Source organism: Homo sapiens, chromosome 6, assembly GCF_000001405.40.
Source record: "Homo sapiens chromosome 6, GRCh38.p14 Primary Assembly".
Lineage (NCBI taxonomy): Eukaryota > Metazoa > Chordata > Mammalia > Primates > Hominidae > Homo > Homo sapiens.
In genome coordinates this window covers 125,346,188-125,490,366 of record NC_000006.12, presented here as the reverse complement: position 1 = coordinate 125,490,366, position 144,179 = coordinate 125,346,188, and the positions used below count along the sequence as shown (strand labels likewise).

The 144,179-nt window shown below is 39.8% G+C and overlaps 2 long non-coding RNA genes across 7 annotated transcripts, besides 4 other annotated features; one reads left to right on the top strand and one right to left on the bottom strand.

Moving 5' to 3' along the window:
- Positions 44,657-45,168: an enhancer, noted in NCBI's record as "H3K4me1 hESC enhancer chr6:125766345-125766856 (GRCh37/hg19 assembly coordinates)". NCBI's record gives its function as "activates a minimal SCP1, AML or CMV promoter by ChIP-STARR-seq in naive H9 embryonic stem cells {active_cell/tissue: H9 hESC(naive)}" and the evidence as "EXISTENCE:reporter gene assay evidence [ECO:0000049][PMID:30033119]".
- Positions 45,169-45,682: an enhancer, noted in NCBI's record as "H3K4me1 hESC enhancer chr6:125765831-125766344 (GRCh37/hg19 assembly coordinates)". NCBI's record gives its function as "activates a minimal SCP1, AML or CMV promoter by ChIP-STARR-seq in naive H9 embryonic stem cells {active_cell/tissue: H9 hESC(naive)}" and the evidence as "EXISTENCE:reporter gene assay evidence [ECO:0000049][PMID:30033119]".
- On the top strand, positions 45,188-120,330 carry LOC102723341 (uncharacterized). 6 transcript variants are annotated; one of them, NR_187738.1, is made up of 5 exons: positions 45,188-45,345; positions 81,745-81,873; positions 116,046-116,228; positions 116,933-117,100; positions 119,666-120,330. It is a non-coding gene; the product is annotated as an uncharacterized LOC102723341 (long non-coding RNA). The 6 variants fall into 6 exon arrangements; NR_187739.1 differs by lacking the exon at positions 81,745-81,873 and adding an exon at positions 52,151-52,287 and having other exon boundaries at positions 116,957-117,100; NR_187740.1 differs by lacking the exon at positions 81,745-81,873 and having other exon boundaries at positions 116,957-117,100.
- Positions 57,279-57,348: an enhancer, noted in NCBI's record as "active region_25026". NCBI's record gives its function as "activates an Ori minimal core promoter by ATAC-STARR-seq in GM12878 lymphoblastoid cells {active_cell/tissue: GM12878}" and the evidence as "EXISTENCE:reporter gene assay evidence [ECO:0000049][PMID:35858748]".
- Positions 99,789-100,337: an enhancer, noted in NCBI's record as "H3K27ac-H3K4me1 hESC enhancer chr6:125711176-125711724 (GRCh37/hg19 assembly coordinates)". NCBI's record gives its function as "activates a minimal SCP1, AML or CMV promoter by ChIP-STARR-seq in primed H9 embryonic stem cells {active_cell/tissue: H9 hESC(primed)}" and the evidence as "EXISTENCE:reporter gene assay evidence [ECO:0000049][PMID:30033119]".
- A 13,957-nt stretch (positions 120,331-134,287) lies between the features above and the next one.
- On the bottom strand, positions 134,288-143,848 carry LOC107986640 (uncharacterized). Its single transcript, XR_001744328.3, has 3 exons — positions 143,611-143,848; positions 139,452-139,508; positions 134,288-138,220 (listed from the first exon to the last, which is right to left on the bottom strand). It is a non-coding gene; the product is annotated as an uncharacterized LOC107986640 (long non-coding RNA).
- Between the last annotated feature and the right edge of the window lie 331 nt (positions 143,849-144,179).

Genomic DNA, 144,179 nt, shown 5'->3' with positions numbered 1-144,179 from the left:
AATCCATCTGCCTCAGCCTCCCAAAGTTCTAGGATTGCAGGTGTGAGCCACTGTGTCCGGCCTGATCTTCTTTTTTAACAGTGCCTCTGACACTGAAAACCTCAGAGAAGATGTTAAATTTAGCAGTCATTTGTGTGCTTGCTGGTATATTTATTATTCTGTGCACTTTCCTCTTGTACAGTGAGGTGTGTGGTTATGATCTCTGCATTGTTATGTGCCCATATTGAATTTTTGATTTTCAACTTCTAGGGAGTAGGAGCTCTGTCTACTTGACTTCCTGTTAAAATGTTTTTAGCTACACTGTGTGTATTTGGGCAATTGACTCTTTTGGCTATTAGAACCAATGTAACATAATTTAAGGAAAAATAAGATGATATTAATTTTTGGACCGCTTTTATGAAGTTCATTTATTTTTCTTTCTGTATTTTGGCTAGCATGTGTGATTTTTATGGTAGAGTCATACAAATTCTAAATAATTAAATAGAATAGTCTGAAGTGATGAAAATGTTAGATTACATTCATTTTTAAATGAAAACAGTTGTATCACTTTCAAGCATGTATAGTGCTATGACTCATTTACAAAGTATTAACAATATTTCTTCAAGGAGGCTTATAATATTAACATAACAGTCAGGAGGCCATATATTATATTGAGCACAGAAAGACCTTGATGTGGATCCCAGTATTGCCACGTGAAAACTTTATGGCCCTGGACAAGTCCTTCATCTCCCAGGTTGTGCATGTCTTCTTCCAAATCAGTACTGAGGATTCTGTGAGAAAATGTAAACAAAGCACTTAACCTATATGTACTGAGCAGATGATAAGTATATCAGCCCATTATCACACTGCTATAAATAACTACCTGAGACTGGGTAATTTATGAAGAAAACAGGTTTAATTGACTCACTGTTCTGCAGGCTGAACGGGAAGCATGGCTGGGAGGCCTCAGGAAACTTACAATCATGATGGAAAGCAAAGGAGAAGCAAGCACATATTCACATGGTGACAGGAGAGAGAAAGCGCGAAGGGGGAAATGCCACACACTTTTAAACCATCAGATCTCATAAGAACTCACTATCATGAGAACAACAAGGGGGAGTCCTGCCCCCTGTGATCCAATCACCTCCCAGCAGGTCCCTCCCCCAAATTAGGAATTAAAATTCAACATGAGATTTGAATAGGGACACAGAGCCAAACCATAACAATAAGCATTAGTAAAACTTACTGAGTATTAATATTTTAACTTGTCTTTTTGAAAAGATGCTTCAAAAGCAATTAATTTCTGTTTATAATTGTAATGACATTTGTAATTTACTCAGCATCTCTTTTTTCACAGTTTTTGTGTCTGGATCATCCATACATTCTCTTTAAGAGACTTAAATTAATGTTGGGTAGGTGTAATAAGGAAAGTAACACTTTTTCTCTGCTGCTTCCTCAGCCACGTATCTCCTATAGTCTTTTGTCTGACATAAGCAGAGAACTGTAGAGGCAGCAAGTAGTAGTAGTAGATTTTATACCCTCTCCCTTGCATGGCCTGAGTATGGGGCAGAAATGGGTGGCGGTCTTTAGTAGCATGCAGAATCCAGGTAATCCTGCCTTGGAATTCCTCTTTCCTCTCCCATTCCAAGTTAATCCACAAACTTGGCCTTGGAATTCTTGTAAAAGCAGGAGTGATGACACTGTAGAGACTCCTCCCTTGATACAAGTAAGAGATGTGGCTTGGAATCCATTTTCAGGCAGAGACAAGCAGTGAAGAAATGCAAATGAGAACTTTATCAAAGAAGAAACAAGGCCACCATGCCCAGTGTATTACTATTTTTGACAATGTTTCTGACATATTTAAAATTTTTCAATGATCTTTAGGATATGTGAACATTTTCCTTTTCATTTCTTTGAAATATTGTACTATACATTCACCTGGTATTTGCCAAACCAGTTATTCTAACATGAAGACCTTCTTAATGTCCTTTCTCTCCCTCAAGTATACATGTGGCTTTAAGTGAGAACTTAAATTTCCCTTTATTTTTGTCTTTATTAATTTTTTTTTTTTTTTGAGATGGAGTCTCACTCTGTCACCCAGGCCGGAGTGCAGCGGTGCGATCTCAGCTCACTGTAAGCTCCGCCTCCCGGGTTCACGCCATTCTCCTGCCTCAGCCTCCCGAATAGCTGGGACTACAGGCGCCCGCCACCGCGCCTGGCTAATTTTTTGTATTTTTAGTAGAGACGGGGTTTCACCATGTTGGCCAGGATGGCCTCGATCTCCTGACCTCGTGATCCGCCTGCCTCGGCCCTCCAAAGTGCTGGGATTACAGGCGTGAACCACCACCCCCGGCTTTTGTCTTTATTAATAATAAAACCTTTTCTAAATACAAATTCCTTGAAATGAATTTAGGCAATGAAGTAGATGAGTTGCATTGAATAGCTTCTAGAATAAAAAAAATTCTGATAGAGTAAACTTCTAAAATATTTCTTCATCTTTCATATTCATTTTACTTAGGGTATAGACAAACATGTAAAAGTTTTTCATTCAAGTTTGGCTCAGTGTCAGTGAAAATAGACAACAGTAAAGTACTATTAGGCAAATGCAACTCTACAAGTGTAAATGTCCACATAGACCAATTTGCTAAGAATTATCTTTTTTTTTCTTTTGAGACAGAGTCTCACTATGTTGCCCAGGCTGGAGTGAAGTGGCACAATCATAGCTCAGTGCAGACTTATATTTCTGGGCTCAAGAGATCCTCCCATCTCCTGAGTAGCTGGGACCATGGGTGAACAGCTCGATGCCCGGCTAATTTTTGTATTTTTTATAGAGATGGGGATTTGCCATGTTGTCCAGGCTGGTCTCGAACTCCTGGGCTCAAGTGATCCACCTGCCTTGTCCTCCCAAACTGCTGGGATTACAGGTGTGAGCCACTGTGCCCCACCAGAACTATCTTAATTAACCTACAGTATATTTGATAGGAAAAAAAAAAAAAAACCTTTTGACATTGTTTTTACTTTAAGATCTGTGGCATCATTCCTAAGGTCCTGAAGGTCTTACTCACGTTCCTATATCCTGTACATTTCCGTGTCCCTCCACTGGAGTGTTTTTTCTAAAAGGCAAATCTAATCATGCGATTTTTGTATTTAAAAGCCTCCTATGGTTCCTCTTTGCTTATGGGGTAAACCCAAACCAGCTACAAACCAGAGCCTTGGAGAGCTGGCCTCTGCCACCTCGTCAGCCTCATGCCTTGCCATTTTCCCTTTGCCTATTGCTTCCTATGGACTAGTTTGCAAGCTTGGAAAAGTGCCCAGGGCTTTGTTCTCTGTTCAAGCTGTTCCCTCTGACAGAAATGTGCTCTGTATTAGTCCATTTTCATGATGCTGATAAAGACATACCTAAGACTGAAAAGAAAAAGAAGTTTAATTGAACTTACAGTTCTACATGGCTAGGGAGGCCTCAGAATCATGGTGGGAAGTGAAAGGCACTTCTTACATGGCAGTGACAAGAGAAAATGAGGAAGATGCAAAAGTGGAAATCCCTGATAAACCCATCAGATCTCATGAGACTTATTCACTACCATGAGAACAGTGTGGGGGAAACCACCCCCATGATTCAAATTATCTCCCACTGGGTTCCTCCTACAACACGTGGGAATTATGAGAGTACAATTCAAGATGAGATTTGGGTGGGGACACAGAGTCAAACCATATCATTCTGCCCCTGGCCCCTCCAAATCTCATGTCCAAGAGCCCCTTGATTCCTGGAAAAAAAAATCACTCCCCTGCTGAATGAATCAGTTCCATGTGGTCTAGTTGTGGTGGTTCCATTGTTGTTGGGCATAGCAATTTCTAAGTCTCAAGGCCAGGTGAAGAGTAGGCTGAAATTTAACACTCAACAGAACATTTCCTAGTTCCTTATTATTCTATTACTAGTGGACGAACAATTTGGGTGTCAAACCTCTGAAAGCCAGATGAGCCCCCTTAGGGAAAATGATAAACTGCTGACCATCAACTCTGGACTATTTGTGATTCCCTGAAACCTATGGCAGCATCACAAATGGAAGGGATGGAGACAGTCTACAAAATGCATATTAATAAAACTTATTGGTAGGGAATCATCAGCTATTATCGTAGGAGAATATTGTTTATAATCCAATTCTTTCTTTACAGACCTAATCAACTATTCATTCAACACACATTTTAGGAGAACTTACTATATGGCTGGCACTGGGATACAAAAACCAATATTGCCGCCAGATCTTCCTTTCAAGGAGCTCGAGACAGTAGAGGAGATAGGATGTAACCTAAGAATATGATGCACAGTCAGAAAAGGATGTGAAGTTATGATAGGAATAGCAGGGTGAGAGGGACAGTTCTGCCTAGGTTGAGAGAGGAAGTGCTGCTTGGACTGAATTGTAGATGAAGAGTGGAAGTTCTGCAGTCAGGCCCAGGGAAGAGGAAGTGAGGGGGAGCATGATATAGTTTGGCTCTGTGTCCCAACCCAAATCTCATCTTGAATTGCACTCCCATAATTCCCACATGTGGTGGGAGGGACCTGGTGGGAGATAATTTGAATCATTTCCCCGCTACTCTTCTCAAGGTAGTGAATAAGTCTCACGAGATCTGATGGTTTTCTCAGCGGTTTCTACTTTTGCATCTTCCTCATTTCTCTTGCTGCCACCAAGTAAGAAGTGCCTTTTGCCTCCCACATGATGCTGAGGCCTCCCCAGCCATGTGGAACTGTAAGTCCAATTAAACCTATTTTTCTTCCCAGTCTTGGGTATGTCTTTATCAGCAGCATGAAAATGGACTAATACAAGAAATTGGTATTAGGTATGGAGTGCTGCTGAAAAGATACCCAAAAATGTGGAAGCGACTTTGGAACTAGGTAACAGGCAGAGGTTGGAACAGCTTGATTCATTCAGCAGGGGAGTGATTTTTTTTTTTCCAGGAATCAAGGGGCTCTCAAAGCTTAAGTCTGGGTGGTAGAAAATTATAGAAAACTGTGTGTGTGTGTGTGTGCGCGCGTGTGTGTGTAAGAAAGAGAGATTAACTTGTGTGTCAGAGAGCAAGGAAAAATACAGATTTAATGGATTTTTACCCTTAATATGTGCAAAATTGAACTCCTGATATCTTTCCACTCCAAAATTCCTGCAACATTCCTTATCTTAGTTAATGGCAACTCCATTCTTCTGATTGCCCAGGGCAAAAGTCTTGGAGTTCTCCTTCAAGTTTCTCATTTTTTCAGGATCCACATCTAATCTGTCAGGAAATCTGTTGACTCCTCCTCAAAAGCTACTTAGAAAAACAAAAAACAAAGAAACAAACCAAAAACCTATTCAGGATTCCACTTCTTTACACCTCCCAAAAGTTGATCTCCCTTGCCTCAAGCCGCCATCCCTTCTAGATCATTTCAGCTGCCTTGTATCTCAGAGCTTCCATAATTTCCCAGCTGCAGTATATTTTCCACAAAGTAGTTAGCGTGATCCTGTTGAAAGAGAAGTCTGTTCATGCTGCGCTTCTGCTTACAACCCTGCCATGGCTTTGCATCTCACTGAGTGTAGAAGCCAAAATTCCTCCTGTTGAACCACAAGCCTCACAGGATCTGGCTCCCTCTCTTCCCCATCTTCTTCCTCAGCTACAGCCACATCCTCCACCTTGTTCCTTGAGCCTCCAGACACCTTGTGGCCTCAAACCCTTTGCACTTGCTGTTCCCTCTGCTTCAAATGTCCTTCCCTGCTTGGACAAATCCCTCACCTCTATCAGGTCTTTCCTCACTGATGCAGGTCAATCTTACTCTCCCTAGCACTTCCTATCCCACTCCCCCTCTTCCTTAGTAATTATTATCCCACATACACATTTTTCTTTGTTCTGTTCCCTGTATCCCCAGCACTTGGAACAATGCCTGGTACATAAGAGATGCTCAATAGATATTTGGTTACCTAATGTTGGATATTTTAAAGCATTATTTTCAGGAATAGAAGTATGATTTTTCTTTCGGCTGAGATTCTGAACATTATGTTCACTCTGAGACATGGGAAGCTTCCTATGGTCTATAGGTAGGGGGAAAAGTGAGAGGGAAAAGATTATATTTCCTGATTAAAATGTGTCATTTTAGGTGGTGTATACTTGTTTTTGCTCTTCTAGAAAGCTCTGTAGTGAGATCTTCTGAGTGGGTCAGCAGAAGTAAGGAGGAGGAAAATCCAACACAACAGTGTCCGCATCATGAAGCATGTATTACAAGATGTAAATTACATAAGAATGGTTTTGGTTTTGTTTCTGTTTTAGTTTTTTCTAGGTTTCCTTGAAATGAAATGTATTCTCTAGTTTTAAATCTGCATTTTACAAATGCAAAAGAAATTGTAGTTATAAAGTGGTAGGGATCAAGAATTGAAGTCTGAGGGTGCCGTCTCTGCAGAGGCTATCAGAATGTGCTGGGAAGGAGGTGAATGGACCCCTTGAGTTGAAATGATGGTGACACTGAGGGTGTCAGTTTCCCGACTTAGACCAGACGTGTTGCCACTCTTCATACCATGGGGTGGCTACCATGGGTATTTGAGGAGAACATGAAGCCTATGGAAGTTTGCTGCTTTGCTTCCAGAGATGTTGTCAGGCAGGGAAGCAGGGCTCAATCCATAGAGCCAGCTTGACTCCTATGTCAGGGAGATTGTGGGTGCCCACCCACGCTCCATGTTTCCTGCTCTGGGATGTCTTCAGAATCACTGATCAGAGTCCTCTCTCTCCTCACTGATCATGCCACAGCCACTTATTGTATGCTATGGCAATGCATTTGGGCTGTAGATTTAGGCCATGGGTTTTCTGAAAGGCTTTCAGCAACCTTGCAGCCCTCAAAGGTTGGTGGAATTCTTTGCATCTATTCTTGTGTATTCTAACTTGGCAATGCTTAGCAAAAGATGCTGTTTTCTCTGCTTTATAACTGGTCTTTGAGTACTACTTAAAATTAACTGTGAGAAAAATTGTTACGGGGGCATTTGGTTGTGTAGTGTTATTTTGGGTCTGAAAGAGCTCACAATTTTTGTGCCCTGCAATGACTCAAAATCAGTGTTCAATATTTGACTTGTGTGTGTCATGAATTTAAAGTGATATATGAAAATTCATTGTCATATTGGGATGAATGAGTTAAAAGAAGATTAAAATATTTGATTTATTTTTATTTAAGACTGAGTGTCTTTCAGGGTAAATACTGCAATATGTTGAACTTCTCCCAGGATCTCACTTCTTTGTTTAAGCTAACATCCACCTTTTCCTTGACATGCATGCCCCATATTTACTCATAGAAGTTCCATTCTACCAGGGAAGAGTAATTGATTTCAATGTCTTGCCGGGAAAAGTGAAGGTAAATTTTATTTGGGAAAGAGTTGAGTTCTGTAGCTATGGGAATCTTCCTCAAGTATGTGGTGGACTGTTTGTGGTTAAGGAATAAACAGTCTAAGTTGTCCCAAAGACAAGAGTTAAGGCATGATGTGAGAATTTGGAATAGGGAGCAGCTTTTAGTATTAACATTGAATATATTTGTCTAAATGTGGAATAGCTTTATTGGAAAGTCGTGAATGGTTCTCTGTTTCTGGAAACATGTTGGCCAAAAAATTCTGTAGATATCAAAGGGAAGAATACTGCTCAGGTGCTCAGAATACTGCTGAGGTGCATGTACACCCAATTCTAAAATTCTGTGGCAGAAATAAGATGGGCTCAGCTGAAGGTTTTTGCTGTAGGTTGTTTCTTTATCATTATGGAGGTCTTTTTATCTTGAAATTTTTGCAGTTTTCATTTTGAATCCAAGTGGAGGCCATTCCTTTATTTTTTGTTAAGCTTCATCTTGCTGTCTGGGTGGGTCTCTGGTAATGAGCTTCACTATTCTGGAGAAATTTTCCCTGAAGTTCCATGCTCATTTGTCAGGGTTGCTGCAGAGGGAATTCTCAGCCTGGTGGGAGGTAAGAGAACAAAAGGTGATGAGTTAGCATTGTGCCAGGTACCCGATACACATTAGTTTGTTTAAACAACCCTGTATGTTATGTAATATCATCTTCATTTTCCATGTGAAAAAACTGCAGCTAGGTGATGTTGTAAAACTTTCACAAGGCCATGCAGCTTCTAAATAGTGCAGTCGAGATGCACAGCTGGGCCCACCCTGCTACATGCTGCCTCTCCCAATCCTTCCACTCTAGACAAGATGCCTGCATAGGGAGGCTGGTTGGACCATTGCCGCTAAATGATTAATCAAATCAATCCATCAGTTAGTTCTTCCAATCACTTAAGTGATTTGTTCATTCCCTTGACATCTTTAATTTAGTTTACAATATTGGACAGTTGTTTTGGGGTCTTGTGGAAAACCTCTTCAGCTCAGTTGGCAATGAGATGAATTACTTATGGGCATATATCACAGTTTGACTTGGCCTTTAAACAAGAATAAACAGAGCATAGTGCATGGCTGTGTGTGCTGGAGGAAGGAACAATGATGAGAAGTGAGAGGATAGTTGGAAAGAGGCTGGGTCAGTTGGATAAAAACCGAGGGAGTAAATTCATAAAGTCTTAACATCAGAAATTGTTCACATTGGAAATGATCTTAGAAAACATTTTCATTCTGTCCTGTCTCATTACTGACAAGAGTTGAACTGAACTTCCTATATCCTACCTTAATGACAGTGCACATGAGCCACCTGTATCTGATGATTCCTCATCTGGAATTCTCTCCACCCTCAAACAATCCGCTATTAGCAAATAAGTAATTCTTTGGCAGAGAAAATGAGGGCCTGCCAGAATGACCCCAAATTAAAATAAGTGCCAGGTCATTTGAGTTATTGACATCACTCACCTGTCAGGGCCTTTGGGGGCATGTCCAATATTTTATTTATGATTTTAGGTCAGGCTGCTTTCAGTGTTTCAAAGTAAGGAGAGGCTACCTCCCTAGTAAAGCAGCAAACATCACCAACACACATATTACATCTGCTTTGGCAAAAAAGGTTGCTGAAGCAGACATTTGCATGTTTTGTTTCTGCTTTTCTTTGGGATTCTGTCCTCACCACATCCTTAGCTGATAAAGAGTCACTGATGTTCTCCCTCTCCCACAGGGAGGCATGCTTATAAGTGGAATGTTTTCTCTCTCACAGAGCAACCCCTGCTTTGGTTCTCAAGGGAAAAAAGACAGCATTTGGTTTACCTTCTATAGTGTTCTCAGTCATCATCTGCTCTGCACAGCTCTGTAAAAGTTGAAGACAAGACAGAGCAACTATAAGATTACACTCATTTCTTTCCAACTATAATAAAAAAAAGCTGTTTCCAGTGTTTCTCACCACCGTCTCTTCTCTTTAGCTCTGGCCCCAAGTACAATTCTCAGTTTTAAATGGAAGTTAGATTAAGTGTTTAAAAATATATAGAGAGAGCTCTGTAACGATTGCTTTAAGAGCAGCCATATTCTTCTCTTTATGGACCTCTGATTCGTAGAGCAACTTGCTTATAACTTGATTTCTTTCTGTAAAATGGAACTTGCTTGTCAATGCCTTACATTCTCTGTCTATATACAGTGGCCCACAGGCCTGGCTACTGCTCCCCAGAGAATGCTGACTCACATTTCCATGAGGCAAATCCAAGTTGACTTGGTGGGTTGAGTTTCAGCTGCCTAATTGCTGCTTTTGGTGGAAGAGGTCCCAGGTTTGGACCACAGTTTCTGAGCTCTTGGGAAAACTTGGCAGAGTTGAAAACTGTCTGATAAAATGTCTCCTCACACTAACTCTAGCTCTTTCAGATGAATCCTAAACCTCAGTAACCATGATGAGTTGAATTCACACACTACAAAACCCCAACATGGTTCAAATCTGATTCTGAAGTACAATCATGTAAAATTTGGATTCTAATCAGAGTTCTGGCCAGAAAGGAGCCTACCAGCTTAGCTGAAGCAGTGGTATTTAGGGGCTCAAGGATCTGAGGATGGGAAGCTCATTTGGGTATTGTAAAACATATGCATTCCATTTAGGATCCTTCTCTTGAGAAAATGGCTCTGACTCCTGGGTGGAAGGAACACGAAACTAACATACTCCTCTCAGCTGTATAAATATAATTTGGCAGAAGATATAAGCTGGCATGCCAACAATCAGAATACAGCCTTTCATCTCCATCATAGCCTTAGCTAGGCTGTCTGCCTATATTTGACCTCCTCGTGGGTTCATTTGCTTCATTTTAGCCAATAGAATGCTGCAATGTAGAGGCATAAGAAATAAAGAGGAAGCTTACAAGGAGACTTCAGAAGAGCTACTATAAGAGTGTTAGTGATGCACAGTCAGTGATGTACAGATCCTCTGCGTGGCCTCTGTGGGCATTGGGGCATTTCCCATAATTTTCAATCAAAATTTAAAAATCACATTTGGGATGCTACCTAGTTTAAGTCCAAATAAAGTCCTATTTTTCAGTCCTCCCTGCCTTAACTGGTATCCATATGGGCCAAGTTTCCCTTTATTCCTGAACTCCAAAGGACTGTACTTCCCGAGTCTCATCTAAGTACAGATGAGACGCACGTATATTTGTATTACGCATCTAGAACAGAGGTGTTGTATGAAATTTTCTTGATTACTGAGGGCACAGTGATTTTTTTACAATGTGAGTAAACAATACCCTTTATTAAGTAGATAGGTCCAAATGAGCCAATAGTAGTAGTTTGTTCAGTGTTCAACAGATGTCACTGTGTTAAAGTACTTTGCAGCATTTCTGTGACTTTGCTGGGACTCCTCACACACAGTTAGGTGCTGTACTGTACACAAGGGGGGGAGTTTGATACAGTTATTGCCTATCTTAAAAAGAGTTATTATACAACCTAGTAGAGAAAATAATAAAAATGCAGTAAAACATGTTATACAGCAAAGCAAGATGCTATACTATATTTAAGAAAGGTATTTTATCGGTCAGGAGGTTTAATTGCAAATATCAGAATCTAATCTATTGACTTTGAGTAGTAAAGGGGTTATGAAAGAATATTAAGTCACTTACAGAATTTCTAGACAGACCAGGGAAACCAGGTTGGGTGCTGCACAGCCAGAAGAAATGCGCAAGAAGACTGCAAAACCATTTAGTGAAACCACACTGTTGTGGCCTCTACTGTCCCCCATGCAACACCTAAGTAAGACCCTAGGGACTCTACCCAATGCCTCCAGAGAATAAAATTCCTCTGCCATAATATCCAAATTCCCTGAGTGTAGATGTTACTTTACAGTGGCCACTTCTGCCTTCCAAGTCTGATGTGAGCCCCAGCGCTCACTCAAGGAACCTAGATCATAGGTGGAAACCCTATAGGTGAGAAGGAGTTTTTTAGTCTTCCAGCTTCTTCAGTACAAAAAAGTAGCTCAGAAGAGGGCTAGGGTGAGTGCCAAGTAATCTAAACTGCATCTGCCATGGGTACAAATGAATAGAGTGGTTACTAAGAAAGAGCAGGAGGTCAGATTTGGTTATGCTAGAATAGGAGTCACTCCATCATGGACATAGGATTTCAACTGGGCCTTGGGAGAATGGTGGTATCTCATAGGCCAAAATTTGGGTGACCTGTCCTGGTGAATAAAATAAGACATATAATGGTGTAAAGGCAGGGAAGTGTAAGGTAAGATTCAGGAAATGGTCAGTGATATCTGTTTGGAGCATACTTTAACAAGTAAGGAGGAAGGAGACATAAGGTTGGGGACTTGGGTTGTGCCAGTGTGGTAGAAGTCTTATACCAGATGGAGGAGTCTCTAAGTACATGATAATGGCTCCCTGAAGGTTATTTTCTTAAAAACTAGATGGAATTTTAGAAATAGAAACAGAAAAATGCTCAGACATCTCCTCTTCTCTGTCTGACCTTACTCTCTGGGTGATTTCATCTGCTCCTATTGCTTTAAAGGTGTCCAGATGCTAAAGACCCCATGTTCCCATATCCAACTCAGACTCTGCAACTGAACTCTGGGCTTATCTATCCAAATGCCCACTCTCCCTGATATGGATGTAGATAGGCACTTCATACTCAATATGTCCAAAATGGAGCTCTTGTTTCTCCCTCTACCTTATAGACCTACTCACCACTGTCTTCCCGTCTTAGTAAGTTGTAAATTCAAACTTCCAGCTCTCTGGCTAAAAATCGCAGTGTTATCCCTGACTGTGTCTCTCTCTCACACTGCCTATTGACTATCAGCAAATCCTGTCAAGCTTTCGAAAGACGTTCAGAGCCTGACACCATCTCATCACCTCTTCCAACACCACCCCATTCTAAGCCACTATCATCCCTTGCCTAGATTACACAGTGGTTCCTAACTAACTTGCCAGCTTCCAAACATTCCCCACACAGCAACCAGAGTGTTTTTTTCAACAAGTTGAGTCAGATCACGCCACTCTTCAGCTAAAAATCCCCTAGTGGCTTCTCATTTCATTAAACTAAAAACCAACATCCTTACAAAGATTTATTTGGCCCTACCCAACTTGGCCCCAGCTACTCCTCTGATCTTTCTCCCTACAAGTCACTGTCTTCCTCACTGTGCTCCAGCCTCAGGCATCCTTGCTATTCTCCAAATGCTCCAAACACATCCCTGACTCAGACATTCATACTGTTGTTTCCTCTGCTTTAAATATTCTTCTACCAAAAAGCCCTGTGACTCTCACCTTTCTTCAGAAATCTGCTCCGATACCACATTATCAGAGAAGACTTCCACAATTCGCTGTGTGAAATAGCACTGAATACCCTCTATCTTCCTTAGCTGCATTTCTCACCATGTGCCACATAATATGTATGCAGTGCAATATATTATGGATATGTTTCTAATTATTGACATTTCCCATGAATTAGGACAGTGCCTGGCATACAGCAAGTGTTCAATATATATTTGATAAATAATGAAATTAATAGAGGACAGATTCACAACGAGGACATATTGTTAAATAAATAATTATCCACTAAAGTGGTAGATGACTTTCACTTCCACATCTCCCGTCCCCCACCCTATCATTTGATCCACGATTCATGCATAAACTATTTGCTAGGGAAATCTTGAAAAATGAAACAATTTGGTCACAAGCACTAAATACAGACTAGCATAGTTGGAAAACCAAACAGGTGGCCAGTTACAACTCCATACACTTTGATGACCCTTGACAGCTTATAACGCACTGTTGCATTCTTCTAACTGTATTCTCATAACAACACTAAGAATCAGTGGGTGGATTGCTTCTGTTTTACAAATGATAAAAATAAGGTTTAGAGAGAACAAGTTACTTCCCTTGATTACATGGCAAGAAGATGGCAAATGAGGACTCCAAATACATCTACTCCCAAGTTCCTGGTCTTTACCCATCACATCAGGCATGTGGACCCTAATTAAAATGCTTTGCAAAGAATGAAGCCTGTTACCTATATCCTCTGTTTCTTTTTGTTGAGCAGCTGCATGAAAGTAGCCCATAACTTTGAGGCTGGTGCAGATGCTAAATTAAAGAGAAACTGATCTGGGTAATGTGTGCTTAGTGTGGCCATGTCAGGCTGGATGTGTGAAATCGTTCTGTGTTTGAATCAACAGTGATGCCGAATACAATTTTGTTCAGACTGATTGAAAAATACAATCTGCCGGTTGGAAGAAATCTGGTGGTTAATGAATGTGAATGAGGACTTTAAGGAAGTTTCTTTGTCTATACTGTTTTCACATGCTTAAATGATTCAGTGCAGTTCTTGAGAATGAGTGCTATTTGATGGAAGCAGAGGAGATGAGCTTTTCTTAATGTATTTTTTATCTAGTTTAGACAGAAAGATCTTCCTGATGGGTGTTAAGGAGGACTTCCTGAACAGGCTTCCCAGAGTGCTTGTGGCTTACCACCCCCTTGAAAGAGAGAAAAGAAAGAAGAGTTCCTTCCAGCCCAGCCTGGCAGACACAAGCCGGGAGGCAGCAAACCAATGATGGAATTTAGGACACATTACCTTGGCATTTGAGAAGACAGTAGAAGCAGGAAGGTCACCCTCACCTTCCCCTTGCCATTCTCTCCTGAAGCAGTTCATAAGACTTTCCTTTGAGAGGTGCTCTCCCTATACTAGAGGAAAGGAACATCCTTATCTCTGAAGACACAAGGACACAGAGGAGATGTGAAAAACAGACCTTCCTAAGTTCTTCCTCGTTTATTACCATTAGATGATACCCTCTTTGTCCAATTGCACATCTCCCTGACTATTCATTTCTTCATCACACTTAACGTAAAAAATACACAGGTTTCCCTGTTTCTTTGGGGGTTCATTTCCTTATGAAGGCTCCCGTGTCACAGGAAACTTATACTAAATAAATTTGTATGCTTTTCTCTTGTGAATCTGTCCTTTGTTATGGGGCCTCAGCCATGTACCTAGGGATGTGTTGAGGAAAGGAAATCTTTCCACCCTATACTATTATCACTATGAGGAGTGGAAATTGAAGTCCAAAGGCTGAAAAGTAAATGTTTCTAGGAAAGTTAAAATTGCCCCATTTCCAATTACCTGGCACATGTGAAAGACTGAGAGAGACAGATTGCTTCCATTTGGAAAATGGGACAGCCAGAGATGGCAACTGTATGGAAAGTGTAATTAGAGAGGGTTTAATTGTGCCCTTCAATGGACAGTTTAAGCACTGACATATATCTTGTAAAATGTAGTAAACAGGGAGCTTTTAAGGAACATAACAAAATGCCATTAAGTGGCATAGAAATAATTGTGAAATTATCAGCAAAAGGTTGGTAATTAGGGGACACTCTATTTCCCTTGGACCTCATGTTCATAAAATGAATAGGATTCAGGCTATTATCTGCACAATTGAAATTTTCTACATTACCTCAATTACTGGGACTCTAAGGTGGAAGGTCTGTGATCCTAGATTATCACTGTAATCTGGAAGTCTCTGTTTGCTTTGCATTGAGAAAGTGTGTTTGTATTCCCTACTAAAATACTTTTTAAACTTTTCACTTAAATGTCTTTTCTCAAAACACTGATGCTCACACACCTCATTCCTAGAGATTCTGATATAGTAGATTTAGATGAGGTTGTAGAACTCTAAGTTGGAAACAGCTCACCAGGTAATTTTGATTTTCAGCCAAGTTTGGGAAGCACAAAACAATAGTGTCCTTTTGCTGGACCATGCCATACAGCATGCTGTGTAAACAAACCCTAGCTCTTACTTGCTTTCTTACTATTTTCCTATAGTGCTGAGCAGCAGACAATTCCAGTTATTTGAAGGGTCTGGTTAGCTGAATTTCTGTGCATTAACATGGTACTGTAATTTCCACTGGATTTTCTTGCACTGGGAGTGAGAGAATTTAGCATGGAGCGTGGTCTTTGCAGACTTCAGCCTCCACTGTCTCCAACTTCAGTACATCAAGCCTGTAGCCTAGTGAGATGACATCCCTGCCTCAATCTTTTCCTCACTCTTCAAAAAATCTTACCGGCACCGGGTGCGGTGGCTCAGCCTGTAATCCCAACACTTTGGGAGGCCAAGGTGGGTGGATCACGAAGTCAGGAGATCGAGACCATCCTGGCTAACACGGTGAAACCCCATCTCTACTAAAAACACAAAAAATTAGCCGGGCGTGGTGGCGGGCGCCTGCAGTCCCAGCTACTCGGGAGGCCGAGGCAGGAGAATGGCGTGAATCCGGGAGGCAGAGCTTGCAGTGAGCTGAGATGGCGCCACTGAACTCCAGCCTGGGCGACAGAGTGAGACTCCGTCTCAAAAGAAAAAAAAAAACTTACCTGCATTTCCATGCTTTAGTCTCTTTTAGTCTTATATTTCTGTTCTTATTAAACAACAGAATGGCCAGGCCCTCCATGGAAAAGAAATAAATAAAAGGAAGGGTGCATTTATGTGCCTCTTGAGGAAGTGGCAGATCATGAATAAATGAGAACTTTGAGTGGGATTTCAGTCTTACTCAAAAACAACAACTCTCTTTACTCAGCAAAAAGCACAATATTCAACCTTTTCATGGAAGGATTTAGTATTCTTTTCAAAGCTACATATCAAAAACCCACACACAATGGAAACATTCCCCCTCAAAGAGGCATCAAAGAAGACAGAACTTGCAGACCAGGCTTTCTCAAATGAAGTCTTTTCATTGCAGCCTCAGATTTGCTCTCTGGGGATCACTGACTCAAAACCATGTAGAAGAGGGTGAGTGGCTCTCATACCATTTCCATTAAAAGCAGTTGTTGATGGCCATTTTCCCATTTTCTTTCTCTTCTTCCCTATTCCACAGTAATGCTTGCATTCCTATAAAACGAGGCTTCCTGCAATAGGCCAGACAACACCATTCTTTCCCCAAATGCCAGTTGCTTTTCAAGTGGGTGGTGGGATAAGTAAGAACATTTGTTACTGGGCAGAGTCTCCTCAAAAACCATTAAAACAAAGTATTCTGCCCCTTTTTTATGTGGATATAGTTTTTTCCCTTTATAATTTAATTTAATTTAATTTCTTTTGGGAGAAGAACAGTGGTCAGTTAAAAGTCACAATCACTCCATCTACACAACCAAAGTAAAACAGGAATGGAGACCTTTCTATTTCACACAGAGTTCTGTCTGACTGACTTTATCCTGTGCATTTGGAAATGTACAGGGAAGGGCAGCCACTCATAAATACTTGTTTATATTTTGTTGTTGTTCTTTGCTCCAAGTGGTAATATACTGTGGTATGTAGTCTTCTAAAATGACTCCCAGCGATCCCAGCCTCCTAGCACCCATGCCTTTATGTAATCCTCACCCTTGTGTGTGAGCTGGACCCAATGACTTGCTTTTAATGAATAAAACATGGCAAAAGCGTTGGGATGTCATTTCTACAAGTAAGTTACAAAGGACCATGACCTCCATCTTGCTAGCACCCTCTCTTGTGGGCACATTCTGTTGCTATGTTTTGACCTGCTATATGGAGACACCTGTATGGCAAAGAGTGGAGGGAAAAAAACAGCTCATGAGGAACTGAGGCCTCGGTTCGGCAACTTGCAGAAAACTGAATCTTGCCAACAACCACGTGAGTGAGCTCGGAAGCAGATCCTTCCTGGTTGAGCCTTGAGGTTACCATAGCTTGTGAGAAACCCAGAGCCTGAGGAGCAAGTTAAGTCATGCTTGGATTCTTGACCCATAGAAACTGTCAGATAATAAATGTGTTCTGTTTCAAGCTAAGTTTTCAGATAATTTGTTACAGAGCAAAAGATAATTAATTCACATGTATTATTTTTATAAACATTATCTTTGAATAACAGACATATAGAAAAGTAGTGTGCAAATCAGAAGATCACAGCTCAGTGAATTTTTATAAAGGGAACACACACTGAATTACCATCAGAATCAAGAGATAGAACATTGCTAGTATCCTAGAAGCCTCTCCTGTGTCCGTTAACGCAGTAACCTTCTTCCTAAGATAATCATCATTTTGATTTCTGTCATGATAAGCTAACTTGCCTCTTTTAAGCTTTATGTATTTGTTGTTTTTTGTTTTTTGAGATGGAGTCTCGCCCTGTCACCCCAGGCTGGATTGCAGTGGCGCGATCTTGGATCGCTGCAACCTCCGCCTCCTGGGTTCAACTGATTCTCCTGCCTCAGCCTTCCAAGTAGCTGGGATTACAGGTGCATATCACCGTGCCTGGCTAATTTTTGTATTTTTAGTAGAGACAGGATTTCACCATGTTGGCCGGGCTGGTCTCGAACTCCTGACCTCATGTGATCCACCTGCCTCGGCCTCCCAAAGTGCTGGGATTACAGGCGTGAGCCACTGTGCCCGGCCTCTAATCATTATGTTTTTGAGATTCATCCCTGTTGCTTCAGGTAGCAATATTTCATTTACATTAATTTCATTGTAGAAAATTTTTAAATCCATTTTACTGTAGGGAAAATAGGCTTTAGTTTTTTTATTTTTATCTTTTTTTTACTATTAGAAATAATGCTGCTATAAACATTCTTATGCATGTCTTTTGGTATACATATTTTGCATTTTTGCATATATACCTAAGAGTGGAGTTTCTGGATCACTGGAACATGTGTAAGTCCTGCTTTAGTAGACACTACCTCATCATTTTCCAAGGTGGCTATAGCAGTTACAATTCTATCAGCAGTGTATGAGCGTTCCAACTGCCCTCATCCCCACACTTGGTATTGTCAGGCTTATTTTTAATTTTAGCCAAATTAAAATCTGAGACATATGCTGTAGAATCTCATTGTGGTTTAGTTTTTACTTCTTTAAAAATTAATGACATTAAGTATTTCTCATGTGTTTATTGACTACTTGATTATTTTCACTCATAAATATTAAGATATAATGTTATCTTTTGTAGTAAAACTTTTATCCTCTTTAGTGTAATATTAAGATAATTAAAAAATGGATACTTAATTTGCCTGTCACTCTTCAAGGATCATGATTCCCATAAAAAATGGATTCTCAATTTGTCTGTCACTATTTATTCAAGGATCATTATTCTCACTTTATTACAATGGCATTGCATCATTTTTCTAGGGCTGCTGTAACAAAGCACCACAAACTGTGTGGTTGGAAACAACAGAAATGTATTGTCTCAAACTTCTGGAGGTTAGTCCAAACTCAAGTTAGTCTTGGACTAACTCTGGAGGTTAGTCCAAAATCAGGTTGTCAGCAAGTTGTCGTGCTTCCTCAGAAACCTGCAGTGGAGAATCCTTCCATGCCTCTTTGTAACTTCTGGTGGTTTGCTGGCAATATTTGACATTCCATAGCTTGCATGCATCACTTCAATCATTGCCTCTATTATCATGTAATTTTCTCTCCCCATGTGTCTGTATCTGTGCTCAAATGTCATTCTTCTCATAAGGACATCAGTAATATTGGATTAAGGACCCATCCTACTTTGGTTAAGACCTTATTGTCTTCACTAACTATATCTGCATCCACCCCATACCCAAAGCAGGTCACATGCTGAGGTACCAGGAGTCAAGACTTCAGTATATATCTTTTGGGGGGACACAAGTCAACCCACAATAGCCTTTTTGTCATAAATAAAGTAAATGTGTATGTGTGGGCCTGTTTTTGGACTTTCTATTCTATTCCTGGGCTTTCTATTTTTCCCCATTGACCTATTCACCTGTTTTTAGGTAATACCTACACTACCTGAATTACCTTGACTTTAAAATAAACTTCATATCCCAATAATATAAGTTCTCCAACTTTATGATTTTTTTTGAAATATAGAATTCCAGGTTGGCCCTTCATTTTAAAAATACAATTCCATTCTCTTTTGGCTTTTATAATTTCTGTTCAAATGTCAAATAGAAATTTTCTTGTTGCTCTTTTATTGATAATATATCTCTTTTTCACTGGCTACTTCCTGAAGTTTCTGTCTTTGATTTTCAGCAGTTTTACTCTGATGGCCAGGTATGGATTTCGTAGCATTTCTCTTTCTTGGAATTCCTGGAGCTTCTTGAGAATTTGACGCCTTTCATCAGTTTTGGGAAACTGAGGAATATTTAATTATGCAACATTTAACAGATATTCAAATATTACATCGGCTTTATCTTCTTTCTTCTCAATTGGAGGAGTCCAAATACCAATGCATTAGACTTTTTCTCTAAATCTCATATGCCTTTAATCCTTTTTTTTGTATACTCTACACTTCTTTTTCATTGTGCTCTAATCTGAATATATTCTAGTGACTTATGTTGCAGTTCAAGAATTATCTCTTCTTCTGAATCTAGTCTTCTGCTAACCCATCTATTGAGTTCTCAGTTTTATTTATTTATTTATTTTTATTTTTTGAGACAGAGTCTTGCTGTGTCACCTAGGCTGTGCAGTGGTGCAATCTTGGCTTACTGCAGCCTGTGCCTCCCGGGTTCAAGTGATCCTCCCACCTCAGCCTCCTGAGTAGCTGGGATTACAAGCATGCACCATCACACTCAGCTAATTTTTGTATTTGTAGTAGAGACGGGGTTTTACCATGTTGGCCAGGCTGGTCTTGAACTCCTGACCTCAAGTGATCTGCCCACCTCAGCCTCCCAAAGTGCCGAGATTACAGGCATGAGCCACTGCACCCGGCCTCAGTTTTAGTAATTTCATTGTTGCAGAATTTCCATTTGGATCTTTTTTTAAAAAATCATGTGTCAGGGCTCATTTCATGTGCTTTATATTCATTATCTCATTTGAATTCTTACAAATACCATATGAGAAAGGTACAATTAGTATCTATATTTTCAGAGGAGGAAAGCAGAGACTCAGAGAGATTAAATTGCCCAGTGTATACAGCAAGGAGTTGTTGATACTAGGACTCAAATCCAGGAAGTCTGACTCAGAGTGGACTTTCATAGCCTTAAGTCGCATTGCTCCTGGGAAGTGCATGGTTACGATTATAATGGTCACTAACATCTACATAGGCTTACTGTATGCCAGACGTTGTCCTAATATTACCTTATTGAATCCTCTTAATGACCTAGAGATATATACTATTATTGCCATTAAACAGATGAGAACTTGAGGCTCAAAGAAGGTAAATTTTCCCTAAGGATTTTATAGCTCCTGAGTGCAAGTCAGGATTCCAGCTAATGAAGTCTGTCCCCAAAGCCCATGCCCTTAGCTACACCAAACTGCCTCCTAGCAAAATCAAGAAGGCAATGACACTTGGAATTGAGAAACATCCCTGACAAGAGAGAGAGTGAATGGCATCTCAAATCTGACCCCCGAAAAAGTAAATACAATGCTTAGAAGCAGGGAGAAATGTAATTTGGAGGGGCAGAGTAGCTAAACAATTACAAGTGTGATATAGGATAAGGAAGAAAAGAAGAGGGAAATATGAATGACAAAATAATATCACATAAATTATAAACAAGTACTTGCTGCATACAGCTTGGAAGTGGGCATTCTTTGGAATGTGATTTGCACAATCTTAATATAGAAGACACAGCTCTCAGCAGCACAGCAAGAAGAATCAAAGCTCCTTAGTGCTGAGTCCTGGCAAGTCTGTAAGGTCAGGAGGTTCTGAATGCTATGGTGGTAGCGAAGATTTGCCTGATAATTGCTAGGTTTGAAAGATAAGTATCAAGAAGGCAAAGATGTGGTCAGGATGGTCCACAGGGGTACTAATCACCAGCAGTGGGAATCTGAAAACTGGAACTAAGCATGTGGGGGTAGGCTATGTTAACTCGGGGCTATAATTATCAAACCACTTCCCAGGTTTTCTCAAAACACACACACACACACACACACACACACACACACACACACACACATTTAATAAGCATGTTAGGAGAGTTTACAAAAGACATTGTATGTGTAATAAGTGACATTAGGCAAAGTTTCCCTGTCAGCAGATAGGAATGTCATTTCTATTTCTATGTTGCTGCATGCAAATACATCTCTTCTTTTATGTAACCCGGTTGAGATTCCTGTAAACACTGGGGATAAATAGCTTGCTTTTTAGTTTTCTTGAGGCAAACCACATGAAGAACCCAGGCACCAGTGTGGCATCTGGCTCCCTCCCCCAACCTGGAAATGCAGAACTGAAAACAATTTGTAGTAAAAGCATTAATAAAATAACACTTCTCTACCAGTTAGCCCTCCTCAAAAAGGCAAAGTAGAATGTACTCTACTTCTTGTTGGTAAAGCACTCTAACATTTAGCATCCTTTGTATTAGGAAATGCCCAAATCTAAACCTTTCTGTGAAAATTGAAGCCTTTTCTCCTATTCTCAGGGGAAGCAAAATACACGATACCAGACTGCAAGTCCAAATTGAGTACCCCCTTTAGTCTTGCTCTTGTTCTCTTCCTTCATATCCCACAGCACAGTTTGTAACCATATACTTATATGTGTCTATATTTGTTTACTGTCTCTCTCTCTTCATTTATAGTCTAGCTCCTGAAGGGCAGGGAATGCTTGCTTTGTTCACTATTGCATATCCAGAGCATAATCTTGCGCCTAGTAGGCTGTCAACAAATATTCGTTCAATAAATACGTGGGAGAGAAGATAAGGTCCATAATTTTAGATTTATCCTAGTTCTTTGTTTAATGCCAGGCCCTAGAGTGAGTATTTATTTAATGCCTGCCACAGCATGTTAGATGCAGTCAATAAGTCACCTTGCTCCAGAACTGGCTCCTTCCATTCCATTTCTAGGAATTGCTCAAAATAGTCATACAAAATCTCTCCCCTGGGCCAATGAGGCCCATGCTAGCTGCTAGTTTTTCTCTTGTCGGTCTCATGTAGTTATAATCATTGAAGCTTTTAAAATACTTTTTTCAAGGCTAGAATGAGCCATGTGGTACTGGATTACAGTTGGAGACATGATTATAAACTCATATGTAGCTTAATATAGATGCTGATAGATCAATATAGAAATAATTATATATATATAAAAAACAGTTAGTATACATACATGTATTTCCCAGGTCTGTCTGCTGAGAGGACCTAGAGGCAGTTATATACCTTGGTTTTCTAATACTCTGTTCTTGAATAAAATGAATCTGGGATCTTTGGAGAAATAACTGGTCCTAAGACTTGGTGAGGAAATATACAAGATGGCCTGAATCATCTTGTAGTGCCAGAAAATAAGGAAGTGCTCAAACAAAATAAGGCAGGCGTACTAGTTTGTTTTCATGCTGCTGATAAACACATACACGAAACTGGGAACAAAAAGAGGTTTAATTGGACTTACAGTTCCACATGGCTGGGGAAAGCTCAGAATCATGAGTGAACGGCAGCACCAAGAGAAAAATGAGGAAGAAGAAAAGGCAGAAACCCCTGATAAACCCATCAGATCTCATGAGACTTATTCACTATCACAAGAATAGCATGGGAAAGACCTGCCCCCATGATTCAATTACCTCCCCTTGGGTCCCTCCCACAACATGTGGGAATTCTGGGAGATATACTTCGAGTTGAGATTTGGGTGGGGACACAGCCAAACCATATCAGCAGGTATGTCAAAGGAACACAACAGCTTACTGACAGCATTCAAAGGCCAAAGATGGAACAGTGTATGGAACAGAATAAATGAAATAGCATTGGAATTATAACACCAAATATAAAATAGGTACCTATAGGTTTAGAGTCTAAATAAATGATTGAATAAATAATAAATGGGAAAGAAAAGATAAATCTGTATGGAAGAATTCAAAATAATTTGTTTAGCTATTCTGCCCTCAAGGAGGTGGAACATAACGCTGCATTCTTTAGATGTGGGCTATGTTTGGTGAATTGCTTCTAAATAGTACAGTATTAAAAAAACAGTGATTATACATTGGAGAAAGCTGGCAAACCCTACCTTAGCCAGGTGATCAACATTAACATCACCAGTGATAAGTCATGTTGATAACATGCATCCTTAGTATGATATGTTGAGGATGACACTTGATCTATGTGCTTTCTCCCAAAAACCTATAATCCCAATCTAATTGTGAGAAAAACACCTGTCAAATCCCAAATGAGGGACATTCTATATAACACATAATCATTACTCCTCTAAATGGTGAAGGTCATCATATACATGGAAAGCCTGAGGAGGAACTTAAAGAGATGTAATGACTAAATGTAGTATGTTATCCTGTATGGAATACTAGGAGAGAAAAAGGAAAAACTAATGAAATCTAAATAAAGTATGGAGTTTAGTTAATAATAATGTATCAGTATCAGTCCATTAGTTGTAACAAACACACTGTATTAGTCTGCTTTCATGCTGCTGATAAAGATATATCTGAGACTGGGCAATTTACAAAAAGAAAGAGGTTTATTGGACTTACACTTCCACGTGGCTGGGGAGAGCTCACAATCATGGCAGAAGGTGAAAGGCACATCTCACATGGCAGCAGACAAGAAAAGAGATCCTGTGCGGGGAAATTCTCATTTTTAAAACCATCAGATCTCGTGAGACTTATTCCTTATAATGAGAACAGCACAGGAAAAATCCTGCCCCCATGATTCAATTACCTGCCACTGGGTCCCTCCCACAATACATGGGAATTCAAGATGCGATTCAGGTGGGGACACAGCCAAACCATATCATTCAGCCCCTGGCCCCTCCCAAATCTCATGTCCTCACATTTCAAAACAAATCATACCTTCCCAACAATCCCCCAAAATCTTAACTCATTTCAGGATTAACTCAAAAGTTCACATTCAAAGTCTCATCCAAGACAAGGCAAGTCCTATCCACTTATGAGCCTGTAAAATCAAAAACAAGTTAGTTACTTCCTAAATACAATGGGAGTACAGGCATTGGGTAGATACAGTCATTCCAAATGGGAGAAGTTGGCCAAAACAAAGGGCCTATAGGCCCCATGCAAGTCCTAAATCTAGCAGGGCAGTCAAATCTTAAAGCTGCAGAATGATCTCCTTTCACTCCATTTCTCACATCCAGGTCACGCTGATGCAAGAGGTTGGTTCCCATGGTCTTGGATAGCTCCACACCTGTGGCTTTGCAAAATACAACCTCCCTCCTGGCTGCTTTCACATGCTGGCATTGAGTGTCTGTGGCTTTTCCAGGCACACAGTGCAAGCTGTAGTTGGATCTACCATCCTGGGGTCTGGAGGATGGTGTCCCTCTTTTCACAGCTCCCTTAGGCAATGCCCCAGTAGGGACTCTGTGTGGGGGCTCCCATCCCACATTTTCCTTCCACACTGCCCTAGCAGAGGTTGTCCATGAGAGCTGCACCCCTGCAGCATACTTCAGCCAAGGCATCCAGGCATTTCCATACATCTTCTGAAATCTAGGTGGAAGTTCCCAAACCCTAGTTCTTGACTTCTGTGCACTTGCAGGCTCAACACCATGTGGAGGCTGCCAAGGCTTGGGGCTTGCACCCTCTGAAGATACAGCCCAAGCTATACATTTGTCCCTTTCAGCCACAGCTGGCACAGCTGGGACACAGGGCACCAAGTCCTTCGGCTGCACACAGCATGGGGATACTGGGTCCAGCCCACAAAACCACTTTTTCCTCCTAGGCCTCCAGGCCTGTGATGGGAGAGGCTGCTGTGAAGACCTCTGACATACCCTGGAGACATTTTCCCCATTGTCTTGGGGATTAACATTTGACTCATTACTTATGCAAATTTCTGCAGCTGGCTTGAATTTCTTCTCAGAAAATGGGATTTTCTTTTCTATCGCATTGTCAGGCTGCAAATTTTCTGAAATTTGTACACTGCTTCCCTTTTAAAACTGAATGCCTTTATCAGCACCCAAATCACATCTTGAATGCTTTGCTGTTTAGAAATTTTTTCCACCAGATACCCTGAATCATCTCTCTCAAGTTCAAAGTTCTCACAAATCTCTAGGGCAGGGGCAAAATGCCACCAGTCTCATTGCTAAAACATAAAAAGGGTCACCTTTGCTCCAGTTCCCAGCAAGTTCCATATCACCATCTGAGACCACCTCAGCCTGGATTTCATTGTCCATATCATTATCAGCATTTTGGTCAAAGCCATTCAACAATTCTCTAGGGAGTTCCAAACTTTCACACATTTTTCTATCTTCTTCTGAGCCCTCCAATCTGTTCCAAACTCTGCCTGCTACCCAGTTCCAAAATGGCTCCCACATTTTTGGGTATCTTTTCAGCAGTGCCCCACTCTCCTGTACCAATTTACTGTATGAGTCCGTTTTCATGCTGCTGATAAAGACATACCCAAGACTGGGCAATTTACAAAAAGAAAGAGGTTTATTGGATTTACAGTTCCACGTGGCTGGGAAGACCTCACAATCATGGCAGAAGGTGAAAGGCACATCTCACATGGCAGCAGACAAAAAAGAGAGCTTGTGTAGGGAAATTCCCCTTTTTAAAACCATCAGATCTCATGAGACTTATTCACTATCTTGAGAACAGGACAGGAAAGACCTTCCCCCACGATTCAATTACCTGTTACGGGGTCCTTCCTACAACATGTAGGAATTCAAGATGAGATTTGGGTGAGGACACAGCCAAACCATATCATGAACCATGATATAAGGTGTTAATAATAGAGGAAATTGGATGTTGGGTATACAGAAATTCTCTGTCTTTGAAACTTTTTTGTAAAATCTAAATTATTCTGAAATAAAATGGTTTTTGAAAATTGTAAAAAAAAAAATTAACCAAAAAAACTCACAAAAAATCAGCAAAACAAAACAACAAACAAACCCCCAATTGCCACATCTTACCCCATTTGAAACTGTTAAAAAGTCATAGAGCCCAGGGTAAATTCAGGTCTGTCTAGAGCCCATTGGCCATTCTTTCTCTACTTAAGCACTTGTGATTCAAATGAACAAGGCGAGATGAAGACCAATCACAAAACAGACAGAGAAACATGCCTCCCACCACACAGACATCTCCTCAAGGTCATAATTATTTTTAATCCTTACATTGACTAATTATCAAGTTTAAACCCCACAGCAGCTCTGTGAGTAAGGTATTTCTATTCTCATTTTCTGGATGAGGTTGCTCACAAACAAAGCAGGTGAACTGGGATTAGCACAAAAGCTGATATTGTTTAATTCACTCAAAAAGCATTGATTGAGCAAAGCTGACATTGTTTAATTCACTCAAAAAGATGGATTGAGTTTATTGAGAACTGAGAAGAGTCCAAGGTACTGATGTGGGTTCAGGGAACATAGCAGTGAATAAAATGAAATATATAAGATAACTGTTGTAGAAGGTGAAAATAAAATAAAACATGCTCCTACCCTCATGGAGTTTCCATTCCAATGGAGGAGATGGGGAAAAAAAGACAAAATGTTATCACTAATTTATTAGATAATATGGACCATATGTATAAATTAGGATTTCCAGTTTCTGATCCAGCATTTAAGCAGTTTGGAAGTCACCTCTCTTTCCTAATAACAAGTAAAAAAGTGAACAAGCTGAAAAATCAATAACTTTTCTAAGATCCTTGAAAGGTATGAGATCACAGGGAAAACTTCTGTCCCTGAAATTGGAGAGACAGACAGGCAGATACAGAGAATTACAACTTACTGGATCAGAAACCCCAAAACAGAATCCCACTTCTTGGGGGCACCAGTACCAAGGTAGGAAAACCTGAACTGTGATTTAGAAAGTGTTGAAGGCTTAAGTGTGGCTAAGTCTGTGAGTTAAAACACTCCAAGATCCCAGAAACTTTTGTAAGTTTTACATCTTGGGGCTCTACTAGGTTCTTACAGCAAAGATTTAAAAAAGAATCTCCTTGTGTTTATGGCAGGGAGAGAGGGAAAGAAACCATTGTTAAATGTGCCAGTGCACTCTGTTCTTCCTGTCCTCAAGAGAAACGATTTTACCAGAGCCTAAACTGCTGGGATTTTACCAGTGACTAACCAACCTGGGAAAGGAAAATAACTAAGTCCAGCCCATTTCAGCCACCCTGCTCCACCTAAGGCCAGAAGAGAAAAAACAAAACAAAACAAAACGGAGAGGTACTTATTAAGTTCACAGCCAAGGGGCAGAGGCCCACTAAAAAGGCTAAGATTTAATGATAGGACTATAGAAGACTTACCCTCCTCCTACATCTTACCACCACATTACTGAAGGCCTATGTATAACATTTCCTTTCACCTAGTATTATACATTATACCTGGCTTTCAACAAAACAATTACAAGTCATACCAAAAGGCAAAAACAGTTTGAGGAAACTGAAGCATCAGAACCAGACTCAGATATGGCAGGCACATTGGAATTATCAGACTACAAGCTTAAAACAATGATGGATAATATGCAAAGGGTTCTAGTGGAAATAAGGAGATAACATGCTAGAACAGATAGATAATATAAGCAGAGGGATGGAAAATTTAAGAAAGAATCAAAAAGAAGCACTAGAGATGTGCACAGATGCTGTAACAGAAATGAAGAATGTCTTTGATAGGTTTATTAATAAATTAGACATAGCTGAGAAAAGAATCTCTGAACTTGAGGATAAGTCAATAGGAACTTCAAAACTGAAAAGCAAAAAGAAAAAAAAGACTAAAAAAAGGAAACAGAATATTTAAGAACTGTGGGACAACTACGAAAGTTGTAATATATGTGTAATGTGAATAACAGAAAGAGAAGAAAGAGATAAAAGAACAGAAGCAACATTTGAAGCAATAATGACAGAATCTCCCCCAAATTACTGTCAGACACTGCTTTGGTTTGAATGTCTGATCCCTCCACAAGTTATGTTGAAATTTAATTGCCAATATAATGGTATTGACAGGTAGGACCTTTATTTGGTGTTAGGCCATGAGGGCTCCACCTTCATGGGAGGGTTTAACATCTTAATAAAAGGAATTTTGCCAGAGGGCTTTCTCTCTTGGCTCTTCTGCCCTTCTGCTATGTGAGGAACAGTGTTTTTTCTTCCAGAAGATGCAGGGTTTAAGGTACCATCTTAGGAGTAGAGACCAGGCCCTCAACAGATGTAAAACCTGCTGGCACTTTGATAATGGACTTCCTCACCTCCACAACTGTGAACCAATAAATTTCTGTTTATTATAAATCGCCAAGTCTGTAGTATGCTGTTCCAGCATCACCGACTAAGATGGACATTAAACCACAGATCCAGGAAGCTCAGAGAACAACAAGCAGGATAAATGCCAAAAGACCTACACATAAACATACCATATTCAAATGGCAGAAAATCAAAGATAGAGAAAAAACTTGAAAGAAGCCAGAGGTGGGGAAAAATACCTACTTATTGAGGAGCAAAGATAAGAATTACATCCTATACAAGCAAGAAATAAATCATGCAAACAAGAAAACAATGGAGTGAAATATTTAAAGTGTTCAGAGAAAAAATCCACCAACCTAGAATTCTGCTATCTTGTAAAATTATCTTTCAAAAGGAAAAGAGAAATAAATACCTTCTCAGACAAACACTGAGGGAATTTGTTGCCAGTAGTTCTGTCTCAAAAAACAATATTAAAAAAATTATTTATGGAAAAATAAATTAATATAGGTCAGAAAGTCACAACTATATAAAGAAAGGAATAAAGAATAATTATAAACAGTAGAAAAGAAATAAGTGAAGGGAAAAATCTTTTATTTTTCTTAATTGATCTAATAGATAATATTTTGTTCAAAATCATAGCAGCAATGTATTCAGTTATGTATGCTTATGTATAAGTGAAATAAATGACAGCAATGATATAAATGACTAGAGGGAAGAATTAGGAATATTTTGTTAGTATAAGGTACTTGTAACACCCATGAAGTGGCATGTTATTTAAAGTGGATCTGAATTAATTGTAAATGTTGATTGCAAACTTTAGGGCAGCCATTAAAACCAGGAAAAAAAGAGAAAATTACAGTTAAGGCAAAAGACCCAGAATAGCCCCCCACAAATTGAACATGACATTGAAGAACAAAGTCAGAGGACTGACACTACCCGACTTTAAGAATTATTATAAAGCTACAGTAATCAAGAAAGTGTGGTATTAGGAAAAGAATAAATGAATAGGTCAAGGAACAGACGAGAGAGCTTAGAAATAAACTCATATAAATATAGTCAACTAATCTTTGACAAAGATCAGTTTGCCCTTTGAAGCAAAGTCAATATGATGGAGCCAAGATAGTCTTTTCAAAATGATGCTGGAACAACTGGATATCTATATGCAATAAAATGAAGACTAGACACAGATTTTACATCTTTCACAAAATTAGCTTAAAATTTATTATAAACCTAAGTGTAAAATGGAAAACTATAAATCTCCTAGAAGATACTGTAGGAGAAAATCTAGATGAACTTGGGCATGGTGATGACCTTTTAGATACAACACCAGTGGCATAATCCACTAAAGAAATAATCAATAAGCTTAACTTTATTGAAATTTAAAACTGCTCTGTTAAAGACTCTGTTAAGAGACTAAAAAGACAGGCCACAGCTCTGTTAAGAGCTTCCTGGATCTGTGGTTTAATGTCCATCTTAGTCGGTGATGCTGGAACAGCATACTACAGACTTGGTGATTTATAATAAACAGAAAAAGACAGAATTTTAGATTCTGTTAAGAATCTAAAAATATTCTGAAAATATTTGCAGAAGACATATTTGAATAAGGGACTTTCCAAAATATACAAAGAACATCTAAAATTTACAATTTAAAAAAATGAAAAACCTGATTTAAAAATAGGAAAGGATTTGAACAGACAACTCAGCAAGGATGTATACAGATGGTAAATAAGCATATGGAAAATTGCTCCACATAATATGTTATTGGAGAAATTTAAAATGACAAGGAGACATTAGAATGGCCAAAATCCAGAACACTGATGATATGGTTTGGATCTGTGTCCCCACCCAAATCTCTTGTTGAATTGTAATCCCCAATGCTGGAGGTGGGCCCTGGTGGGAGGCAATTGGATCATGAGGGTAGTTTCTCATGGTTTAACACCATTCCCCCTAGGTGCCATATAGTGTGCAACTTCTCATGAGATCTGGTTATTTAAAAGTGTGTAGCACCTCCCCACCTCACTCTCACTCCTGCTCTGGCCAAGTAAGATAAGCCTGCTTTCCCTTTGCCATCTTCCATGATTGTAAGTTTCCTGAGGCCGTCCCAGAAGCCAAGCAGATGCCAGCATCATGCTTCCTGTACAGCCTGCAGAACGGTGAGCCAATTAAACTTCTTTTCTGTCTGAATTACCCAGACTCAAGTATTTCTTTAGAGTGGTGCAGGAACAGACTAATACAACTGACAATACCAAATACTGGTAAGAATGTGGAAAAAGAGGAATTTCATTCATTGCTACTAGGAACGCAAAATAGTACTGCTACTTTGGAACACAATTTGGTAGTTGATACAGTTTGGCTGTGTCCCCATCCAAATCTCAACTTGAATTGTATCTCCCAGAATTCTCATGTGTTGTGGGAGGGACCCAGGGGGACGTAATTGAATCATGGGGGCTGGTCTTTCCCATGCTATTCTCCTGATAGTGAATAAGTCTCATGAGATCTGATGGGTTTATCAGGGGTTTCCACTTTTTCTTCTTCCTCCTTTTCTCTTGCTGCCACCATATAAGAAGTGCCTTTTGCCTCCTGCCATGATTCTAAGGCCTTCCCAGCCATGTGGAACTGAACTGTAAGTCCAATTAAAACTCTTTTTCTTCCTAGTTTTGGGTATGTCTTTATAGCAGCATGAAAACAGACTAATAGAGTAAATTGATGCCAGTAGAGCAGGGAGTTGCTGAAAAGATAAACAAAAATGTGGAAGCAACTTTGGAACTGGGCAACAGGAAGAGGTTGGGAGAGTTTGGAGGGCTCAGAAGACAGGAAAATGTGAGAAAGTTTGGAACCCCTAGAGACTCGTTAAATGGCTTTGACAAAAATGCTGATAGTGATATGGACAATAAGGTCCAGGCTGAGGTGGTCTCAGGTGTAGATGAGGAACTTGTTGGGAACTGGAGCAAAGGGGACTCTTGTTATGTTTCAGCAAAGAGAGTGGCAGCATTTTGCCCCTGCCCTAGAAATTTGTGGAACTTTGAACTTGAGACAGATGATTTAGGGTACCTGGCAGAAGAAACTTCTAAGCAGCAAAGCATTCAAAAGGTGATGTGGGTGCTGTTAAAAGCATTCCATTTTAAAAGGGAAACAGAGCATAAAAGTTCAGAAAGTGAGCAGCCTAATGATGCAGTAGAAAAGAAAATCCCATTTTTTGAGGAAAAATTCAAGCTGGCTGCAGAAATTTGCATAAGTAACAAGGAGCCTAATGTTAATCCCCAGGACCATGGGGAAAATGTCTCCAGGCCATGTCAGAGACCTTCATGGCAGCCCCTCCCATCACAGGCCTGGAGGCCCAGGAGGAAAAAGTGGTTCCGTGGGCTGGGCCCAGGGTCCCCATGTTGTGGGACCATTTGGCTTGGGGCTTGGAGGTTTGGGAACCTCCATCTAGATTTCAGAAGATGTATGGAAATGCCTGGATGCCCAGGCAAAAGTTTGCTGCAGGGGTGGGGCCCTCATGGAGAACCTCTGCTAGGGCAGTTCAGAAGGGTAATGTGGGATTGGAGCCCATACACAGAGTCCCTACTGGGGCCCTGCCTAGTGGAGCTGTGAGAAGAGGGCCATCATCCTCCAGATCCCAGAATGGTAGATCCACCTACAGCTTGCACCATATGCCTGGAAAGCAGCAGATACTCAACACCAGCCCATGAAAGAAGCCAGGAGGGAGGCTGTACCCTGCAAAGTCACAGGTGTGGAGCTGCTCAAGACCATGGGAACCCACCACTTGCATCAGCATGACCTGGATGTGAGACCTGAAGTCAAAGGAGATCATTTTGGAGCTTTAAAATTTGACTGCCCTGCTGGATTTTGGACTTGCATGGGGCCTGTAGCCCCTTTGTTTTGGCCAACTTTTTCCATTTGGAATGGCTGTATTCACCCAATACCTGTACCCTTGCTGTATCTAGGAAGTAACTAACTTGCTTTTGATTTTACAGGCTTATAGGTGAAAGGGACTAGCCTTGTCTCAGACAAGACTTTGGACTGTGGACTTTTGGGTTGATGCTGAAATTAGTTAAGACTTTGCGGGACTGTTGGGAAGGCATGATTGGCTTTGGTATGTGAGGACATAAGATTTGGAGGGGCCAGGGGTGGAATGATGTGATTCAGCTGTGCCCCCACCCAAATCTCAACTTGAATTGTGTCTCCCAGAATTCCCATGTGTTGTGGGAGGGACCCAGGGAGAGATAATTGAATCATGGGGGCTGGTATTTCCCTTGCTATTCTCATGATAGTGAATAAGTCTCAAGAGATCTAATGAGTTTATCACGGGTTTCTGCTTTTTCTTCTTCATTATTCTCTTGCCACTACCATGTAAGAAGTGCTTTCACCTCCTGCCATGATTCTGAGGCCTCCCCAGCCATGTGAAACTGTTAGTCCAATTAAACCTCTTTTTGTTCCCAGTGTTGGGTATGTCTTTATCAGCAGTGTGAAAACATACTAATATGGTAGTTATAAACATGCTCTTACCATATAATATAGCAATTGTGCTTCTTGGTATTTATCCAAAGGAGTTGAAACTTATGCCCATACAAAAACCCTCACATGGATGCTTGTGGCCCCTTTATTCATAATTGCCAAAACTTGGAAGCAACTAATATGTCCTTCAGTAGGCAAATGGATAAATCAAGTGTAGTTCATCCAAACAATGGAATATTATTACATTAGAAGTCCTGAAAACTGTGCATCCATTATTAGATAATTCATATGTACAAAATAATATATAATGTAAATATGGAGTATATGGTATTCTGTTTTAAATGCCACATCTTAAGTGTGGGGTATAGACCAACTAATGAGTATTATGTATAAAAATAATATTTAATAATTTTTGAATGTTTGATAACATGCCCAGTATCATGCTAGGCATTTTACCTACATTCTCTCACTTAACCTTCCTAGTCACTTATGAGATGGGCATTATAATTATCCTCTAGTTTACACATGAAGAGATCAGGTCCCTGAAAAGTTAAGTAACTTACAAATAGCCATCTAACTAATAAGAGATGGAGCCAAGAATCAAATCCAGGCAGACAGACCTCAAGGCTTGCTCCCTTATCACTTCCCTATGGAACTTAGAATGGTGTTCTCTGAAGATCAGATGAAGAAATAGGAAGTGATTAACTTGAGGACAAACTGACTTGAGGACGATGATAGCTGTATCCAAAGACTGAAAGACCTCCCAGGTGAAAAAGGATTACACTTGGGCCCAAAGAATGATGTATGAAAGCCATACAAAAGCAAATTTCACCAAAGTAAAAAAGATTATTTCCTAACAAACAGGGTGGCAAAATAAGAAATGCACAATCTGATGTAAGTTCTTTACTTTTATTTTATTTTTTTACCTTTTGGGTCAGTGAGATAGGGTCTATGGACTAGATGAACTTCCTTTCGATTCTGAGGTTCTAGGACCTGTTCTCATCTTTGTCAAACTTATCCAAATAGTCTTGCTTTTGCTAGATGGAATACATAGTACATCTTACTGTCTTCTCATAAAACTAGAACCTTATGACTACTAGGGTTTCTCATACCATTGTGTAAGAATTGGCATTTCTATTTGGTGAACTACTTGAGGACACGAGCTCTGCCTTATCTGTCTTTTCTTCAGCATTTTCATGCTAAACATATAGAATGATTTTAGTAACCTATTAGAACTGAATTTTAGCTTCTTTTTAAAGAAGTTCTTTTCTAACACCTATGGTTGCTCTCAATCACCAACATGCTAAGGGAGAGCATCTGTCACAGGCATAGAACCTGTGGTGTTTATTTCATGGAAATATAATGAGAAGAAAATGAGAAAATTTGAGAACTACGTAAAAAGGGAAAATCACCATGACCACGTAAGGACTGGTATAGTCGTAGCTATTAAATATTTCCCCAAAACATCAACTCGCTGTAGTTCTATAAACAAATGGGCATAATTCTGTGCCAACACCACAGAACTTCTTCAAGGAATTGAAGAAAATGCTAATTACCAGCAGTCCAATTCTTTTTTTTTTTTTTTTTGAGACAGACTCTTGCTGTGTCACCCAGGCTGGAGTGCAGTGGTGTCATCTCCGCTCACTGCAAGCTCCACCTCCCAGGTTCATGCCATTCTTCTGCCTCAGCTTCCTGAGTAGCTGGGACTACAGGTGCCCACCACCACGCCTGGCTGATTTTTTTTTGTATTTTTAGTAGAGACGGGGTTTCAGTGTGTTAGCCAGGATGGTCTTGATCTCTTGACCTCGTGATCTGCCCACCTCGGCCTCCCAAAGTGCTGGGATTACAGGCATGAGACTCCATGCCTGGCCATCAGCAGTCCAATTCTTTCAATCGAAAGCTTCTTGTTGGCACAGAAGATTCAACAAAGAAGGTTTGCCATATTAGCGCTTATATTCCTGATGGTGGCTGTGTTATATTCGTTGCTCTTGGTGTATTTTTCACATGGGGCCTAAAACAGAACAATTTTATCTCATATTTTAAGGCATGGAATGTAAGCAAATCAATAGTAATTGAACCATCCACCAATTATACTAGCTACCAGTTAGTTGCAGAATTTAATCATTTAATTAAAGTACCTATTTTCAGGTGACTGAATATGTGGTTGAGCAACACATTTACTGTAATTTTCACTGCTGAACGTTTGTTGCTATTGCAACATGGTTGCTAACATCCACTTGGAAGATGACTACAAGTTGACTCTCTGGATGGAGGAAAAGGGGGTTGCTGAATGTCATGAAATCCATTTTATATCCACAGATATTTCTCTACAGAAATTGTTTTTGTGTGAAAATGGTAACCTTGACTTTAGTACTTAGTATCTCACAGAAACATTTTATCTTCACCCCATGGATTTACATGGCAGTTGTATAACTGAGTTGCCCAAATTGCTGAATTTGTGTAAAGCTGTGTTGAATGTACTTCTCTTCAGAATTAAGAAGTAGAGTATGCAAAAAAAAAAAAAAGAATTATAGTATGCAGTGCTTTTGCATCTTGGAAACTAGTGTTTCATAAAACACTCTATTTCTATTACACATATTCTCACATGCAACATAAAGTCCAGAGGACGATGGGGCTTCAGGGCCAGTTGATGTTTTGGGGAAATATTTAATAGCTATGACTATACCAGTCCTTAACGTGACTCAGAAAGATCACCTGAGACCAAGGGTTTTCCCATATCTTCACTCTGATATCCACAGCATTGGCAACATCATGAGGCTGGCTTTCCTCGAGGTCATAAGTTGCCCATCAGTAGCAACTGGGGCCAATATGTTCCCATTTGTACTCAGCAGGAATAAGAGAAACTTGGTTCTATTTCCCATAAAGTTTCAGTAAGCCTCATCTGGTGTTTCACTGGCTCAAACTGACTTAGATTTGCCCATCCCCAAATGAATCACTGGCAAGGGGATGGGATAACAAGACTGGTCAGCCAGTATGCTCTATACATGCTTTGGAAACAGAGGACTTCATTCATTATTTTTCAATCTTTCATCTCTTTCCAAGGATATTTACAGAGAACTGTGCTCCAGGCACAGTAAGTCTGTCCCTCCACCCACCTCAGAAACCTCACCGTCTGGCAGGAAAGGAAGATAACACTGCACCATAATTAGTATGCAAAAGTCAGTGCAGGGTCCAGATAAGGAGGGTCTAATGAGGACCTCATAGTGTCACAGGATCCTTGGGGTGTCGCTTTTTCTGCCAGACACCTCTGTGGCCCCTGTGCCTTTGCCTGAGTTTTGCTTGGGACCACTGGGCTCATTCTGCCCACTTGGCCTGGTAGGCTGTGCTCGGCTCATGCTACTGGCTTGGATCCCATGCTTGTTAAGGGCGAGCCATATGCAGAGTGGCAAGGGGTATGTGAGTGAGTAAGTGTGGGGTCTGCCCACTGCACACAGCCAGGCACACCAGATGTGGCAAGACAGGCAACTCCAGGTGCCAACCTGGGCACCAGTTCCCTGTGAGGCTGCGGCTGGACCAGGTGTACAAAAAGCAGCTTCCACATTGGCTCCAGGGAATGCAGTGGCACCCAGAATCTTGGAGATGGCAGGAACTGCAAAGCCCCAAAGAGGGTGTAACTGCCCTGGCCTAGGGAGCTCTTAAGTCTGGGCTCCCCAAAGGGCTGTATTTTTCTCTTCTATCCTTCTCATCACTCGCAGCATGGCAAGCAAGGGGCATGTTTCAGCCCTGTTTGTGTTACAGCTCTTTCAACTCTACCATTTGGCAGGTCCTGAGTTCTTGTCCCGTGTCCAGGAAGAATGAGGTACACAGACAAATGGAAGGTGAGGAAGGCGAAGGGGTGTTTTATTAAGTGACAAAACAGCCCAGAAGAGACACAAAGTGGGTAGCTCCTCCCTGCAGGCAGGTCGGCTCAGTGAAGTGTCCATTTCTCAGCAGAGAGGAGACCCCCCCCAGTGGGTAGCTTCTCTCTGCAGGGAGGTTGTCCCATTGTCTGCCTGAGTCTGGCTGAGTCTAGGGTTTTTATGGGCTTCAGAGGGGAGTAAGTGTGTGCTGATTGATCCATAGGCAGCCATGGGCAGGCCTGGAAATATCACCATAAGTTCTCACTCCATTCCACAGAACTGACAGCCTGGCCTCCAGGCCTCAGGCCATCCCTGGCCTGAAGGTGGGGTTCCACTGGGTACTCACCCCTTTCTGCACAGGAGCCTGTCTGCCTCCTGACTCTGTTATCCTGTCATCCATGTCCATGGTGTCATGATGCTCAGGCTGTTCATGGTGAGGGGTGCCTGCAGGCCCTTGCTGAACCACCCTTAGCTCCCCCTTGGCCTCTCTCCAGTGCTCATCAGCACCCAAAGTCTGGAAGGGGCTGAAGTGGCGAGGGGATGGCATGTTAGCATTGCCCTGAACTTGTGCACACCCAACTGGGTTGTGATAGTGCCCAGGCTCAGCCACAACTTCTCTCCAAAATCAGAGCAGGCACCAGGAGTGGGGAGTGATGAGGCAGTGGGAGCAGGCACTTTTGAGCCTGCAGGGGCAGGGGGCTTCCCAGGCCCCCAAGAATGCAGAGATGCCTGGGTCAGCAGCCTTGGCTGGGTGGCTGCAGCTGTGTCTGGGAGGGCGAGGCTCCTGCCACTCCAACTTGGGAGGGAGTGGGGCTTCCTTTTGTTCCCAGCTCATGCTGGCTTCATAGGTCCAGATGTGCTACCACTGCCATCAATAGGGAGGGGTCCCTAACTCTGCCTGGAAGAGAGGAGCAAATGGGACAGTCTTTCAAGTAGAAGTTATATTTTGGCTGTCTTGGGGAAAACACACAATTAGATGAAAGGAGATAAAAAGAGAAGATATTGAGAAAAAACACTATGGGAGTAGGATTAAGAGTAGATAATGCAGGCCAGGCGTGGTGGCTCACGCCTGTAACCCCAGCACTTTGGGAGCCTGGATCATGAGGTAAGGAGTTCAAGACCAGCCTGTCCAAGATGGTAAAACTCCATCTCTACTAAAAATACAAAAAATTAGCCAGTGTGGTGGGGGGCACCTGTAATCCCAGCTACTCAGGAGCCTGAGGCAGAGAATTGCTTGAACCCAGGAGGCAGAGGTTGCAGTGAGCCAAGATCGCCCACTGCACTCCAGCCTGGGCAACAGAGCGAGACTCAGTCTCAAAAAAAAAAAAAAAAAAGAAAAAAAGAAAAAAAAGAAACAATAACAACAATAACAACAGCAGCAAACACCACATGTTCTCACTTATAGTTTTGAATTGAACAATGAGAACACATGGACACAGGGCGGGGAACATCACACACCAGGGCCTGTCTGGGGGTGGGGGATTGAGGGAGGGATAGCATTAGGAGAAATTCCTAATGTAAATGATGAGTTGATGGGTGCAGCAAACCAACGTGGCACACATATACCTGTGTAACAAACCTGCACGTTGTGCACATGTACCCTAGAACTTAAAGTTTAATAATAAAAAAATAAAAAGAGTAGATAATGCAGTGCTGAGGAGACCACAAAGGCAGACTATTTCAAGAAAAAAGTGCAGTGACTAATGCAGCAGAAGGGTAAATGAGAAGAATGGCAGTGACAACTCATCAAATGTCTAGCACAGTAAATTTAAACCTCTCAACAGAGGACGAGACAGAGGCTCAAGTAATTTCCCCAAGATGAGCAAGGAATTACATCAGGATTTGAGCCCAGGGATGGCTGGCTCCACAAAGCACTCTTAAAATATTACTCTGCCTTCTAGTGAGAATGAGGATTGAAAATGGTGAGTGCATTTTGAAAATAGGAAATGCAGTGTCATTAAAGGAGGTTAAAAGCAGAGGAAGTAGAGAAGACATTACTGCAGACAACTGGGTTGAGGATCTAGAACAGTGATGAAGAGAGGAAGCCATGGCTCAATGACACTAGCTTTGTTGCCATTCTATCTTTCACTAATATGTAAAGTTTCCTTAGCAGTTGTTTATGAGGGTCTTTTTTCTTTTCTCATGCAAGTTTCACACTTTCTCTGCAACTCTTCAGCTAATGCCAGACCTGCTTATTTCTTCTTTAATGATATCTTGTTCAGACAGTCTGTCCTTGCTCTAACCACAAGCAACCTTACGTTCATACACTTACTTGTCAAGCATTTGCTCCTTGTTTCACCCTATGGACATTTTGAGAGACAGTCAACAAACTAGCAGGGGACATTAGTCACTGAACCCAGTAGGTGAGGCTTCCAGTCCAGTAGATTACAATTCTGGCTGTACACTTAAATCAGCCAGGAGCCGTTTTAAGAAATGTAGATTCCGGATTACCACTCCAGACCTCCTAAATGGGAATCTCTGGGGATTGAACCCAGGTAGCCCTATTTTTTCTTCAAGTTGCCCAGGCGAGCCCATGCAGCCAGCCTAACACTTGTCCAGAGCCCGATATTGGGATCTACAGCTCTAGCTTCTAAGCCACTCTTCTATTATTTAGACTCTGCTGCGTTCTGGGTTTTGAGAGCAAAGCAGCATCACCCTTGATGGTGGGTATTTTATTACTGTATCTCTCTTGCTTGCAGAGTTGTCTTCTGTGGTTTGGGGACATTTTGGGAAATTATCCTAGGTTGACCTTGCATTTACCACAATTTTAAAATCACATCATAATTATATCCTATCTGTCTCCTATACTTCCCTTGTCTGGAGCCCAAATCTCCTGTCACTAAGTCGTTCACTATTTTGTCTTAACCCAAAAAGGGGCACTGTTCTATACTGGCCTATTCTTAGGGTTGTTTAAAGCCAAAGTCAGGCATTCTTGCCTTTATTCCCTTAATTTTTTACCATCTTTTTTGTGTTCCATTTCCACATTCTTGGCCCCACTGGGTGTCATGGCCTACTCTTTGTCAGTAAATTCATCTTTTCTTCAGTTGAACTAGCTGTTGCCTATATCACATGTATTGGGATACAGGCTGGGGTCTAAAGGTATAAGAATGAACACTGAGGCTGGGCACAGTGGCTCATGCCCATAATCCCAATCCTTTGAGAGGCCGAGGTGAGTGGGTCACGAGGCCAGGAGTTTGAGACCAGCCTTACCAACACGATGAAACCCCGTCTCTACTAAAAATACAAAAATTAGCCTGACGTGGTGGCATGTGCCTGTAATCCCAGCTACTCAGGAGGCTGAGGCAGGAGAATCACTTGTACCGGGCAGGCAGAGGCTGCAGTGAGCCTAGATTGCACGACTGCACTCCAGCCTGGTGAACAACAACAACAAAAAAGAGTGAACACTGAGATGGTAGAATGCTAGTAGGTGAGGATGGGAAGCAAAATTACCATATGCCCCTAGGGAGCCTGGAACTTTTCATCACTTTCTAATGAGAGTTCCTAGTTCATGAAAACAAGGCATTGAGAGTGAAGGATTGGGTGTCTCCGTATAAGTCTCCAGGGTGGGGAGTCAGAGCCTTTGATGGTTTCCTAGGGAGGCAGGGAAGCTGACCTGGGAACTTGGAAGCCTTTGCTGTCATTGGCATTTCTGGGGAACGGAGTCTGGACTGAAGTCTGTGACTTCTGGAGCTCTAAAAGGGCATGAAACAACAAGAACAGGGAGTTCTAGAAAACCCAAATTCCAATTCCCTGTGAATGGAGTACTGGGTGAGCTTAGCATTTGTGAACATATTGTGTGTTGAGAGGGTATGATGGTGGGTAGGGCCAGGGTCTGAGAGAAACAAGAGAAAGGATGAAAGTAAAGGGATAGACATCTTATGGAGGAGTCAGCAGGGCACAGGAGGAGCCAGGAAGACCCGAGGACTCAGAGGATCTTTCATTCTTGAACTCTCTAGTCAGTGCTTAGTGCTCATGAAAAAGATGGTTGATTAGACCTTGTTCAGTTATGCTACTACTAATTCCTAATTCAGAATTTCTTTTTCAATAATCATGATTTCTATCTGCCTTTTTTAAGTTTCAGGAGAATCTTACATAAGCCATTTTTAGGGGAAAAAAACCTATAAAACAGGGGTCCCGAACCCCTGGGCCACAGCAGAGCACTGTTAGGAACTGGGCCACACAGCAGGAGGTGAGCAAGCATTATTGCCTGAGCTCCACCTCTTGCCAGATCAGCGGCAGCATTCGTTTCTCATAGGAGTGGGAACCCTATTGTGAGCTAATCTAGCACACAATAATTGTGAGCTAATCTAGCACACAATAATTGTGAGCTAATCTAGCACACAATAATTGTGAGCTGGGCATGTGAGGGATCTAGGTTGTGCATGCCTTATGAGAATCTAATGATAAATGTAATGCATTTGAATCAACCCCAAACCATCCTCCCCTCCCCCGTCCATGGAAAAAATGCCTTCCATGAAACTGGTCCTGGGTGCCAAAAAGGTTGGAGAACACTGCTATAGAACATTTATTTGCCTTTTCCACGTTTGCATTTTATCTATTATTTCTTTATGGAAACTCCTTGGTGACAATTTCACAGCAAATGTCATGTTGCTTTATTTTCACTTCTTCTGCAATTATTTTTTCACCCTCCTGACTTAATAGAATACTAATTTCACTGTAGAAATGTTTAGTGTTAATTCAACCAAAAGAATATTAATAAAAAGTGATGGTATTTACTTGATAATGGAGAATGATTATCATGTGCTAGATCAGCATTTATACACAGTACATTCTTTAAAAATGTATTCCCAAACTTCTACCTCCAAACTCATGGAACCAGAGTGCTGAAATGATTCTTGGCTTCAGCATGTCAGTTGTCCAAAAGTCAAATAAAATGTGATTGAAAAGCAGAAATTAACTATCTAAAATGAAAATGTTTCCACTTTTCTGTTGATAAAATGCTTTAATTCCTTCAAGTCGACAGGGACAGGGAATTCCTATATCCCTTACTATAATGTTTCTAATTTGTAAGAACACTGCAGTAAGGCCCTCACCAGATGCCAGCCCCTCAGTCTCGGACTTCCCAGCCTCCAGGACTGTGAGAAAATTTATTTTCTTTATTAATTCTGTTATGTATTCTTTATGTATTGTGTTATAGCAGCACAGAAAGGATGAAGACATGAGGCTTTGAATCAATTTGGCAGTTGTAGGAACAGAAGAGGAAATAAATTCAGTAGTCTTTTCAAATGCTTTGGAAAAGACTTCATATAAGGTAGTATTGAGCTAAAAAAATGATTCCATGACTAGGGCATGAGAAAGAGTAGGACAATTACAAATTGTTTTGTTTTATTCAGGTTTGAATTGAGATAATGATACAATTATAAAATCCTACCTACCCTTCAAGGTATAGCTCAAATTCTGTCTCCCTCTCAAGCTACCTATGGTTACCTCAGCCATGGGTGATTTCACCCTTATATAGCCCAGTTCCAGGAAACATTCAAGCTCCTAAGCTCCTGTTCTACAGCACACTGCCTTGTAGTATCTCTACAAGTTGATGTGCTTTCCCTCCTCCACTAAAGTATAAGTACCTCAGGGCTGGTTATGTCCTGGCTTAGGGTTGAGTAGTGGTTAAAACATGAGATCTGGAGTCAGATTATCTGGACTTGTATTCCAGAAAACCCCTTAATAGATTTATGTCCTTGGTAAGTTGGCCAATCCAAGTCTCACTTTTCTCACCTATAAGTTGAAATAATCTAATAATAACCATCATACCTACTTCATAGTGTGGGATTGTGAGGAATAAAGTAAGAAATGCATATAAAGCACTTACTATAGGGATTAGTAGTCACTCGGTGAATCTTCCCTATGAATATTACTCTTTGTAAATCCAACAGTACTTAACACCATGTACTGAAATAATGAATGCCCAAGCAAACACTTCTTGAATAAATTGGATACATAAATGAATTAGTGTCACCAAGGCTCCTCAGAGACTGTTACATGGGACAAGACTCGGGGTATCGAGGACAAAGGATGGAATCTGGGATGGCCAGAGGTCATAGCTCTTAAATTCCCAGTTTTAAAATGACTTCCTACCATGTAATGATCCTGCAGATTTTATTTGGTTTCCTTTCTTTTAGGTTTTACTATGTCCCAAAGTCATCTTGAGCCTTTTGGGAATCGAGAAGGCCATCCCAGAGTTTTTTTTTTTTTTTTTTTTTCACAAAGCTTTGTTTTGAGAAATATATTATACATTTCCATCTTAATCATTTGAGAGGATCTCTGTATCCATTCATCTGTTCATGCATACTGTACTTCCTGTGGATTGCCAGGGGGACATTATAGGTCTAATATATGTATATGTATGTGTGTGTATATATATATGCTTTATTTGCCAAAGCCATAACTTAAAGTTTTCCAAAGATGATTTCTCATTATTATAAGAGATTAGTATCCTTGCATTCATTAAAAAGTTTTTTTTTTGTGGAGTTTTACTTATAAGTTTGAAAGAGTATTGTCTTCTACATCAGAACCTAAGTATGTTGTATGTGTTTCGTATAAATAGCCTTTGAAGCTTCCTAATCTCCAGCCTGATCTCAAGTTCAGAACTGAGGTATCTCAGTGAGAAGAGCAGAGAGGGGCTTAGGAAAAAAGCTCAGGAGTTTCTTACAACTTATTCAATAGTCTAAGAAGTACTTGGTGTCTGCAGTGTGTTTTTGTAAAATACCTGTGACCTTTGCAGTACAGAAAAGTTGAGGTGTGCCCTTACCCTTATTTTTTCTTATTTTTCCATCAAAACAATGACAAGCAATTGGTAAGGGAATTTGCACAAACCAGGCATGTGATGCGCTCACTTGGTGATGTCATGGAGCTGCATATGACCAAATGAATGACCAGGGACAGCAAAGTGGGAGAGCTATAATCTATTCCTTTAGCAACCCCCCAGAAGCAGAATCAGCAAGCTCTGAAGAGCTTCATGGAGCCCTGCTGTACAGGTGATGAGCTTGCTGAGAATGAATTGGAATTTAAAAGGAGAAACAATAGGTGAGCAACTCAGAGACTTCCCAGTGGCCTAAGACAAGTTGGAGGAATTAGCAAGTAGGAGTGTGATGGGAAACAAGTCCCAAAAGGAAACATGAACAGCTTGAGACAGTGGCTGCAGCTCCATGGTAGCATATATCCTCCATACTCTTCACCTGAGAAATGTTTAGAATGCATCTTAAGGGGGAAACTAAACATACTTTTAATGCTCTTGGCTGAAAACAGCAAAAGCAAATACTGTAACTTTTCTCTTAATTGTTGGACAAAGGAGGGACGTGGTTCCATTATGTCTGTCATGGCCCTCTGTTTGGCATTGTGGTAATTTGCTAGGATCTGTGTCTCTATGTGAGGGACACCACATACCACCCCGGTTCCCACCAAAGTCAGCGGTCTGTTTCCTCTTTGTCTTCCTTCTGAACTGCCACTGTGTGCTTCTACCTCCCCAAATGTGCTGTCTTGCATTATTCAACTAAAAAGATACTTTAGCAGCATGAGCATCCTCAGATGTGGTTCCTTCAAATAGCATCCTACCAGCAACTAAACAGTAACCGGCAGCCATCAGCCTCTGATGAACAAGACAGCTGAGAGAGGCAAGACTGCTTCAGGCTTAAAGAAGCGACAATAAGGACATGTGCAGATTCCACAAGAACACACACTGAATTTAATAAAGGCTTGGTGCTACAAAAAGCCATGTAAGGGGATGATGCTGGAGTTCTTTTGTTTCCCTCCTGAATTTTCTTGTATAGGTTTGTCTTTAGATGCCATGGTCCGGAATCTGCACTCCCAGATGATAATGAGTCAGTTCATCTTAGACTGTGCTGCCTGTTGGTAACTAAGAGCTGGGGCTGGTCAGCTAAAGGGCTTGTTAGGGTACTGCTCAAATGAAGCCAAAATTATGAGCTCTAACACATGGGATTGTTAGGTTCAGTGTCCGCCAGCCATCCCCCAAAATGCCTGGGTTTAGTCATAAGGGGCATCAGTTTAGAAGCAGTGATGAAGCATCCATGCTGCGGTGCTTGGAGATGAGCCTTAAAATCCACACTTCCCCGGCGGTAGCTAAAGGACTTCATTACAAATCAGTAGTAGTTTTACATATAGATTGTAAGAGGAGGGAATATCTGAACGCATCCAGAGGCTTCACACAGAAGGGGATATCTGAACTGGCTTTGGTAAAAAGCAAATTAACATTTTTGTCTTATGGAGATTGAAGCAAAGCATAAGCCCAAAGAACGAAGCATAAAATTCAAGAGCACATTCAGGTTTGTCACAGTGGGTGGAGGAGTGGGGCGGGAGGAAGGAGAGGGAAGGCACACTTAGTTGAGGTGAGCTGTCAGGCGGGCTGGCTGTTCAGAGGTGGGTGCCCTGTGTGGGGAGGCTCTTTGATTCCTGGGGAGGAAGGCTAGAGAACAGGCAGCTCTTTTCTCTCTGCTAGAAAAGAGGAGGCGGCTCCTCACAAGGTTCCTTCCCACAGCTGAGCACTGCCCACAGCTGCCCTTGCCCCTGCCTTTCCACGTTGCACAAGCCCAGCGCACGGTACCCACTGGATATGCCCGAGGCCTCCAGAGGAAAGGAAAGGAGGAAAAGGGACAGAAGAAATGTTCACAGGAACTGCATATGGGCCTGCTACTTGTGTCAAAATGTGACTGAACTCTCTTCCAGCAGGTATATTGAGTGAAAGGGTTGTTGTGTGGGAGGTCGTGTGTGGAAGAGAAGGGAGGAAAAGAAGAGTGAAGGCTCCATATGGTCATCAGCGAATGGCAGCTTTTCACTGTGCTTGCCTGTGCAAATCTGGTTTCCTGTCCTTGACCCTAAATTGCTTTATCCTGTCAGGAGGCAGCTGGTTCAGTAAACTCCTGTGCTGCTCAGCAGCCACCCAGGGGTGGGGGTGGGGAGACGGGGGCAGGAGGTGGCCGCCCTGACTCCAATTTCGTCTGCCTCTGGGTTAGCAGAGGCAGCTAGAGGTCCTGTGAAAAACGTCTGGGTGGCCTCTGTTGGCCGTCCTCCAGTAGGAACTGTTCACAGGCCTGTTCTCAGGCGGCCTCGTTCCAGAAGGTCTAACTGGGAACACAAAATGCATTGCATTTTTTTTTCCACCAACCTCAAAGAGGTCCTTTTATGGACAGACCCGTGCCTGCCTCCTTTTTTAAAAAATTCCCATTGAGAAGCTGACCTCCCTTGACCTGGGCAAGGCGACAGGTGACCCCTCAGAGAGTGGGAGGCTGTCAAAGCAGCTCTGTCTCTGGGGTCTCGGCAGAACTGAAGACAAATGAAGCTTTCAGCCTGAAAGGACAGGCGTTGCCTTGGGACATGCCATTGAATTTGATGATGTGGCCGTGGTGCAGGTCTCCCCGCCTCACAAAGAAGCAGTGGCTGGTCCATAACCTTTGAAAACTCACGGGGTTTTGCATGATGATGTTAGCAAACAGGAAAGCTGGATGAGTGCCTTACTTTTAGGAAAAGTTCCTTGGGTTTTTATCCACATCTACTTGGATGTATTCGGCTTAAATGCTTCCTCTCAGTGCTGTCTCCTCTGCAGATAGTTGTGGAGCAGAGTTTCCAAGTTAGGGCAGGACTCTGTATCAGCGACTGGATGAGACATGATGCAGTAGGTTAAAGGAATTTTTCTTAAACATTGTGGTGTCTGGGATTTTTCAAACCTCAAAGAAAGCATTAATTTGATATTATCAATTTATTAAACCATAATTGAGCGTAATTACATGAAGTGAAATGAAATTGAAAATGGACTCCAGCCACCACTCAAATGTCAGCAACTTGATTTACAGATCCTGTTTTAAGGAATGAGTAACCAGACATAGATCTATATAACTGAAAGCCAAAAGTTTTTGTTATTTTTGGTGCAAATGAATTTGAGTTGTTATAATGGATTTCTTTAGCTGTGTGTTTAGACCTCCATATTTATCTTACGTTTGGAGTAATTTTTTTTAAAAAGGAGCCTACCAAAATGCTGGGATTCTTTTTCTACTGTTAGGAGATTTGAAATAGATGAATCACTTTTGCTCTTTGGTTTTTCTTTTTTTTTTTGGTCTTGGATTTATTTTAGCATTACTTATTTATATATCTTTATTAGTTTAATATGGATTTAGAACTCATACAATGTCTTGCAGTAAATTAACCATTCAAATTTGGTGTTGCAAAGCCAGAAGAAGACACAGTATTTGCCATAAGTGATCTATAAGGCCTAGAGAAAAAAATGGAAATGGTACCACACACACAGCTCAAACAGACTGTAGGATTTAGGCATGTATTAGTTCACTTGATCCAAGAAGCTGACATAGCAAGTATCATGACTTTGGGACTTAGAGCTAACCCAGACCTAGTTGTAGTGGAGTCAAGCTTCAAACCCAGGTGCTTTGACTCCTCCCCTTGTACTCTTTTAGCCATAGGTGGGAAGCCTGGAGAAAACCATCATCAATGTAAAGATAACTCACCAAGTTCTTACAGTGCTTGCATATAAAGAACTGACTCCTGAGTGGCTGAACCTTGAGTGATTGGTTGGCCCTAGGTCAAACACTAATGCTCTGTTTCTCTCAGCGTCTGCATCTGTGAAGTGGGGTTATTCAAAACAAGTTATTTCATGACTCTTCCCCAGGGATAGCATAATAAATGATAGTCATTTACATAGAGATCATTCTTTACTGTACAAAATTTCTTTTACACACAAAAGAGCTTTGAAAGGAAAAAGACTGTAAAAATGCAAATTCTCTTCTTAGAACTTCGGTTTCCCCAACAGCGAAAGAAGTGGCTCATACCTACCTCTAATATTTAATGGGAATTTGGAAAGTCACTCAATGTCACTTGGAGAGTCTTTTCTGGGCTTAAGAGATGTTTACTCAAAAAAATGTATTGAGCATCTATTATCTGAGAAGCATAGTATTCGGTACAGGGAAGCAAACCTGGATCCCACCCCTCAAAGACCTTATAGTCTAGTGGAGAAACAGACATTAATAATAACATAAGGTCTATTGTAACAAGTGCTAGAAAAACTGAGACAGCCACAAGCTCAAGGCAGCCAGAGAAAACTGTACCAGGAAAGCAGTGAAAACTCAATGGAGTGGAGATGGAGAGAAAAGACTAGAGATGCAAAAGATATTTTTGAGGTGGATAAGACTCTCACTGGGCAATCAGTGTGTGAAAGTGGGACTTTTGGTCTTTGTTTCTGTGTCCCCAGCGTGAAGCACATACTGGGGACACAGAAGAGGCTCAGTAGCAATGGTAAGAATTGACTCCATGGAGAGAGAGCGAGACAAACTTGCAAATTATAGGCATTTGAGAAGGATGTTTCTTTATTTGGGTTTAAAATCTAAGAATTAATATTTACCATTGGTATATGTGAAAATGAATGTGTGTGTGTGTGTATACGTGTGTGTGAAAGAGAGAGGGAGGAGGGGAGAGAACCATCCAACAGACATCCATTAAGCCTCTGGAAAGTTAAGAAGCATTAGTATGACCCACACTGATATGGAGATCTAAAGGGGTCGGCATGTGGCTTGCTCCTATGCTGGTGTGTCCTACAGAAACCCCAAAGGCATTATTATAAGACTAGGTAATTCAGGCTTGGGGAATCAGGGAGGGAACTTGATTCCGAAGAGAGGATAGGGGTTTACAAAAAGGAGATGATGTACTGGAGAATGGATGTACTCTACAAGAACTGTGAGCCTAAGAGTAGAGGAATAAAGCAAAGATGGGAGCACTCAGCAAGGAACCTTGTAAAGGATCTAATTCCTACCGAGCTCTCCCTTTGGATGCATTCAGGCTTGATTTTGTCTTTTCTAAGCTGAAATTTCCTTTAGAAATCTCAGGATTTCAGCTCTTCTTTAGCACCTTGTTTGTTTCTTCCAGGACACTTATTACCAATTGTCATTATTTTGTTTATGTTTTGTTATTTGTTTTTAACTTTCTCCCCAAATAGACTATAAGTTCCAAGAAAGATTTTTTTTACCACCCTATCCCTAAAATCTAACTTAGTAGACATTTGTTAAATATTTATTGACAGTGAAGACTAAATTTCACTCTCCTGTTTCTTCTGTTTTCTGTGGGTGATATTTATATCATTCAAATGTTTACTGAGGGCATAAGTACCATATGGACTATGTCCTGAATGGGCACAGGAATACAGAGATGTGCATACAGTCATGTGTCACTTAACAACAGGAATATATTCTGAGAAATACATCCTTAGGCAATTTTGTCATGGTGCAAACACCATAGAATGTGTTTACACAAACCTAGACAGTATAGTCTACTACACACCTAGGCCATATGCAATAGCCTATTGCTCCTGGGCTACAGATCAATTCATGTGAGTGTACCGAATACTATAGGCAATTGAAACACAGTGGTAAGTATTTGTGTATCTAAACATAGAAAAGGTCCAGTGAAAATATATTATAGTCTTATGGAACCACTGTAGTATATGCAGTCTGTTATTGATTGAAACGTTACACAGTGCATGACTATGCATGGTTTTTGGATTAAATGAAGGCTCAAGAAGACAGACAGAAAAGCAGATAAACAAGAGTGCAGTGCACAGATAGAGGAGGTCCATCTTGGTCAGGATGAGTTAAGGAAGGTTTTACAGAAAAGAAAATATTGAAGCTGGACCTTGAAAGCACCATAGGTAAGTGCAAGGTGGAACACAGAGGAGGAATCACACAGGCACAACCCGATGAGCTGTGCTTGGAGCCTGATGGTTGGAACATGAGATGAGCATAGAAGCTTGGTGGGAAGTGAGGTAAAATAGATGGAAAATAAAGAATTTTCCTGCCATAATAAAGACTCTGGGGTTTAACTCTTGTGGATAAAGTATATTTGAAGAAGTTTATGCACGTAGGGAGATGCGATTAGTTTTCGCAATTAGAAGGTCATTGCAATTGCCCAGACAAGAAACAGTAAGGGCCTGAACTAAGGCAATGGACAGACATGAACCATTTTAGCATATTTTTAGGAATAAATACCCATATAATTTTGCAGCTCAATATCTTAAGGTTCAGTTGCAGGGAACAAAATCTACTATTCTGGCTAGATTAAGCAGAAAGAATTTTTTTTTTAAAAGAGTATACATGGCTAAAAGAATGTTTGGAAGGGCTAAACAATCAGATCCTGGGCTGAATTTCTAGAAATAATTCCCAACGTTACACAACAGAACTTGGCTGCCAAGGGAGTCGCTTCTCTTGTTGTGAGCATAAAAACCAATTGATCAATTGGGAAGTTGCTGGAACAACCAAGTTGTCTGTTGTAAGGTACACCAGCAAAGTGGATGCCTTGTTTCCTACTTTTATCCTTTCTAAGCTCAGTTCTGAACCAAGCCTCATATAAATATGTCTGGTTAGTGGAATCTAAATCATAAAAAAATCTAGCTTCAAAGGCATCTGGGAAACGTCATTGTTTAATTTGCAGGTTTTTTTGAGTACAAGAAGACACAGTAGAAAGAGATTTGAATAGATATTGAGCATGCAAATAGCCACCAATATATCCACTATAGAGACAGTTAAATGTTGGGGGTAAGAGTGAAGGTTTAAGGATGATTTTCTGGCTCAATTCAGGTGACTGGGATACCAATAACTGAGCAAGGAAATAGAGGAAGGAGAAAGGCAGCTTTGGCTTTGGTTTCAGATATGCTTGGTTTAAGATGCCAGCAGGTCACACAGGTGGAGATTCCCAGCAGGCAGTTGGATAGACATTTAGCAGAAGTCAAAAATTTGGAGATCTTTTCTTAGACAATAGATAGAGTTAGGAAATAAACTAGATAATCCAAATAGATCATCATAGTAAAATGAAAGAGGGTCGATGATGATACCTATAGAACACCAATGTTGGATTATAGTGTTAAGAAGCAGTCCACAGTATATATTTTGGAATGATGTAATGGGGGAAAAATCAAGAAAGTGCTATTTGCTATTCTGACACCAAGGCATGAGAAAATGGCAGAAACAATGTCAAATGCTGCAAAGATGTCACATAAGGACTAGAAAAATGTCACTAGAAGATGACAATAATAAAGATGCTTGTAACCAATTAGAGAAATAACTCTGTTGGTGGAATGGCAGGTAGAGAAATCATTCAGTGAATTGTGGGGCAATTTGACAATGAAGAAGTGGAGACAAGAGCTAAAGAAGCCAAATTTAAGGAGTTTGACTATGAAAGGCATGGGAGCAATAAGGCCGAAGATGAGAAAACTGAGGAATGAAATTTCTTTTCTTTTTTCCTTTTTTCTTTCTTTCTTTTTTTTTTTTTTTTGAGATGAAGTCTCACTTTGTTGCCCGAGCTGGAGTGCAGTGGTGTGAACTCGGCTCACTGCAACCTCCACCTCTTGGGTTCAAGTGATTCTCCTGCCTCAGCTGCCAAATGATTCTCCTGCCTCAGCTGCCCAAGTAGCTGGGATTACAGGTGCATGCTGCCAAGCCCGGCTAATTTTTGTATTTTTACTGAGATGGGGTTTCACCATGTTGGCCAGGCTGGTCTGAACTCCTAATCTCAAGTGATCCACACGGCTCGGCCTTCCAAAGTGCTGGGATTACAGGCATGAGGCGCCGTGCCCAGCCAGAAAATAATTTTTAAGATGAGAGAAATTTAAGCAGGTTTACAGGCTAAAAAGAAGAATCCAGAAGAGAAGGGAACATTGAGGATGCAGAACAGAAGGGACTCTATGGAGCAAAAATCTAGGAGAGACAGTGTAGTAGACAGAAGAGTATGAAGATGTCCATGTCCTAGTCCCCAGAACCTGAGAATATGCTACCTTCCATGGTACAGGGGACTTCGCATGTGTGATTAAGTTAAAGATTTTGCCATGAAGAGATTTTCCTGGATTAGTTGGATTGGCCCAATGTAATCACAATCTTATAAAATAAAATTAAAAATGAAGCCCCCAGAAGGAGTTTGCCCTGCCAACACCTTGACTTCAGCCAAGGCAAACTGATTTTGGACCTCTACCTCCAGAATGGTTAGAGAATAAATTTGTATTGTTTTAGGACCCCCAATTTGTGGTAATTTGTTATAGCAACAATAAGAAACTAACATAGGCAGGAATCACTGAATCAAAAACAAATGTAGGCATTAGCTCTAAGAAGGTGGGAGAAAAAGTATCCTTCACAGAAAAAGGAAGAAAGAAAGTAAGGATAGGATGGGATGAAGATGTCTTTGTACATACGTAGCACTTGTGTATGGGTGTGTGTTCTACAAAAAGCAGAGCAAGGTTGGAGGCAGGAAAGATGAGTTTCTTGAAGGATGTTGGAGACACGTAATAATGATTTCTCTATTTTCTCAATAAGACAGTAAGTAAGGCTATTTTCTGAAAGTAAGAGAACAGTATGCAATTGCAATATTAATAGAGTTCTGCAAATCATACCTTGTCATTAAGTATTGGGTAAAAGGTTTTTGTTGTTGTTGTTGTTGTTGTTGTTTTTGTTTGTTTGTTTGTTTTGAGACAGACTCTCTCTTTGTCACCCAGGCTGGAGTGCAGTGGTGCGATCTCAGCTCATTGCAACCTATGCCTCCCGGGTTCAAACGATGCGTAGTATGGCAGCAATTAAGATGGAAGTAATGAGGAAAAGGAATACTTATCAATGGAGATTAGAGAGAGCCAAGGTAGGAAGATTTTTAAGAAGAATTTGACGTAACAGACGAATATTAAAACAAATAATAATAATACCTCTAATCCTTTGCATTTGACCAGTTCTCTTTGGCAGTTCTCAGTAGCTACAGAAAAGGTGAATTGCATGATTGAGATAGGATTTAAGGCATGTTGATGGCAGACAGTGAGTAATCTGGAGATCTGGTGTGCTGGTAAAATAGTTGAGTGATGTACAATGGGGTATAGTCTAGTTAAAAAGAAATTGATTAAGAGAGGACTGATAGAGAAAAAGAAGGGTCATGGGAAATGAAGTTTCAATAAAATAGGGAGTAGCTGTGTACCAATCATATGAAAGTGAAATAGGTGGATATGAAGGATGTCGTGAGGTTAGTCAGAGTATTCCAAGATAAAGAGCACTGAGTTACATGGAAGACATTGGTGGGGCTTACTCAACAGTGAGGCTTCTCATCTAATCTTTTTTTTTTTTTCCTTTCTAGCAGAAATTCAATTTTGCTCAGGTACCCTTTTCTTTGTTCAGGTAATCAGCAAGGTTGATTCCTTCCTCAGCCCTAGGGGTCAAATCATGATTGGCTAAGCCAATGGTCTCAAATTTTAGTGTACACTGGAATCACCTGGAGGGCTTCTTGAAACGCAAATTGCTGGGCTCCCTCCTGGCATTTCTCACTCACTTGGTCTTGAGTGAGGCTTGAGAATTTGCAGTTTTAACAAGTTTCTAGGTGATGCTAACGCTGCTAGTCTAGAAGTGGCACTTTAAGAATGACTGGTATAAGCCAACCATGGTGATCTAATCCCCCTCGTTAGTTTAGGCATGGCCATGTGACTAAACCCTAGCCAATGATAACCTAGGGGAAGTCTCCTGTTGAGGTTCCTAGACATGTTTTCCATCTAATATATGGAGACATGAAAGGAAAGAAGTCTTCTTCTTCAGTGAACATGTTTACTTATGAGGTCCCTGGAAGAGCTCCAGCCATTGTAGCCATGAGGACAGGAATTGCCAAAACCCTGAGGATGATGAATACATACTTAGATGGTTTTTACCCCCATACTTAACAACCTCTTTGTGCTACTGACCCACTCTGGAATCACACTTCCTCTGGGCTTGTACTATGTGAGATAATAGATCATCAATGCTTAATCTCCTTTTAGTTGGATTATCTGTTTCATGGAGCTGAGTGTATTTCATTGATACGAATATAATTTTATCTACCTGATAAGCAAATAATTCAAAGGACTAGAGTATCCATTGGCTGATAATGATGTGGGAGAAAATTTGTTGCCAGAGAGAATAATAATCTTTTAAATATGTAATCTGGAGGTATTTATTAAACTTAAAAATACATAAACATTTTAGTGTAAAAATCTTTCTTCCTGAAATTTATCTTATGGAAATAAAAGTACTCATATGAAAAAATACATAATTAAGAGTATTTATTGTAATTTTTGTCTAATCTAAAGTAGAAAGAAATAACATACATGTCAGTAGGGGAATATTGAATCAATTGTGATATATTTACTCTATGAGGTAGTATGCAACTCTTTTAAAAAATTATTTAGGTTTATATCTATTGACCTGAAGAGATACCCCTAATATGCTGTTAATTTGCAAAGAGGTGTATATAATTTTAAAAAATAATAAATCTCAAATATATATTTGTTTAAAATGCAAAAATTAGCCAGGCATGGTGGCGTGTGCCTGTAATCCCAGCTACTGGAGAGGCTGAGGCATGAGAATTGTTTGAACCCAGGAGGCAGAGGTTGCAGTGAGCCGAGATCACACCACTGCACTCCAGCCTGGGTAACACAGAAAGAGTCTGTCTCAAAAACAAAAACAAACAAACAAAAAAACACAAAACTCTTATCCAATACTTAATGACAAGGTCCAACTTGCAGAACGCTATTAATATTGCAAATATATAAAAATTAATGTTGCATATGGACAAGGAGTAGATGATATCAAAGGCAAATTGAAGCATTCATTAAATTAGATTATGTAGTATGGGAAAATTTTTCTTTTTGATTTCAATTATGTTAATTGGTTGCATTAAGGTGACATTAAACATGTGGGACGTTGAAATTTAAAAGTGCAATTGGCAAGGCTTAAGGTATAACAATTGGTATGGACTGGGAAAATAAAGTGAGGGTGAAAGTCCCTGGAGGTGAGGACAACAAAGACCTTTACATCTTTTGCCCAGAAGTCACCAGAGAAAATTCCTCCTGGTGATAACCTGAGCCAAAGTCCTCAATAAAGGAGGGAGAGTTTCCGGGAAAGTGATGGATGACAGAGAAGAGAAAAGAAAAATGACATGAACCTAAAACAGAATTCAGCAAGAAGCTGGGAGACTTTCATTAAGGCAATTTGCTACAATGGGCGTTTTTTGAAATGGCCAAGAATACTCTTGCTTTTCCCTCCCATCCTCCCCCATTCCCTGATTTCAATTACTAAGTGGAGTTTGGGCTCCATTGGGCTGCTCTTTCTGTAGACTCCAACAGGTCAAGTTCTATCATTGCACCTCTACCTGAGCTGCTCCCCAAATCCTATAACCCTGCTTCTGCTTTTGGGCCTACACTCATCCCTCAGGGTAAACTGGAAGTACTTTTGTCTTCATGACTTCCTTGCAGTTCTGACCCCAAAAGTGTGCTCCATATATGAACTCCTAACATAGCTTGGCACTTCTTTGCAGATGGTCATTTATTCCTCCTCAGTGGTTCTCTATCTGTAAATCTTGTTTCATAAGAGCAGTGCCAAAACTTCATCATTCTCTTCAAGCCTTTTGCTCTATCAAGTCCTCATCCTTTTTTCCTTTTTCATTTCACAGAGAGAATAAGATATCAGCTGGAAAACCTCTCACCTTTCTCTCTCTCTTCCGAGTCCTCCTTCATGTTGGCTCATCAAGGAGGAGGTGTCCCTCCATGTGTCAAAGACAGGATCTACTGGCACCTGGATTTTCTTCTGTTATTCACTGAGCTTCTTGATGTTCCAGCAGTATCCTAGTTGCTGACCAGACAGTAATGAATCACACAAATGTAGCCCCTGTCCTCACAGAGGTTAGGATCTGATGGAGAGCAGGCATTTGTAATTATAAATAGGATGAGTGTTACGTCATGCAGGGATTCTCTCTCCTCCTGTCTTCTTGGAAACTGCTAATGATTATCTCCTGCTGTCTTTATTATCTCTAAACTCTTTTCTATAACATCCCCCAAATGAACATTTATATTTGGGGTCTCATCTTAAATGTAACAATTCCTTTACCCATACTTTTCTTCAAATACAGTTCTACGTTTTCCTCCATTCCACAGCAAGACATCTAGAAAGAGTTGCTTATGATCACTGTATTCTTTATAGTACTTCTCCTTGACACTTGGCTTCTGAAACACTCCCCTGCTGCCACCACCACATCCCAGAACCTCTCTTACCAAAAACGATGACTGTGACTTTGGTGAACTCAATGCACATCTTTCAGTTCTTGTTTGACCTCTTGGCAATGTTTAATGTTGTTATCACTGCCTGCTTTTCCAAACCATCTTTGTTTGGCTTTAGATATTCCACAGTCTCCCCAATTCCTCTCACCACTTTTGCTCTCTATTTTCATCTGCCTTTCAGGTTCATCTTCCACCATTAGACATTTAAGGTTCCAGGTCTCCCTGCTTTCACTTGATATTTTTTACCTAGGCAATCTCATCCATTTGTAACCCCTAGGTTAACATCTCCAGATGACATTTCTGTTAGAGTAGGCAGCTTAAGTCAGGCATGAGCAGGGCAGGAGGGGCCCTTGCTTGACCAGGAATGTCATGAGACCATCAGGTGATGGTCAGGCGGTTGTTAAGCTGGCTCTCTAAAATAATAATTGGTTGCAGCTGACGCCAGGAAAAGGCCTTCTCTCAATAGGTGGAAAACCTGAAACTGGTGACCTGCTTCCTGAGGAGATCTCAGGAGTTGGGCAAATGGGCTCAGGCATGTGCACTAAGGGGCAAAATGGATGATGACCTTCCTCTAGGGGCACTGGATGGGTAAGGGGAAAATGCCTCAAGTGAGCATGCGTACAACTTTAGTAAACATACCATGCCCATGCTCCCCTCCCAATGCTGGCAGGCCACTGTGCATGCAGACAACCCACCCCAAGGGAAGAATCGGGGAGAAGAGATGCAAGACCCCAGAAGCATGCCAGTGAATAAAACTCCAAGCCACAGGTCAAACAGTGCACTTGATCTCTCAAGTCTCCTGCTTGATCCTCTTCCAAATGTACTTTACTTCCTTTCATTCCTGTTCTAAAGCTTTTTAATAAACTTTCATTCCTGCTCTAAAACTTGCCTCAGTCTCTCACTCTGCCTTATGCCCCTTGGTCAAATTCTTTCTTCTGAGGAGGCAAGAATTAAGGCTACTGCAGACCCATATGGATTCGCTGCCTGTAACATTTCCACATTTATATTTCCAGTTCAGATTCCCTCTTGGAATTTCAGACTAGTAAATCCAACAGCCTTTGTGCAATTCCCTCTGGGAATGTTTCTCAGAATCCTGGACCAGCTTAGGGCCCCTTATAATGTGCTCCCATATCACCTCGTATTTCACACTATTCTTGTTTTTTTTTTTTTTTACTACTTTGTTGTGACTTTATTATCTGTATTCATCCCTGGAGTATATTCTATGAAGGCAGGAACCCCAGACAATGTCTGTCTTATTCATCACTGTATCTGCAGTATCCAGTAAAGTGCTTGGTATGTAATGTTAAGTTTAGCCTACAGCTAGCTGCCTCCTTACATGCTTTAAGTTCAGGCTAATGGTTTCTGCATACAAAGTGAACTGTAACCTAACTGGATTGGTAAACAGACTGCAACCTGCTCTTGCACCAATCACTGAGTTTTGGCCAATCACAGGAAGTCAGCGGTTCAAACTGTATTCAAATAAGGCAAATGCTCAGCTGTAACCAATCCAACAATCCAACTGTTTCTGTACCTCACTTCTGTTTTCTGTACATCACTTTCCTTTTTCTGCCCATAAATCTTCTCTGACCCGTGGCAGTGCAGAGTTTCTCAGAATCTATTCTGGTTCACAAGGAGTCGGTGGTGGGGATGTCGGGGGTGGAGGGAGCTGCTGGATTCTCGAATTCTTCTTTGCTCAGATAACCTCTTTTAAATTTAATTTATCTAAAGTTTTTCTTGTCACAGTAATTACTACTGATTGAAAGCCTGGGTTGATAAATTTAACAATTCAATTTAAGCCATTGTTAGAGTTATCTCATTTGTTTTAAAGAGCATCAATATTAGCATGCATTTTATCTGTTGCAGTATCATAGTCTTTTCATGACTGATACTTTTGTCAAATACAATAAAAACAAATTACTAGAAAAATGAAGCAAACAATAACAAAAAAGACACACAAAATGCATGTCCACATTTTTCATTACTAGATTCAACAGACTTGATATTATGAAAGGTTTCTAAATGTTCCCTCTCAATTTCTGTAATTTTCTTGGTGCTGAACAGTGACAAAGAGTTCACAGACCAGCACTGGACAGCAGATCCTACTTGGAGTAGCCCTGGACTCAGTGACAGAGGTAGTCACACCTCTTAGCTTTTTTGCATTTTTCCTAGTCATTTTATTTGCTGAATAACTCCCTCTCATAATTGTAAGGAAAGAAAAATAATTTTCTCTCTACCCTGAATAGTTCTTAATCAGTGTGAACCCCTGTAACAAAAGACAGAGTAACAAGAGAGAAAAAAACCAGAAGTTTATTAGCATGTATGCCTCATATATACATGGGAAACACCCTGAGAAATGAGTAAATTACTAAAAGGTGGCTTTGAAATCAGGCTTTAATAGCCTCACCTGCTGAAACAAAGGAAGGAGGATGTGGGGGGGAGGCCCAGCAGATCATGGTAAGCAAGGGTAAGATGTGTTATGTAGATTTAAGTCAGTGCCTTTTCCATTGATGAGTCTCTAGTAATTTTTGTCATTCTCTGCTTCATGGTACAGAGAGGGAGGCATCTTTACAAATGGAGATTTCCTTTATAGAAATAAATTTCCCTTATAAAAGAATAAAAGAGTAACTTGTCCAGTCAGCCCTTCCTACCCCTGGGTTCCACATCTGTGGATTCAACCAACTCTGGTTTGAAAATATTTGAGAAAAAAACAAGCATCTGTACCAGACATGTACAGCCTTTTTTCTATTCATTATTCTCTATGTAATACAGTATAACAACATAGTTGTTTATACAGCATTTACATTATATTAGATATTATAAGCAATCTAGAGATGATTTAAAGTATATGGGAGGATGTGGATAGGTTATATGCATATATTATGCCATTTTATATCAGGGACTTGAGTATCCATGGATTTTGCTGTCCATGGGGGTCCTGGAACCAATCCCCCACAGATACTGTGGGACAACTGTACTCTGATTTCAGAGCATCTCTCATGTCTGCAGTTTCTCAAAATAATCCTTGTGCCAAAAAGGCATATTTTGAGATGGCTTGTTCTCGTCTCCTACATAGTTAAACCCTAAAGTGGCAGTGGAGGGTACAGATGTCAAGCAGGTGCTCTGAGATGGTGGGGAACATCAGTGTGCATGTGTGCCACAGGGGACCTGCCAGGCTGCTTGTGCTATGTGACTATTGTAGTCCTAATAGAGTTGCCACAGAGTCAGGGCCCACTGTTGTGCAGCCTTATCCTTGGCACTGAATGCTTTAAAACCAAAGGACTTCCTGAAAAACTCTTATCCTTTCATAGCTTATCACTACTGTCTCCAGAATCCTTCAAATATTACAATTTTTATGACCTTTAGAAAATGCTTGCACTGTTTCTAATAAACATGGGAACTGCAACTTCTCATGGAATTGCCAACTGTTTTATTTTTTTCAAATTTTCTAAGACCAAATATCTATGGATACAAAAAGTTCAGCATGACAAGATCTACTGTTCTCCCACATAATTTTTCATGGTAAGACTATGGGGAAGTTTCAACCTCTTCCCTTTTGTCAATTTTGGAGTATTTCTTTGTTTCATATTTGAACAACCAAAAAAAGCCCAGCCACACACCAGAACCTCATTTTATCTCAAGCAGAAGCTGCTGAACAGAAAGCTCAGCTTTTAAAAGTCTTGTTAGGATTGCCAGATTTAATAAATATAAATGCGAGACATCTAGTAAAATTTGAATGTGAGATAAACAACAAAACATTTAATATGGACATGGACATGATGGGCCTGTCCTTTGTGTGGAATACACTTATACTAAAAATTTATTCTCAATTTTCAGTCAAATTTAATTGAATGTCTTGTATTTTATCTGGTAATGCTGTCTCATGTAAATTATTTTGTTTAGATGGGAACGTTTTCCTATGTTACTACTGTGTGGTTTTTGTCTTGTTTTTTTTGAGGTTTGGTGGATTTTTTTCACTACTTGAACACACTTTTTAAAAGGCTCTCTGCCACTTCCAGCTCATTATCAATGACGCCATTAGCATCACCATAGCTTTAAATTATGTTAAAACAGGATTAGAACTACTGACAAATTGTAAAAGCAAGAGACTCCCAAGGAAGTAAGGATCAAATTATGATCAAGAAAGGAAAGGAAGGAAATGCCAGCCTCAGTCTGTAGATAATGCTCAGCATAGTGAATGCTCTGTGATAGAGTCAGACACAGAATACCCTTGGGAGGCCGATGGGCACTCAGCCTCACATTTCACAGATGGAGAAACTTGAACACAAAGGAAGTTAGTGGCTTTTTCAGTGGGGCAGGAAGCAGGTGTGTAAAGGAATGGGAGAAGAGAAGAGAAAAAAAGTCTTCCAAAACTCAGTCTTACCTACCAAAGCATGAAGAACACAGACATCACAAATATGTGGATATTTTTATTAAAATATTCTTCTATCTGGGCATGCTGGCATGCTCCTGTATTCTCAGCTACTTGGGAGGCTTAGGAGAGAGAATCACTTGAGGCCATGAATTTGAGGCTACAGTGCACCGTGATCGCACCTGTGAATAGTGATTGCATTCCAGCTTGGGCAACATAGCAAGACCATATCTCTAAAAAATTTTTAAATAGTTTTCTTCTAGACAGTGAGAAAGTTTTACCTCTACAGTTACCACCCTTTATAAGCACAAATCATGGAATCAACACATTCTAAAATTTGAAAGCATATTACAGAACATTTATTCCAATCTCTTCATTACGTTGATGGAGGAACTGTGAGGCCAAGAGGTTACATGGCTTTACTGAGTTTTATAACTTGTAGAAATCCACCTGGGTCCAGGACTAAGGATTTCTACAACTCAGTGTTTTCAATCCAGCTTCTTTTAAATTAACAATTGATCCATAAGATATAGAAAAAAACAAGGGTCAGTCTCCTCAACCAAGGAAAGTGACTCAAATGAATTGGGAAATAATGGGATCTTAAAATGTCCCTCTCTTTTCAGTAACCTTAGGAATTGCCATCTAAGAATAGAGTCTGATCTTTTCGTTAAAAAATAAATTACAAAAAAATAAAATTATAACACACATATATGTAAGACAAGCATACGTCAAAAATTTTATTTATTCATTAATGAAGGAATGAGTAAGATGTTACAAATAATTTAAATGGTATACAGAGATAAAATGTTACATTGTCTATCTGAATGCTATGGACTGAACTGTGTCCTCTCCTTTCCCTCAAATTAATTTTTTGAAGCACTACCCCGACCCCCACCCCCATGAAATTGTAATGGAGATAGGACAGTGATTTAAGGAGGTGATTAAGGTTAAATGAGGTCATAAGGGTAGAGCCCTGATTTGATAGAATCGGTGTCCTTATAGAAAGGAAGAGACATTAGAGATGTCTCTCTCTGTCTCTCTAGCATGTGAAACCACAGCGAGAAGGTGGCTGTCTACAAGCCAGAAAGAGACTCCTCATCAGAACCCGAGTGTGCTGGCACCCTAATCTCAGACTTCTAGTTCTAGAATTGTGAGAAAATTAATTTCTGTTGTTAAAGCCACCTAGTTTATGGTATGTCTTTATGGAAACTCAAGCTGATTAATATGCAGAAAATCCATTTGCATTGCCTTAAACAAGATCACTTGGATAGCTATGGGCAGGAAACATTTGCAGTTTTGTACAAGTTAACTTGTCTCTCTACAGAGTTGTAAAAGGCTAGTCAAAGACAGACAAAGGGACACACCCCTATAGAATCAGATAATCCCCATAGCCGATAGTGCCTGGCACACTGGAGTGCTGGCAGGGGCTATGCTAAGATACTGTTGTATAAGGGGCCGATTCCTCTCAGCCCTCAGGACAGTGGAGTGAAATTTGAAGTTCCTGAGTCCTCTGCCTCCTCCAATTATGCTAGTGTGCTTTACAAGTATGATCATTTCTACATACATCACAATGTGAAAAAGACTGAAAAGTACTGCCTTAAACAATGAACACCTTTATTACTTTACCCAACAAGAAGTATGGAGAAAAGCAAGCAGTCCAGGGGTGGTTCAGTCCCTCCATGATGTCACCAAAAGTCCACACTCTTTCCATCTTTGCCCTCTGTGACCCTGAGCACATCTTAGCTACCCTCATGGTAGCTGTTACAGTTCCAAATACCACACCCTCACAAGACTATGTGTGAAAGCAGAATAGCAAGTTGCTTCTCTTCCTTGTTTAAATATAGGAGAGAAACCTTTTCCAGAAAATACCCTAGAAGGTATCTGCTTATGTGTCATGGACTAGGTTTGCTTTCCAAGTGAATGAATTCTCATGATTGAGAATTTAAGTTAAACAACATTTCTTCTTGGGGAAGGGAAGAAGCTACATTTCCTGAGAATGGCAGGAGCCATTTCCCACAAGGAACAGATGATTGGGCATGGGATGGCTGTTGCACAAGCCATTGGTGTCTTCTCACTAATTTGTTATGTGACTTTGGTTGAGATATTTTACTTTTCTAGTTATTAGTTTTGTTGGTAACAAAGCAATGGGGTCAAGCAACATCAGGAATATTTAACTCATGTCTACATAGGCCCATGGCTGTGCCTCAGTAACTCTGTGAATCCTTAATTTATATGCAAAATTTTCTGCATGTGTATTTTTCAGAAAAGAATGCCAATAATTTTCATAAAAATGTCAAGGAGTCTATAAAAAGGGGTAATAACCACTGGCCTCAGTGATTTTTATAGCTCAGGCAGCTCTCATATTTTAAGGTTTATAGAATGAGTGAAGAATTTAGAAATGAGAAATTAGGTCTTGAAGAATCCCCCTCACTGGGTTAACTTGTGAATAGTGGCCAGTTTGTGCCTGGGATCTACCTGTCCTTGCCTGAAAGAGGTAATACTAACGCTAGAACCAACAAAGAGCTCTTAGCAATGGTCTAATGATCTCACTTTCTCAGTTTAGGTGAAATCCAAGGATGTTAAGTGATTTAACCAAGATCCACATCCAGTGCATGGCAGCTCAACTCCTAGAACCCAGGTTTTCCAACCATTTAATCTTTTACCTAAAAATGCCAGATGGTTGGAATTTCTCAATCTCTCTTTTCTCTCTCTCTCTTTCTCTTTTTAGATCAAATAATGATAATTAACTTAAAAAATTCATTATCAATTTCAAAGTCTAAGTCTACTGTGATTACCCTAAATCCTAAATTCTCCAATGTTGAGCTACACAGCGTGGGATGGATCACTGACATTTTAGTTGCTACCATAATAATAGTAGCAACAGCAATAATAAATGTCATTATTGGTCTTGTCTTCAAGATATTGCAATGATGACAGGATATTCATCATTCTTTGGCACAAAATCAAAGACTTGACAGAGAAGGCCTAATGCAGAGAAATCTGGAAATCAATCATCTATCATTACCAGCATACCTGGTCTGCAATATACAGTTAGTCTTAGGTGACATTCCTCATCCTTTTGCCATCAGCTTCCCCTAGTTTTAAAGCAAGGAGGCATGGAGAAATACACGTGAAAATAATGAGAAGGTGGAAGAAGAAAAGGTAAAAGGGCTACTTAAGAGTTATTTCAATTCACTATAGCAGAGAAATAAAAATTCTATTTCTAAAAAGATCTGGCCACCCTCTTGCATACTTTTCCCATTTTTATCATTTAGGATATTTGCAATGGTGAGTAATAGAAATCCCAACTGAAATGTCTTAAAAATAAAAAGACAAGTTTATTGTCTCTGGACTTGAGTGAGGGAGCACATAGCCCAAGAGACTCTTTATGTTGTGATCATGAGGAAAGCTGGTGTGAGAACTAAGCTGATACAAGAAGCAGGGCCGAGCTGAGACAATGTCTGAGAAATGAAGCTATTTTATTTTTTAAATTGACTTAGGTTGTGTTTTCTGTACGTACAATCCAAAATAGCCAAATGATGCATCATTTAAAGAGCTGGTCCTTCAAGTCACACAGAGCTTAAAGGTAAAATAAATGAATAAAGAGCTGGTCCTACATCACTAGAAGAAAATCATGGAAAGGTATCTGGGCTGGGACATGACAAAGACATAAAGTCACCTCTTCCAAAAATTGATAAGTCAAGGAAATAAATTAAAACTCTATAGTTAATAGCAGAGCACACTTTAGAGCACTGGATTTTTAAGAGCTCCTTTAAAATGTCACTAGCATAATCCCTAAAGCAAACCTAAGTATATTTACATGAGATACCTCAGATTTCTCTCTGATTTTCTAGTCTAAAATATTTCTACTCACTGAAATGACCAGGAGTGCATTCTCATATCTATAATACATAGAGTGTTGTTCAGAACTGTAAACTTTTTTTTTGAAACCTGAAATAAGCAAAAAATTTCCTCATCAGAATTTTGTCCTAAACATGAACCCAATCTGGGCATGTGTTCATCATTTATAAACCACAAAGGAGAAATCTGGGCCAAGTTTCAGGTGAAACTTCTTTTTTCCCACTGGTTTCAAGTCAGGCAAAATGTAATGTCTCAAGTCCATTAAAAGTGAAAGTTATTGATGTCAACTGACAGAAATTCAGATATAAGATTTTCCAACACTGCAGTCTAAGCATTGGATGTCAGAGAAAGAGCTCCATTATTCAGATCATTCCATTTGGTAGCCATGATTCTCTGAATGGGTGTTGCTTAGTTTCTGTTTGTAAACTAGACTTCGAAGTAACCAATTAAAGCAGGCAACTCATCTAAAGCTAAGAAAGTTTAAGGCAAAAGAATATGAAGATCAATTTATCAAAGCAAACCTTCAGGGTCATCATTTTAGGTATTTTAAACACAGTCATTATTCATAACAGGTATAGACTTCTTATTTGGTACACCAAGGAATAAAAATGGCCTAGGTCTCTTATTTGGCTTATTGGGATCCTACATGCTCTCAAGTGTAATAAAGAAATCTTGAATAATAACTTTCCAGAAGTTCATCTAGGCTTTTGAAGCTTCTAAATTGAAATTACTTTTTCATTAACCAGATTCATAGTCCTAAAAGGACCAAGTTCCATGCAGATCTGCAGAACAAGAGGTAAACACTTTTATCTCTGATTGTAAATTCTAAAGGGTGGAGGGTTTAAAAGGAGGAGGCTGTGCCACAGATGAAGGGTTGTGATACCTAACCCAGGGCAGCATTGTCTCTTCTCTGCTCCAAAAGAGTGAGTTGACCTGAGAAATATGTGCCTACCCTGGGGAAATTAACGAATATGTGAGAGTGATGTATGTTTAAGAAACTTCAGACGTCTAAATAAATGTTGTGTGGTCAGGAGCAAATTTCTTTCAAGCCTGTGGTTCTCAAAATTACAGTCCATCAGAAACCTCTGGAGACCTTGTTTACAATATCAGCCCCTCTGGAAGCACCTCCAGAGTCTAATTCAGTAGGTGTGGGACAGAGCCCAATAAGCCTTTTAATAGCTTTCCCAGTGATTCTGATACAAGTGAGCTGGGTCTTTTCCTCTGAGAAACACAGTTTTAGACTGGACTGCCCTAGCCCAAGCCAAACTATGCAATAGGAAAAGCTCTACTACTTGGCATCATCCTGTCTTGAATTCTGATACGCTTAGCACTCCCCTTCTATGAGTTTACTTTCCCAAGAACAGAGGCAGGCAAACCTAGGTTTAGGACCTGGCTCAACTGTGCAGTAACTGTGTGATCTAACTTAAACTACTTACCATTCAATCATTCATTTATTCATTCAACAAATATGTATGAAGGCCCTGGACCTAACATCTTGAACAAACCCTTATATAGTTTATATGAAGGAGGCAAACATATACAGAGAAAAAAATAGGTAACTTTTTAACCTATTTTATTATTATTTATTTATTTAAAAAATAAAACAGAATGAGATTGAGAATAATTCAGGGGGCAGGGAGGGGCAAGCTACTCTTTTGGATGGACAGTCAAACTCTCTTAGGTCAGATGAGCAGAGACTCAAATAATGTGAAGGAGCTAGCTATGCAAAGATTTAAAGGAAGGTCAAGAGGACAGCAAGCCCAAAATAAGCTTTATGAGCCAAGGGACAGGAAGAAGACCAATAAAGCTGGAGCAGGACTGGCAAATGGGAGAGTGGAGGAGAAAGATCAGGTCAGAGATGAGGATGAGCCAGATTACCCAGAGCTTTAGTACCTTGATAAAGTGCATCAATTCTGTTCTAATTAGAATGTAGGGCCATGGGAGCATTTTAAGCAAGCACAGTCTCTTGTACAACAGTTAGAATACATGTAACTACTTTATAGGGATGCATCACATAGTTTTTGGTTCTTAGTAACAGTTCAATAGATGACAGCTATTGTTATCCTTTCCTGGATGAGGAAAATGCGCCCACCTCAGCATTCTTTGCTCATCAGCACCATATTCCCCCACAAAGGCATCTTACTTGTCCTGTATCTCATCATCTCAGGGTCAACTAAATAGACTGAGCAAGTTACTTCTGCTGCCATGTGTGGATTTGAGGCCCCTGGAGAATGATTACATAGTAAAGATGGCTTTCCAGATGTTTTACGATACCCCTGTTCTGTCTCAGAATAGAAAGGACTTCAAGGATCATTGGTTTTAAATTGAAAAAAGCAATCCAAGGGTCTAATAATCCAAAGTTGAAAGTGTGAGTTAAGTATTTTGGATAGAATGACAACTCATATGCTTCTTCTGGCTCCCAAAAGATCCCCTTAACCCGAGGTGTATGTGAGGCAATGGTAGTCTGGTATCCTTATTCTTCTAGCCTGAACCAACTTAATAGTGTCATGGTTTCATCTTTTATAAAAACATATTAATGTTTTTAATACTATTTCATTTGTTATTTTAACTAAGAATCAAAAATAACTAGTCCAGAAGAGGCATTTGTGGTTCAAGTAATCTACCCTTGGCCAATAAATATGTATTAAGGACCTATCACCTGCCAAGCACTAAATTTATTTCATACAGTGGCTTTCAAATTAAATCTTTCAAAATAGTCCATCATGTGAAACAGATGACATGAAGCACCTTTGGTGAAAGTAGGGCCTCAGTCCTCAACTGGGGCTTTTGGATTGGCCATTGCTCTCCAGGTGGATCCCTGAAGGGTCTGAAGGAATTTGAACACATTTGAAAACTAGTGTTCTGGGTGAAAAGACTGAATAGTCCTCAGAAACTGATAGAAAATGGTTGTGATAATGGCTCAAATGTTGATTCTTCATTCTTTGTTCTATAAAAGATATTTTTGATGTTATAGGTTATATGTCAAACCCTTTAGGGTTTTACCATTTAATGTGCCTTTTTAGTCAAAGGTCCTATAATCTATACCATTCAAATAAATATCCTGAATCTTTTATCTCCCAGAAGCCCTATCCCCTTTGTTAAAAGATAAACTTCGGTACATTAAAATTTTAAAGAGTTAACTTGAACAGACAGCAGTTCATGAATTGGGCAGCATTAAACCACAAATGGTTTGGGTTTCACTGACAGGGTGCAATGTAAAAACGGTTGTAAGATGTCCTCAGAAGAAAGACAAAGAAAATATTTGATTGGCTAAAGTAGAAAATCTTTAGTTAGAATTAGCTGGTAGTTTCTGACTGGTAAAGTGTAAGTTTCATTTTGCTATTTACATTGAGTTGTCTCACTTTGCATATGTAGGAATCTAAGGCCCTAGAGCCATCTTAGCCTAAGAATCACTTGATTAGTCTGTTTAACACTTTTCAATCAGTCATCACTTCTGCATCCCACCAATAGCATCTAGGACATAAAGAACCAAAAGTCTCACCAGGGGCAAAGTGCAAGACTCCCTCACAAATATGCATGAGAGGTAGTCAGCCAGTCCCTAATATACCCCCAATGAAGTTGAATTGATTTAAGTAGGAATTTGGAAAGGTGGAAAGTGCTGTGATTTTTGAAAGTTTCAAAATTACCAATAATATGACCCAAGGCAGGTATCTTAATTTCTCAAGTTAACTGTTTTGTATTTTATAAGAGAGAAAACAAACAATACCTTTCTTATCCAAGAATGACTGATAATAGTCGATAATCAATAAAGGCCAGTTTCTCCTTTTCACTCTGATTCTCAATTGTGAAGCCCCGTACTTCTCACCTGGAAGCCTGCAGGGATGGGACAGAGATGAGAAAGGGCTGTGCTACTATCTTCCAACTACATATGCCTACTGTTTTCCCACGCATGCAGCTGCAGTTATGAAAAGAAAAAGCGAATTCACTGAAAGTGTCAACCAGATTCAAAATAGCCGTTTTTGAAAAGCAACATATCATAAGATTTGTTTTCATTCATGTAAAAGGCCGCAAAACGAGTGATATTAAGAGGTCCTTCAATTTCCAAAGACTGGGAACAGCACTGGGATTCATAAAGCTGGAAACAAAAGTGCAGCCGCCACGCTCTGCCCCTCAGTTGAAGTCATGTTGTCTCCAGAATCCCACCTAGCAGCTGCCTCTCCCCATCCCTCACTATTGGTTATCAGTGGGTAGATAAGGACAATAGCTTTGCTTTTCTTCACTTCATCTGTGGTGTTTCCTGGCTTCCTGCCTCCTCCCCTTCAGTATCCAGGTCTCTCAGGGTCTTGGGAGTCGCCTGAGCAGGCGGGGATGTCTCAGGAGTGCAGCCGGGCAGTCGGGCCGCTGAGTCACAGGCTCTATGGTGTCATTGGCCGGTAGACTGGAAGGAGACAGCTCCGTGGCTGCATCTGATTGCTAATGAGCTTTCTGGGGCCCCAGCCTTCTCATCAGCACCATTTGTTTTTACAGGCTGCCTGCCCTTTGTTGACTTGAGGCTTGTTTTCCCTGCCTTAGAGGCACTCGGAAGTTTTTCCTCGCTGGACCTGGCTGTCTCCTTTTCTTTTGAGACTTCGTGGGAGCTAAATTTAAACTTGATTAACAACATTTAGTCCAAGGAGGGTCAGGATACTATTTTCATGTTAAATGCTGCCCTTTATGTTCTTTTTTGTTTTGTTTTAAGACATAATAGGCCCTCACAATGAGATCCCTTCTGATTTTGTTGCTATGGTGTGAGAGACAAAAAAATAGTATAAAACATTTGATTGGTTGATTCTGATCAGAGGTGGAAAAAGGGATTAATACCTCTTTTGTAAAAATCTATTGACAGGTCTATTTGTAAAACCTCACAAATACTTTTAGTAATGATATTTTTACTCTTTGCTACGAATAACTTCAGGTTAATATTTAGGGATAGCTTGGAATCAGTTGTTCAAGGAAACTTCCAGACTAGACTCCAGATTCCATTCTGCAACCACTAACTTTTCCTTTCTAGCATTTTCCAAGGTGTGATTAAACCGTGAGACTGTAAGTTCCATTAGTGGAGGCACAGCATCTCTTGTGCCCCACCAAGGGGACTGAATATATAAATGGACAATGGCCAGATCACATATGAGAATAGAACTCTGACTTTCCACCTCTGCAGCAATCACTTCTCTAAGCCAAACTATAACCTCTGGCCTAGAGTGGTCAGCAGAACAGAATGGTATGCTCCCCAGACCAATCACATATATGCACCACTCCCAGAAAGCCCACCTTATGCTAGCATGAGGCTCCCCCATGCCAACAGCCTCTAATCAGAGCATACCTGAAGCCTTGCTTCTTCTTCACTAGAAAGATTTGCCAGTCCTCTTCCTGCCTTTGAGTATCTACCAGATGTGATAGTGGCTGACTTCCTAGCTATAACAAATGGAATAAATAGCCTCTGTTTGTTCTCATTTGGGTTGTCTTTATTTTCATAACATGTAATCTCTTGTAATCAGGATAGTGTCTAGCATATAACAAGCCCTTAGGAGAGACTGTCTGAATGAATAAATGAATAAACAAATGACTACACATTAATCCATTTCCGGATTAGAATTCTGTCTTCCTGAGGACCTGGCTTTTCACCTCACCTCTCTAAGTATCTGACTTGTGGCCTTGGAAAAGTCACTCAGTGTGTCTGGGTACCATTTTTCTCAAGCTGTAAACCAGCAAGTTTGGACCAAATAATACCTATGTTTCAAGTATTCCCGGATGCTCATGTTTCAAGTAGCCTTCATAAAACTTCTCTGCAACCATAGCACAGGATGCCCACCTAAATTTCCCCACCCACACTTTACTTAAAGAGGAAATGTACTGAGTGTTTTCTATGATAATCCACTTCTTCTGAATGATGGAAGGAAAAGATAGCTTTTAAGAAAATTAGCTTGTTCCCCCTGAATTATGACTTGGTGAGCCATGATACATGCAAAGTAAATGGAAAGATGATTTTTGTTGCTTATTTATTTATTTGCTAAAGATTCTGAGGAAGAATCATGCTTTTGTGCTGGAAAAACATGTTGTTAAACTCTCTGCACCTCCTCTGCCTTCCCTACACTTACTCACTTGGCTAGGATGCTCCCTCCTCTACTCTAACAATGCAAACCCTTTTGTCTTCAAGGCCTACATCACCCTCCACATTATACATTCACTCTTCCTCAACTTTTCTTGTTTCTGATAATCTTCTGTCTAAACTCCTGTAAGATATCACTTAGAGTGCACATATAGTTTTTTTCTACTGGATTATAAATTATTGAGGGAGGTAATTTGTATCTTCCTATATTTCACATGATGTCATGATAAAGCATAAAGACTATCATTGAATGAGCAAATACAGTGTACCAGCTGGTTTCATTTCTGTTATGTTATTGATTTTCTGCTACCCATGGATAATTGTTATAGACTCCATTTTAAAGAAGGAAAGACTGAGTTTCAGAGAGGTTGAGTAAGTTCTCCAAAGTCACAAGGGCAGCAGTACTGGGTCTCAAAGCCACTTCTTCTGACTTCTGGTTCAAGTTCTTTGAATATCACTACACCTTCCTCCACACTGTAATGATTAAATCTGTTGTTGTGTCCCCATTGACAAATTCAGCTCAAATATCTAAAACAATAACAAATATAGGCTGGAAGACAAAGTTCCAAAGTTTCAAATTATATTTTCGAATCAATTTGAAATTGTAAGTCACAGCGTGGGTTCTTTTTTAATTTTCCTAGAGCTTTGAACTCAGGCCTATGTACTTTTTGCATAGCAACAATAATCTTTGTCTTTATGTACTGAGTAATTTAGATACTTTAAAACTTTTTTGTAGCTATTAGGCTGAAACATAAAAACCAAAATAGACAAATCAGAAGCAATTTGGTTACAGTGGACATTCAGTTCAAAGTCAATCTATTAGATACCATGAGACCTTACCACCTCTTTTATTTTTTCTTCCGTAACCTCCATAACAGAGATGTGAAGGTAAGCTAGAAGAAAACCTAAGAGGAGAACAGATTGGAAATAGCACACCATCCAGCACTGTAGTTACTGTTAAAAGCATATTTATAAGGCTCAAGTGTGGAATTAGAATAATGATTTTATTGTTATTGTTATTCAGACCTTTACCAAAGCAATAATTCTAGCTTTAGAATATAAAATTTAAGGACCTAAGGAATTTACAGGCAAATCTCAATGGTATCCAGAAATGTTATAAATGATGAAAAATGAACCTAGAAGTTGTACTAAAGCAATTGGGATTTTTTGGCCTTTGGAATGGAAGGAAAACAAAATATTCCTCTCTAAAATACTGAGGATTTTAGTTAAAAGGTTAAATGCAGGGGTACACTCTGCCTCTCCTCTCTGCCTTTATCAGCTCAGAGACAGTGGCATTAGAGATCTAGGATCTATCTCTTCCCATAAATTTACCTTCCCACATTTCCCCACCTTTTGGAAACCTGAAGATACTCTCTTCTTTGTTTTATCACTATACAAGATTTATGGCTCTTTGTTAAAATACTATTTAAGCAAGGCCTCTAAGCCACTGCCTTGAGAGAGAAGTGCTTTTTTGAACTGAGGCCTCTTCTGTGTGATGGGTACAGCGCACATTAACAAACTTCTGTTTGTTTTACTTTTGTTAATCTGACTTTTGTTTTCCGGACAATGTTTCAACTAAGAACCTAAAAAGGGAAAGAAAATAAGTTTTCTCCCTTACAGAATAAACTCCACAACTCTTACCAAACAATGGCCTCCAAGGATATCAAGAATAGTAAATTAGACAAATGAGAGGGGCTCTCTGTTTCCTCAGAACTATTGCAAAACACGAAAGAAGTGGGCAGCTTCATCCATGTCCCTAAAAAGGCCATGAACTCATCCTTTTTTATGGCTGCATAGTACTCCATGTTGTATATGTGCCACATTTTCTTTATCCAGTCTATCATTGATGGGCATTTGGGTTGGTTCCAAGTCTTTGCTATTGTGAACAGTGCTGCAATAAACATACATGTGCATGTATCTTTATAGTAGAATGATTTATAATCCTTTGGGTATATACTCAGTAATGGGATTGCTGGGTCAAATGGTATTTCTGGTTCTAGATCCTTGAGGAATTGCCACACTGTCTTCCACAATGGTTGAACTATTATTTACACTCCCACCAACAGTGTAAAAGCATTCCTATTTCTCCACATTCTCTCCAGCATCTGTTGTTTCCTGACTTTTTAATGATCGCCATTCTCAGCAAACTAACACAGGAACAGAAAACCAGACACCGCATGTTCTCACTTGTAAGTGGGAGGTGAACAATGAGAACACATGGAGACAGGGAGGGGAACATCACACACCAGGGCCTGTTGAGGGGTAGGGGACTAGGGGAGGAATAGCATTAGCAGAAATACCTAATGTAGATGACAGGTTGATGGGTGCAGCAAACCACCATGGCACGTGTATACCTATGTAATAAACCTGCATGTTCTGCACAAGTACCCCAGAACTTAAAGTATAATAATAATAATAATAATAATAATAATAATAATAATAATAATAAAGTGGGCAGACATTTAACTGTGTCTTTCCTTGGTGGTACTCTGATACTTGACACCTACTTTTCCCTGACTACTTATCACTTTATCTTTGCCTTATTTCCTGTCTTTCTCTTTTGTCTTCACAGGGCTGTATTTTATTCATTGTATTTGTATTTAATTCTTGTATTTCTTGCACTTACAAGGAATCAAGGGTAACTCTGGTTTTTACCTGTCCAATATCTTTTTCCCCTTCTTCAGTTCTTCTCTAGGGAGCCACTCCTCCCTGAGTCTTGTTCCTTGTTGAGTGGCTGGGCTTACCTCAAAGCAGAGGGACCAAGGGACTTGCCTGAACAATCAGAGTATTCCATCCACCTTTCTACAGTGATGAGTTTGAGAACCAGTGTGTCATTCAAGTGGATGGAATGAGAGTTGATCCCCAGATTTCAGCTGGAATTTTTAGTGCTGAGAAACTTCCTTTTTGGGGTTTGATACTGGTAGGATGTAGGACTGGAATTCCTGGAGACATCCGTGTGGAGAGAAAATGTTTCAAAACAAAACCAATTTGGAGGACAGCAGAACTGAAAGATGCAAAGAGGCCAAGTCCTAACTACAGTGTTTTAGCACTTCGATCCAGCCAAACTTCAAGGTCGTCCACCCTGGGCATTTCAAGCTGTGCATCTATACGCTCATATTTTCTTATTTTCATCAAGTCTGAGGGAGAGGATGGTTCTTTTTGTTGTTGTTGTTTCTTTTTCATTTTAGAGACAGAGTCTCACTTTGTTGCCCAGGCTGGAGTGCAATGGTGCGATCTTGGCTCACTGCAACCTCTGTCTCCCGAGTTCAAGCGATACTCCTGCCTCAGCCTCCCGAGTAGCTGGGATTGCAGGCGCACACCACCATGCTCGGCTAATTTTTGTATTTTCAGTAGAGACAGGGTTTTGCCATTTTGGCCAGGCTGGTCTCGAACTCCTAACCTCAGGTGATCTGCCTGCCTCTATCTCCCAAAGTGCTAGGAAATCAGGTGTGAGCCACTGCGCCTGGCTGAGAGGATGATTCTTAAAAGAGTGATGATAGACATGGGTAGGTAACCAGGACTGTCAGAATAATAACAATGCTGAATTGGGTTTCTAAGAAGCACCTTTGCTAAGACTGGTTTTCATTCTAGGTGGGCTTCTTATGTGGTTTTCCTATCCTCACAGCTTTAAGAACCCTGTTGAAAGTGACTCCTATATCTGTATTTTTAGATCAGAACTTCTCCAGGCCCACATAGCCTACTGGCCCCTCCATGGGCGCCTCAAGCCCAATACCATTAAACCCACATGTTTTCTTCTCCCTCAAACTTATGCATCCTCTTGCTTTCCCCATTTTGCTTAAGGAATTTAAGTACCCAAGCCAGTCTTTCCTAACTAAACTACTTCCTCATGGGTAAACATCATGTTTTCCTTTTCTTTTTATCTTGTTAGCTCCAATCCTAGTAGCATGCCTGCCATTTAGTAGATGCTCCAAAACTTTTTAGCTAAATAAATTAATAAAAAAAGAATAAGATATGATAAGACTTCTCTATTATTTAGAGATAGCTAGAATGGGTCTTGCTTGAAAGAAAAAGAATGAAGTAGATGACCTCTTAGGATTCCCTCCGGCAAAATATTAAAAAAGAAAAGAAAAAAATGTCTTTGCCTTGTTTACCAAGAGAATCACAGGCTGACTTGTGGTTTTCATGGTGTTTTACAGTTAAAAAATGTTTCTTTTGTTTATATTTCATTTCTGACCCATTTAATAAAGTAAGTTAGATGACTAATTGGTGTTGATGCAATACAGTTAGTCATAGACATTGAATCTATGAACTAGTTTCTTAGTTCAAAGATTTGGTGTTGTCCTAAGTATCAATAATGCAACTTTGATCACAAGACATTCTGACCTAATTATTATATTCTTCTGGTCATTTCTTTTCTGTAGGACAAAGCCAAATGCAGTGCTTATAATAAATAGTCTCTTCTCCACAATGCCATATTTGCTCAGAATATCCCATCATAGAAAAATGTGATGGTTCATAGAAAGGACATGAGGGGCTGAGTGTGGTGGCTCACACCTGTAATCCCAGCACTTTGGGAGGCCGAGGCAGGCAGATCACGAGGTCAGGAGATCAAGACCATCCCAGCTAACATGGCGAAACCCCGTCTCTACTAAAAATACAAAAAATTAGCCGGGCATGGTGGCATGCGCCTGTAGTCCCAGCTACTTGGGAGGCTGAGGCAGGAGAATCACTTGAACCAGGGGTGTGGGGGTTGCAGTGAGCAGAGATTGCACCACCACACTCCAGCCTGGACGACAGAGCGAGACTCCATCTAAAAAAAAAAAAAAAAAAAAAAAGAGAGAGACATGAGGGAGAATGATGTACTTGGCAGCCAAGAACACAAACTCAACCTAATCTAAGTCTGATCTCCTTGGCTTAGAACTAGAACAGGACAATCAGTCTGAGGGCTCAAGGAAATACAGACAATAGTCTGAAAAGACATTAATTACACCTCAGTACTTTTTTGCCTATGGGAGAATTCTGTGTGTTTGCTACATGGAAACATTTGTTTCAATCTAGACATGTGCAGCTCAGGAAGTATGGATGAATGTGATTGCAACGGGAGCGAAGAGGTAGGGAGCTAGGAGAGATGCCAAAAAATGTGGGCACACCATGAGGTCCAATAGGAACCACACTTTAGTCAGAAGATATGGTCCTATGGTCATTCTATTGCATTGACAACCTCCCTATCCCTCTACAACACTCATGTCCTTCACTCCATAAACCTTGACCTTGTTATACGTAGCACATATATTCTTATATCTCTATCTATTAACATATATGTTTCACAGTAGGTTTAGATATCCTGTTGGCTCTTAAGAACCTTGAGGTCAACCTTTATATCTATTTTCTTTTCTTCTGCCCTGGATTACTCTATGATTTGTGGCTTTGAATAAATGTTACTGACTGATATGGTTTGGCTGTGTCCCCACCCAAATCTCATCTTAAATTCCCACGTGTTACTGGAGGAAGCCAGTGGGAGGTAATTGAATCATGGGAACAGGTTTTTCCTGTGCTCTTCTTGTGGTAACAAATAAGTCTCACAAGATATGATGGTTTTAAAAAGGAAAGTTGCCCTGCACAAGCTCTTTTTGCCTGCTGCCATCCATGTAAGACATGACTTGCTCCTTTATGCCTTCTGCCATGATTGTGAGGCTTCCACAGCCACGTGGAACTGTAAGTCCAATTAAACTTCTTTGTTTTGTAAATTGCTCAGTCTCAGGTATGTCTTTATCAGCAGCATGAAAATGCACTAATACACTGACCAAGCTATTTACATTTTGCAATCTCAGAAAATTCTTTATGAGAAGAGTAAGAATTCTATGAAGACCTGTGACTAAAAACATGATGTGAAGGACAGCTCTGGCTAACATGGCTGTGCTGTCTTATTTATGTATAGGAGTTTTGTTTTTGTTTTTGTTTTTGTTTTTAGGACAAAGCTACCAATTTTTAACCCATTTATTCATTTGTTTTTAAAACAAATATCAAGTACCTGAGTATTACTCTTAGTTAAATTCAGAAAAGAAAACTGAGATTTCTGTTTCATATACACCTTATACACACAACCTGAAGGTAATTTTATACAATATTTTAAATAATTTTGTGCAGAAAACAAAATTTTGACTGTGTTTTGACTGTGAGCCATGATAGAAGATCAGGTGTAAAATTTTTCACTTTTGGCGTCACGTCAGTGCTCAAAAATTCTTGGATTTTGGAGCATTTTGAATTCAGATTTTCAGAACAGAAATGCTCAACTTGTGTAAGAGAGAGCAAGCTTACTTTTATATACTTGTATTTCTTTCTGTTAATGTCTTATTCGTGTTCTTTGTTCATTTTTAAATCATTTTTGTTGCTCTTGATTTATAATAGCTCTTTGTATATTAAGAAAATTAGCCCCCATCTGTCATATGCATCTTAAATATTTCCTATCTGTTCTGTGATTTTCATATTCTTATTTCTTATTTATTTTATACGTTATAGAACTTTAATATTATTATCCAGTCAGATTTGTCTTTTTTTTCATTTTGGATTCTTGGTTTTATGTCATCTTTAGGAAATCCTTCTCCATTTCATGATGATTTTGAAAAATCTAGTGCTTTTGTATTTTTAGTGCCTCTTTACATACGTGCATACATAAAATTATTATTTCTCACCACTGCAAGTGAAGTGTAACAAAAGCATGAAATGGTCAAAACTTGAAGGCAAGCACTGGCTCCGACACTTTGCTGTTTCATCAAGCTCTAGTCTTCAAGCTGTTGTCCTCTCTACAAAATGTAGATCAAGATAAACATTTCACAAGGACTTCATGGGGCTTAAATTATATTTGCAAATAAAAGAAATTTATAAACAAAAAAAATCGTACGATAGCTAACTATAAGCAATACTTAATAATTGAAATTAGTAATTGTTTATGCTATGGACTGAATGTGTCTCCCTCAAATTCTCGAGCTGAACTTCTAACTCGCAGCATGATGGTATTAAGAGCGGGGGCCTTTGGGAGGTAATAAGGTTTAGATGAGGTCATGAGGGCTAGAGCCTCCACGATGGGATTAATACCCTTCTAAGAAGAGGAACAAACACCAGAGCTTCCTCTCTGTGCCATGTTAGGATACAGTAAGAAGGTAACCATTTGCAAGATTAGAAGCAGGCCATTACCAAAACCCAACCATGCTAGACCCGGATCTTATGCTTCAGTCTTCAGAACTATGAGAAATAAATGTCAGTTGTTTGAGTTACCCAGACTTTGATATAGCAGCCTAAGCAGACTAATACAATATACTTGAATTTAATAATTTGATTAAAAGTTTCCAAGGACATATTAACGTGCGAAGGCAGGTCTAGTGTAGGAGTTTGAAATACATTACTCACTAGTGGAGAATGCCTATCCCTGGTCCTGTTGCTATTGACTCTGCATGTCATACATAGAGTCTGCTTAGATTCAGGATGATGAAGAAAGGAACATTTATACTTTTACTTATGATATGCCACTAGAATACACTTCATGTCAACACGAGGCAAATTAACCAAGAGATCAGACTCCAAATTCTGGAAATAATCATCAAAAGCTAAATGGTTTGCTTCCAATTCAACACTTCAAAGATGAGCAAATTAGTAAGCCGAAATAAAAGTTTAAAAACCTCATCAGCGTAGATGAAAGAGAATTTTCCAAGATTTTGAAAAATTTAACCGGGTTCAGCTGACTTAAAGATTTTCATGACGTTTTCTTTTATTCAATTAAACCAAATACATGACCATCTTTGATGCGTTAATGTTTTGGAGGTATCCTCCAGCTCCAATACAGTCTTATTGTCATTATGAAGTAAGAGTTTCTGGGTCTTTTAACATAATTAAAAAGATGGGCTCCAGGCTCTGTCTTGGAATATAAAAGCTCATCTCATGGTACTGGGTGTATTCTTGCATTTTAAGTAAGATCTAGTTGGTTCCTTCTCCAAACTTGAGGAGAAAACGTAAGTTCTATGGTCATAAAAATAAAATTTGGTTCAATTTTTCCCTTTCCATCTAGGCTGCCCTAGAGAATGATCTGGACAGTCCAGCAACTGAGCTTGCAGATGTGGCAGCCAAAAGCAGCCTTTTGGACATCTGCATGAGATGCTGGCCTTCATGGCAGCAGAAGGCCATGAGGAGTCTTGAGCAGCAGAGGCACTTTCCCACTTTCAACCTCCTTTAAGCTTTAGTATTATTGGTCTGTGTGGCCCCAGGAAGAGCTATTTCTTCTCATGAAAGGAGGACACAGTCTCTTTTCCTTTCCTCTTCTCTGCTGTTGCCCTTGCCTGCCTTGTTTTTCTGGTACTGGGAAGTGCCCGGCTCCTCCCTTCCTCCTGGGAGGAAACAAAGTCAATTTCAAAATGACATAGTTATCTATCATTTTCTCCAAAGAACATAAAGCATATTTCTATGAAATTTCTTGTTGAATAGCTCTTGGAAACATAGATGACAAATACTAAGTTTTCAAACACGAAAAGTTCTAGCAAAAGGCTATCCAGGGACTTTCTGTAAGAGAAGAGTTTCAGAGCTATTTACTGAGAGGTGTGAATGCTTTCCTATATCACATCCCATTTACAAAATTTCTGCAATGGTAGTCTCTCTGTTCCTGTACATACAAATAAGCCAGAATACTTTTACAAATTAAAAACTGGGGTAGTAAACATAAAGAAAAGAAGTACTCCGGGCTCCTTGATATTGCACTATGCTTTCAGAATTTCTAATGGGATGTGGGCAAAGACGGATGTTATGGTGTTCCCCTTTTCTAAAATATTTTTTAAATATACCAGCTAATAAAAACAATCCAGTCATTTATGAAGAATAATTTTTTGATTACTTTTTTAAAAAATCAGATCTCTCAGGGATGAAAGGAATAATTTTGGAAATACGCTGGGTAGAAATGTGCATGTAGAAGGCCCCAGGTCAGGAAGATCCTTAAGTGGAAGGACAAGGAAGGACTGGGAGTTGGTTGACACATAAGATCCTTGGAGTTTTCCAAGCCCAGCTGTTGAAGCCATGGTCACAACTGCTTGTTGTTTCCATGAGTCACATTAAGAGTGCTTAGACGAGTGCAGTCATCAAAGAAGCTATGGCTTCTGGTTAACGCTGCCATAAATATGCCACAGCTAGCCCTTCCTCGGACTACAGACAAATTTGGTGTGCTTTTTGGGTCATTTTAGTGAAATGCTTACTTTCATTTCATGATTTTTGGCACTATTCCAATTGCTAATAAAAATAACTGGGAAAGAGACCCTTCTAAATATATACCATTAGCTCCTAAATATACATCAGCATCTCAGAAAAACTCCTTTTGGCCCTCTGGGATAAATGTTTTTATGTCTGTGTCTATGTGATAGCCAACAAATGGTATTAGAAGTAACTATTCAGACTCTGGGATCAAAGTGTACATTTCTTAATATATAAACTAGTTCCACCAAGCCAAATAACCACAATAGGCTTAACTGTCTTGTAAGCAGCCTGTACAGAGATTCTAGACCAATCTTGGATATCCAAGAAAGACAGTCCTAGAATGGAGAAGAAGCACTTTTGCTGAGGAATACATTGAGATGTGTTCAATTCTAAACAAATCATTCCATCTTTCTTTTTTATTTTTATTTTTATTTTTATTTTTTGAGATGGAGTCTCGCTCTGTCGCCCAGGCAGAAGTGCAGTGGCTTGATCTCGGCTCACTGCAAGCTCTGCCTCCCGGGTTCACACCATTCTCCTGCCTCAGCCTCCCAAGTAGCTGGGACTACAGGCGCCCACCACCACGCCCAGCTAATTTTTTGTATTTTTAGTAGAGACGGGGTTTCACCGTGGTCTTGATCTCCTGACCTCGTGATCCGCCCGCCTCAGCCTCCCAAAGTGCTGGGATTACAGGTGTGAGCCTCTGCGCCCGGCCAAATCATTCCATCTTTCTAGGGGTCATTGTCCAAGCTTAAATAGACTCTGGCATGTAATCCCACAAAATTAAACATTTCAATTCCAAAATTATTACTGAGTGCATTGGATAAGCAAGCTATGTTCTCAAACTGTGGGGTTAAAATACTGAAAAATTAGATATGGTCCCTGCCTTCCAGGATTATGCACCAGATAATGAAATAAACATGCAAATTGAGGGCCCAAATGATTATGTGGCCAGAAAAATAATTTTTAAAATGTAATTCTCCCCAAAATAAGTTAGATTTCAATTAAAAGAGGTTAAATGCACTGTTTTCTTCCTCACTTAATTTCTTTTCTCCACTTTGGTATATTCCCCTCCCCAGTGCCCTTCCTTCTGACCCTAATGATGTGCCCAGTCCTCTCCATTCTTTGAATGCTTCCTGGAATCTTTTTTTTTTCAATTAAATTTTTTCTTTATATTATATTTTCATGACAAATCATACAACAGAACCACACACAGCAAGCATATATTAACCAAACGTTAACCTATTCTGAGTTGTTATTAAGAAGAGACACATGCACATATAAAAAATAATGAGCTTCTAGATGACAGAGAAAATGATCACTGGTGCCATCATGAATTCTGTAAGAATAAGTCATGGCATATTGTATTAGTTCATTCTCACTCTGCTATTAAACACATACCTGAGACAAAGAGGTTTAACGGACTCACAGTTCCACATGGCTGGGGAGGCCTCACAATCATGGCGGAAGGCAAGGGGGAGCAAAGTCATGTCTTACATGGCGGCAGGCAAGAGACACTGTACGGGGGAGCTCCCATTTATAAAACCATCAAATCTCTTGAGACTTATTCACTATTATGAGAACAGTATGGGGTAAACCATGCCCATAATTCAATTATCACCACCTGACCCTGCCCTTGGCACATGGGAATTCTTACAATTGAAGGTTAGATTTAGGTGGAGACACAGAGCCAAACCATGTCACATACCATCTTCTTTTCTTTAGTTAGCAAATTGACAGGACAGCATTTAGAAATGCAGTAGTCAAAAGCCTCCAAAGAGAATGTTTTTAACCAGTAATGTCTGGAAGAAAGTTCAGTTAAATTAATTCTTTTGTTGAACAACTGTGCTCAATGAGCATTCAACCAAGCAAACCCGATGGGAGATTCTATTCAAGTACATAGGGCCCTATCCTCAGCTCTATCCTGCTCTACATTATAACCAAGGAGTAGGATTAGGTTATATAAAATTAGAGTAAATTTTCAGATCCTTTGAGGCTCGGAAGAATAACTTATTTTATTTTCAGAACCTGAGAGACTTTTCAGATGCTTGAGAAAAGAAATGCATCTAAGATTCAATTTTACAGCAATAAATATAAAGTCCTGTATTTTAGAGAAAAAAAACAAAATAAAGGGTGGGTGAATTATGGCATGGCAAGGTTAATGACCTAGAGGCTTTAGTTCATAATTGACTCTTGATCAGTAGAGGTGCACTATGGCTTATAAGGAAGTGATTTACCATGTAGCAGGTAAATCAAGGAGTTAACAGTTCTATTCTACTCTACTCTGGGTTGTCTATACAGACTGCGCCTAAAATATTTTCTATGGGCAATATATTTTAATAGTAGACAAATAAGATTGCATTTAATAGAGTGTCACCTACATGGTTGAAAAAACTGCAGATAATTTTACTTAAAAAAAAAGTTTCCAGGAACTAGAATAGTGGGAGAAAGACATGCACATTATGGTTGCCTACAAATACGTATGTTCTTTTTGGATTCCAGGTGTGGGGAAAAGAGTGACTTCACCTTAAATGTTAACCTGCCATGTAACTTCTGACTAATCCCAGGTCCAGAAATGCCTCCAAATGTCTCGTTGCTGTATTACTCTTTATGTGGAAACACCTGTTCACTGTAAGTTTCCTCCAAAACAACTCCTGATGCTGTTGCAGAAATCATAGGCTGTGACACCCATAGTCACCTACACATTCTCTCTAGAGCATGTATACTATACTTTCCCCAAATATAAGCCCTGGGTCTGGGGTGTTGTGGTATGGAGAGCTACCTGTTTTGCAGCCACCCAAGACCACACTTTCAACTGTAAGTTCCGCCTAGTAAATCATCCCATCTCAACAAACTGGATTTATCTGCCTCCTTCTTTGGTTCCACAACTCCTTTGGCCCTTGGGGGCCACTTTGCATATATGGCCCTTTCATAGAACACAAAGTATAAAAGAAGGCCCAGAAGATAAAAATAACAGATAACATAGAATTACTGAATAAAAATGTTTGAAAGACAGACTAGGTTGTTTTGCGGGAGCAGGGAATTCTCTTTTTGGAGAGGATTTGGGTATCTTTAGAGATTTGAACCAATGGCCTTTGGGCTAGTATCTATTGGGAGACAATTCTCCATTGACCACTCATGTTTTTCCATATTTTGTGAGCAGAGTTACTGACTGTGTTTTAAACATAATCTTGATTAAAGTATGGTGAGGCACAAAGAGAGCTGCTTTGAAATCACAGAAGTTTATTATTCTCACAGTTCTCTTAAGAGAAAATACAGCATGCCATGTGGGGCCACATAGGGGAAGATCAGGATCAATTATAAGGTAGAAAGAGAGTAGATAAGTGCCTTACAGTGGTTTCTACTGGGAGAAGGAAAGGATACACTGGGAAAGGATACACTGGGTGAAGGAAAGGATACAGTGGTTTCTGCTGAGGCAGGAAAGGATACACTGGGACTGGTTTGCTATATTTAAAAGTGTCACCCCTATAAACTCATGCGGGGCTAAGAGTGTGGGGATGTCAGGTGGTTATCTCAGGTCCCTAATTGTTTACCTAAAGTGGTTGACATTCCATCTTGAAGATGTTAATTCATCAAGTTACAGAAACTACAAAACGTGGTTTATATAGATTGCCTCTGTGCCGAACTATATTTTCAAATTTATTTATACAGCAAACAGCCTTAGAAATTAGATATAGTGTCTCCTTCCAGAGCAAAGTGTGGATTTGTTTACTGTTCAGTGTAATAAAGGTAGCTTCTCTTTTCCTGGTAAAGGGCAGGCCAGATTGCTGCCTATTATAAAATATTTGGGTTCCCTAAGCTCATGATTCCTCTCCTCTCATGCATCCACGGCACATGCAGGTATCATTTGGTCCTCTTTGTATTGCTTTGTGGGAACTGGGGCTCAGGGAACCAGAGTTAAAATACTGATACTTTGACTACCGCTATTTCTGTGAATAACAAACTCTCCTTTGTCTATGTCTTCTGCCAGCATCCAAGAAACTGCAACTGACTAACTTGTTAGCCTGCAAATAGGATAAAATTTGAGACCCTTTTTAGTTCTTGGCAGTACTTTTTGATACTGTAATTCCGTAATTTTAAAAAAACTGGAGATAATGCCTTCATGCAAACATGGTATTCTAACAGTGAGAATTCAAGTGCCTGGTATGAGAGAGAGGTGACTAAGAGTAGGCAGGACTTTGAAGAGACTATTGGGACAAATTCCATGGACCACCATCTGTTCAGTCCCTGTTACAGCCAGTTCTGCTTTAGTGGAAAATCTTTAGCATAACACATGGCAGCAGAAATACAGCCACTTCCCAGGGAAATTGTGTTATTTCAAACTTTGACTGAACAAAGATAATCTCTTTTGGAAATATGAGGTAACCTGTACTGTATTTGATTCCATACAATAATTGGTGATATCATACAAAATTCCTCTTATTTTATATCATATTGTCCCCAAAATATATGAAGGCTTATCTATATAAGGAAGATACAGATGAGAAGACACCCTCTGAACCAGCATTAGACACAATCCATGAGGAAGATCCCAATCTTTCTGGTTCTTCTGACAAATTTGACTTCCATATTTTTCATGGGCCCCATATCAACTGGCTGTGATTCTCATTTGATGAATAAATTTAATTACCAGTGTTCCCTTATCTGTTCTTTGATTCCTGGATCCATCTTATCTTCTCATTCTTTTCCCATTAGTTTCTCAGTTCAAATTGATTACCTGTTCCCAATCTCAGTTTTTAATGGCATTAACTTTCACCCCTACTCTCTCCATCCCCATTCACATCTGTGGTTCCCACCTCAGTCATAGCATCTTCCTCTAAAGACTGATGCAATAATTCACCTGCCCCCTGAGTGCAGGTGAGCCTCCCACACCAGCAGTGCTTTGCTTTGACCACCCTGTTAATATCATTCACTATGGTCACTGGTAGAAACTGTCACAGCCTGGATGTAATCACTCACATTTTGACATTTATTTATGTCTTGTACTGGAATTGGGGAAACTATTTGTTTTGAACTAGGAATTGGATTTTAGACAGAAGAAAGGTATCGGTATAAACAGTTTCATTTTTGGACAAAATGTGCAAAATGTATATTCATTAGGAATCAGTATTCAGACCTTCTCTGATCTTTATTAATTGTTGTAGCGCACCAAGTTGGTAAATTAAGTTATTCTTGGAAATGAAAGCCCACATTGGAGGATAAAAATCATGAGAAACATTTAATAAAAGTATGCAATTTATAGAAATACAGCAAAAAATAATCAGTGTGAGCCATTGTAAGATAATATATTTTAGAGAAAAAACATTTTTAAGTTAATTATGATTATTGTCTCTAAGCTACCAAAGCAACTATATGCTAGCAACTGACATAATTATTGCAGACTGTTCTCAACATCCTTCCATGACCAAAAAAAGCTGAGCAACATTGTCTGGTATGAATCAGATACAGAAACACACTGCCACCACCCACATATATGTTATCCCTTTCCTTACACAAAACCTGGTGAGTTCATACTGGATTATGATGTCTTGATTGATACACCTGACAAAAGACATGATAGAGCTAGAGAAGAACCAAAGGAAAGTAAAAAATATTCAATCTATGGAAGATTTTAATACCAAGAGAAAGTAAAAATAATTAAAATAAATGGACATTCATCTCAAAAGACATAGGGAAAGAGGACACATTTCACTGGCAACTCTTAGAAAAAAACACTTTTAAGAGGTAACAAACTAGCTGTCTTAAACCAGCAGCCATCTTTGTACTTAATGATGCCCTATTATGGGCATTCTCATTAAAAACTAGAACAACTTAAGGACAGTTACCCTAACCATTGTCATTTTTTGTGTGTTCTTGGATTTGCAGCCTATGCAATGAGAGAGGAAATAATCACAAAAGTAATAATTTTGGAATGAAGACAACTTTGTTGGTTTACTCTCTGCCATCTCCTGTCCTGAAGTTAAAAACTGCTGGAGAAAAGCATACAGCCGTGATGACTGTTCTTAGTTAAAATTTTTGCTCACTAATCTCCAGTGGTAGTTTAATGCTGCCCTAAAATTTTTATATATTTACAAATTTCATTCACTTTACCACTTTTCTAGATGATTATTTACATGTTCTGCTCTTGCTGAAATCTTTAATACCTCCTTTCCATGTCATTTTCAGGCTATTTCACTGAACTGAAGCAGTCAAAAGAGAATGCTCATGAGATCCCATCACCACCACTTTACCGAACTACTTCCATATGTGACTATTTACTCTTTCTTCTTTTCTATTATTATTGATGAACTGGCCATGTACCTAGCTAAGGTGGATCCTGCCACTTAGATATTAGATCTTATCTACCCTTTCTCACTCTGAAATATTGTTCCAAGAATTCTTTTCTTGTATCATTACTTTTCCCTGTTTACTAGTGTAATAAGTATAGAAATATGCTGTTATTTTCCCATATTAAAAATTCTCTTGAGTAGGAAGCTCAATATAGTAAAGATGTTAATTCTTTCTCAAATTGATATAAATTTATCAAATCAATTATTTATTAATTTAAATTGATCTACATTCCTCCCAAATTGGTCAGCATTCTAAAAATATCAACATTATGTGTGTACGTAAAGAGATAAGATGTTTCTGAAGTTTAATGAAATTGAATGGGACTTGAAGAACAGAGTTCAAGGAATTGCACTATTGAATATGAAAATCTATTCAAGATGAAGAGTGTTGGAGGAATTACATGATGGATGTTAAGATTTGTTATAAAGTTGCAAGACTAATAATGCTATAAAAAGTAGTCTTCAACCAGGTGCAGTGGATCACATCTGTAATCCCAGCACTCTGGGAGGCCATGGCAGGCAGATCACTTGAGGTCAGGAGTTCAAGACCAGCCTGGCCAACATGGCAAAACTCCTCTCCATAAAACATACAAAAATTAGCCGGGTGTGGTGGCACGTGCTTGTAATCCCAGCTACTTGAGAGGCTGAGGCATGAGAATCGCTTGAACCTGGGAGCCAGAGGTTGCTGCGAGCTGAGATTGCACCACTGTGCTCCAGCTTGGACCACAGGGCAAGACTCCATCTCAAAAATAAGAAAAAAAAAAAAAAGGAAACAAAAAGTAATCTTCCAGATTAACAGAGCTGCAAGAATTGCATTGCCAAATATTATGACTTATAATTTACAGAAATTGAGATGGTCAGATATTTGTGTAAGAATAGACAGGTTAATGAAACAGAACATGAAATACAGACAAATATTCACATGTATATGGTCACTTGATTTTTGACAAAAGTATCACTGCAGTGTATAAAGGAGGTTCTTTTTCATAAATGGCATTGAATCAACTATATGCTCATATTGTAAAAATGACTCCTAGCTCACACCATATACTAAGTCTCTTCCAGATGAACTGTACTCTTTCCCGTTTCAGTTAATGGACACTATGTCCTTCCAATTGCTCAGAACAAAATTTTTGGAGTCATCCCAATCCCTCTTTTTCTCTTTTATTTCACACTGAATACATTGGCAAATTATTTCAGGTCTTCCTTATAGTGTATCCAGCATTAAATCAATTATCACCATTTTAAGACTATGTGTTGGTCCTAGGTATTATTTATTCTGTCTTGCCTAGATTATTACAACAACCTCTGTGTTAGTTGGGTTCCTCCAAAACCTGACTCTAAGAGGGTAATCCCAGGAAGCATGGTAGGATAGTGGGAGAGTGTAATAGGAAAAGCCGATGAAGCGTGCATGGATGAGTGAGTTAATGCTGTTTGACACTGAAGGCTAGTTCTACAGGGCACCCTCTAATAGACTATATAGAAAACACGTCAGAATTGTCTCACTGAGGAAAATTGGAGTCTTTAGGCACCAACTCTCTTCCGAACTTGGTAAGGGTCAGTTCTAGGCATACGTCCCTGGCACTTTCGTGCTCACTGCTTTTCAGGCAGAGAAAAAGGAAGCAGTTAATATACGTGGGGATTGTCTACATACAGGTGTCTCAGGGTGAACCAAGGCTATAGGAAGGGGTGACTACAACTTCTACTCTACTTTCCAACTGGTCTTACTTCTGTCCTTTTAAATCTGGTCTTAACACAGTCAGAACCACAGAATCTATGGCATCTCATGCCACTTTTATGCTGAAAATCATCCAACATCTCCCCAAATCACTCCAAGTAAAAACTCTAAATACCATCCATAAGAACCTCCAAAATCTGATCTTTCATTACATTAAAAATATTTTATATATGACTATTCTGTTTCAGATTTGCTCTGAGTTCCTTAGTCAGAAGTTACTCTTTTAGTGAGGCCCTCTACTCCAAAAATTTCAACACCCACTCTTGTTATTTTATATGCCTCTTCTCTGCTCAATTGTTCTTCCTTTGCTTTAAGCACCATTTATCCTAGTTTATACATTATTTTTGTAAAATTTGGTTTATTGCTCTTCTCTCCTGCTGGAACTATAACCTCCATAATCTGTTTTGGGTCTTTTTGTTGTTTTTCATTTTTTGATTGCTTCAGTACTGTATTCTCAGTGCTTATTAAGTTTGGCTGACACATAGTAGATACTTACTTGTCATTGAATTAATAATGTAATTTGTATATAATATGATTTTCTTTTGACAAAATCCAAGATAAGCTAATAATTAATAAAATATGCTTGTAAGAAGCAGTTACAAGGCATAATAAAAATATTAGGCCTAATAAAAATCTAATAATCTAATTGTTAAAAGATCTAGTAATACTTTGTCAAGAAATGTCTGAGTTTATGCTAAGAGAACAAATATTTACTGAGCTATAAAAGAAGGTTTTACGATATGGAGAAATATACCATATTTCATGGAAAATGAAACATGAAATATGTTTTTCTTTCTTTTTTATTATTATACTTTAAGTTCTAGGGTACACGTGCACAATGTGCAGGTTTGTTTCATATGTATACATGTGCCATGTTGGTGTGCTGCACCCATTAACTCGTCATTTACATTCGGTATATCTCCTAATGCTATCTCTCCCCCCTCCCCCCACCCCACAACAGGCCCCAGTGTGTGATGTTCTCCTTCCTGTGTCCAAGTGTTCTCATTGCTCAATTCCCACCTATGAGTGAGAACGTGTGGTGTTTGGTTTTTTTTGTCCCTGTGATAGTTTGCTGAGAATGATGGTTTCCAGTTTCATCCATGTCCCTACAAAGGACATGAACTCATCCTTTTTATGGCTGCATAGTATTCCATGGTGTGTGTGTGCCACATATTCTTAACCAGTCTATCACTGATGGACATGTGCGTTGGTTCCAAGTCTTTGCTATTGTGAATAGTGCCGCAATAAACATACGTGTGCCTGTGTCTTTATAGCAGCATGGTTTATAATCCTTTGGGTATATACCCAGTAACGGGATGGCTGGGTCAAATGGTATTTCTAGTTCTAGATCCTTGAGGAATCGCCACACTGTCTTCCACAATGGTTGAACCAGTTTACAGTCCCACCAACAGTGTAAAAGTGTTCCTATTTCTCTATATCCTCTCCAGCACCTGTTGTTCCCTGACTTTTTAATGATCGCCATTCTAACTGGTGTGAGATGGTATCTCATTGCAGTTTTGATTTGCATTTCTCTGATGGCCAGTGATGACGAGCATTTTTTCATGTGTCTGTTAGCTGCATAAATGTCTTCTTTTGAGAAGTGTCTGTTTATATCCTTCGCCCACTTGTTGTGGGGTTGTTTGTTTTTTTCTTGTAAATTTGTTTGAGTTCATTGTAGATTCTGGATATTAGCCCTTTGTCAGATGAGTAGATTGCAAAAATTTTCTCCCATTCTGTAGGTTGCCTGTTCACTCTGATGGTAGTTTCTTTTGCTGTGCAGAAACTCTTTAGTTTAATTAGATCCCATTTGTCAATTTTGGCTTTTGTTGCCATTGCTTTTGGTGTTTTAGACATGAAGTCCTTGCCCATGCCTATGTCCTGAATGGTATTGCCTAGGTTTTCTTCTAGGGTTTTTATGGTTTTAGGTCTAACATTTAAGTCTTTAATCCATCTTGAATTAATTTTTGTATAAGGTGTAAGAAAGGGATCCAGTTTCAGCTTTCCACATATGGCAAGCCAGTTTCCCAGCACCATTTATTAAATAGGGAATCCTTTCCCCATTTCTTGTTTTTGTCAGGTTTGTCAAAGATCAGGTGGTTGTAGACATATGTGGTATTATTTCTGAGGGCTCTGTTCTGTTCCATTGGTCTATAGCTCTGTTTTGGTACCAGTACCATGCTGTTTTGGTTATTGTAGCCTTGTAGTATAGTTTGAAGTCAGGTAGCGTGATGCCTCCAGCTTTGTTCTTTTGGCTTAAGATTATCTTGGCAATGTGGGCCCTTTTTCGTTCCACATGAACTTTAAAGTAGCTTTTTCCAATTCTGTGAAGAAAGTCATTGGTAGCTTAATGGGGATGGCATTAAATCTATAAATTACCTTGGGCAGTATGGCCATTTTCATTATATTGATTCTTCCTATCCATGAGCATGGAATGTTCTTCCATTTGTTTGTGTCCTCTTTTATTTCGTTGAGCAGTGGTGTGCAGTTCTTCTTGAAGAGGTCCTTCACATCCCTTGTAAGTTGGATTCCTAGGTATTTTATTCTCTTTGAAGCAATTGTGAATGGGAGTTCACTCATGATTTGGCTCTCTGTTTGTCTGTTATTGGTGTATAAGAACGCTTGTAATTTTTGCACATTGATTTTGTATCCTGAAACTTTGCTGAAGTTGCTTATCAGCTTAAGGAGATTTTGGGCTGAGACAATGGGGTTTTCTAAATATACAATCATGTCATCTGCAAACAGGGACAATTTGGCTTCCTTTTTTCCTAATTGAATACCCTTTATTTCTTTCTCATGCCTGATTGCCCTGGCCAGAACTTCCAACAGTATGTGCGATAGGAGTGGTGAGAGAGGGCATCCCTGTCTTGTGCCAGTTTTCAAAGGGAATGCTTCCAGTTTTTGCCCATTCAGTATGATGTTGGCTGTGGGTTTGTCATAAATACCTCTTATTATTTTGAGATACGTCCCATCAATACCTAATTTATTGAGAGTTTTTAGCATGAAGGGCTTTTGGATTTTGTCAAAGGCCTTTCCTGCATCTATTGAGATAATCATGTGGTTTTTGCCTCTGGTTCTGTTTATATGCTGGATTATGTTTATTGATTTGCATATGTTGAATCAGCCTTGCATCCCAGGGATGAAGCCCACTTGATCATGGTGGATAAGCTTTTTGATGTGCTGCTTGGATTATCAAAAATAAAATTGAGGATTTTTGCATTGATGTTCATCAGGGATATTGGTCTAAAATTCTCTTTTTTTTGTTGTGTCTCTGCCAGGCTTTGGTATCAGGATGATGCTGGCCTCATAAAATGACTTAGGGAGGAGTCCCTCTTTTGCTATTGATTGGAATAGTTTCAGAAGGAATGGTACCAGCTCCTCCTTGTACCTCTGGTAGAATTCGGCTGTGAATCCTTCTGGTCCTGGACTTTTTTTGGTTGGTAGGCTATTAATTATTGCCTCAATTTCAGAGCCTGTTATTGGTCTATTCAGGGATTCAACTTCCTCCTGGCTTAGTCTTGGGAGGGTGTATGTGTCCAGGAATTTATACATTTCTTCTAGATTTTCTAGTTGATTTGGGTAGAGGTGTTTATAGTATTCTCTAATGGTAGTTTGTATTTCTGTGGGATCAGTGGTGATATCCCCTGTATCAGTTTTTATTGCATCTATTTGATTCTTCTCTTTTTTCTTCTTTATTAGTCTTGCTAGCAGTCTATCAATTTTATTGATCTTTTCAAACAACCAGCTCCTGGATTCGTTGATTTTTTGAAGGGTTTTTTGTTTCTCTATCTCCTTCAGTTCTGCTCTGATCTTGGTTATTTCTTGCCTTCTGCTAGCTTTTGAATGTGTTTGCTCTTGCTTCTCTAGTTCTTTCAATTGTGATGTTAGGGTGTCAATTTTAGATCTTTCCTGCTTTCTCTTGTGGGCATTTAGTGCTATAAATTTCCCTCTACACACTGCTTTGAATGTGTTCCAGAGATTCTGGTATGTTGTGTCTTTGTTCTCATTGGTTTCAAAGAATATCTTTATTTCTGCCTTCATTTCGTTATGTACCCAGTAATCATTCAGGAGCAGTTGTTCCGTTTCCATGTAGTTGAGCAGTTTTGAGTGAGTTTCTTAATCCTGAGTTCTAGTTTGATTGCACTGTGGTCTGAGAGAGAGTTTGTTATAATTTCTGTTCTTTTACATTTGCTGAGGAGTGCTTTACTTCCAGCTATGTGGTCTATTTTGGAATAAGTGCGATGTGGTGCTGAGAAGAATGTATATTCTGTTGATCTGGGGTGGAGAGTTCTGTAGATGTCTATTAGGTCTGCTTGGTGCAGAGCTGAGTTCAAATCCTGGATATCCTTGTTAACTTTCTGTCTCATTGATCTGTCTAATGTTGACAGTGGGGTGTTAAAGTCTGCCATTATTATTGTGTGGGAGTCCAAGTCTCTTTGTAGATCTCTAAGGACTTGCTTTATGAATCTGGGTGCTCCTGTATTGGGTGCATATATATTTAGGATAGTTAGTTCTTCTTGTTGAATTGATCCCTTTTCCATTATGTAATGGCCTTCTTTGTCTCTTTTGATCTTTGTTGGTTTAAAGTCTATTTTATCAGAGACTAGGATTGCAAACCCTGCTTTTTTTTTGTTTTCCATTTGCTTGGTAGATCTTCCTCCATCCCTTTATTTCGAACCTATGTGTGTCTCTGCACATGAGATGGGTCTCCTGAATGCAGCACACTGATGGGTCTTGACTCTTTATCCAATTTGCTAGTCTGTGTCTTTTAATTGGAGCATTTAGCCCATTTACATTTAAGGTTAATATTGTTATGTGTGAATTTGACCCTGTCATTATGATGCTAGCTGGTTATTTTTCTCGTTAGTTGATGCAGTTTCTTCCTAGCATTGATGGTCTTTGCAATTGGGCATATTTTTGCAGTGGCTGGTACCAGTTGTTCCTTTCCATGTTTAGTGCTTCCTTCAGGAGCTCTTTTAGGGCAGGCCTGGTGGTGACAAAATCTCTCAGCATTTGCTTGTCTGTAAAGGATTTTATTTCTCCTTCACTTATGAAGCTTAGCTTGGCTGGATATGAAATTCTGGGTTGAAAATTCTTTCTTTTAAGACTGTTGAATTTTGGCCCCCACTTTCTTCTGGCTTGTAGAGTTTCTGCCAAGAGATCCGCTGTTAGTCTGATGGGCTTCCCTTTGTGGGTAACCCGACCTTTCTCTCTGGCTGCCCTTAACATTTTTTCCTTCATTTCAACTTTGGTGAATCTGACAATTATGTGTCTTGAAGTTGCTCTTCTCGAGGAGTATCTTTGTGGCATTCTCTGTAATTCCTGAATTTGAATGTTGGCCTGGCTTGCTAGGTTGGGGAAGTTCTCCTGGATAATATCCTGCAGAGTGTTTTCCAACTTGGTTCCATTCTCCCCATCACTTTCAGGTACACCAATCAGATGTAGATTTGGTCTTTTCACATAGTTCCATATTTCTTGGAGGCTTTGTTCATTTCTTTTTACTCTTTTTTCTCCAAAATTCTCTTCTGGCTTCATTTCATTCATTTGATCTTCAATCACTGATACCCTTTCTTCCAGTTGATCGAATTGGCTACTGAAGCTTGTGCATTTGTCACGTAGTTCTCGTGCCATGGTTTTCAGCTCCATCGGGTCATTTAAGGATTTATCTACACTGGTTATTCTAGTTAGCCATTCATCTAATCTTTTTTCAAGGTTTTTAGCTTCTTTGCAATGGGTTCGAGCTTCCTTTAGCTCAGAGATGTTTGATCATCTGAAGCCTTCTTCTCTCAACTCATCAAAGTCATTCTCCATCCAGCTTTGTTCCATTGCTGGCAAGGAACTGCGTTCCTTTGAAGGGGGAGAGGTGCTCTGATTTTTAGAATTTTCAGCTTTTCTGCTCTGTTTTTTCCCCATCTTTGTGGTTTTATCTACCTTTGGTCTTTGATGATGGTGACGTACATATGGGTTTTTAGTGTGGATGTCCTTTCTGTTTGTTAGTTTTCCTTCTAACAGTCAGGACCCTCAGCTGCAGGTCTGTTGGAGTTTGCTGGAGGTCCACTCCAGATGCTGTTTGCCTGGGTATCAGCAGTGGAAGCTGCAGGACAGCAAATATTGCTGAACAGCAAATGTTGCTGCCTGATCATTCCTCTGGAAGCTTTGTCACAGAGGGGTACCCGGCCGTGTGAGGTGTTAGTCTGCCCCTACTGGGGGGTGCCTTCCAGATAGGCTACTTGGGCGTCAGGGGCCCACTTGAGGAGGCAGTCTGTCTGTTCTCAGATCTCAAACTGCTAGCCACCATGAATATTATATAGTACTATAAATGCTTGACTGTACATAGTACGTATAAAACCAAGTCTCACAATAATCACCTTGCAAACATGCTTACAAGCAAGAACTAGAATACCTTGACTAACTATAACACATTAAACCCACCAACCAAGAGAAATCCTTCACCACAAGCATACCAACCAGTATGCTTGGAGAACCACTACTCTCTTCAAAGCTGTCAGACAGGGACATTTAAGTCTGCAGAGGTTTCTGCTGCCTTTTGTTCAGCTATGCCCTGCCCCCAGAGGTGGAGTCTACAGAAGCAGGCAGGCCTCTTTGAGCTGCGGTGGGCTCCACCCAGTTCGAGCTTCCAGGTCACTTTGTTTACCTACTCAAGCCTCAGCAATGGCGGACGCCCCTCCCCCAGCCTCACTGCCACCTTGCAGTTTGATCTCAGACTGCTGTGCTAGCAATGACCGAGGCTCCACGGGCATGGGACCCTCCAAGCCATCTGCGGGATATAATCTCCTGGTGTGCCCTTTGCTAAGACCATTGGAAAAGCGCAGTATTAGGCGGGGAGTGATCCGATTTTCCAGGTGCCGCCTGTCACAGCTTCCCTTGGCTAGGAAAGGGAATTCCCTGACCCCTTGCACTTCCCAGGTGAGGCAATGCCTCACCTTGCTTTGGCTTATGCTCGGTGGGCTGCACCCCCTTTCCTGCACCCATTGACCAACAAGCCCCAGTGAGATGAACCCGGTACCTCAGTTGGAAATGCAGAAATTGCCCATCTTCTGCATCACTCATGCTGGGAGCTGTAGACTGGAGCTCTTCCTATTCGGCCATCTTGGAACTGCCCGAAACATGAAATATGTTAATTCTTCCCAAAGTTATTTATACATTTATTCAAGTCCAATAAAATTTCACAAGGTATACATTTATGACATTAAAAATTTTGTAAACTTCATTTTGAAGAATAAAGAGACAAACTTAGTCAAGAATATTTGGGGACAAAATGTTTTAAGAAGTTTGAAAAAGAGTAGCTAGGGAAGAACTTATGTTATAAGGTATTAAAACTTTATATAAAATTTAATATGGTGCTAAAATCAGTAGACAGATTGATGTAACAAAATACATAGGCCTGGTGTTGACTGTAATATATAAGAACCTAATATATGATGAAAGAAACATCCTAAACCAATGGGGAAAATATCTTTGAACCAGTATTTTCACTGTCTGAAATTCATTCTAAGAAGTTAGTAAAAGAGAAAGTAAAAAATTCCTGAACAAATAAATTAATCATAGCACTATTTAAAATAACAAAAGGTCAGAAAGAACTAACCCTTTTATAACAAAGCAGAGTGGTTAAATAAACTATAGCAGATCCATATTATGAAATATGCAGCAATTAAAATTATATCTTTATCAATTTTATTGATATGAGTAAATAGCTATTATAAAGTTTCAAGATACTATAGATCTAATATAATCATAAATGTACATCAGCTACATAATATGTATAAAATGACTGCAAAGATATAAACAAAAATCTTATAAATACATTTATATAAATGGAAAAAGTATGACATGTTTAAGTCTATTAAATAAAAATAACTATAAGGACGAATTACATAAGTTTATAAAATTATTAAGGGAATATATAGAAAAGTGAACACTGACTTTTCTACTAAGTCCTAGAATTAGGAAGGTCCTCCTCAAATCTTGAACATTGCACACCTAGAAAAAAAATTCAGAGCTGCTTTAAATTATGGGTATTGTAGATGCCACTGGAGATGGATTCTAGCCTTGAGAAAAGTCATTTTGGATAATTATACTGCTATATATTACCACAGTCACAAATAGTTCATAGCCACATTTCAAGTACAGATGATTCAAAAAGTTTTTAATGTAAATGGAACTTTAAAAGTTATTTTCTCCCTACTACCTTTATCTCTTTAAACACATCTGGTATCTACAGATAAGATACAAAAACAGATTCTTAATATAGTTTGGCTGGGTCCCCACCCAAATTTCATCTTGAATTGTAACTCCCACAATTCCCACATGTCTTGGGAGGATCCTGGTGGGAAGTGATTGAATTATGGGGGCGGGTCTTTCCCGTGCTGTTCTCGTGATAGTAAGTCTCACGAGATCTGATGGTTTAAAAAAAAAAAAAAAAAACAGGGGTTTGACTGCACAGGTTCTCTCTTTGCCTGCCACCATCCAAGATGTGACTTGCTCCTCCTTGCCTTCTGCCATGATTGTGAGGCCTCCCCAGCCACGTGGAACTCTGAGTCCAATGAAACCTCTTCCCTTTGTAAATTTCCCAGTCTTGGGTATGTCTTTATCAGCAGCATGAAAATGGACGAATACAATTCTATTGCCAAAATTATATTTTTATCTTTTAGAAAAATAAATGTAAATTTAGATATGCTCCTGGTTAGTAGATGCTATAAAAATTATTTGATATATTTTTTAGCATTAATTTATATGCCCCTAATCTAAATAGGGCAAATTTCATCAAATCTTCTTCAAACCAAAAGATTACATAAATAGAAAAGATTTGCATTATAATTATAGAAAAGACAGAGTTTTAAAAAATTATCTTGAACTATTATACACAGCTAAAATTTTAACTTTACCTGAACACATGGCATCACAGAATACCCTATTTTTAAATTTTGTCCCATTAAATTTGCTTTGACAGGCAAAATCCAGCCATCTCATTAAGTTTTCAGTTTTTATTAGGACCCCAAGTGTGATTTTTAAATAAAATGGTTTTAATTTAAAAAAAAAAACCAGAAAAGTGAAATTTGAACTGTACCTCTACCCTTAATCTCCATCTCAGAGAAATGATTCCACAATGTCTTTTACCTGTTAAAGAGCAATCGCCTAAAAATAAAAACATGCTTCCCCACTGCAGCCAAGAAAGCTTCTGTTCTAAGAAAAAGATGTATTTCCTTGTTTTGATGATGTTCATCTTTTGTGGCCTGTCACCGCTGAAAGAGAGCTTTCAATTCCCCCCAAAACCACAAAATACCCCACTTCTCCCTCATCATTGTGGTTACCAGTTTATTTATCAGTTGTGGCAAATGGTCACCCTTTATACCATACTTAGCTAAATATTGTTTGTTTTAGGAACAAAGCACAGAGGACAAATACTTCAATGTGGTTTTTCATTTGGGGAGGGAGTGGGACTAACACTTGCATTCCAGCTGATTCTCAGCCTCTCAGCCCTGTGCTCTTGAGGCAGCTGAAGCTTCAAAGAGTCCTCCAGACTCTGAGGAGACACTTAGGCTCTAACTTGCACAGGGGAGGCAGAATTAGATTGGGTGCAATTAACCTGAGAAGTCTATAGATTCTACGCCCTAGGCAAGGAGAAAGATGGAAAGACTGCAACAGCACCCTGGTTTAATTATCATATAAACAGATCATAAGGAAACAGTGTCTCTTCTTTTAAGGAGCCTCTGCAAGGGAGTTTTTTTGGTCAGGATTTAGGCTGATTCCAGCAAACTAAATATGGAATGAATGTTAATTCAAGAGAAATCAAAATTAAAAGAAACCACCTCTACCCAAGGCCACCCAATACGATAAAGAAAATCCCTTTCAAGCCTAAAATATTACTACTGGGGGTCCATGACAAAGGAAAGAGTATACTCTATTTTATTTGATGAAAAAATTCATTAGTCATGACCCACTGAACTGATTTCTTGGTGCACTAATGGGTCATGATCCTCAGTTGGAAAAAACACCAGTCTTATGGGAGCCCATTTATGAGTTGGAAAAAATGTAGATTGGATGCTGTGAGTGGCCCAGATGCGTAATTCTTCAAGGTAGTGTGGCCTGAGAAAGAGGAAGTATAGGGTTTCAGCGGGGCCACCAAGGAGAAAAACCTACATTTTCTTCCCCAGCATTGGATTTCCTGGTGTCAGAATCTGAGGTACAATAGTGTGGGCTGTTTCAATAGTCTTGCCCATTTGTTTTTCTACAAATCTATCTGTCAAGTTTTGATAAGACTGTCAGTTCTGGCTTTCACTGTTACCAGTGGGACACTGGGCAAGAAGTGTGGTACGAATGGGGAAAAAACACTGTGGGGTATTGGATAAAAGCATAGGCTGTGGAGTCAGACAGGCTTTGAAGCAAATTTCATCTCTGCCATTTACTAGTTGGTTACCTTGCCAATTTACTTAACCTCTCTGATATGTTTTTTCAGTGGAATTTATTGTGACACCAAAGCATGTAGCATAATACTGGGTACAGGATGCTTAATAAACAGTAGATATGTGATGTGATTCTTTTTTTTTTTTTGGGGGGGACAGAGTCTCGCTCTGTCACCCAGGCTGGAGTGCAGTGGCATGACCTCAGCTCACTGCAAACTCCACCTCCTGGGTTCACACCATTCTCCTGCCTCAGCCTCCCAAGTAGCTGGGACCACAAGCACCCACGACCACGTCCGGCTAATTTTTTGTGTTTTTTAGTAGAGACAGGGTTTCACCGTATCAGCCAGGATGATCTCGATCTCCTGACCTCGTGATCCGCCCGCCTCGGCCTCCCAAAGTGCTGGGATTATAGGCGTGAGCCACTGCACCCAGTCTGTGATGTGATTTTTAATCAAGGCTCTACTAGTAATAGCTGTGTGACCTTGTACCAATCACATAACATCTGTGAGCTGAGAGAAGCTATGAGCCTATCTTCCTCTTCTCTTTACAAATAATGCATCAATTAAACCATGGATCATTGGCCTAGAGAGAAGTAGAAAGTAATATCCTTCCTACTTCTCTCTAGGCCAGTGACCCATGGTTTAATTGATCCATTGTCTGTAAAGTGAGGGGCTTGAATGAGAGGTGTAATGTGCTCCCCAGCTTTAGATTTCATTAATTCCTCTAGGAATTTGGGAATACAGTGACCAGGTGATGGAAATGGATCTGCCAGCTAGATTTGCAGAAAAGGCCACTTTTGAGCTTTCTTCTATCATCCAGACACTTGCTTCTTTTAGAAACTGCCTTGTTTGTAAAAATTCTTCAGAACGCATTTCAGGAACAGAATAGAATTATAAAATCAAACTTTTAACTACATGTTTCAGCAGCAAAATAAGCAAGCTGCAATGACATGATGCAGTGTTGCCTAGATGCCTGATGTCATGAGAGGTTTTGCTATATATCACTGGTGAAGATCGGACTGTAAGTAAAGTTTTCCTGATCTGATTATTATGAGATCTTCTGCCTCTTTGATGGTATAAGGATTATACAAAGGTACCTTTTTTGCTTTTATATTTTAACCTCAATAATCAGTTGTTTCTCCATTAAAGAGAGAAAGGTAATCTTTACTATTAGAAAAATGATTCCTGTTCTCCTTTTATCCCAAGTGCCCTTCCTACTTCTCTCTAGGCCAATGATTCATTGTTTAATTTATTAAGTGACTCAAAATGACATCCCTCAGTTGACCCTGAGCTTTCAGTCTTCTCCTTTTCACTTTCTTCTGGCCTAAAATAAATGTACTCCTTCTTCCTATGCATTTACCTACTTTTGGTCAGAATTCATGCCCTTCTCTAGGTTGGGTTGTTTTTGCCTCATCCATGTCTATGGGATCTCTTTCATTCTCCCTCCTCTCCCTTCTCTGCACCTTCATGTTAGTGTAGGTATTTTACTATTTCTCACCCGCACAATTGAAAGCATCCTATTGGGTCAGCAAGCCTCCTTTTTCCCCTCATCTCAATATAGTCTTGCTAAAATTATTAGCCAAAACACTCTAAATAATATCACCGAGTAAGTCAAAACCTTGCTTTAAAATCGTCAATGACTTAGTGCTTAAAGAAAAGGAAAAAAGAAAAAATCCAAGCTGGGAATTCTCTATTCCTAGGAAACTCCTTATTGGTTTGCTGTTTTAAAACTATCCTATCAGGCTTCTGCTCAGTCAGATATTGGGACTAGTACTAGCTAAACTTGTGCTAAGACATAAATGACTATTCACCTGGGTAAAATTATATGAAATCACCAGTTCAGATCTTTAACAGCACGTAGCACAGTGAACTTTGGCAGAGAAGGCAAAAATGAAGGGAGCCCATGATTGTCCCAAGGTACATAATCTTAAAAGCAGACAGAAAAACACACATCACCTACAGGAGAATGATAATAACAATGACTAATAGTGATAATAATATTAATAATAATAATAATAATGCCTTCTCATCAGAAATAATGGAAATAGAATAATGAATTACCATTTTTTTCTTAAATGAAAAAAAAAAAAGACTGTGAACCTAACATTCTGTAACCAGTTAAAATATCCACCAAAAATGAAGTTGAAATAAAGAGATTATCAGACTAACCAGATCTGAGAGAATACATTGCCAGGAGACTTCAACTACAAGAAGTGTATAAAGAAGGTCTTCAGGTGAAGGATAATGATATATGAAAACTTGATTTTACACAAAGGAATAAAGGGTGCCAGATACGGTTAGTATACAGGCAAATCTAAAATTCTTTTTCATACTGTAATTTCTTCAAAAATTAATTGATTCTTTAAAGCAGAAATAACAAAATATCATGGAGTTTAAAATATACATAGCAGCTCCCTCTCCCGTCTCCCTCTCCCTCTCCCGTCTCCCTCTCCCTCTCCCGTCTCCCTCTCCCTCTCCCGTCTCCCTCTCCCTCTCCCGTCTCCCTCTCCCTCTCATGCCGAGCCGAAGCTGGACTGTACTGCTGCCATCTCGGCTCGCTGCGGCCTCCCTGCCTGATTCTCCTGCCTCAGCCTGCCGAGTGCCTGCGATTGCAGGCGCGCGCCGCCACGCCTGACTGGTTTTCGTTTTTTTTTGGTGGAGATGGGGTTTCGCTGTGTTGGCCGGGCTGGTCTCCAGCTCCTAACCGCGAGTGATCCGCCAGCCTCGGCCTCCCGAGGTGCTGGGATTGCAGATGGAGTCTCGTTCACTCAGTGCTCAATGGTGCCCAGGCTGGAGTGCAGTGGCGTGATCTCGGCTCGCTACAACCACCTCCCAGCCGCCTGCCTTGGCCTCCCAAAGAGCCGAGATTGCAGCCTCTGCCCGGCGGCCACCCCGTCTGGGAAGTGAGGAGCGTCTCTGCTTGGCCACCCATCGTCTGGGATATGAGGAGCCCCTCTGCCTGGCTGCCCAGTGTGGAAAGTGAGGAGCGTCTCTGCCCGGCCGCCATCCCATCTAGGAAGCGAGAAGCGCCTCTTCCCCGCCGCCATCCCATCTAGGAAGTGAGGAGCGTCTCTGCCCGGCCGCCCATCGTCTGAGATGTGGGGAGCACCTCTGCCCCACCGCCCTGTCTGGGATGTGAGGAGCGCCTCTGCTGGGCCGCAACCCTGTCTGGGAGGTGAGGAGTGTCTCTGCCCGGCCGCTCCGTCTGAGAAGTGAGGAAACCCTCTGCCTGGCAACCGCCCCGTCTGAGAAGTGAGGAGCCCCTCCGTCTGGCAACCACCCCGTCTGGGAAGTGAGGAGCGTCTCCGCCCGGCAGCCACCCCGTCCGGGAGGGAGGTGGGGGGGGTCAGCCCCCCGCCCGGCCAGCCGCCCCGTCCGGGAGGTGAGGGGCTCCTCTGCCCGGCCGCCCCTACTGGGAAGTGAGGAGCCCCTCTGCCCGGCCAGCCGCCCCGTCCGGGAGGGAGGCCGGGGGGGGGGGGTCGGCCAGCCGCCCCGGCCGGGAGGTGAGGGGCTCCTCTGCCCGGCCGCCCCTACTGGGAAGTGAGGAGCCCCTCTGCCCGGCCAGTCGCCCCGTCCAGGAGGGAGGTGGGGGGGTCAACCCCCCGCCCGGCCAGCCGCCCAGTCCGGGAGGGAGGTGGGGGGTCAGCCCCCCGCCTGGCCAGCCGCCCCGTCCGGGAGGTGAGGGGCGCCTCTGCCCGGCCGCCCCTACTGGGAAGTGAGGAGCCCCTCTGCCCGGCCAGCCGCCCCGCCCAGGAGGGAGGTGGGGGGGTCAGCCCCCCGCCCGGCCAGCCGCCCCGTCCGGGAGGGGGGAGGGGGGGTCAGCCCCCTGCCCGGCCAGCCGCCCCGTCCGGGAGGGAGGTGGGGGGATCAGCCCCCTGCCTGGCCAGCCGCCCCGTCCGGGAGGTGAGGGGCGCCTCTGCCCGGCCGCCCCTACTGGGAAGTGAGGACCCCTCTGCCCGGCCAGCCGCCCCGTCCGGGAGGGAGGTGGGGGGGGTCAGCCCCCCGCCCGGCCAGCCGCCCCGTCCGGGAGGGAGGTGGGGGGATCAGCCCCCTGCCTGGCCAGCCGCCCCGTCCGGGAGGTGAGGGGCGCCTCTGCCCGGCCGCCCCTACTGGGAAGTGAGGACCCCTCTGCCCGGCCAGCCGCCCCGTCCGGGAGGGAGGTGGGGGGAACAGCCCCCCGCCCGGCCAGCCGCCCTATCCAGGAGGTGAGGGGCGCCTCTGCCCGGCCGCCCCTACTGGGAAGTGAGGAGCCCCTCTGCCTGGCCAGCCGCCCCGTCCGGGAGGGCGGTGGGGGGGTCAGCCCCCCGCCCGGCCAGCCGCCCCATCTGGGAGGTGAGGGGCACTTCTGCCGGGCCGCCCCTACTGGGAAGTGAGGAGCCCCTCTGCCCGGCCACGACCCGGTCTGGGAGGTGTGCCCAGCGGCTCATTGGGGATGGGCCATGATGACAATGGCGGTTTTGTGGAATAGAAAGGCGGGAAGGGTGGGGAAAAAATTGAGAAATCGGATGGTTGCCGGGTCTGTGTGGATAGAAGTAGACATGGGAGACTTTTCATTTTGTTCTGTACTAAGAAAAATTCTTCTGCCTTGGGATCCTGTTGATCTGTGACCTTATCCCCAACCCTGTGCTCTCTGAAACATGTGCTGTGTCCACTCAGGGTTAAATGGATTAAGGGCGGTGCAAGATGTGCTTTGTTAAACAGATGCTTGAAGGCAGCATGCTCGTTAAGAGTCATCACCACTCCCTAATCTTAAGTACCCAGGGACACAAACACTGCGGAAGGCCGCAGGGTCCTCTGCCTAGGAAAACCAGAGACCTTTGTTCACTTGTTTATCTGCTGACCTTCCCTCCACTATTGTCCTATGACCCTGCCAAATCCCCCTCTGCGAGAAACACCCAAGAATGATCAATAAAAATAAAAAATAAAAAATAAATAAATAAATAAATAAATAAATAAAGAAAAAAAAAATAAATAAATAAAAAAAAAGAAAAAAAAAATAAAATATACATAGCAAACAATAATACAAAAATGGGAAGGGAGAAAATGGAAGTATACTATTGTAAGATTCTTACCATATACATAAATTAGTATGATACTGGGGGTAGACTCTGATAGATTAAAAATTCATGTTGTAAATTGTAAAGCAACTGCTAATAAAATGAAAACAAATCTAACAGAAGACAAGAAATAACTAAGATCAGAGCAGAACTGAAGGAGACAGAGACACGAAAAACCCTCCCAAAAATCAATGAATCCAGGAGCTGGTTTTTTGAAAAGCTCAACAAAATAGATAGACCATAAAAATCCTAGAAGAAAACCTGGGCAATACCATTCAGGACATGGGCATGGGCAAAGACTTCATGTCTAAAACACCAAAAGCATGGCAACAAAAGCCAGAATTGACAAATAGGATCTAATTAAACTACAGAGCTTCTGCACAGCAAAGGAAAATATCATCAGAGTGAATAGGCAACCTACAGAATGGGAGAAAATTTTTGCAATCTACTCATCTGACAAAGGGCTAATATCCAGAATCTACAAGGAACTTAAACAAATTTACAAGAAAAAACAAACGACCCCATCAAAAAGTGGACAAAGGATATGAACAGACACTTCTCAAAATAAGACATTTATGCAGCCAACAGACATATGAAAAAATGCTCATCATCACTGGTCATTAGAGAAATGCAAATTAAAACCACAATGCGATACCATCTCATGCCAGTTAGCATGGCGATCATTAAAAAGTCAGGAAACAACAGATGCTGGAGAGAATGTGGAGAAACAGGAATGCTTTTACACTGTTGGTGGGAGTGTAAATTAGTTCAACTATTGTGGAAGACAGTGTGGCAGTTCCTCAAGGATCTAGAACTAGAAATACCATTTGACCCAGCAATCCCATTACTGGATATACACCCTAAGGATTATAAATCATTCTACTATAAAGACACATGCACATGTATGTTTACTGCAGCACTATTCACAATAGTAAAGACTTGGAACCAACCCAAATGTCCATCAATAATACATTGGATAAAGAAAATATGGCACATATACACCATGGAGTACTATGCAGCCACAAAAAAGGATGAGTTCATGTCCTTTGCAGGGACATGGATGAAGCTGGAAACCATCATTCTCTGCAAACTATCACAAGAACAGAAAACCAAACACCACATGTTCTCACTCGTAAGTGGGAGTTGAACAATGAGAACACATGGACATAGTGAGGGGAACATCACACACTGGGGCCTGTAGGGGTGGGGAGCTAGGGGAGGGATAACATTAGGAGAAATACCTAACGTAGGTGACGGGTTGATGGGCAGCAAACCACCATGGCACGTGTATACCTATGTAACAAAACTGCACGTTCTGCACATGTACCCCAGAACTTTAAGTATAATAATAAAACAAACAAAAGTAAATGAAAACAAAAAAATATGATGATAAACCAGAAGCCAGTAGAGGAGATGAAATAAAATACTAACATGTACTCAATCCAAAAAAAAGGAAGAAAAAAAGGGGAAGAGACTAGAGAGAATCTGAAACAAATAAAAAATTACAAAAAATTACAAGGTAGCATATTTATAAACAATGTAGCAATTACTGCATTATATGTAAATGAAATAAACTGCCCAATCAAAGATAAAGTTCACCAGATTAGATTAAAAACCAAGGCCCAACTATAAGTTGCTTAAAAGAGACATACATTAGATGTAAAGACAAGAATAGTTTAAAATTAAAGGGTGGTAAAATGTATGTCATGCAAACATGAATTTAAAAAGAAAGTTGTGCCTATTCCATGTTCATTGAAGCATCATTCACAATAGCCAAAATATAAAATTAACCTAAGTGTTCATTATTGGATGAATAGATAAAGAAAATGTGGTATATATGCACAATGGAATAACTATTCATCTTTTAAAAAGTAGGAAACCATTTGCAACAACATGAATGAACCTGGAGTATATTATATTAGGTGAAACAAGACAGGCAAAGAAAGAACAACAAATACCATATGATCTCACTTACATGTGGAGTATAAAAGTGTCAAACTCATAGAAACAGAGTTAAATGGTGGTTACCAGAGGCTGAGGCATGGTTCACTGGGGAGATGTCAGTCAGACACAAAATTTCAGTTAGACAGGAGGAATATGTTCAAGAGATCTATTGCACATTATGATGACTACAGTTAATAATATATTGTCGATTTGAAAGTTGCCTATTTAATAGAGTAGATTTTAAGTGTTCACACCAAGAAAAATGGCATGTGAGGTAATGTATATGTTAAATAGCTTAATTCAACTATTCCCCAATATACACATATACCAAAACATTATGCTGCATACCATAAATATATACAATTTTTACTTGTCAATTAAGAAATAGTTAATAGAAATAAAAATTAAAAGATAAGAATAGGAAAAGTAGTTGTGTCCATATTAAGATCAAAGTAGACTTCAGAATGAAAGTATTGATCAAGGGAAACATTTCACAATTTTAAACAGGTCAGTTCATTAAGAGGAGACAGCAATCATAAATGGGTATTCACCTAAAAACAGAACTTCAAAATATATGAAGCAAAGAATGACAGAGCTGAAGGGAGAAGTAGACAAATCCACAATTGTCATTAAAGGTTTTTATACTCCCGTCTCAGTAAATGATTTTTAAAAAATGGCATAAATCAGTAAAGATATTGAAGATTTGAACAATACTGTCAACAAAATCAAATTGACATTTGTAGAATTCTACATCCAGCAACAGTAGAATAAATATTATTTTTAAGTGCACATGAGACATTCACAGAGATAGAGCACTTGTGTAAGCTATAAAATGTCTCAATAAATATTAAATAATTGAAACAGTTCTAAACACGCTTTGAACAAAACAATACTACTTCAGAAGTGAATAAGAAACATATATCTGGAAATCTTCAAAGATTTGGAAATTAAGCAACAAACTTCTATATCACCTATAGATCAAATAAGAAATCTCAAAGAAAACTAACAAATATGTATTTAGACCTGACTGATAATACAATATTTCAAAATGTGGGAATTGTAGACACAGCAGTGCTTTAGAGAAAAATTTATAACTCTAAATGTTCGTATTAGGAAAAAAGGTTTAAAATCAATAATATATGTTTTTACCTTAAGAAGTTATAAAAAGAATGAAATGAAACTCAAATAAGCATAGGAAAGATATAGTAAAGACAAGAATAAATGTCAATGAAATAGCAAACAGACAAACAATAGAGAAAACCAAAGACACCAAAAGCCAATTTTTTGTAGTGATTAATAATATATAGGTAAAGTAATTAGATTGGCTAAGATAAACCGGGAAAAATCCCCAGAAATTTCTAAATTCTAGAATAATGAGACTTTATTACATATTCTATCAACATTAAAACAATAACGAGGAAATATTATAAACAATTCTATGCCAATAAATCAGATAAATTGAAGGGTATGAATTCTAAAAAGTAGAAAAATACATGTAAAAGAGGAGGACATGTGTATCTTTTAGACCAGCAGAAAATGAAAGGGAAAGACTGATAGCTCAGGACCAACTAAGGAGTGTCAGTTGAATGACTTCTCAATAAATTAAACAGTGCATCACTGGCCTACAGGAAAGTGGAAAGGAACTTTCCCTTATAAAAGGAAAATAGAAATTATTTTTCCAAGAGTTAAGACTAAATTTCCTTCTTTAATAGAGAAGCAACTAATTATTGAGATACATTTTTTAAATGCCAAATACGGGTATTAGATTATTTTTTAAAAATACTAGAAAGTTTGTTATTATGTTCAAGTTCAAAAGTGGGTCAGACTGGTACTTTCATCCAGGTTAGACAAAATGTCATATTAGATGATTATATGGATTTCAGTTTGAGGGTGATATTTTTGGAAGGAAAAGGTATTTTTTAGTGGGCATTGGTTTTTTTCAATTCAGTCCCCTAAAGAGGCATATATGGGGTCTTTATGAAAATGAGTTCTGCAAGTATGTGTGTTGAGTGTTCAACAGAATGTTTTCTCAAGAACCACCTTCTATATCCAAAGAGTAGTCACCAAATTCATAAAATGTGAACATGAAGAAAACCTGCCACTATCTCTGTGCTGGAGGGATCTCTTCCACCCAGGGTCAAAAGTGAGCGGTTGCAGGTGTCTGCACGTTTCAGGGAAAGAAGAGTTAAACCCAGCATTCCCTGGTAGCAAAATGAACTCCCTCCCTTTGCTTCTCTCCTCTTCTCTTCTCCAGTCTTATTATCTCCATATCTCCCTGCTCTCAGACTCAATCCATTCTCTTCTCTTTCATATTCTAAACAGCTTTTTTTCCCTGTTGGTTTACTTTCGTTTAGAGTAAATCATCTTACCCACATATGCTTTGGAAGGAAAAAAAACAAAGAGACAGATTACAATATTATGTTCATACTATTACATTTTATTTTTATTTGTAAAGATAGGGTCTCGCTGTGTTGCCAGGGTTGGTCTTAAACTCCTGGGCTCAAACAATCCTTCTGCCTCAGCCTCCCAAAGTGCTGGGATTATAGGCGTGAGCCACCAGGCCTTTTCTTATTATTATATTTTTTATATATGCATAGAAAAATACCTAGAAAGATAGACTTAAGTTAGTCATGGCTTCCTATGGATATTAGGGTTATGAGCGAATATTCCTTTGTTTTTCTTTCTGTATTTTTACTTATCTATGTTCTCTATTTTTCTAAAATAAGTATACATTTTTTAAAAAATTAAAAATCCAAAGCTTTAAAAATCAACTAAGAGATCACTAACATTGGGATAATCCATATATGTCTTTCTTTTTCTTTTTCTCTCTCTTTTTTACTTAGCTGAACTCTCATTTTTCTAGAATAAGCATACTTTTTTAATTTAAAAAATCAAAGGCTATAAAGAATGAACTAAAAAGACATCAAAGGAATTTTTCTATTTTGAATTCTAGCTGTTTCATGGAGAGTGAAAAGACAAATACCTGTAAATAATGTCTGAAATATAAATATATTATAAAAGAGTGAAGGACTTGATATAGCCTTAGAATATGAAATAGATAATTGAAGTCCCAATCTCTTTGACTGGCTCTAAAATCACATACATTTTATTGTCTTGCCACTGTGCTTAGCTGTTGGAGAGTTTTATACCAATAACGGCATGACTAATTTGATGAAGATCTTAGGAAGTAGGGAAACAAAAAATATCTATGTGGCTGACATATGGGAAATCATATGAAAAATATGAATTTCCTTTTCCCAAAAAAGTTGTCAATAGAGGACAGGTCAAATTTCTTTAGTTAGCTCACTCTTATTGATCATATAACATGTACCCGGGACTGTACTAGACACTTAATTTAATTCTTAGAACACTATGAGTGAGGTAAAACTATTGCTTCCATTTTTCAGAACAGAAAATTGAGGCAACAACATCAAGCAGCTAGTAAGTAAAAAACTGGGATCAAATCCTGGCAGTCTTTCTCTTAACTACTGTTCCACTGCTTAGGGAAAGTTTAGCCAGACTTTGGTCCTTATATGACAATAGATGAGATGGTGGTTGAACTACCATTGTGTGTTAGACAAAATTTATGAAAAATATACAAAGAACCCATTTCATTTCAGAGAATATAGTCATAGGTGTGAAAGAAACTTTAAGATAATGGCAGTTCTTGCCTTCCAGCAGGTGAATACCTGTTTCTTACATGATCATCTGTTGTCTATTCAGTTCTAAAATACCTAATGATACAGAATTCTTTGTGGAGTGCTGCAGAAGGCAGGCTCTAAGTTGACTCCCAATGGCCCTCACTTCCTAACATTTACACTCTTGTATAATCCCCTCTGCTTGAGTGTGGGCTGCACATGGCCACTGGCTTCTGACATATGGAAGAGGGCAATAGGGATGGGATGGGATGTCACTTCCGAGATGAGGTCGGAAACACTATGACTTCTATCTTGCCCATTCCCTCTCGCTCTCTTTCATTCTCTAGCTTACTCTGAGGGAGGTCTGAATGCCATATTGTGAGCGGCCCTGCTGAAAGACCCATGTGGCAAGGATCTGAGATCATTGGCCAACAGGCTGCAAAGAGTCCTACCAACAGCCAGGCTGGTGTTCTTGGAAGTGGATCTTCTCCTACTCTCCTACTTGAGATGACTGCAGCCCCAGCTAACACTTCGATTGCAGCCTTGTTAAGATATCACGGGCCAGACACACCCAGCTAAGTTATGCCTGAGTTACTAGCCCACAGAAATGATAAGATAATAAATATTTGCTGTTTTAAGCTGCTAAGTTTTGGGTTAATTTGTTATACAACAATGGATAACTAATACAAGTGCAGTCATTGATCTCATTGAACACACCCGTAATTCTTTGGAAAAATGTCTACTTTCTCACCAAACTAAAATCCATTAATTCCAGTAGTTAGGTGTTTGGCAATGCCTTTAAAACGATGCATAGAAGTACATGGCCAGGTCTTTAAAATTGCGTTGCTAGACTGAAGAAGAGCTGTCTGACTTACTGGGCTTCCCACGTTCCTGCCTTCAGTTCCTGGGTTAGTGTCACAGGTTGCGGATTTTCCACTCCATCTCCCAGTCATGTCTCTGGCACTTCCCCCGCTTGGCTCCTAGTAATCAACTTTGGCTGACCTCTAACTCTCCACCTCCTGGACCACAAAATAAACCCAATGCTCTGATCATAGCTCCTCTGCAACTATGTTTACTCCTTGGTTTGGGATCTGCCCAGACTCTCATTACGCCTGCCATAGCATTATCCCTCTGTCCTGTACCTACGGATGAAGCAAACCATTGATTTCTCCAACTATGCTAAGTAAGAGCAAGTCATATTGTAAGTAATTTAATAATATAGAATTTCTAGAGTTATAAAATAATGAAGCAATTTTATAAAAACTATCTTTTTAACAGGTTAAAAAATAAAGCAATGTCATCATTTCCATTAAATTTTGAACAATAGAAGGCAAGCACTACTCATTTCTAAAAAGAAAGCTTGCGCTTTTGAGGATGAAAAGGTTTGAGTTAATTGTAAACCATGTAATCATATGGTTATTTTTTAGCTTTAAACTAATAAAATAATGGTGCCTTCTTATCACGGTAGGCAGTGCGTCAGTCTCATAAACTAATACAACATTTTGCTCTACAATACATTTGAGGTGTTTTCTACATCAAGAATTTGCCTCACACTGACAAAATAATTGTGCAACATATATTCGTTGAAAAGCTATAAAAGACAGGACACTGGGCTGGGCTTTATGAGAGCACAACAAAAATGAAATTAGAAAAGTTGGGGAGAAATATTTTTTAAAACTTTCCCTCCAATTCCCATCTCTCCCGTGAAATATGTTGGAAAAATATTTTTCTTCCTTGCTTATATGGCACCCGAACTGTCAATCTCTGAATACCAAAAATTAAAAATTTCTGGAAAAAAATCATTTTATATAACCTACTTTTGTTCTTCAAACTAAAAAAATCATTTTAGATTTGCTTTAAAACTACTAAAACTTATATTTTGTATATATTCCAACTTTCTTAAATGGTCAAGGATCTTAAAACATTTATTTCCTGCTTCTAGAATTTCAAAAAATCTTATCTTACTCTTAGACTTACTCAATATGCACATATATGAGAGCATTTAAAGCAAGTAATATCTGACAAATTAGTGATGTTTTAGAGCATCTCCAGTTCACTACCTTTTACTCCAAGAATGTCAAGTTCTTGAGAGAAGAAATTTTCATCTGTTTTGTTCACTACTATATCTCCAAGGCCTGGGACAGTGAATGCACAGCACATAGTAGGTGCTCAGTAAATTATGTGTTAATCGAAGGGATGACTGCACACTTTGGGAGAACGGGGTTGGGATTTTGCTAACATTTTTACTCTCACTATCCTGCCATCATGTGTAGATGAATGTGGAGTAGATACTCTTTCCTGCTGATATAATGATTCCAACTTTCAACTCCTGTAAAAGAATTATATTTTGCTTTAAATAGAAATAAATGTGAAAATATTCTCAAAGGCCTGAACTCAAAAGGAAGAAAAAAACCCTTTCCCAACCTGTTATTTACCTTAATCTTCTTTAGAGTGAGTCTTTGCGATCCTCAGTCCCTTAAGCACTTTCTAAAGATGAACTAGATCAGATTCAGGAAGATGAAAGGAAGTCAAAGCCTCAGATTAAAAAACTAGCTAACGCCCAAATAGTGGCGCTGGGCTGCAGTGTGTGCACGCAGGATAACAGCAAGTTACTCTTAAGAAGCTAAAAGACATTTGCTTGTTGGGTCTTATTGTGGCTTTCTTTCCTCCTTTGTTCCTTCCCTCTCCTCCCCTACTTTTCTTTCATCCCCCCTTCTTTCCTCCCTCTTTTCAGTCTTTCATCCTGATCTCAGGGCTTTCTAAGAAAATTGGAACCTTTTGGGCAGGGCATTTCTTCCCATATGTTATATTCCACTGTAAGACACACACATAGAAATCAGTACTGGATTACTTTTCTCTGGAATTTACTTCTAGAAAAGAAGAATGATTTTTTTGTTAAATGGCTAATGTCAGGATTTTTTTTCTCCAAAAACAACTTTCAATTTTTATCTTTAGATTGGTACACACTTAGGGCAAAAATCTATCCTTTCCTTTCTTCTATAACCATATCCACACTTCCTGAACAGTAAGAATTAGTTTTCATAATTTGGAAATACAAATTTATATATTTCTTCAACAGTTTACAAAGATCCCATTTTAATCCTCACAATAACCCTATACAATTATAACTCAATACAAGGAAAGAAAATATTATTACTACCCCATAGGGAAGTCCCTGCATTTCGCTCATAAATAAGCAAAAAACATCTTGAAAATCACATCTGATGTTTGTTGAAATTTCTGAGGCAGTTAGATGTGGGTATGAACCAGGGAATGTGTTTTCTTTGAATTCCGTAGCTCTTCTACTCATTTCTTTATATTCTTTTTATTTCTTAACCATATGTTTTTGTACTGTATTAATGAAAAACTGTGGGATCCCTTGCTGGGGGGATTAGACTTGAGGGAACTTGTTCTGTGTTTAGGGAGGGAGAGGGAGTGCTTTCTGCCTCATCTTTCTATTGTGCCCATCACGTTTCTTGGTGCCAATTCTGGGGAGGGTATGAATTGGTCATAATTGATTCTATTATAACAAGAACATGCTTTCTTTAGTACCAATACTATTTTTATTTGTTTAAATGTAGCAAGGTTTATGTTATTTGATCACGTTAAATTAAATGAAAATTATTATGCCTTGAGAAACAAATTTTAGCAAAATGTATAGAAGTTATTTCTAAATTCTTTAAATATAAAATGTTAATGAGAATCCACTCAGTGCTGAGACACAAGGGGAGTACTTAAATGAGGTTGAAAAACTTTCAGTTCTTTTTGGAGGGTTATGATTTTATTTAAATTCTTGTGATCCCTCAAGTAGCTCCTTCTGCTGTTCTTCCCTATTTTTCTCTGTCCTTACCTCTCCTCTTCAGGGTAATTTGAGAAGGCGAGTAAAGGAAAAGAAACATTATTCTAATTCTCCACTAAAATTCCATCCACATTTCGCTCCCTACTAATCTCCCAAAGAGAACAGCGTTAGCTCAGTCCCTGTTTTCACCAAGACATCTCTATGATGCTATCTGACCTCTTGCTTTCCAGATGTCATTGGAAGTGAAACCATATGTGGTTTTCTAATGACTCAGATTCAGCCCCTCTTCCATGAGAAGTCAGCCTGAGCAGCATGGGGGCCCGTATCCCTCATAAGAAAAGGAACATGAGATAAAACTCAGTCACTCCTCTGCTTTGCCCAAGAAGAAAGGGAGGGGAGTTGCGCCACATCTTGTGGGGTGGCAAAATATTTCTCCTCCAGTGTAAACATTGCGCATCCTCTTTCTCAGGGCCAGCAGCCTCCGTTGTTTGTTGTTGCTGTTGTTTGTGTTTAACATAGCCAGCTACAAGCTTCTACTGATGGCAAGAGCTTCCAGGGAGGCTGTGGAATTTTCAGTACTGCGAAGACACTGGCCTGTGAGATCCTGAGATCTGGTTTACAGTAAAGCCCCATATTCTTCTATTTATTCCTTTACTCTTTAGAAAGTTCATACCAAAGCAGCTAGCTCACTGCTTGGTTTTTTAAAAAAACTTTTTTAAACACCAGTCTCTCACATCTCCACAGTTTCCTTTGTGCTTTTAGCCCCTCATTAGTCTCACCACCTGGTCAAATCATAGGCACTTCCTTCTATTCTTTCTCCTTGATGGACTGTTTCAAAGCCATCACCCCTTCGTCTTTGTGTTTTCCCACTGTTTTCATTTCTACTGTTTTTCAAAGTGACTTTATTTTTCGTAGAGATAGGGTGTTGCTATTTTGCCCAGGCTGGTCTCGAACTCTTGGCCTCAAGCAATCCTCCCACCTCAGTCTCCTAAAGTGCTAACATTACAGGGGCGAGCCACCACAACCTGCCAGGAGTGACTTTTTACTTTTTAGTTGATCATTTACAATGGTTTTTAGGATCATATTAATTACTCACCTTCCCTTTTTCTCTGCATAGCTCAACACTGATCAAGGATGGTGGTCTTCAGCCCTTATTATGGTTCCATCAGCCTTTGACCGTTTTTTCCTTGGCTCTTCAATTACATATGGGACTCGAGGTCTAAACTGACCCTCATCTCATTTTCCCAAAGTCAAAGTTGCTGCAAGATCTTGCTAATAAAACATTGGCTAAGCAATGTGCTATCACGCAGTGTCATCTTTTTATTTAACACAACTTGGCTTTTCTAGCCATTTTGTTGTCTTATTGCTTCCATATTAGCTGTCTCTTTGAAAGAGAGCTTTCCTGACTTCCCCAAAGAAACAAAACAGTGTTCTAGGAAAAGCACTGTGAAAACTCATATTCTAATTTCACTCCTCAATGATTCATTGAGTGTAGCACCATGTTAGAGGTATAAGGATGTTGCTGAATGATCTTCAGAGACTGGATTCTCTTGCTGAGGAAATTCTCTTGTGTCAAAGTAACCAAAGATACAATGATCTGTTTAGTTAATAAACTCATTTGTTCCCCCCACTCTTTCAAGACAACTCGTGAAAATATTGGGCAACATTTTCATCCCATAATATATAATATCCCACCACACCACCCAACACCACAAACCCATCTTAACATCGGTATTCTTTTGAATCATGAAGAGTTCCACAAAGTAAACAGACAGGTTCCTATAACCCTTGTCTATTAGGTGGAATTTTTAAGACAAGGAGCCAACCAATATTCTTTCCCTCCACCTTCTTTCTTAGAGTGAGAACTGTTACTCTCTGGGCCACTTGGCCCATGTTGAATGATTCTCTGAGATAAGTTGACACTTTTCACAAGATCTCAAACCAGGAGTGCTTAGACGATAAACTGGAGTGGAAAGTATAATAGGAAGAGAGCTTTCACAGAAATTGGAGGCATTTCCATTGTTCAGAGGTGAAATACCCTGTTTTGTCTCTGGTTTAAATTTTTTACTGCCAAAGGTCACATGATGCAACAAGTCATGCAGGCAGTCTTCAAGTTGCCCAAGGGACAGAGCTTATTCTCTATGAAGTGATGTCCAGGCAAAATGCCCTTTAGAAGTTTGTGGTTTCCACAGCAAGAGGCTGAATTGTGTTTGCTGTCTGTAATTCCAGCTCATAAAAGCATGCAAAAAGATTATCCAAATCCTAGAGTTAAGGAACTATATTAAAGACAGATTTGCTTTGAACATCAGTGGCCAAAATGATGGAGAAGATGAGAGAAGACAGAGGTGGAGTAGAATTAAAATTTCTATCTATGTATTATGTGTCTTTAAGATTAAATCATTATTATGATTTCATTCTGCTTTTGTACTCAGCAGATAACTTTTGATCATGTCTGCAAAGAGACAAAACCTGAAACCTGAAAAATGGCAAATTAACTAAGAACCAGATATTCCTGTTACTGTTGAAATAATTCTGATATTGTCATTTTCTGATATTTTCACTAGAGTTTCGAGGTGCTCTTTAATTGAAGGCAGTAAAAAATCTTTGGTTGTTTGGTAATACCTATTATAGTTCCAATTGGAAATATCCTTCAGCATAGTATTTTCACCTTTGAGAATTTGCCCTAAGTATAAGTATACTTACAATATTGAAATAACATATGTTCAAGGTTACTCATAAGTGAAAAAATACAAAACATATTCTGATATATCTATTTAAGGAAATAGCAGACAGCTGCAAAAAAATGGCAAAATGCATCACTTATTCGTGTGAAAAGATTTCATATCGCTAAATGAAAAATGTCAAAGGAAAGGACAGTGAGTTTAGTATAATATGTTCAAAATAAGAGAGGAAGGAAGGAAGGAAGGAAGGGAGAGAGGAAGGAAGGAATAAACAGAGGAAAAGAAGGAAGGAGGGGAAAGAAAAAAGGAAATCAATCAAAGGAAGGAGGAAGGAATGAATGGAGAGAAAAAGGAAGAAGGGAAGGAAGGGGGAGAAAATGAAGGGATAAAAGAATAACATTTCCTTGAATATTCAGAAAATATCTCTGGAGGACTTGTCTCTTGGGACAGCAACTGTCAGCTGGGGTCATGTACTTTGTACCTTTTAAATATTTTGAAATGTTTTGTACATTAAAACAATGTTAAGCCAAGTGAATAGATTACTTGTTTTAATGTAAATGTGAGAAAGTTGCCCTACTTCCCTGTTTCCCATTAAGGATCTGGGAGTGGGCTGTGGCGTTTAATCTAATGCAGAATAAAGCACGAATATGAAAATGGCTATTTTTTTCTTTCATCTTGATAATTAGACTTTTTTTTTTTTTTTTTTTGACAAGGTCTCACTGTATTGCTTAGGCTGAATTCTCTCCCCTCAGCGTCCCCAGTAACTGGGAGTAGCGGCATATGCCATCACACTGGCTTATGCTGCCATTTGTCGTGCAGCGGAATGGGTGGGGTGGGGGGTATGGGCATTTGAAAATGTGTTTAAAGAAGCAGCTTCAAATGTCCTTCCCTTTGGGTGGTAAATAGTACGGGCAGTCAATCAGAAAAGATACTAATAAGCTGAAGAAGTGACAATACTACGAAGAAGTAAACAGCAAATTAGTGGTTTAAAAATTCTTATAAGAGGTAATCACATAAAACTGTTGAAGCTTAGGCAGTCTGAAAATAAGGCACATATCTGCATCTATGTGCAACTGAGTATAAATTGAATCGACTTCTCCTGTAGTTCTTTTTTAATATGTCTATGATGCCATGCAGCACCGTGCTATCTTTATCTATCTACACATTCTTCTGCAGTGTGAATCCCTGGAAGGCAAGATCGCCATTCTGGTCTCTTGTGGATATCAATGCTGATCTCAGCTTCTGATGCACGGCAGTCAATTAATAAATGATTGTTGCCTGAAAAACTGAGCCCCAAAACAATATTACAAGTTTAATATCAGTAAAGGATTTAATGCTTTCTAACATGAAGATACCAGAGTAAGTGTTTACAGTATTTTTCCACTAAATTCCTTTTACTAAGGCAACTACACGTTTCTAAGAAGTAAAAATGTCTAAAACTATAGCATGATTTATTTATGCACTTGGTAGCAAGTATATTTTAGAATGTAAATATTTGCTCTGTAAATTTTTTTAACATAAGCAAGTAAAAAACATGTAAGCTTGATGAGTTCCTTGCGTTGACCTTCAGCAATATTGAACATGAACATTTTGCCATTTATTTGTCAACTGATGTCACTTTACACTTTATTTGACACAATTAATGAAATGATTTAACAAATATAGAAAGATAAAGAGAGCTACCAGAGATAATGCTAGTAGTCACACTCTTTCTACAGTTTAGCGGCTGTGTTATCAATGTTTTTATTGTACATTTATTGTACTCAAAAACCACAGAAGATTTTTTTCTGATCAACTAAATTTATAGTTTAAAAAAAGGAAAATATTAAAAACCATCTATACTCTTCTGTTTTTGGTAATTGGGTATAATCTCAAACACAAATTAGCATTTGGGGCTTGATTAAATAAATATTTCTTTCCTAATTTAGCAGGTCTAAAAGTTTAGTTCTTTAAATTGAAACTTTGAATTAGAAAAATACAGAAAGTCATGAGTGATTGTTTGATTATGGGTTTTTTCCCTATCTTATTCTTTCTCCCTTTTCTTGTCTTTTAAAACAAAACAGTCTTTTCTATTCCTGGACTTTTAGAGTTGCTGATTTTTGTATAACCCAGAGATGGATTTAAATGCAGAGTGTATGAACTTCTTCATTCCTGAGGGAGGACTTATGATTTCATGAGAAATGCCCTAGGAAAGGGGCCGGGGAGACTGATGGAGAAGAAGAGTTTGGGAGGTAAGAATGGCTTTCCGTGTGTGCTTTGCAGCCAGACTGCCTGAGTCCCTCTAGTCATGTGGCCCTGGATAAGTTCTTCAACCTCTCTAGACTTAATTTAAAACTTCAGAAAATGAGGAAAGGGCTGTGTGTCTTCAATTCTAAAACATCGTTAATTGTAAATGCACTATTAATTTATATTTAACAAAGAAAGCAGAATTCAATGACTTGTCTGTTTTGGAGGATGCATCTTAATTTCAGAGATGTCAGCATGTGTGTGGGGTGCATATTAGAATCCCTAAAATGCAGTAAAGATACGTACCTCGTAGAATTGTGAGGATAAAATGATCGAATGAATGTGAAGAGTTAGCACATCTCAGAGTGCAATAAGTGCCCCATTACTATTAACTATTTTTACTATTATTATCCTAAACTTGATTAATGATTTGTCTTTGAGGTAGAGTTTAACTGGACTGAAAGCAATCTGGAGCACCGGCAAGGGGCAGAAGGAGATTGAAATGTAAAACACGTAGAATGGAGACTGATTTCATCTCTCTTGATTCTAAGCTCATTTGCAGCCATATGTGTATCCATTCATAGATGGTTATGGAAATAATCACAAGGTTTAAACTATAGAGTAATTCTTACATTGAAGTTCTACCAATGTTGATGCTATTGCTGCAAATGGGGATTTTTTCGTTCTCACTTGTCATTTCTTAAAGAGTGTTATTTAAACGTCCGTAATGGTGACAGAAAATCAAATTTTAAACATTATTGTGATTTTTATATAGGCTCAAAGTTATATAGAAACAAAACATATACGAGAATGAAGTTAATCTAGGTAAAAGCATTATAAAATAACCAAATAATTTCAACAGAAAATAATAACAAGCCCCATTACACCCCCATAGTTTTGTGCTTGATTAAAATAAAACAAATCTGTGAATTAATGGAGCTAGTTTTCTTGAACAGCTCATGTTTTTTGTTGTTGTTGTTCTTTTTGAGACAGCAATTTTGTGGGGTTTTTAAATTTTTTATTGATAGATAATAGATGTACATATTTTCGAAACACAGGCTTTAACTTAATACATTCATGTGATTTATAAAGATCAAATCAGTGTAATTGGGATACCCATCACCTTAAATATTTGTCTTTTCTTTATTGAGTAGCTCATACTTTTTATTTTTTAAAAAACTCCTCAGGTTCAACTTTTACACTGTTGGTGGGACTGTAAACTAGTTCAACCATTGTGGAAGTCAGTGTGGCGATTCCTCAGGGATCTAGAACTAGAAATACCATTTGACCCAGCCATCCCATTACTGGGTATATACCCAAAGGACTATAAATCATGCTGCTATAAAGACACATGCACACGTATGTTTATTGCGGCATTATTCACAATAGCAAAGACTTGGAACCAACCCAAATGTCCAACAATGATAGACCGGATTAAGAAAATGTGGCACATATACACCATGGAATACTATGCAGCCATAAAAAAGGATGAGTTCATGTCCTTTGTAGGGACATGGATGAAATTGGAAACCATCATTCTCAGTAAACTATCGCAAGAACAAAAAACCAAACACCGCATATTCTCACTCATAGGTGGGAATTGAACAATGAGATCACAAGGACACAGGAAGGGGAATATCACACTCTGGGGACTGTGGTGGGGTCGGGGGATGGGGGGAGGGATAGCAGTGGGAGATATACCTAATGATAGATGACACGTTGGTGGGTGCAGCGCACCAGCATGGCACATGTATACATATGTAACTAACCTGCACAATGTGCACATGTACCCTAAAACTTAGAGTATAATAAAAAAAAAATTAAAAAAAAAAAAAAACTCCTCAGGTTCAAAGTGTTTAATACATATATCAGTAAGGACAAAGGTGTATTTATTATATTTCTGTTATTTTAATAAAACATAAAATGTTGTATACATTACCTTACTTTTTCATATAATGATATTAAGACAATAAATCAATGAAGTCCCAAGTTTCCTGGGAATCAGAGCACTTGCATTCAAGTTCCGCTACCTGGTTATGCTATTTAATCTTTCTTAAGTTTGCTCCTTTAGCCCTCTCTATATCAAACTTTAGAATTCAAGAGTTTAAAGTGAGAAAATATGATTTATCTGAATAAATGGCCCAGGGCCAGGTTTATGTAAGAACGTATTTCATGTTTTTGTCCAAATAAGCTCTCAGGCTTTGAAACTTCCTTTTATAAAGATGAGTGCTATTTATTCCAGCTAAGAAAATTCTTCCCCATTTATCCATTGTCTGTGAGGGGATCATGTGTGTGCGATGCTTTAAGAATCCTAGCTCAGGAACAGAAGTTAACACTCCACACCCCACGCTTACTTGCCAAATACACTCTTTTGTTTTATTCCAAGTTGAAACACTTCCCAGGGGTCTCAAAGTTATTTCCACTGACATTTTTGAGATGGCTTGCTTTCTGCCCATTTTGCTGTCATCTGGGGGTTAAGGTCCATGCTTGGCATTTTTCTGCCTCTTAAAGCCACTTAGCAGTCTCAAGGGTAGATGATGTTCTCTTTTATTTGGTACCATTGGCTTTAGGGAAGCCCCAAGGACCATCTGCCCCATCAGAGTCACATGCAGAGGGTCCTGCTCCTGCCGTTGGAAGTTGGCTTCCTGAGCTGCTGAACGTGCCAGTCCTGCTGACCCACTCTCAGATATCACAGGCACCCGCTGTGTCTGACAGAGACCTTTCTGCAAGTACACGTGCAGGTCTGCTCTGCAAAGGCGTTATCATCTGCAGATTATTGCACAGAGTGGCTACGAGCTGTGGTGTGATCCTGTCACAGAGAGAGCCTGGTCACGTTTTCAGAACAGCAGGAAACAGGTACACCTGTAAGCTTATACTTATCAGATTTAAAAATAAAACAAAAAATCCATGCTATTCCATGAAAATCGGACTCAAATAAACTTAGTCACTGATCTGTGAAGTAAATAATCTGATGGTAATGCATCAGTTGACACTTGGGCCTGGGTTTTTAGGCACTAATGAAAGCCAGGGGCAAAATAATTTTTAATCTACCATTATTTCCCTTGATGGTTCGACAAAAGTTCTTGTACTAGAAAGTTTTATAAAACTACTTTCTGAGTGTCCTGTGACATTTCTCTGATGATATAAAAAGTCAATATTTGATAGCTTAAATATCAATATTGACAGAAATATGATTATTTAAATAAAAACACAAATAGTAAAATAATTTTATATGATACTTCTATATATTAGTATTTTTAAAACTCTTTGGAGCAGAGATGAACTTAACATGTGGTAAGTATTAGATATTAAAACCATCACCCACAAGTTGCTTTGGGCTTTCTCCTTTTATATCCTAGTCATTTAAAAAACTTATAGTTTGTGGTCATCCAAATTTCCTTATAGGTTTAAAGTAGGAAAATGCCTATGCTTCATACAAAGCAGCTTTCTTCCTCCTTTTCATAGAAATGTATGGAGTTACAAGAAGACTCTCCTCTTAGGTATTGGAGAAACTTCTTCAATATTATTTACATTTATTTTTTAAAATTCTTTTATGTCTTTAGATTATATTCGGTTTTATTTTCATCTTTTCCTCTCACCTCCATTATAATTAGCTATCTAGTTTTAAAAATATGTACAAAATGTCAAACCTGCAAACATACTACCAAACCAGACCAAACAACTATCCATGATGGATGATTTTCCTTATATTATTTCTCCCTTATTTTTCCATTTTCTAATTTGTCTGTCTTTCCTTGCTTATTAGTTGTCTTCTCTTTTCTCTTAGTGTTTTGATTCCATTATTTAGTTTTTCTAAGAATGTTTATGGTGTCAATCTTCTTCCTAAACCATTATCTTTGGTGGGTAAATCACCGTTCTTTGATATTCTAGTTCTAGAGGCTTCTCATTATATTTTAACATAATCTGCACCCTCGTCCATGCCATTCAGACATTTCCATATTCCCCATGATTTTGCTACCCAAAACTCTTACCATATATATAACCCTGCTAGTCTCGGGGACCCTGTGTTTTGTTCTTCGATTTATAATCATTAGACATACTTCTGATTTCGATTTTCTCAGGATTTCTATTGGGCTATTTCCTATTTTCTTAGGACCTCTCAGAATGTATTTAGCATTTTTCTCTTTCAAATTCAAGTTTGTTTACATAATTTTCCTTCAAGGTAGCTAGCTGCCTGGGTTATTTTCCATATTTAGGTTTCAATTGCCAGCTATTCATCTGTCTGCCAATGTTATTTCACCACCTTGCCCCTTTCCCATTTTTTTTTCTTTGGAGGAGAATCAACTCTTTCATCAACATTCCCAATGAGAAAGTTGAAACACCTCTTTTCACAATGTCCTTTCCTCCTAGTTGAAATAGTAGCAACAACAATAACTCAAAGTCCCTGTAAAGGAAAGCTCTGAACCCATTATCTACAGTCTTTTGCTTCCCTAAGAGGAAAAGTCATTAGGATTCTTCAAAATCTATTCACCCTACCTTTCCAGCAGGCAATAAAACTTGTCAAGATGCCACACTTGAAACTAAAGATAAACTTGTACATATAACCATATGCATATAGATAAATGAGAAAGAATGTAAATAGAAAAAAGAAAAAATGTAAAACCTTATCTAAACAAGACTTGCCATGTGATTGGCAGGCAGAATATTATTTTCATGAAGTTGTTTTTTAACGTGAATCTGTGTAAACCACAAGCATATTCTTTATCACTTGAGATTTAATAGCATACATTGAAAAAATGTTTTTTGTTCTGACACAGATTTTGTATGATAATAACAACAAAGGAAAATTATACTATAAAAAGTGAAACCTTTTGTCTAAATACTAAAAGACATTCAAAATAATTTACCCTTGCAAATTTTTTAATTTTTTACAATCTTTTGACATACTATCTCACAGATTTTCCTAAAAACTTTGTGATGGAATGGGGGTAGTTATTATTATCCTCCAAACGTTTTAAATAATACAAGAAGTGAAAACCCTATAGGACTTGTCTGGCGTCACAAAGGAATTTGAGCTGGAACTTGAACAAGTTCTACTGCAAGTAAAGCCAAGGCTCTCTTCACTCTGGGACTAGGGTAGGATGCTGGCCTTTTTGTTCTTATTCCAGTTTTAAATTGGCATTTCCAGGTGCAAATTCCTTCTTTTCCCCTAACTAGCTATTTATGCTTTGGAAAAGAACTTAACCTGTCTCTGGTTCACTTTCTTCCCTCATAAAATTAGCAGGTGGTTCTCAGTGGTTTCTCTGTTCCTTTAGGCCTTCAGCGTCTCAAATGCAATACAATCAGTGTTTGTCTCTGAATACCAATAACTTTTAACATTTGGCCTCAATTCTATTTTTGCCATTACTTACTCATCTCATGCCCATATCATAGTTTCTTTTCCTGAACTCAGTTCTTGCTTGGAATACATGTTAAGGTTTACTTCCACAAATATGTATCGAACACCTGCTACCTCAGATGATGCGCTATGTACCAAGGTGACAGATCTGAACAAGGAGCATTTCTCCCCATCAAGTTGAGACAACTATCCAGGTATGCAGCACATCAGCTGTTTTCCCCTCCACTTTTCTGCTGGTCCCCAGCTGAGAGAGCCTGCATTTCCTCTCACCATACTCCTTTTTCCATAGCTTATCAAGCTCAATAGACTCCTTATTTATTTATTTATTTATTTATTTATTTATTTATTTATTTGAGATGGGGTCTTGCTCTGTTGCCCAGGCTGGAGTACAGTGGTGGGATCATAGCTCACTGCAGCCTTGAACCGCTGGTCTCAAGCCAACCTCCCTCCTAGGCCTCCTTAATAGCTGGAGTCGTAGGCTCATGCCACCTTGCCCAGCTAGACCCCCTTAAATTCACCCTCAAGCACAATCCTTCTCATCAGGGAATCAGCTTCACTGCTTTTTGTTATCTTTTCCCTTCTCTCACATGTTCTTCCCCATTTTCACTTCAGAATGTCTTCCCTGTTCCATTGGTGATTCACAGTTTCTAACACTCCCAGCTTGCTGAGCCAAACCGCCTTTTTGCCTGAGTAATAAATGTTTGTGCTGAGTCCTGGAGGAATCAAGAGTTCCTTATAAAAGTGAGCAAATGGGAAAAGTAGATGTCACAGCAATCCTGAACTTCTTGTTTTGTTTTTGTAGAGATGGGGATCTTGCCTTGTTGCCCAGGCTGGTCTCCAATTCTTGACCTTAAGCTATCATCTCACTTTGGCCTCCCAAAGTGCTGTCATTACAGACATGAGCCACTGTGCCTGGCCCCAATTTTCTTTTTATTATCTGACTGCCGTGGCAGTGTGGAGAATGAGCAGTTTCATATCAGAACTAGAATTCCTCCATGGAAAGTGCTCCCAAGAGAATTGGACTTCTGAGGATGTGAGTTCAAGTCTCAGCTCTGAGATTTTCTTCCCTAATGACCTTGGGGCAAATAACTTCTTAACATTTCTGTAACGTAGGACTGTTAACAGCATACATGTTGAATTGCTTGTTGAGGTGTAACTCAAATAAGCTATTTTATGTGGAAGTGCTTTGTGAAGGGAGCTAAAGATATTTGTCTCTGAAAGGAGCATGGGGGTGCTGAGTATCTGGAAGATGGGGGAAAGAGCAAGAGGTAGGAGAGAGATTCCGAAAGGGAGGTAAAAGAAGCACAAAGACCAATTCTGCATATTCTGTAGTTTTGCACAGGAGCTCTCTGTAGCCCACAACCACAGAGGTTGCTGCCTTAGCTCCTGCTGCCTGAAATAAAACATCCTGACTCACTGAAAGGCAGCAAGTTGCCCAGTTCAGGCAGATTCACGGAATGGGGACTTGTAGCAACATCATCTTAATTCATGTTCACAACAGGGGAGAATTTTCCTTCTTCAACCCTGTCCAGTGTTCTCTTCCAATTCCATCTCCTGTAGTGAAAATAAAAGAAAAAGAAAAGGGAGTAGTAGTTCTATATCCCTATGTTCTGTCTCTCCTTCTCATGAAGTTTATATTAGTCCATTTTCACATTGCTATGAAGAACACCACATGAGATGGGGTAAATTATAAAGAAAGGGAGTTTAATTTACTCACAGTTCTGCATGGCCGGGGAGGCCTCAGAAAACTTACAATCATGGTGGAAGGGGAAGCAGGTACGTCTTACATGGTGGCAGGAGAGAGAGAGCGAGTATAAAGGAGGAACTGTCAAACACTTATAAAACCATCAAATCTTGTGAGAATTCACTATCACAAGAATAGCATGGAGGAAACCACCTCCATGATCCAGTCACCTCCCACCTGGCCCCTCCCTTAACACCTGGAGATGGTAATTGGAGATGAGATTCTGGTGGGGACACAGAGCTAAACCATATTAAAGTTGTACATGGGGAGTCCTTTTCAAATAACCGTCTTCAGAAGACGCATCTGAGGAGAATGCAGTGGTTACACCGTGCTCCTTTGAATGTCTTTTACCTTTGGTCCCTTTCTTCCCTTTCATCTTCAGTGGTCATCCTAAAGAACTTCAATGTGGTTGTCCTTTTATCCCCTTCTTGATTGTCTGGTTCTCTCTACTGACTCTGTCGTTCCTTACCAGGTGGGACTATTTACCTTACACTAAGATATTTGTTTCTTTCGCGTCCACTGAAATTTGATAGGTTTGCACTCTCCATTCTAAAAACTTTTTTTTTTTTGCCAAAGAATCTTTTCTAGCCTTTTTTTTTCACCAAAGCATCTTTTCTAGCCTTTTTTTTTTTCCTTAAATCTTTTGTATTTAAACTTCAGCCAACATAACGCTATTTCGCCCTCCCCTGTCCCTGGCAGCCACCATTGTACTCTCTGTCTCTGCGAGTTTAATGTTTTTAGATTCCACATATGAGTGAGATCATGCAGTATTTGTCTTCTGTGCCTGGCTTATTTCACTTAGCATAATGTCCACCAGCTTCACCCACGTGACCTATTCTAATACATGTCTCCTCCACAGTTATATTTTTCTGACTAAAACAATCAAAAGTCTCACTCATCCGATTTACATTTTGCAGCATTTCTTTAGTTTCTTCTGGCAACAGTTTGATTTCTGAATAGTCTGGACACAGACAGTTTTTTATCTGCGACCTACTTATAATAATAGTATTGCAAAATCAAGCCAGAAGTTCTCTTCTTTTTTTTCCAGAAAAACTTTCCTAAGCCATCATCTATTACTCTTCTCTTAAAACTGACCTCATAGGCTCTTTTCTGGCCATGGAAATGTCTCTCAGAATTACAGCAAGTGCCAGTATAACCAAAGTTTCTAGTTGTTATCCATGTATAGTTGTCACCTACCTCTTTTTTAGGTCTCACTTGTATTTTGTAGAGTAGTGGAGTTTATTTTTCCTTTTGTAGCACTAAATGAAGCCATATTTCTCTTTGCTCATCTCATTTTCTTTCCAGGGATTTTAGAGAAATCAACTTGTTCAGTAGCAGCCATTATTCAGCACCAGCTGTATGCAAGGCACAGTTCTCTGTGTTGAGAATAAGATGTACAGCATAGTCTTGCCTTCTAGAAAATTATAACCTAGCTGAAGAATCAGATCCTGAATAAGCCATGTGATACGAATAGAATACTGAATTGGAAATTCAGACTCCTGGGAACCATTTCGTTCATACGTTCTGTCCCTAACCTAATTTTGAAAATTTGATGAAGGTTTTCTTGTATGTTCTGTGGAATCTAATCACCACCCCAGTAACAAGGATTTTTGAGACTGACTTGGGTTCAGGAGAATTACAGTGCACCTGAGGGGTCTGGCAACCAGATTACAGTAGGACTGTGCTTAAAAGGATAAATAATCTTAAATGAACTGCCAATGATCAATTGAATTATTATATATGTCTTGTTTATTTTACTAGCTCCTGAAGGAACGTTTATAGTTTACTTATTAGTAGTAAATATATGTGTATGTGAAAGAATCCTATGAAAATATATACGAATATGTATATTGTGTGTATGCTTATATTCACGTTGAAAAGTAATTAACAGGATTTTGTTCTTTAAAATGAATCGTTCAAAACACTAGCCTTCTCCCAGGGGTGGGAGTCACTGATATTTTGCCAAATGGCCCCTGGTTTATGTCGCAGAGGGCATCTGAGTATTGACGAAAAGGGGAAATTGAGCATAAGGGCAGTCAAAGGGGACTGCCTGAGGTTAGAGAGCAGGTGAGGGTCAGAGCCAGGAATAGCCGACAGCAGGATTCCTGAGCGATAATCAGGCAGCCTGACCTCCTGCAGGGTCGCCCTTGGAGACAATGGCAGGCGAGTTTATCAGTCCTCATGCCCTCCAGCCTCTCCTGAAAGAGGGGCTGTGGGCGGCTGGAGGAGGGCAGGACCCAAGGCCTGGAGTTGCGTGAAGGCGGTGGCTGCATTTCTGCCTGGGCATCCCCACCCCCTGGGTGTAGTCAGCAGCAAAAGTCAGCCCTGGCTGTTCCTACGCCTTGACTGCGTACGTCTTTGCAAGAATCGTCCAGGGGCCCTGTTGCTGGCTCTTTGCCTAAGAGCAGTGGGAGGTGCACAAGCCAGCCTGGTGGGAAGACAGGACAGACGTGCGCCTCCCTTTCAGCGCTCGCTGCCCTATCAGTCACTGTGTGACAGACGCATTGTTCTCCCGAGAGGCCGGCAGCTGGACCGGGCGCGCCGGCCACCCACACTCTCCTTCCCGCAGTCGGTGCGAGGGGCTGCGCATCCCCCCGCGGCACAGCCAGGAGGGGGCCTCGGCTAGGTCCCGGGCGCTCCCTGAACGTTTAACAACGCCTGCTAGGAGTGTTTGTCGGTGACGTGAATGAACGAAGCTGGCTGGCTGTGCGGGGAGGCCTTTATTTTTCTTGCCGTGAGGCGGGAGCCTGGGAGCCGTCCCGTGGGACCGGAAAGCAGCAAGAATGTCTGCAGGAGGGAGAAGCGAGTGCAGCCGCAGATAAAGCTCCAGCGCCTGTTAACACTTCTTGGGACTGGGCAGGGCTTGTCCTCTTCTTCTTACCTGGCACGGAAAGACAAAGACAACCCAGTTGGCTTTGGAAGGTTCATGTTACCTCGTTTGTCACTTTGCACGGAAACAATTGGCCTCACAGCAATGGAATCTGCAGTTTCCTCCAGGCAGGAGCTTCTCAGTGTGACTCATGCTCACTTTTCCCGGGAGGGAAGGACCCCGAGTGAAGGAAATTTAATTAACTTTGTAAAAAATGGACGCTTAAATTACATTAGGCAAACGCATTTCTAAATGCCTGCCGAAATTTCCTCTTCCGATCACTTAAAATAACACATGTCAAAAACTGAACTGGGTATTTTCTCTCCTCTCGCTGATTTCTCCGCTCAACTTACTAACAAAAATATTACCATAGTCATCCGGATTTGCAGATCTGAGGTCCTCTTGCCTTTGCTCTCTACCCTGCCTGGCACATCCTACCTGCTATGAAATCCCTTCCGTTACTTCTTCACACCATTTTTCACAGTGGTCTTTTCCTTTGTGTTTTCATGGACACTGTCCTAGCTCAGGCAACGATCTTTCTTCCCCTCACATACAGTTGCAACGGAGAAGTCTGTTTTCTCTGGGTCCCCAAGGCCTCCTGCCCTCCAGTCCAGGGGACATGTTGCTGCCATCTTGTCATAAGCTGATCATCTCAATGATATGGCATGATTTTCTATTCTCTATAGCAAGATGTGCACCTCCTTCGTCTGACATTGAAGGTTCTGCAACATCTTTATTGACCAACTTTACTTGCCTTTTCGCTATTCAAACTTCTTGCTTCAGTCAAAATAACTACCAAAAATTCCCTGAAAATGCCTCATCATTTTTCTGCCTTTGTGCCATGTGATTCATAAGACACTTTTCACCTGTCTATTGAAATTGTATCCATCCTTCGAAGTCCAGGCCAAGTGTCCCTTTAACTATGAATATATTCCCAGTCTCTCAGAGAAAAAGTTACATTTCTTCCCTAGAAATACCTAACACTTGCTTACATGAGTTAGGTATTTCTAGGGAAATTATTTCACATAGTTAATAATTTGTCCATATATCTTATCTGTCCACATCTCCTCTGACATACCCTGAAAAAGGTGGATGAAATGATTAGCTGCTTGCTTAATTGATGCAGCCTTGAAAATACTCATAAAGTGCCCATGAAATGCCCAATAATGTTTGAAACTATTTGTTTATGAATGAGGTACTTAAAGCAAACTAGGGCACATTTTAAAGTGTCAAAGTAATAATCACATCTGTTCCCCAGCTCCTCTCAGTGTTTTCCTTGGCTTTCTTCCTGCCACACCTACTTTTGACCAAGGGCATGCATTTGCGTAGTCCGTAGCCATGGAAGGACTAAGGAGATCAGCTAATATTGGAATACTGGGCTTAGTGGTGCTAGGCAGAAGACAAATGAACCAACCAAACACAAGTAACAAGGGTTTATGGTATGGTCTATAAGCAAAAACATTTAAATCTCAAAGTAGAACCATTTAAGAATACTGAAAAACCTCTTCAGCGATTAGATTTTATTTAATACAAGCAAAGTAAAAAACACGAATGCCTCAATATGAAATGGCTGAAAAAAATTTCCAAAGATTGATGTTCTCCCAGAAATGATTTTTTGAGCTTAATTTGCTTACCTGAACTTTGAGATAAGACAAAATCTAAAGGTCTCTCTTCAAAATGTGTTGTAACCAGAAAGCTCTGCAAACCCATGTGGAACTAAATAGTAGTATTTCTGAGGTTAGGCTGTCTGTGTGCTTTCTGGGCTAGAAGGTCAAACTTGAGTGATATGTGAAGGAGAGAGGAAGAAGCAGTATTGCGCAGTGGTCACAGTGATAACCGTGGTCTCAGGGTCAAAGGCGATGGGAATGCTGCATAGAGAGGGGAGCTGTAAGTAAGGCTTTGCAGAAGAGGAATGAGTGGTTTGACTAAAACAAATAGAGAAATATGCTCTGAGGGCATATCAGGTAGGTTTGCACTGCTAGAGATGAAGGCATGGCCTTGGGTGTGGGAAGAGATAAGAGAAATTAAGTAGAGTGGAGTCTTTGAAAAATATTAGAATGGACACTTGGTTATTTTAATTTTACTGGAGCAGTAAGTAATAATAAAGCTTTCTGTAAAAAGACCTAATCACATTCAGCCACAGTACAGGCCCCATCCATTGATGAGCATTACCAAAAGTGTATGAAGAGATAGGTGAACTAAACAGATATGCTAAAATTTAAGGAGATACCCCTGTTCTTTGGAAACATGGAATTTTGTTTGAAGCTTTTATTAGAAAAAAATCCAATTTCAGTAAAATCAAATGTCAGAGCATTATAGAAAATATCTTCATTTTATGCCCCAGGATTGCTGCTGTTAACAGGTGCGGGTACCTCCAAAGAGTTCTTCTGCATAAGCAAAGATATATATGTCTATACCATTTGCATGCAAATAGAATCATGCTACCCATACTTCTCTGAAACTTGCTTTCATGCTTTTAAAATATGAGAACAACTTTGTAAACTTATACATAACAAATTTGCTGTCATTAAAGAAATGATAAAATGAAATTGTATTGAATGAATACACTATAGTTCATTTAATTGCAGATTAAGGTGGTACTTTTCTAGGTTTTGCTTTCCCACGTTAGGAAAACAATTACGATTTGTATGTTCTTTTCAGTAATATCCATCAAAAACTACAATAAAAATAGGGCTTCATTCCTCTTAGAGGTTTTATTTTTTTCTTTCTTGAATAAAAAATAAAAAGAATATAAAAATACATTTGAAGAACAATTTAGACTAGTGCTAAGCAGGTAAACATCAGTAGACATAAATAAGTTTATAATTTTTTAAAGCTAATTGACTTAGGAAAAGCTGATTTAAAAGTGGTAAGACCACTCCAGGATACACAAACATTCAAAATGTGTGAACTAATGGTGAGAAATTGTCATTTTTAACCAGTGAGTTTTCAAACAATTTACTGGGAGGCACAGACAAAATTTGAAAGAAACTTATAAAAACCTAATTATATAAGCTAAGCAGATGTAGCTGTCTGAAAATTAGTAGTGCTTTGCTTTATCAAAATTCTTTAAAAAGCATGGAAGATTAAGAACTGTCCCAGCAGTCACAAAAATGATCAAAACACCCTATAATTTTTATTAATAACACAAGATCAACATAATACTTACTGGGGAAAATTATAAGTATGTGGAAAAACAGAAATTAGAATTATTAAATTTGACTAGCTTATCAGTTTACCAGCTGTGAAGTATCTCCTCGAGTCAGAATATCTCAGTGCGGTTACCACATGTACTGATTACAACTGGTACAGAGAAAACCTGACATACATCCCACTTACTAGTGTTCTGGAGTAACAAACCAGATGGTGAGCATAGTTGATATCTCAGTTGTCCCAAAAGATGTAAATGTACAACCTGGTACTGCTAGAATAGGAGATAGGGGTGTGTACCATAAGGAAGCAAGGAGAGAGATATGATAAATTGATTCTTCTTCTTTTTATTTTTTATCTTCTTCTTTTTCTCCCCCTCCTGTTCTCCCTCCCTCTTCTCCCTCTCTCTTCTCCTCTTTCTCCTCCTCTTCCTCCTTCTACTCCTCCTTCTTCTTCTTCTTCCTCTTCTTTCTCTCACCCCCTCTCTCTCTCCCTTTGGAGAATAAGAGTATATATGAATTGTTCACTGCTTTTTTTTTTCTTTTGAGTCAGAGTCTCTGTCTGTCACCCAGGTTGGAGTGCAGTGGCACGATCTTGGCTTGCTGTAGCCTCTGCCTCCTGGGTTCAGTGATTCTCCTACCTCAGCCTCCCAAGTAGCTGGGATTACAGGTCTATGCCACCATGCCTGGCTAATTTTTGTTTTTTTAGTAGAGACGGGGTTTCACCATGTTGGCCAGGCTGGTCTTGAACTCCTGACCTCAAGTGATCCACCCCCTCGGCCTCCCAAAGTGCTGGGATTACAGGCATGAGTCATGGGGTGCAGCCTGTTCATGACTATTGATCCTTAAAATTAATAAATCCTTTTCAGCATTTCTTTTAAAAACCGTAACCACTTGTCATGTTAGTCATTACTTTATCCTCATTTTGTTTGGTCTCTACATCTCAGAGTGTCTCCTTACCAAGCCAGCCAAACCTAGAAACTTGGTTTCTTCAATCTGACTCCTATAAGAAATGTTACAATACCACTTCACCCCACCAGGCTGGCTGCAATCCAGAAGACAGACAATAGCAAGCATTGATGATCATGTGTATAAACTCTCATCCATTGCTGATGGAAATGTAAAATTGTGCAGTGACTTTGGAAAACAGTTGGCAATTTTTAAAATGTTGACGATAAATTTACAATACAACCTAGCAACTCCATCCCTAAGTATCTACCCAAGAGAAATAAAAACATGTTCTCGTAAATGCTTGTACATATGTTCATAGCAGCACTATTTATGGTCATCAAAAAGTGGAGTCAATTCAAATGCCAGTAAACTGAAAAATGGATAAACAACATGTAGTATTTCAATACCAAAGAATATTATTCAGCAATAGAAAGAAACGACGTACTCACACATGCAACAACATGAATGAACATGGATGAAACTTAACAACATTATGCTAAGTGAAAGAAGTCAGATACAAACACACCCACTATGTATATATATATATACTATATATGATTCGATTTATATGAAAAGTCCCATAAAGGCAAATCCGTAGAGACAGAAAGTAGACTAACAGTTGCCTGGAGTTGGGAATGGAGAGTGGTTGCTGATAGATAGAAGGGCTGTTTTGAGGGTGATGGAAATGTTTTAAAATTGAATTATGGTATTGGTTGCATAATTCTATAAAAAGTGAATTTATATTATGCAAATTATATCTCACGAAGCTGAAAGAAAGAGAGAGAAAAAATGAAAGAAAAAACAAAAAGATAAAGAAAAGGAAGAGAGAAAGGAGGGAACAAATGAGGAAGGGAAGAAAGGCAAGAATAAGGAGAAGCTTCAGCAAAACATCTCTCTAAGGTAGAGAGTGTCGCCTTGTAAGCAGTATGTACAATGCACTTGACAACCACAAGTCTCCTATTTCTGGAAAAATGAGCAAGTTATGCACAGGGCTAAGGAAGTTCACAGGCTGCAAAGGGTGGAAAAAACAATCTTTCCTTTCATCTATTTTTGTAAAAGTAGCAGAAGCTATAAACGTCTTCTCTTTCCTGGGTTGGTAATTTTATCCTTCATGACCTGTCTTTAGCCCTAGGGAAGGAAGTCATTTAATTGGAGCCCTGAGGATGGAGAGGTCCTTGTAGCTCTCTCACACCCTCCTTGTCAGAACACAGCCCCTCAGTTGCTCCATCTTCTCTCACCTGCTTCCTGCGTTCATCGTGCCAATCAATGGCAAGAGAGGACAGAAGAATTAGCTGTTGGAGTGGAGACCCAACACCATGGGCTGACCTAGGGGTCTGGGAGCAGTTTATTTGTTTGATACCATTTCCTCAGAGCTGACAGGCAGCCCTTTCTTCTGAAATCACTCTTGGGCCACCAGCATACTCTGACAGCAAATGTACACAGCTGGGAGGCAGCCAGACGCATCCTACGTACTTACTACGCGTTGTCCTAGAAACAAATGAAGGGCTGTGTGGTTTCTTCGCTTCCTGGCAGGGCCCTGCCAAGATGCTGCTGCTGGGAACATGCTAAGTATATGCAAGGTCAGGACAGAGCCCATTCTCAAGCTAACAAAACCAGTAAAGAAGCAACATTTGAAAACTCTGGTGTCCTTAGAATTAAACACACACACACTTGTTCAAGTCTATACAAGGACAAACTTGTTCTTTGTGACCAAATCTTGTGCACACTGAAAACCTCCAGTAGAATGCAATGTACAGTTTATATGCTAACAATATCACCTTTCAGCCAGAGCAGTGTTTCCTCTTGTGAAGAACAATTTCCAAAAGGATGTTTTTCTTTTTCACAGCAAGTCACATATCAGACTATGTGTTTTGGAGGGGTTGAGAGGTGGGGAATATCAGGCTTTTTCAGATAACTGACTGCTTACCTTCTCATCTTTTGAACCAAATATAGAGATTTACTTAAAGATGCAGATACTGGAAGCTACACGAATGTAAATGAGCTCATTAGTAAGTGGGAACCTAACCTGTCACCCACCCCCAAGGGAGGACTGCTGAGTGACAGACAGAGGCTCGAGAATGCCGGTACATTCAGAACAATCACAGCAAAGTGAGGCACATCCTAGAAGGAGGTATGCTTGATTTGCATAGAAACTGCATAGGGTGTGAGCCCAAGCCAGGCACCGAGGGCCACGTCAGCCACTCTGGAGGAAGGAGCATGGGATACAGACACACTCAAGTGACTCCAGCCTGTAGAAGAAGCACATTTATTTGCTCTACATACTCTTTCAGCCACTGTCCCCATTCATCTAATCTTCTGCAGAGCAAAATTGCTAGAGTGTTCTTCCAATGGTAGCTGCTTCCTTCACCTGTTTACTTTGCACTTCATTCTATCTACTATTTGTTCTTAGCAATCTACTGATCCACTCTCACAAAAGTCGCTAGTAACCTCCTTAGTGTCATATCCAAAGGATATTGTTTTGGCCTCATCCAAGTCAGCTTTTCAACAGCATTTGACAGTGGAGCACTACCCTCTTCTTGTAACACTCTTCTCTAGGATTTAGGGCTACTCCACCTCACTAGATTTTTCTTTTACCCCAGTGGCTCTTCATTCTCAGTCTCTGCTATTTGTGTTTCTCTTGTACCTGAACTACATTTAAGAGTTCATTGGTTGTCTATCCTGGATGCTTTCTTTCCCTCTTTAAGTGATCTCATTTACTATTTTTTTTTTTTTTTTTTTTTTTTTGAGACGGAGTCTCGCTCTGTCACCCAGACTGGAGTGCAGTGGCACAATCTTGGTTCACTGCAACCTCCGTCTCCCAGGTTCAAGCAATTCTCCTTCCTCAGCTACCTGAGTAGCTGGGATTATAGGCGCTTGCCACCATGCTTGGCTGATTTTTGTATTTTTAGTGGAGACAGGGTTTCGCCATGTTGGCCAGGCTCGTCTCAAACCCCTGACCTCAGGTGATCCGCTCACTTCGGCCTCCCAAAGTGCTGGGATTACAGACATGAGCCACTGTGTGTGCCCAGCAGATCTCATTTATTCTTATGACTTTTAATATCATCTGAATACTAACAACTCCAACATTTATTCATTGTAATCTTCAGCTCTTCCCTAATCTCAATGGGCATATCCAAATTCTTATTTGGTATCACCTATTGGCTTATCCTCTTGGCAACTCAAATTTTATGTGGCCAATATGGGACTCTCTACTCTCACCCCGCTACCAAATCTGCACCAGCCCCAGTTTCCCTCATTGCAGTGGCTGTCCCAGGAGCATAACACCAAGCTCACCAAGTGAGGTTGCAGAAAAGTGTCCTGCAGAGGGGTGGGGGGTCTGAACTCCAACCTGCACATTTCTTAATGGACTATATGCCCTGGAGCAGGACAGCTTGCACTTGCCTAGAAGAAGGAAGCAGATCTGTGTAGGCGAGCTACAGTGCTGCCATCCACCCAGTTACCAAGGATGGAAACTTAGGGTCATCCTTGACACCAGCCACATCAACTAGCAAGTCCTGTTAATCCCACTTCATCTCCACAGCCACTACCTTAGTTCATGCCACCATCGTCTGTCATGCAGACTATCACACGCACCTCAGCAGATTCCCCACTTTCACACGGTCTCTTCTGATGCATTATTTACAAAGTAGCCAAATTAGTTGTTTAACAACAAAACCAGATGTTGTCATCTCTTTTCTTCCTTGCATAAAACCTTTTAATCCTTCCCCATTATCCTTAGAGTTGAGTTCGGTTACCTTGACTGACAAAGCCCTCCATGGTCTGGGTCTGCCCCACCTCTCTAACCTCCTCCCTTTATGTTCTCTCCTGTCCCCTTCCTCATTTATGCACCAGCAACAATGGCCTTTTGTCAGTTCTTAGAAAGGTTAAGCCACTTTATCACTTCAAGGCCATAGTACTTGCTTTTCCTCTGCCTGAAACATCCTTCCCCTGCTTTCCACAGAGCTGGCTCCTTCTCACCCTTGAGGTCTCAACTTAATCTCTCTAACAATCTAAAATGAGTCACTCTTGTAATGTCCCATTCCAACACCTTGTTTATTTTTTTCATAGAACCCCAAACAATCTCTAGTTAATACATCTATTTGTTTTTATCTGCTTTCTACACTAGAGTACAAGTTCCTGAGGACAGATCCCTTGCCTATCCTGTGTCCCATCAAAACTTCTGGGCTGAAACTTTCTGGATGGTAGCCAGCACTTAGTATGTACTTATTGAATTAGCAAATGAATTAATCTATGTTTGGAAAGATAAAGAAGCTGTCCAAGTGAGGCAGTGTTAGGGGCAGTTTCAAGTGAAAGAAACAAGTGCAGAAACTCAGGAAATAGAACGCACAGCTGTTTGAGGAGGGTCATTGGCCTGTTTCGGTAGATAAGTAAGGTTAAAATGTAAATTATGTAAATTGTAGCGGGAGAGTGATCTAAAATTGGCAGGCAGGGCCACTGTGTCTCCAACTAAATTGGAGAGAGAAATTCTGTAAGAGGCATAAGAAGGCTACCTTCCTAGAGCTAAGTGCCTCTTGATATCCATACACAGCTGAGATCTTCTGACTGGACTATCTATCAATTGGTCTTTGACACAGTTTCAAAACAGTAATAGAACACAGCAGTAGAATATTTCATGATGATGACAGCATAGTTGGAGCATTCAAGTCACTCACTCTGAGGTTAAATTTCCAAGTGTATTTTTCTCTTAGATTTAATTTCTGGTTGAGAGAACAGTTCCAAATGTAATACAGATCTATTATATGGATATAATGGTGGAATCTGTTTTTCCTGCTTCACTACTTATTTGTCAGCTAAGAATCTTGAGCAAGACAGTTAACATCTCTGACATGATCATCTTGTTTGTAGATAGGGAGGAGTTAATGATGGTATCTCAGGGATTGGGAGAGTAGCAGTATACCTATGTATATTTAAATTATCCAAAACAAGGTAAATGTGTATGGTATGCACCATATGTAAAAATGTAAAAAGGGATAAATATAGATATTTGCTTGTATTGGAATAGAATACCTCTGGAAAAATACACAATAAATTAGTGACAGTAATTGCCTCTGTGGTGGGGACTGGGGACAGAGGTGAGAGAAAAGATTTTCATAATATGCATGCCCTTTCCTACTTCCTACTCTTCTTTCTTTTCTTCACCCATCCCTGTCTTTCTTATTGCTAGTAATGGCTAATGTAAAGCATATCACTCTTTTGCATGTATCACTCTTCTCCCTGACTCTACTGCTATGTCAGAACTGGGACTTCTACTTCACAGAAAACATAGAGATTATCTTCAGATACGTCTCAGTTTTATGATCATTGTCTTAGATATCACTTGCCTTGGCATTAGATTTTACTTTGATTTCTGCCATTTCAGAGGATAAGCTCACCTGCTCTCTTTCCTCTCTTTATTTGTATATCTGTCTCTGTCCCTCTTTTTGTACATTCTCGGTGGTATTGAAGTATCCTCATATGTTTCTTATCCTTAAAAAAACCATTCCCTAGCCTAGACCTTGTTAGCTGCCATTTTCCTTCTCTTTTCCTCTTTATAACTACATTTCTTAAAGACTTTTCTGTATTTTCCCTCTCAACTTTATCATTAATAGTCACATTTTGCCCCACTGGATTTGATTTCCTGCACTCCCCTGAAACAGTGTTCCCCAAGCTCACTAAAGGCCTCTGTTGTTATTAAACCCAATGGACGTATTTTCTATCTTTATTTGACCTCTGCCCAATACATTGTCACCAAAGTCTACTTTCTTTCCGTATTTTTCTTCTGTGACTTCCATAAAGCCTTCTTCCTTTTCCTCACCCTTGTCTGAGTGGGGAGTTTATCTTACTTGTTCTCATAAAAATCTAGGGGTACATCTAGTATGTAATCATCTATGGACATGAACACGTATTTTCTCCATTAGACTGTGATATTCTGAAGACAAGAACTGTGTCATTTCGGTTTTTGAATCCTTAGTGTCTAGGACAGTGAGTTCATCAATAAATGTTGCTTTATAGAACATTAAATGAAAGAGAAAATTTTCTTCTCTAACTTTAGTTTTAATGCTAACTGTGACAGGAACAGCTTCTTGCCTCTAATATCCTTTCTCGTTCTCTTTCTTTATAATGGAAACTTAACTGTGTTCAGCTGTGAAATTACATTTCCCGGCCTCTCTGGTTTGGCCATATGATGAGGCTCAGGGTAATGGGAGGAAAATAGAAAGTACCTCCAGAAGGCACTTTAGAAAGGAGGATCATATCTTCTTTCCTTATTGTTTCTTCCACCGTGAAGTGAATAGTTACAGCTCTATCAGCCCTCTTGTGACCTTGAGAACAGAAGGCAGAACAGCAAGAAATAAGTCTAGGTCTGTGAGATTTTTGTAGGGTTCTATGGTTTGAATGTTTGTACCCTCTCAAACTTATGTTAAATTTTAATTTCCTTTGTAACAGTATTGAAAGGTGGGAACTTTAAGAGATAATTAGACTGTGGGGGCCCTGCCCTCATGAATAGATTAATGCTGTTATTTCAGAAGTGGTTTCCAAAAGGATAAGTTTGGCTCTCTGTTCTCAATCTCTCTCTCTCTTCTCTCTTTTTTCTCTTTCTTTCTCTCTCTCTTTTTTCTTTCTCTCTCTCTCTCTCTCACTTTCCTTCTCTCTCTCCCTCTCTCCTGCCCTTTCTTTCTGTCTCCCTCCCTCTCATCCCACCCTTTGCCCTTCCTCCCTAGGATGATGTAGCAAGAAGGCCCTTGCAAGGTGCCAGCCCCTCAACCTTGTACTTCCCAGCCTCCAGAACCATGAGCCAATACATTTTTGTTCATTATAAATTACTCAGTCTGTTCTATTCTGTTACAGCAGTACAAAATGGGTTAACACAAACAGTTACCACACCAAACCTGTAAAAAATACCTCTCAACTTTTAAAAAAAAAGAGAATATGCCAGGTACTATGGCACATTCCTGTAATCCCAGCTACTCAGGAAGCTGAGGCAGGAGGATGGCTTGAACCCAAGAGTTTGCTCCACTGCCCTCCAGACTGGGGGGCAGAAAGAGGCCCTGTCTCCTGTAAAAAAAAAAAAAAGAAAAAGTAAGATAATAGACATTTAAACTGTTTAAGTCACTCTAAGTAGATCGCTATTACTAACAGCTGAACTTAATTCTAACTTATGTACATCCTAAAATAAAAGTTCTTAACATAAGTTAGCACATCTTAGTGCTAGAGAATCAAGCCTTTGTTTCTCTAGTTCACTTACACCATAGGGGTAGATTTAGGTGAAACACAGAGTCTGGATGACCAGTAACATGTTTGATGTCCACAGCTTCATGGGTTTGTCCAGAGCAGTGGGCTCTTGTAGGGAAAAAGTGCGAGTTTAGCAGATTAAGATGTGGTTGTTATTTAGGAACCAATTTTTGAGGGTGAAAGTGACTTGATTAAATCTACACTAGATTATTCAAGAAGTCATTGGATTGAACAGGCCAGTTAATTCAGTCCAAATGGCTATCTTCTTTTAAATAAACCTTCAACTGGATTTTCTGCAAGTTGATAATTTGAAGACCAAATGAAATTTATTTACAAAACAGGACAATCCAACAGCACAGGAGCATGTCACTGGGGTCTAGGGAGTGCATTAGTTCTAATTATGGAGCTAACAGCAATGTCTGGAGGAACACCATGGATCTAAAAGGCCTGGACCACAATAGGTAGAGAGGCAGTCTGGGTAGCGACTAGTTTTTTAATGTCTTAGAAAAGCCTACCTTGATTTATCTTCAGGAGCATTCAAAGTATTTTGCAACCATAATTTTAAAATATCTTTTGAAATAATTTGAATACCTGAATGTATGTGAAAGAGTCCAGACTCATGTATTTACATGGCAAAGTTTGATAAGGCAGAGTTTTTCCCATATAGGCATGCAATTGATTTAACTATAGGCTTGACCCATGGAATTCTCTTGTAAACTGACAGCCATGAGAAAACCCACTCTTGCAGTAGAGCCCTCCTCCTGGAAATAGAGCAGCACTTCTTGCCCTTTCTCACAGTCCTCTTGGCTGCAGGGAAACAAGAATGCTCTTTGTCAAGGCATACCCAGGAGGAGCATTTTAGAGCTCAATTTTCTCATGGTTTATTCAAATAAAAAGGAATGAAGATAATTTAATTTGAAATATGTCCAAGTGTTTCTTGTATCATCCCTGTGCTGTGGCATGTTTCTAAAGCAAATAAGACAGTAAGAAATCAAATATGAAGAAATTCAGCTGAGTGTTTCATGTCCTAAAAATGGGCATTTATAGAGCTTACCATGGCTTTTCTCTTATCCCTTCTTTTCTGAAATAAAATGCTTCATGACTTGGTTGCCTGACAAAGAAACAAGCAGAGATGACTACCAGATCATATTCATAACCTCAACCTATCTCAACATATCATGTAGCATTTCTTCAGTAGTCCTGCTACTTAGCTTCCTTCTAGACACAGTAAATGAATCATGAATTGAAAGAGATCTTAGCTGCAGAAAGAGGACCCAGGTTAACACCCACACAGACTAAGCCTGCAGGACCCTGCCTTGGAATCTGTAAAGTAAGGGTGTTCAGTGTCCTGAAGTCATCCCATCCAGGATACTCCACAGGAGGTGGAGCTTCCTCAGAACCTGGCCTAGCAACTTATTGCTGCTCTTGGCTCTGATCCAATGTGGTACTCTAGTTGGAGGCGGCACATAGTAGGAGCTCAGTGAAGCTGAAACAATGAAGGATATGTGAAGTTTCTAGTTTCAATTAGCTTTTAGTTATCACTTTATTAGTAGATTATCTGGATAAATTGCTTGTTGCTTATTTTTCATTTCAACCCATATATTCACCAGTTAAAATCTCTACAACCAGTACTGGTCTAACGCTAGCGACTGCTCACTATTTTTAAAGGAACACATGAAGCATTGTAAATTTTGCTGAATGTAACTTCCACACTATTCACATATTAAGAAGGCTAAAATAACAGGCTATGTATTCCGACTACCTAAGATCTAATCCTACATCTGTTACTAATTGTAACAGTATAATATAAAGTTGATGAGGGAACTTTTTGATAAGGGAAAGTTATTTTCCCTAACTGAGTTTCTTTCCTCATTTGTAATAAATGGGAATAAAAATAATAGTACCTACTGATAGGTAGCAAGTACTCAATAGATGTGATTATATGTAGTAGAAGCTATCAAATATGCAGGATGGAAATTTAACTGCTACACACTGAAAAAAATCCAATGTTACAATGAATGTCCGTGAATGAGCTTTGGGCTTTGGAGTAAGAGTAATTTGGTCTGCTACAAAGATATTATGGTTATAATTATAAAGTAGTAGGATGGACTAGAAAAAAAATTAAGTTCTATGCAGAAATTTACACATAAAAAGGACTGTTGACCCTCAAAGCTGTCATCTTATGAGACATTTCTGTACATTTATCCAAATTCTACTATTGTTGCTGAAAATGTTCTTGGTTCTTCTGTTTAGGAAAGGCCATCAGAGACAATTTATAGGCTGCAGGCAAAAATTAATCAAATCTATTTTTGTTTCCCATCACATCTGATATTGATTTGTGACTGTTCTCCAAAATCATATTTAGCTTTAAAAAATTGTTAACACTAATAGAAATCTAAAGAATAAATAACTGACCCTGAAAGCAATCATATTTAGCCTTAAGCAGAATAGTTAACACTAATAGAAATCCAAAGAATAGATGACCCTGAAAGCAATCATTTTTAGCCCTAAACAGAACTGCTAACACTATTAGAAGTCCAAAGACTGAATAACTGACCCTGGAAGCAATGAACACATTTATTCCTCGCTCATTTATTCGTACATATTTATTTCAATGCGCTACTAAAGTTGATTTTATAATAGCAACCCCACTGCTTTAAGTCAATTATTTCTTCCAGTGACTATTTCAGTAAGGATGTGTATACGTTCCTGCATGTGTTGAATCAAATAAAAGCAATTAGTTTATAGATACACCTCTGACTTGAAAGGGCCCACCAACATGCCACTACTGAGAGTGTCACAAGAAAATTGTGGTAAGCATAGTCTTTGTTTTTAGTAAAAGTCATGTCCTAGATGTTGGTGAAGTAGACATTATTTATTATCACAGTGTTATTTTTAAGATCCCTGTAGTATTAATTCCTAGGACTGCCATGACAAAGGATCACAAACTGGGTAGCTTAAACCAACAGAAATTTATTGTTTCACAGTTCTGGATGCAAGAAGCCCCAAATCAAGGTGTTGGCAGGCCCTTGCTCCCTCTGAAGGCTCTAGGGAAGGAGGCTTCCTTGCCTCTACATGCCTTCTGGTGGCTTCCACCAATTCTTGTCGTTTCTTGGCTTGGAGATGCATCACTCCAATCTCTGCCTCCATTTCCACAGCATTCTACCTGTATGTCTGTGTCTACATTTCCCTTTTCTTCTCATAAGGATACCAGTCACACTCAATTCAGGTCTCACCCTACTCTAGTATGACCTCACCTTACCTTCATTTCATCTGCAAAGACCCTATTTCCAATTAAAGTCACATTCACAGATACCAGAGATTAAGATTTCAACATAAATTTTTGGGCAATGCAATTCAACTCAACACTTTATGAGTCAACTTATTCAGGCTATAGGCTCCAGTTATTCAATCAAACACTAATATAGATGTTGCTGTGAAGGTAGGTGTTGTTAAAGTCTATAATAGTTTGGTTTGTGTAAGAAAGATTGTCCTGGATAATCTGTGTTGGCCTGATTCAAGTAATTGAAAAGCTTTAAGAACAGAACTTAGGCTTCCTTGAGGAAGAGATTCTACTTGTGGACGGCAGTGTCAGCCCCTGCTCGAGAGTTTCTGTCGGCCCTTCCTGAGGGCCTGCTGTACAGATTTCAGACTTTTGTAGCCAGCTGCCACAATCACGTAAGCCAGTTCCTTGCAATAAATCAACATATATCCATATATATTTACATTATTTCTAAATATATATGTTATTAAAAATATATAATATGAATTTATTATATATTCATATTAGCTATGTATATTGATTACTAGTTCTGTTTCTCTGGTGGAACCCTAACTGATACAATACTTAAAGCAGTTACTACACTTCTTGACATCAAGATGCCCTCATGTAGAAATCATTTGCTGACACCTGCACTATTGCTTCCAGCATGGTCTAGGGATTATGTGCATGGGCTCTGGAGTTAGGCAGCCTGGGCTGAAAGCTTGGCTCCACTGCTTACTGGTTCTGTCACCTTATGCAAAGTAACATAACTTTTCATTGCCTCAGTTTCCATATCTGTATGATGGTGAATAATAATAATATCATTTTATAGAGCAAATAAAACTTGTTAATATTTAAAGCAATTAATGCCTGTTAATACTTATTATAGAACCAGTAGTTTTGTTGCAGCCAACTCATACTGGCTCAGGAAAGCCAATTGTGATCATCCCTACTCAACACTACACTTAGCTTTCAAGAACTTTGGTAGCCTGAACATGGCTATGGTGGGAATATTTACACTATGGAAATTGGCAAGCACTGCAAGTCAGGGCCTCTTTTTTTTTTCCCAACTCTATTACCAGCATAACATTGTTAATACTAGTGTCTGATAGAAAGTTAGCTCTCTGTAAATAGTAGTGATTATAACAGGTAAATTGCAACAGGAAAAAAAAAGCGGGTAAGATTCATTCCTATCCTCAAAAAGAGTGATTACTAATAATCCATATGGCCCCTTTGTACAAAAGGGACCCTTCCTTCAAGACATTTCACTAATATATGACAGGAAATCATCATATTAAATTAAATCTATATTATGAGTGGTGGCACCGAGAGTTATGTGGTGCATGACCTAGACAGCTAACTACACTTAGTGTTCCTACAAGAAACTACACCCACAGTCACTATTTCATTTTCCATCCTGTTTTAAAGGTAATTTTTTCCACTCAGTAACTATGTGAGTTGTTCCCCTATTTTCGTTTAATCCTCAAATATATCACTCTCGTGAATAAACTGCTTGAAAATATATTTCTTATAAAATAAAATATTTTCGATTCAAGGACATTTTGAAACATGTTTTCAGTGGTGAAAAGGACGTCTGCAAGAGGAACTGAAAGAGAAATAAACAGTCACTGGAAACACACGCTGAAGGCGGGGATTGGGGCACATATTAATAAAATAGCTTGAGTAAAATTGGATAATGCACAAGAACAGCAAAACAGAACAAAACAAAACCCAACAACGATGAGGAATTCATCAGTGAAGGGCTCGCGGAATGTTCTGAGAATAATTCTTCCTTGCTAATGCCCTCCAGTTTGCATTAAGATGCCCAGCAGTTCACCCTCCAGTCTGAGCCAGGCCAGCTACACAGGCTGAAAGTTTCTTAGGCCCTCGATGACGATCCTGGACAGGCACCCTGAACACAGCCTCCCCGGTACATTCTTAGTGCACTCACAGAATCTGCTGCTTCCCAGGTCTTTTGGATGTGAAATGAAACCCCAAGGACTGCTTTAACAAGGGGCAAAAACACATGCAACCAAAGCCAGCAGTTATGCCGAAGCATCCCGGATTCCCATGAGAAACTCTCTGGATCTAGTTCCTCTACGTCACATGAGTGTGCAAACAGGAGACTACAAGAGTTTAAAAATACTGGGACTGCTGGAGATTTCCCTGGCCATATATAGTTCACTTGTTTCACAGTAAGTTCAAAAGAGACAAAGGGAGAGGGAGGGAAAGAAAGAAGGCAACGGGCACTCAGCTTGAGTGAGTAGGGAACCTGATTACAATACTGTGCCACCTTCCTTCTCCCCCCAGCTCCGCCCCGGCACTCTCACCCCCAGCCCCCAAGGCTCCCTTGAGTTTGTTTTCTCTCAAGGAAGCTGCAGCCGAGGTACTCCTCCGCCATCTCTGGACATCTGCTTGGCTTGTCTATTTTCTGCTACAGGCAGAGGACAGGAAGGAAGAGTTTGTTTCCTGTAAATAGAGGGAGAGAAAATTACAGCTATTATTGTTTTGACAACGGAA